General features: G+C 44.6%; 1 protein-coding gene across 1 annotated transcript; it reads left to right on the top strand.

Moving 5' to 3' along the window:
- Positions 1-66,325: 66,325 nt before the first annotated feature.
- ELL2 (elongation factor for RNA polymerase II 2) lies at positions 66,326-107,177 on the top strand. The gene is made up of 12 exons (XM_086480030.1): positions 66,326-66,454; positions 77,153-77,200; positions 88,816-88,937; positions 91,663-91,826; positions 94,277-94,536; positions 98,198-98,322; positions 98,466-98,553; positions 100,276-100,840; positions 103,220-103,286; positions 105,928-106,099; positions 106,830-106,874; positions 107,013-107,177. Exons 1-12 carry the CDS (start codon positions 66,326-66,328, stop codon positions 107,127-107,129), a joined length of 1,902 nt encoding a protein of 633 aa, XP_086336156.1. The 3' UTR covers positions 107,130-107,177.
- Positions 107,178-127,231: the final 20,054 nt, after the last annotated feature.

Here is a 127,231-nt window from a genome sequence, read left to right on the forward strand (position 1 = left end):
TGCAGCACCAAACAAGTGTCCAGGCTGCACCAAGGAGGGCTGCATCCTTCTGCAGCTCCATTAAGAGGCAGGGAGAGTTGCCGGTGATCGGATTCACCTTGGCAAATGCGGCATTGCAGCAAAATGTACAACCCATCCAGAAAAGTGACCTTTAATTCCCAGAGGTCCTTCTCGTGCACAACGACTGTGCGTGGAGGCAGCTGAAGCTGACTGTGCCCTTCTGTTTCAATACAGCAAGCAAGCTGGAGTTTAATTGTGCAAGTTTTAACAAAGAGTTAGTAGTACAGCACATAAAACAGTGTTTCATGTTTTTAGTGATGCTCCAGCTGCTACTTAAATATTCGTGAGTAAATGTGCATCATCTGATTCAGATTTGCAGGCACGCATTTGTCTCTGAGGTGGTGACCCACCCACATCCCACTGTCTGTCCCTGTAGCTGGTTTAGACTATCTCTATCTGAGTATCTAAGCTGTGCTGGTCCCTCAGGTACCGATATTTATGAGCCTAGTTCATTTTTAAAAGTCTTTTTGAAAAGAGTTGGCTGGGTATCCCACAATGCTGGAATTCTTCAGTGGTGGTTCATAGAAGGTACATAATCAGCATCAGAAAACAAGTTCAAAGCTGTAACATTAGTTGGTGGTAAGTGGAAGAAAGCTGCAGCTGAAAGAGCTGAGAGAAAGAAGCACTTTTCCACATCTGCCGAGTGTGTTCATATTAAACTGATGCAGCAGGATAGCAAAGGAAGGAGAGGGGGAAATCTAGGGTCAGATTCTCCTTTGAATTGCAGGATGCTGCCTACTGCAACATCCCTGAAAGGTCTGGGAAGTGTCTCCTGGGGCTGGACCTGGGCAGGAAACAAGAAAAAACTGTAAATAGAGAGTTCCTTGTTCCCTCCACTTCCATGGTAGCTCAGCAAAGCCTTGTCTGTGGCTCAGGTCACTCCGACTGGTTATCTGCACACCTGAAACTGACTCGTGCCAGCATTTCCATCAAAAGACATAATCCTGCCCCGCCTCCAGCCTCTGGCCGTGCAGTCAGCCAGGCAAAGGGACTGATCAAGCAGAAAAAATCCCAGCAAACGGGTTCATTTTGGCCTGTACCGGGTCTTTGAGTCATTTGCTCAATGGCCACAGCCATCAATCCTAGTGTCGGTGCAGGAGGTACGGGATGTAGGACCAGGCAGCAGGACTGCTTTACACAGCACTGTTAGCTATGCAAAATGTAAGTGCTCATGGCATTGCAGCTGGAGACCCTGGTCTGCGGGTAAAACCAGGAGAGGATGAGTGTTCCTCGTGCAGGCTGGTGCATGTTGAGAGCCGGCCCCATCTAACAGATGCCCCGCGGATGGGGACATGGACCCCACTGCGTGGTCCCTCACCGTGTCTCTGACAGTCAAGCTGTGATTGCACTCATCAGCTAAAGAGTGTCGAGGAATATTTCCATGCGCTGGAGCTCCGTGGCTGACGCTGTGAAGCTGCTGGAGATGCCACTGCCCATGGCAAACGGCTGCCCCCAGGCGGGTCCGGAGCATCCCGGCTGGCCTGTTCCCAGAACGGGGTGTCAGTCTGTTTCAGGAACAACAGAGGCAGCTGCTCTGCTCCAGTCAGTGGTTTTCTTGTGTCTTCAGGTCTGCTTCATTTGCCACCTCAGTTTTTTTCTACTACTTGCCCAGTAGGGGTTTTTCGACACTTACTGATAATACCAGCTCTTTGGAAATCATCTCTTTATCTATTGAGTATTTAAAATCCTCTACTGCTCTGATCTGATAGACAGTTTCAGTAAAAAATCCAAAAAATAAAGCAGTAACCAAAACTAGCCTACTTGCAGACCATAGCCCACACCCACAAAATACATCTTTATCAATTGTAGAACAGCTGGCCCAAGATAAGAGGCACTTTCTTCTTTTAAATCCACAGCCAGTCTGATATAACCAGAATCACAATTCGCACAGTGGCTCCACAAAGATACTCCTTTGACCTTTTTCCAGCTGCCCACATTATCAATAGCACGCACCTCTGCAGCGTGGCGCTTTCATTCCCATCTCCTTGAGGCAACGGGTCTTCACCAACTGCTTCACCAGCGGCTGTCAGATGATGCCAGCACGTTAGAATAACAACAAGCATCAGGGGAAAAAAGGCACCGGGTGATGCTAGACAGAGAATTGCTTATATGATGTTTATAGGAGTATCTCCCAGAAATAAGTGCTTACAGGCATATTTCTTTTCCAAAGGAAAACACACACTTGCCTTTAGCAAATGAAGCCACAACTTCTCCTTTTTGGGAGCGTTGTCCTTGCCTAGATGCTCTGCACCTGAGGACTCCCCTGTGGGTGCAGGGACACACAAAACCTTTTGAGATAGAACGCTGTCCTTTGCAGCAGGAACGTGGCACCTGAACGGTGAAATTCAGGCTACCGTTGTAATTTTCTGTTTGAAGGAGTCAGTATTTTATTTCTGTACCAGCCCTGGACTTTGCATTTTTGTTGGCCGATTCGAGCTACCATTGTTGTGACTCCGAGTGCCCCTGCTTCTCCGTTAACAGCTACAGCTTTGGTGCTCTGCTATAGACGGCAATTGTCAAATCAGACTAATTGATTGGTTATTAAAGCAAACAGTCTTAAAGTAAAAGCTGCCAAGGATTTAACTTTGCTCTCTGTTTGCTTAAGATCTTTCTGTTTGAATATTCTTTCCTCTGCTAAAAGCCAGGTATGTTTGCCAGTGGCCAAGGTTAGCGAGCACCGTTTGTTCTCTCTATTGGTTTCGTGCATTGCTGTCTGTTTTCACAAACTATACGTGGCAGGTAGCCTCCAGCTGATTACGATTATCAAGCATTTGTACATGAAAACTTCCTTCCTAGGCTATGCAGCATACGCTGCAATCTGACAATACACTTCTGAAAGGCAGCATCTTCTCTACTGAATGTCTCAACCACAAGGACCTGGAAAAAAAAATTGCCATTATGTTAAAACCAAAACAGTTTATTCCACAGTCAGAGCTTTTAAAGCAGTTGGGTCACTTAAGCCTAAGTGCTCCAGTCCCTAAGCAAGACTAACTTTCGCTGATCTCAGATCAATATTAAGGGTGACATGGTTTTTGTTCAAGAATGGCGCTTTTTTTGCATGTTTTTGCCTTTGTTAGGATTTACATTAACCAAACCAATCATGCTAATCTCTCCCAACCTGAGCCATGCGTGAAGAGGTTTGTCCTTCTGCCGGTATGAAAGACCAGATGTTGCAGACCTCATTCTGCAGCACTGCTTTTTCCATTACGTGTAAAGCAAACGCTGATATCTTTGAGTACGCCTACGATTTCTTCCCCATGTGCTGAACAAACACTGCTCTCATGGATCCAGGAGTTAAGAGTCCTTAGCTGCTCTACTTCTCCTCTGCATGCCCCAAGTTAGTGAGTACAGCGGAAACAAGTAATCTTCTAAAAACCAGCCCAAGATGACATAGACATGGTATCATTATAGGCATAATGAAGATAAAACGGCAACGTGAGAAACCTTGAAGCAAACTCCCAGCTGAACAGAAATATCTTCACCTTACATGCAGGACATCTTAAGCAAAAAATGGCCAGTCCTTCAACAGGCACACCAGGAGACACCCCCTTCGCCCTCCTTTCCCATCCAGTCCACAGCCTCAGCTTTGTGAACGGTAGGCTTTGCTCTCGATGGGTGCTGTGACGTCTCTCAGACCCTCTCCTGCTTCGTGCCAGCCACCTTTAGAGGCGCAGCACCTTTCCTAAACATTGAAAATCCAGCATATCAGAAAGTCCTGTACCAGAGGGTGGGTCTGCAGCTTGGCTTTCTCACATTTCACAGTTGGTTTTTTTTACCTGACATTTATTTGAAGCTTCAGCTGCCACTGGTCAGATTTTTGGCAAATCTAGTCATCTTCAACACTTACTTCTTTGCATTAAGTTCTCCCAAAAGAGGCACAGAGAGATGGACAAATACTTCTAAAATACATTGTACATATGAGTCACCCTGTTGTTCAAGGATTTCCACATGATCCAGGTAGCCACACATTCCATGCAGGATGATGACATCTTTGTTTTGTGATAGACGACTGGAAGGGCTGGGGGGACCCCACTGGAGGATGTGAGCAGATCGCACAGGCTCTTTGGCCTTGATCTGTGCCAGATCTTGGTGCAGTTATGTTTGGTGAGTGGTAACTGGTGTGCTGAATCAAAAGCAGCCTGATGGAATGTGATACTGGAAAACATTCCTGTAAGTGGCTGGGTGACCTCCCTCTACTCGTGCAGGGAGGCACGGCTGGCTGAGTGTGTGGAGATGTGCCGTACCACCCACAGCCTTTGCCATCTTCTCTGGACACAACCTGGCAGCGGCTCACAGCTGCATCCTTCCCAGGCAGTGCTGTAGGTCAGGCATTAATCTCCTCTTCCTGCAAGGCGCGTCTGTGGGTTGCTCATGGCTCGTGCTACTGGAGCTGTATTTACCAAGCATACGCCTGCTTGTCAACCCATCCTCCTTTTCTTGGTGAGTGCTAGTGTTGGAAGGAGACAGTGTTTTGGCTGTGCTTTTGTGTAAATTGCTGCCTGCTCCTGGGCTCAGGCAGCCTGTGAGGAATGGCACAAACCAGATCTACACGTGCTGCGAGTCCTCCGCTGATGGCATTGAACCACAGGACTGGGTGCAGACCGGGGAGCAGCATGAAGGTGGCCACGCCGGCTTTGAGGAGCCATCTGGCCATGATGCCGTAGGCACTGCCCATTTGCCTTCCCCATCTCCATTGGTACACCCTGGATTGCCCCTGAGCTGACACTTCATGACGCTAAGAGGGAAAGGAGAAAAGCGTCAGTACTGCTTGCGGCTTCTGGCAGCGAGTCATGCTGCAGGGTCGGGGTGATGCGTTTCAATGCAAAGGCAGGAAGCAATTGGAAAAAGTTCCAGGTTTAGGAAGGGCAATTCCTGCATACTGAATCTAGTGAAAATCCACGAGGAATTGATGCTGAAAGCATTCCTGTGAGACGCTGGGACAGTACCTTGTACTCTACAACTCACCTACCAGAATGGTGTCTATGATTACACTGGCATTGCCCTGCAGCACCAGTGTTTGAGCTCTGTGCTGGCACACCTCCCATGGGATGGACAGCCCACAACCCGCCACAGCAGCCATCACCTCCTCCTACCCAGGCCAGCTACCCAAGTTACTAGTTTGCAGCAGAATTTGCACCTCTTAAGAACCTACAAGAATTTTAAGCAACTTTGAGGTCATTTTTGCCTCAGGAATGAATGAATAAATGATGGCATTTAGCATAGTTGATGTGGCCTGAAGCCAACACAAATGTTAGAAGGGAGCTGTAAGCCCACAAAGACACAAAATACAAACGGTGTGAACCGCTCTGCTTCGCCATCGTTGCAAACTCTGCTGCGCATTGGCCAGTCCCTGACAGCTCTCGTTTTTGGAAATGGCTGTTCTACGCTTCACTCATTTAAGAGAAAACATTTAACTTGAGAGCAGCATGAGGAGACACCCAGGTCTGTGTACCTGTACGAGGAGATGTGTACCTCCTCGCGCAATGTACATGTGCCTTGTAGCACAACACTCAAATTCACTTTTTCATTCACTTTTCCCTACAAATGTTAAATGTTCTCCTGGCAGAAGATAAAATACAGTTCTTTCCCCAAGTCTGTGTTTTCTGATGATACATGGTTATCTGCATGGTAATTTTCAAATATCAATATCTATAAACTGATAAAAAGTCCCTGAGAGGCAAGTTTGTAATAATACTGATGTACTTTTATTTAAACAAACTCAGCTTGTCTATTTAATAACATGCCAAAACTTGTTTTTCCAATTGGCTTGTTTATTTATTGTTAGCACTATACTTACGCATTAACAACTGAGGACTGAATGATATTTTAAAGTATTAGTTTTAGAATGTGTTTAATAATCTGGGGTTTTTCCCAACAAATACCCAGAAGATCTATTTGGAATTTAGGGTGAAGTTTCAGTCAATAGCAAGGGATTACAACCTCTCTTAACGATTTAATACTTAGTTTTTATTCCCTCTACAGTAACTGGATGGTTTAGGTCCCAGGGGGTGGGGGGGGGGTGGGGGGGGGGGTGTGGTAGTGGTGTATTTCATTACCTGCGATCACGCAGGAGGTAACCTGCAGTACAGGTGTCTGCCAGATGTGCTACCCACGAGTGAGCGAGGGGTCTGCAAAGTTGGAGGAGTGCAGGGCGAATGCAATCCTCCATGCAGCAGAGAACATCTCCTGCCTCTGAAAGATTAACTCACGCTTTGCACAGGAAAAAATGACGCGTCTAATTCTGAAAACACCACATTGGGATCACTCCCTGCAGTACGCAGTGTGTAACCAGCATGAAATTCCTGATATAGAAGGAAAAAGGAGATTTGAATTGTGAATTATTTTAGTCTGATATTTCTCTCTGTATTTTGGGTCAAAAATTCCATGTTTCACCTGGATTTAGCCCGGAACTACAACCACATTGGAAGAAATAAGTAACACAGGGAGGAAAAAGGTTTTAATTCACAAAAACATGTGTTATTCGGGAATGATGAAACTTTTTTTAGAAAGTCTATGCCACCTTCTAACAGTCTTTGAAGAACACTTCAGGATTTTTATTTTTTCTTACTGTATAACCTCTGTGTAAGACTAGTACTTAGCAGGCTAAGGGCACTTTAGTACAATTTTAATGCTACAGAAACCATAACAACAACAATTATTTCCTGGGGCCTGTGGCAGTTCAAAGACTGGTCCTTCATGGCACCCAAACTTGAAATTCAATATCAGAGTATCTCTTCAACACACATTATTTACATGAACAGTGAAAGTAATGAATCATATGATGATATATCTGTCCTAACATTTAAATGAGTGAATTCATCTTTTCATTGAAATATCACTCGTGTTAGAGAAATACTAGTGAACACGGTTAGGGTGAACCTCGAGAGGTCTCCCAAACTTGGCTTCCCAGCAGGATGCCTCTCCTGGGGCTGCTGTGGACATGGTGCTCTGAAGAGAAGAACAGGAAAGGTGCACGGTTTCCAAACCTCTGACCATCCTCACCGATTTTGTGAAAAGTCTCTTGTTATGGTCCCTGTCCGTCTTGCATTTGCTGCCCCAAATATGGCACTTTGGTCCCAATGAGACCAAATAATCTCTTCGTATGTTACAGAAAACGCATCTGTTCATGCATTCTGTCATAAAGGCATTAATGCCGTTCCCATACATCTCCTAACTTATTCTGTCATGAATCAAGAAAGCCTCAGCAACAATGGCATTTGAATATAATTTGAAATCATCTATTCAGGAGTCAACAATGCACGTTGTCCACACACTTACCATAGCCTACCTTCTGCAGCAACGGCAACTCCAGCAAAGTGTGTCCTGAGGGATCCAACAGCCAGAAGGGACCTGGGAATTGCTGGGAAGGTTTATAGGTTCAGCCATGGGAAACATAGTGAAAAAAGCTGCCAATGGAAACAGTAACATGCACGGTGCACAAAGAGCATGAACCCTCCACTCTCAAGGGACCACCTGTTAATTACAAAGGGCTGATTGCAAAGTGTGATACTAATACTCCCTTGCATGATGCTCAACACGTTTCCAGCCTTTTCCTGGACTGCTTTGTTTTGATTCGGTGTAATACTTATACCTGGCAGTGCTGCAGACACAGGAAAAGAATGAAATAGCAGCATTTCTCCAAAATGGAGTATACGTTTCTGAGAAGACAGGCCTTGTAGGGCTTCTCCATCTTCAATTTAATAGTAATTAGTTGGAAAAAAGTGGTAGATATACTCAGAATGAAGCAAATCATGAAGCTGGCGTAAACTAGATGGGAAGAGAAATCTTGATCCAGTAGGTGGAGAAGCAGGATGGTCTTTGGTCTTTGTCCTCAGACACACTCAGCTCATAATATGCTACATATTTCAGGGTGGAAATTACTCGAAAAGGTATTCTTTGACAAATGATTGGTTAAAAACTGGGCAGACAGGATAGGGGATAGAAAAATGTAAGGAATGTCAAAGAAAAAGCAAATAAGGTCGTCCTCTTTATGTTCTCCTGTGTTTTGAAACCTACAAGTTTTCAATAAATTGCAAAGAAAAAGTTTACACTCCTAGAGGCAAACACCTTTTAAAGCAATCAACAAATAAACTGTGAAGTTCATTACAACAAGACATCAGCCAAAAAAAAAACCCACCTGCAAGAAGGAGGAAAATATTATGTATGGAACATTACATTAACATTTTTATTAGGATAAACACCTGCAGATGACACAAATCCCGAAGATTCAAGGCAGGAGACCTGATTTGCCTGAGGCTAGGCACATCCTTCTGCTGCTGGGTTTCTACCCCACTGCTCAAATCATGGGTTGTTGTTTTCTGTCAGGAACAAAAATGCCTCACTAAAAGGGTGAGCCCGTCAGAACTGCAGTCATTATACATCTGTTTTTATAGGGGAGACAATACGCAAAATTTTTTACAAATCTTTTTAGCACAGTTTGGGTGCTACAGGGATGTTAGAATGAGGCCCGTTCAGAATTTTTAGTGCAAAGTACAGAAAAGAAGCAGAAAACACAACTTTCAAACCCATTATTATAACAGGCCGTACGTACTCCCATCCAGTCAAATGTTTCCCAGCCTGTAAGTGCACAGTAGCTTCAGCAAATCTTCCTCACCATTTTGCATTTATCAAGACATCGTGACCTGCATCTTCATTTCAGTTCCGTTCAGTTGCAGCCCTTGATGTTAGTATCAGTCTTACACACGTCTACATATTCTGAAAAGAAAAGGAATAAAATGTACCCAAAAAATAGTAAGTTAGAATTTTAAAAAAATCTGACTCAAACATGATCACAAGATGACAGTAAACAGTGCTTTTAGCAACCCACTGGTTAAGCAAAGTTTTGAAAATTAAGTAGTTTATTTAGAATATATTACAAAAACTTCCTAGAGTAAAACATCTTGTGTACAGAAATGCTGGTTTTGAATATTTATTTATGTATTTTCCCAGTGTGGTTACTTTAACTTTCAAAGCTATCATATGAACTAGATGTTAAGTGGTTTGTTGATAAAATACCCACTAATGAAGGCTGCCACAGAACTTATATGGCTCATTCTGTATTTTTGCACTGAACTACCTAATGAAAAGTTTTTACATCTTTTAGGTTTCTTCTTCATAACCTTGGATGTTGTTTATTTTGCTTAGATGAATAATGCATTACAACTTTCATCTCATGTCCTTCAGTTCAGTGTATGTCAGAGCAATTTACAAGCTAAAGTACAGAATCTACAAATGCGCACAAGTTTAGCATCATGCATGAGAGAAGTCAGGCAAAAGGTCATGCTGTGTAGAGATGAATAAAGTGTCATACCTAACAGCTTAACTAGTGTGCCAGCAGGAAAAATAAAGGTAACACTTTTATGTAGCCAGCAATGGCTCAGATCCTTGATGCCTGAACATCTATTTTTCCACACATAAGTGAAAAAGAAAATTAAAAAAATTTAGCAAGTGTTTCTTTGTGTTGCCTGCCCCTAATCCTACTCTTTGACTTCCTGACCAGGGAAGATCCACCTGACCAGGAAGACCAAGGGATGAGGACCTCCATAGACAGATAGGAGCAGCCTCACCTTCATGTTCTAAACTGGAGAGACATGGGTTTGACCGATGGACCACTCGGTGGATCAGGAATTGGCTGGATGGTCGCACTCAAAGAGGCACAGTCAACAGCTCAGTGTCTGAGTGGAGACCAGTAATGACTGGCATTCCTCAGGGGTCAGTATTGGGACCGGTGCTGTTTAATATCTTTGTCACTCGCAGTGGGATCAAGTGCACCCTCAGCAAATTCACCGATGACACCAAGCTATGTGGTGCAGTTGACACACTGGAGGGAAGGGAGGCTATCCAGAGGGACCTGAACAGGCTGGAGAGGTGGGCCCGTGCAAACCTCATGAAGTTCCACAAGGCCAAGTGCAAGGTCCTGCACCTGGGTTGAGGCAATCCCAAGCACAGACACAGGCTGGGCAATGAGTGGATCGAGAGCAGTCCTGGGGAGAAGGACTTGGGGGTTCCGGTGAATGAAAAGCTGCACATGAGAGATCAATGTGCGCTCGCAGCCCAGAAAGCAAATCGCATCCTGGGCTGCATCAAGGGCAGCATGGCCAGCAGGTCGAGGGAGGTGATTCTCCCCCTCTGCTCTGCTCTGGTCAGACCCCACCTGCAGTGCTGCATCCACCTCTGGGGCCCCCAGCACAAGACAGACACGGACCAGTTCGAGTGGGTCCAGAGGAGGTCACGAAGATGCTGAGGGGGTTGGAGCAGCTCCCCTGTGAGGACAGGCTGAGAGAGTTGGGGGTGTTCAGCCTGGAGAAGAGAAGGCTCTGGGGAGACATCACAGCAGCCTTCCAGTGCTGAAAGGGGACTGCAGGAAAGGTGGAGAGGGACTCTTGATCAGGGACAGCAGTGATAGGATGAGGGGTAATGGCTTCAAACCGAAAAAGGGAAGATTTATATTAGAAATTAGGAAGAAATTCTTTCCTATGGGAGCGGTGAGACCCTGGAACAGGTTACCCAGAGAAGCTGTGGATTCCCCATCCCTGGAATTGTCCAAGGCCAGGTTGGATGGGGCTTCGAGCAACCTAGTGCAGTGGAAGGTGTCCCTGCCCATGGCAGGGAGTTGGAACTAGATGATCTTTAATGTCCCTTCCAACCCAAACAATTCTATGACTCTATGATTCCTAAACCTGCCGCATCATGCTGGAGCTGTTTTGCAGTTACTCAGTGAAGTGGTGGCACATGCTGGGTGTTGCCTGAATGAAGACACTTTTTGTTGGGTCTTCTCCAGTGTCTTGCAATGAGCAAAAGGACTGTGGCTTCATGTGTCACCCAAGTGAGGCAACTCCCGTATTTCCCTGTCAACTCACCAGAAGGAGATGCTGCTTGTTGAGATCCTGGACTGTGTAGTGCTTATTTAGGCATGGACTGCTGGAGATGGCCCACCCCAACCTCTGCTCAGGGAAGGGTGACATCCAGCAGGTCGCTCAGGGCCATGTCCATCAGAGTTTGAATGCCTCCAAGGATGTAGATGCCCCAACCTGCCTGAGGCTGACTCCGAGGCTGGACCAGAGCACTGGGTAAGCCAAGGTGATGCCCACTGCAGATATTTAGGCTTTTCTTACTGCTAGCGAGTCCCAGGGGAGCTGGCAGCAGGGATTCCTCTGTCCTGGCAGGAATATAGTTATTTGGATGTGGGTATGGCAGCTACCAGGCAATTTGAAGACTGCTGCCTGACTGGGTATGAAAAACTGTGGCTGCCCTCATTGAGCTCTAAAGACAGGGACATATCCTGCATGGTACCTGGAGTCATCCTCCCTCCCCTGGAGAGCTTCTGCAGTTAGGTCATTTAGATGTGGTGCTTGGAGATATGCTTTAGGGGTGTACTTGGTAGAATAGCGTTGATGGTTGGACTCGATGATCTCAAAGGTCTTTTCCAATCTGAATAATTCTGTGATTCTATGATCTTAAGCAAATCATGGGCCAGCTGAAGAGGTCCCACAATAAAACCGCAAGCACGATCAGAAATACAGAAAACATGACTTATAATGAAAGTCTGGTAGAAATGGAACTGTCTAGCCTGGAGGAAAGAGATAGGAGAAATGGTTAAAAACTTTCAGACCCTCCAAGACTGTTTGTTGCAAATGAGATTTCTCTGTCTGTGGTGGGCAGGGTAAGAAACACTGGAATTAGGGTGCAGGGAGATTCAGCTTAAACATCAGGCAAAGCTTTCTAGCTGCAAGTCCTGCTGTGAAACCTCTTTAACAGCAAGTCAGACAGGACTGACTTGTTTTGCTGCTCTCACCAGTTGGGGAAAAGCTTGACCCCGGGGGTCCCCTCCAGCCGCAGCCCTCTCCCATGTCCCCAAATGGGTAGGGTCCCTTCTGCAGGAGGAGATCAGGCCAGTCATTCTTCACTCGGGATGCCTAATACTGCATTAATGAGGGCACACGGAGCTACTCACCAGATAGGCGGCGGCTCCCTGGCACAGTGACAGCGGTGCTGGCAGAGAACTGTGCAAAGCCATCCCGTCTTGAGCCACCCTGCCAGGGCAAACCCAGCGTGCCACCCCTGGTCCTCTGCACATGCGGAGCTTTGGCTCATCCGTAACACTCTCAGTCTGCTAGCAACTGCATCTCTGCTGGCACTGACAAGAAAAGCCTTGGCCCCAATGCCTTTTCCTGCATAATCTGTCAATACTGCAGTCAGCGAGGGGCGATGGGCTTTTCTGATTTTGCTCAATTTGTTTAAAACAAGAAATTAATTTTTTAGTTGCTCAGCATAATTTTCGTTTTTATTTGGAATAGTTCTGAACTAATTTTATGCAATTAGGAATTAACCTGTTTTAGCTGTTGCAGAAGACGTTTTGGCACTGTTCACATGGTAACTTCTTTAGGGAACTATCGTTCTAATGCGTTATCTGTCAAATGCAATGTGGTATACATCAAAAGTAAGTAAGGTGGATGATTAATTTTTCTTTTAAGACCTTTCTGTTCCATTATCACTCTATAAAGCAAAGTGAGTGGAAGAAAGCATAGGAGAAAATTGGCTTTTTTCTCTGCACATTTTACTGAAGAATCAATGAAATACAGTAACTCAGAACTCAAAATTGTTTTCCAATTTTCTGTGAGGTTTCACTTTTTATTAGCTATATGTAAATCTATCATAGACACGCAGTGTCCTCTTAAAAAACCCCACCAAAATGCAACAAAAAAATGAAAACCCGCTCCATTGCCTTTCTACCAGCCAACAATCTAGACAAGTGCCAAGCAGGCACACTGAAGGAGAAGGAAAATGTCCTAACACAGCTTGACTACCATTGTAAATGAGTGCATGTGTACTTCAGCAATCAGGACAGAGGATTTTCTGCCACCTGTTGCACAAGTGGAAAAAAAAAAAGAAAAAGGAATTTAGGTCAGTATACTGTGAAAAATAATGTGCATGTTGCGGTTATCCCAGGGAGTTAAAGGAATATTTAGGTGAACGCACATTCATAAGGAACTTACAAGCCTACCATGGGTTCAACTTTGCATATTTGAATTTGCACATATAAATTCTCATGTATTAGAGTTTTGTAAACCATCTTTTGAGCATACACCTGACTTAATTATATTGTGAAAATTCATCTGCGCAGAAAGACTGTGCATTCGTTGCATTCCATTAATTTTGTGCGAAGATGCACACTTCTGCACATAAAACTACGGTAACAAGCATATTGGTGCCTGAGATTACACAATTCTGACAGTGCAATGTGATTATTAAAACGCTAATTATGAAGAAGACATTTTGACTTGCATGTATGGTATCAGTATTTTGTACTCTTGTTTGGGAAGGAATAGGGAATTTATTCCAACAGAGTGCAAGTAGCTTGATCTGTCCCAGGAGCAATTCCAGACTTTTTCTCCAGTTCTCAGCCCAGCTACCGGTATGCAGTGCATTTGGCTGGTCACCCCCTATCATTCACCAGTAATCTTATCTCAGACTCCCCAGGGAACACCCAGTCTTCTCTAGGGAGAAGTGGGATTGTTATTATTCAGAGGCTTCAAAAGGAAGAAAAGAAAAAAGGAATGTTACAGATAGTTAGGGCTCAGAGAATAATGCTTTTCTCTCCAGAAAAGAAAGCCCCCTGATGCCTGCTAGACTGCTTTTGCCTCAAGGCCATAAAGGGAAACGTATGTCTGCCGGTGCACCAGCAGTGATATTGGCATATGCTTGCAGCATTAACACGTACAGTCAACACATAATGCTGCAGAGTGCTGTAAAGCAATCTGTAAAGGGAGTATGCTCAATCCATAGCTATAATGCTCAAAATTAAATGATGCCTCAAGTCATGAGATGATAGCCATTAAACAGCGTATGGGAGAAGCTCCATCTAAGGAAGAGTTTGTTCCGCAACTGCTTTTGCGCGAATCCAGCGCCATCCCTGGAGCACTTGCGGGTGCCGTTGCAGACTCAGGGTGCAGGACGCAGCCCCTCTCTGACATGCCCGTCTCTCCAGGACATCCGCACTCTGCCCATGGGCTGCGGCTTTCCCTCCCTCAGTCTGCTGTACCCAACTCGGTCTCGTTAATTCCTTGCAGTATCAACTTATAATGCGTTTACTGTTAGGTGAGCAGCTTTTTAAAACAGCAAGGATTCTTTTATTCCCCCCCTTATTGAAGCTTAAAGAGACTGAAAATATTTTGTAGGTGCATTGTGCCAATAAAAACCACAGGTGCCAGCAACCTCCTTGACCATAATGATGTGTTGGATTCTGATGGCACAGAAAAATAAAATGGGAGCATGTCAGCATATACAAAAAAAAGAGGAAAAATATGGAGGAAAAATATTTAATCTCATCTTCTCTCTCAAGCAGATTTTTACACCATCTGTGGGCAGCAGATCACAAAATTTCACAAATAGAAACACGTACATACGTTGTAATTGCAAATTTTTGCAGTGGTGCAGTCATTCAGCATCATTAAAACTAAAACAAGTTCACTTACTCATGGGCGGAATGACTCCAATCACTGCCAGCTTCAGATCACAGGACTAAACAAGCCAGAGATGTGGCCCCATTCACATCTCACCAAAGTCGAGGGGAGCTTTTAGCGCTCGGCATAGCCTGCCTGCTCAAGCTGGTGAGTTGCCTTGTCAACGTCTGTGCAGTTTCCTGGAACTTGGCAGAACAGTTCTGGAGATGAGCTGTAGGCTGGACTTACACGGGCATAGCCACTCATGCCATGTAGTCTTGAAAGCAGTTTATCAGAATTTGAATAGGGGTGTTGCTGTGTTTAGCTCACTAATAGCGTATGATGTCAAGTACTATTTCTGCTGCAGTAGCCCGAACACATGGAACGTTACAGTGATTTTCCCAGTGAGGACCACAATACCATTAAACCCTGACCCCAGATAATTAAATGTCAAAACCCCTGTGTTAATACAAGCATTATTTCTAAAAGAAGTGTAAAGAACATATTTACCTTCAGCTGTGTTTGAAGACATCTCTCTTTCATTTTGAATGGTTTGATTCATATATGCCAGGAGTGAAACAGTAAAAATTATTTCACGTCTCAGCTTTCAGAAATAAAGTTCTCCTCTTTTCCTGGAGATGCTTGAGGGGTTATGTTATCACATTGCCTCTGCCGCAGAGAATTACATCTAGAAAACAGGCGAGGGAGAAATGTTTTGTTGGAAACTGTATAGACTCATTTAATTTTACTTACCTGATGGAGTTTATGACCTTTTGGAGTGAAGAGGACTTGGGTCCGCAGGGTCGGCAGACCTCTGGTGGCATCCAAAGCATAACTGCAGCTCGCGTAACCAAATTGGTTTCAAACTAGCTGGTTTGGGCCAGGGAGCATCCCCCATGGGTGGGCTGCCTAGGTGTTTCCATCAGCCCCACGGTCCTCCAGCCCATAGTGAGGAGTGGGCTTATGGTGAGCGGTGGGCTCAGCAGCAGATGTCCTGACCTGAGCCACCGGTTCCACCAGATTCCGAGCGTGTCCACAGCTGCATTCTTGGCTACCATCAACACTGGCTTTTTTCCCAATTTTAATTTTACTTTTTCAATTCTCAGTATTACTGTTTTCAATAACTTTTACTCCAAATCTGAAAAAAAATATTGCCAGAATTGCAAATTGGAAACAACAAAGAAATGGTGCCTATATTGGGTTTGTACATAGGAGAGTCTGTGCAAAACAGCTGATTGCAGAGAAAGGATTTTTTCTGAACATTGTCTGCCCCAGTATTTGTTTGTCAGTTACTTCCAGCCTAAAAGGTGTTTGACAAACTCTTCAGAAGGTTAAATTATATGATTAAATTACAAGGACTGAATCTGTGAAAACTGAAGCCAGACATTCATTCATTTGAGGAAGAGCCTAAATATTTCAAAGCTGTCTAATATATTCTTAGGGAACACTTCTGCCCTATGCAAAAAATGTTTTTTCCACAAGCTCAGAGTAACTCCAACCCAGCGACCCTTTGAGCACACCAGTTCCTGCAACATTCTCCACTCACCATATTTTGCACACCGCATGGATGTTGTGGCAGACTTTGATGCCCTTTAGCAGTGACTTCTGAGGAGCCTTTAAGCCATCAAGGTGTAGGTGGTCTTCCAGATAACTGTCAGATGTCAATTAAAGATGTCTGCTCTCAGGAATCATTACTGGGTTGCACAATGATTAATTTAGCTACGAAAAGGCAAAGCCAGGAGCTGTTGTTTTAAAGAGGGTCTATAAACCAGAGAAAAAATTCTTACATGGACTGAAACGAAGAAGGTGGCAGGTGGACACCCAAACCACTGTTAAAGGAAAAGTATTTTCTTCATAAACTAACAGAAATGCAGAGAAACACTTCTGATGAGTACATGGGTCAAGGGTTGTCAGTGGAATCATGTTTTGGAGGGTGGGCAATGGGTCTGGAGCTCTGCCTGTCCATATCCCCAGGTAAAACCTCTTCTATATCTGCCTGCTTGGGGAAAAGGTATTTTGGTGTCTAAGAAGCAAGTTGATGATACTTGTCTCCTCTGAAGGAAAAGCATGTAGAGATTTAAGATGAAATGATGGAACTGGGTGAACTCAAGGATCCCTTCCCCTCCCTCCCCTCGCACCACCTGTCCTGTACTCCCAAAGCCAACATTAGCACATTCGGTGGAGGAGCTGGCTCATATCCAGAAAAGGGAGACGTTGAAATCCTCCATGCACCCGGTGGCAACAGCAACAGAATAAATAGCAGGACAATTTGTTAGACAAATACAGACATTGTGAAAGAATTCAAGTGAACAATCTGTTTTGAAAGCTGGATGTTGGTAAAACAGGTATCAGCACAGCAAGTTCCCATCGTGTCTCAGTTGTCAGTAAGTGTGTCCAAGGGGAGCCAAAGGGCTTCCCTTAGAGGGCAGGTGTAGAGTCGGGGTCTTGCTGTTTTGTGTTTGCTAGTTTGGGCTATCTACATTACCAAGCGTTTTCTCACCAGAATGTGGGACTGGATCAGTCTCCCACTTCGGAGACTGCTGAATCTTACACAAAGCTAGTGTGCAGTTTTGCATACCTAAGTTGCTAAATGGTATCTGTTATCTTCGTACTGTTCTCTAGCTCACTTTTCCTCATCAGCCTCTGTGCATCTCTTGGAAATGCCCAAGGATTTGTGCAGGTTCACAGATAAAAATCTTAAAACCAGCTTTCTATAACTTTGCCTGACTTACGACTGCGTGTCCCGCACAGACATGTTGCCTGTTGCTCCGTGTTGATGACCATGTTCCTTTGTATTTCACTGCTGGAATTTCATCACCATTTGCCATGCAAACAGCTTCAGATAGCACTGCAGATAAGTTGTTTCCAGACACTTACCAAAGCCCTCCCACTAAAACTTTATGGGAATCCAGGAAAGCATTCTGTGGGCCAAAGCTGGATCATCTTTGCACTTGCTGAAGCCTTCTCTGTGAAAGAACTGTAAATCTTGTTATTTAGTAGATGTAAAGACAAAGAGATACCCTTCCACTCAAGAAGAAATGAAAAGCAAACTTTATTTTTCTGTCTGAAATGCTAGCAGAGAAAACACATGGTTATTTTGACCTTGTTAAGGTTAATTTAAGTAGCTAAGTGAGGTGTGAGAGGTTGCCAGTGACACTGAAATGAAAGTCACCTCTATCTTGCCAGCTTTAATATTTTCTATCAACTGGATTAATGTACAAATATACTTGTTCATAATTTCTTATTTCATTCTGAATCCTGCTAAGGCATAAGGAACCAAAACATTGTTTGTTTTAACCAACTTAATTCACTTTTAAGGCACATTGACTTTTATTATAACACATACAGTCTTTCTCTCTGGTGCTAGTAATTTCAAATTAGAGTGCTGAAGATATTTTTTAATGGATCCAGCTGTCTGAGAAAAAAAGCACCCATGTCACAAACATCAAGTCCATTACTGAAGTGGTCACGTCAGGAGATGCTAGACCTCCTTGCTCTGTTGGAGGAAGGAGCATGTTCAGTTTCCTCATGTCACTTTCAAGGCTGAGGAATAACTACCTGCCACCAAGACTTCCCAAAAGAACATCTCCTCTGATGGGGCAGCTAAGCACGTAGCATCAAGTCAAGCCCCTTCTACATGAAATACTTCCGTTGGATGCCAGTCTCTCCCCTGGTAGTACATGCATTTAACTATTCTGAAGGACAGAGGTATTCCAGTGATTTTTGGGAAGAGGAGACTGTGCATGCGCCTCTCCTGCTAGCTCCAGTGAACCCTGGCTCTCCTGGTGTGCCAGTCTAAAAAGAAAAGAGTCAAGGTGCTAGGGCCAGGTCCTTCACAGCCACAGGGACACCAAGCCTTGGCTCTCCTCCATCTTTCAAACGAGAGGAGATTTCACATGCAAGAGGAAAGCCCTGAGGCAACCACACAGGCCAACCCAAGACAATGTGTTTGCTATGAAAACTTCCCTGCTTTATGGGCAGCACAGAAACTACTGCTTTTCATGTTAGTAGTGGTGGCTTCCCATCATTCTGAACCTGTTTTAATAGTGCCTTTTTCACATAGCCTGAATTAATTTAAAAGACTATATTAGCCCTACTACTAAGTATCTTTTTCTGTGTAGGAGGAATTATGGGCTCCTTACAGAATATTAGCAAAGCCTGAAGTTACGCGTGATTTTGCTGAAAACATTATATTGCAATGCTTCCAGGTCTAAGGTCAGTTTTTTGTGGCTTAGGCATTGGCACCTAATTAAATAACTGTACCAGAGGGTACTAAACATGAAAACACCTAAAACATCAGAAGTAGGCATAGAGCAGAGTTTAGAATCTTGGTAGTCTGCCATCCCTGCAGGACTAAGGCTATGGCAATGATGTTACAACCATAAAAGGTGTTAGTGAATTCTTGCCCTCCCGTCAAGTACATGACATCACTCCCCAAGGTATTCCAGCACATTTACTTCCATGCCAGTATTAAAAAATGATTTTACAGTGAGTCCTTCACTGAGGTTCCCCTAAAAGACAGAGAAAGTGGAAGAAAATACCTTGATCAAGGGAAGAAGTTAAAAATATTTGCAACAGAATATCTTGGAAGTGGCACAAGCACTTGGTTTTGGGGGTCTTTGGGGTTCTTTTTGTGTGTGTTTGTGTGGTTTACATCTGAAAGGGAGATTAACAAAGTGCTTGTTGGGAAGTGTGATGTGAAGAGGACTTGTCCATCCCGATAAATACGCTACAAACCTGTGATAATCACCACCACTTCCAGCTCCCATGCACTGGAGAACTCCTACATGCCCCAGCACAGCGAAATCGCTGGGTGCTCCTGACTCCTCTCCGTTTGAGCAGCTACGCACCCCTGTATTCCCTCTTGCAGGCACAAAACCTCTGCACTGCGCTACCTGCAATATGCACCTGGGTAACATCAGCTATATTTTGGCAGGTTGCTACACATTCACGGGCAAAGCCAGTGCTATACTTAAGTCAAGAAGGTAATAACCATACACACAGGTGTTTATATGAGTACATACCTTGCGTATATATTCTATTACCCACCACAAATGCATTATTACAATGAATCAATATTGTGTTAATGATATGAATTTGTTCCTATTCAGATGATGCCAGTGGTTGCTGCTGTGGGTTTTGTCCTGGCAAAGATTCACAAAGGTTCTCAGTCATTGTTGCTTGCAAACGCCGGCCACCAACCACCGGCAGCCATCCTGCACAGTGCAGGTGGTGTGGCAAGTTTCACAGTGATCTCCTGCTGGCTCTGGCCACTACTGCCTTAGGACCACAGTTTCCAGCCTTTTTCAGACTGAAGATCCCCAAAAATCTTCTACTGGCACTCTGGATCCTTGCACAGCAAGTTAAACCTACTGACAACAGCTTTTCTTACCTAGTCATAGTTCACAAATCCATTAAAAGTGGTCCATCAGTCCCAGGAGTCTGCAGACCAGGCACTGAAGAGTCCTGCTTTAGGAAAAAAGATTAACTCCACAAATTGTCTGTTTTATTACACTCGTAGAATGGCATTTGTTATGTAGTCACTGATTCAAAAAGTAATGGATGACTTTTCTCATGTGCTCCTTCCTGATTCCCAGAGATGCATGTGGTCCAGGGCTGTGTCTGAGATGGGACAAACAAGCACCATCTTTTCCACCACTTCTTCCCGCCCCACACATCAGTCCTTCAGGTGATACAAGGTCTTGCAGTCAGGCAGGGGCAAGCAGAGACTGAGATTTCTTTGCAGAGGTGCAGGAGCCAACACAGATGTGGGAGCATCTTGTCGCAATTTCTTTTCCTGGGCTCTCCTCCTTGGGTCCTAGCACGCTATTGAAGGCATCTGCCCCACTGCAAGGACAACCTCAATCCACCTGTTCGTCTTTGCTGTCTTCTGGATCTTAAGTTGCTTCATGCAGCCCATAAGCATGGACCTAAAGGAGCCCGCTCCTGCCCGGTCTGGGGGGAAGCCTTCTGTGTCCTGCTGGGCAGCTCCAACACAATGTAATACTATCAGCAGCTGGAGCTGCTGATGGCTCCTGCAAGATTGACCTAGGTAATAGGAAGCATCAGCAAACGTTTTTGCATCTTTAAGGCGTAAGCTGTATCTCGCATTTGAAAAAACTCTAAGTCCTCGGTTTTACCAGCCTTAAATGTAAGGAGAAACATATGGCAGAAGTTCAGCTCCAAGGTGTGAAACACGTTTTCCCCACAAGCTGCAAGGGAGGGCTTGTTTGTATCCTCTGTCTTCCTAAAACAATGTTTTGCCACAGTTTAGTCCAATCACCAAAGATGCAACCCTTGTCTTCCTTGATCAGAATCCCCAGACACTTCAAACCCCACCCTGTCTCCTCTGCAGTCGTGTCTGCTTTGGGGAAGAAATTTAATTCCATTTCTCCTTCTTTCTACCTCCTCTGTGCACAGACTCACAGATGCTCACAAGCTGGCAAAGCTGCTCATTCGCAAAGGTCATAAACTGTGGACCTGGAATACCACACAGTGCTGATACAGAGTCAGTTATTTTTCCAAATGTCTTGTGTCAAGCAGTCAAGTGATTAACGAAGAATTGCGTTCATTTCTCAGTTTTAGAGTAGGGTGGATACGTATTGTACTGGAGCTGTCTTGAGTTCCAAATGTGTATACTTAATCCCATTCACCTCCTTGCAGCTCTGCATATGATAAATTTAAGAGACAGACTTCATTTCCAGCTTGTGATAATGATCTTGTGATCTTAAAATCAGGAATAGCAAAGACAATAAAAGACAAGTCAAAACCAGCCCCCAAAACAGAATAGCAGAGCAGTTTGTGTTTCATGTACTCTTTATTTATCATCTCAAGCCAGTGTAAGTGAAAAAATTCTTTCCTTTGGAAGAATTTTAATGCCTTTTTCCAAAGAGTTTCAAATTCTGGTATGGTGTTTACTGAGTCTGTTTTAGGCAGGTAAAGGAGAGCTTTCATGTTTCAGAAATAATGTGAAAATTAATTTAGTTACTTTTTTAAACATAGGCTTTCTCAGTGCTTATAGTTCAGTTTTAGACTTTTATTGAAATGGCACAACAAAGCACCACAGCTTCCCTGATTCCTCTGTTTCCCCGCTCCCCTGCGCTAAGGGTGAGACACCGACTTTACCCACGTAAGTGACAGGAGAGCATGGTTTGGTCCTACAACAGGATCCCCTCTCCAGCTCCTTTAGCACATCTCATTTGGATCACAGTTAGAGGAATTCAGGCTCAACCCACAATAAATGGAAGGATGCTGGGAGGGCAACTCTGAGTACACAAATTGGGTTTGAGGCAGCTTTAACTAATATCCCGTTAAATGTTTCTGTCAGGTAGCAAAATTATCTTTTCTTCTTATGCAAAGTCTTTGCTGCGTTCAGAAGGAAACACTGTTGCAATTCCAGTTCCCTGCATATAGGGTGGCACAACGATGACAGAAAAATGAAAGGCTGCCCGGACCAAATTTTATGAAGCCGGACAGATGCAAAACTTCAGGGGACCGAAAAGATTTGCTAGATGCTTACATCTATTGTAGGCCAAGGACAGGGTGAAACAACAAGATTCCACCACTATAGTATGACAAATGGTTTTGTCTGAGGATCTCTACTCGTCTTCATACTTGCTACTCAAGCACATGCAGATGGTTCACTTGGAGGTAGGCAACTGACTGCTGTGAACAGAGTGCTGTGATACAGCCCTGCAAATATTTTCACTGAAATAGTCAAAATGCAAGCCACAGTTGTGTAAAACACAGTTTAGTATCAAAAGGAGGCACTAAGATGTTAAGGTGTCATGGATAAAAGGATTTTCTGCTTTGCTTAACTGCTTTTGCACCTTCTTACAGTGGTGAAAAACCAGTACACCCAGATTTAATGATGAGGAAGGATGAATATTTAGTTGTTGGTCAGAGGGAATCCATCCAGGACACTTGCAGGAAAAGCTGGAGCATGCAGCATGCAGCTCTCTGCCTTCCAGCTCTGCTGGCAGGTGGCAGGGAGCAGAGCAGCCTCCACGCCTTTTGCTGGTACCAAGAGATGGGAACAACACAGAGCGCCACTCAGTTTCTGAAAATACTTAAGATCAGGATTTGCGAGTTTATGTTATTTCTCTTTGAACACTGGGTGGGCAACCACGTTTTTATCCACCCTGAAAGACTCACACATAAATACTAGCACAGTTATCCATACCTAGGCAGGGAACAGATACAATACAGCCTGACCAGCTCCACATCACAGCACATTTACAGTGCTTGCACAGGTCACCTTAGCCTGGTAGTAACGTGCTTCCACTTTTTCCTCACTGCATGTCGTGAAAAATGGGTGTCCTTATATCTGCACTTCGCGGATGAAGAATAAAACCACTGTGTTTAACAGCAGACCTAGAAACAGCTGGGGGGACAGCAGGGCATGGCACTCAGGGGTCCATCATGGGCACCTTGTCCAGGGCCGCATGGAGGTGTGATAAAATGCCTGCTGTCCTAGGGCAGGTAGGGTCTCGTCACTCCATAAAATACCTGCCAGTGATACACAGAGACTAATTTCACTGCTTATGGACAGGGTCTCAAAGGACCCTCTGCATCCCTGTAAAAAAATGGCACAGGCATACTCCCGCAGTCTAAATAATTTGCCTGTACTTGCGAAGAGGTCTGCTATGGAGCAGAGGCATGGGTCACCCAGTCCACAGCTCACAACCTCCAGCATCATCTTTCCTCTCCTGCTTTTGGTAGAAATTGTCAAACGAATGCTCACAAACCACGCTTGTGGGAAAAGTAATTTTGCACAAGGTCCTCAGAGACGGTGTACAGTCATACAACATCTCCTTCAGCCCTGTGCTGGCTGGCAAGAACAGTTATCTTAAAAATGCAAACTTTGAGCCAAACTGCAGCGTAGTTTCACAAGGGGAAGATAGTCAGTGCCTAGATGAAACAAGCCCTTAGAGCACAGACAGTTTTGATCCAGACTTGCCTAGCTGAACTACCAGCCCCAGCTTCTGAGAAAGACGAGCTGCAATTTGCAGCTCCGTATTTGACCAGAAACCCAGGGACGCTGAACTGCCAGCGTTCAGGATTCGAGTGTCAGAGCAGTGCAGGCTGGAACTACGAATACCTCTGGTACAGGCTCAGCTGCATGTCCAGAGTATGAGGTGCCCACTTCTATAGGCCTGTCATCTACAGGGAATTACAGGCCTGTCAGCCTGACCTCGGTGCTGGGGAAGGTTACAGAGCAGCTCATCCTGAGTGCCGTCACGCAGCACATACAGGACAACTGGGCAATCAGGCCCAGCTGGTATGGGTTTATGAAAAGCAGGTCCTGCTTGACCAACCTGATTTCTTTCTATGACGAGGTGGCCCACTTAGTGGATGAGGGAAAGGCTGTGGATGTTCTCTACCTGGAGTTTCACAGGATCACAGAGTGGTAGGAGTTGGAAAGGACCTCTGGGGATCATCTAGTCCAACCCCCCTGCCAGAGCAGGTCAACTACAGCAGGTTGCACAGGACTGCATCCAGGTGGGCCTTGAATATCTCCAGGGAAGGAGACTCCACAACCTCCCTGGGCAGCCTGTTCCAGTGCTCTGTCACCCTTAATGTAAAGAAGTTTTTCCTCACGTTCAAGCAGAACTTCCTGTGCTCCAGTTTGTGCCTGTTGCCCCTTGTCCTGTCACTGGGCATCACAGAGAAAAGCCTGGCCCCATCCTCCCAGCACTTACTCTTTTTATAAGTGTTGATAAGGTCCCCTCTGTCTTCTTCAGGCTAAAGACCACCAGGTCTCTCAGGCTTTCCTTGTAGGGGAGATGCTCTAGTCCCCTCCTCATCTTCAGAGCCCTCCACTGGACTCTCTCCAGTAGTTCCCTGTCCCTCTTGAACTGAGGGGCCCAGAATTGGACAAAGTACTCTAGGTGTGGCCTCACCAGGGCAGAGTAGAGGAGGAGAATAACCTCCCTCGACCTGCTGGCCACACTCTTCTTCATGCACCCCAGGATACCATGGGGTTTCTTGGCCACAAGGGCACATTGCTGGCTCATGGTCAACTTTCCGTCCACCACAACTCCCAGGTCCCTCTCTGTAGAGCTGCTCTCCAGCAGGTTGACCCCCAGCCTGTACTGGTGCGTGTGGTTATTCCTCCCCAGGTGCAGGACCCTATGCTTGCCCTTATTGAGCCTCATTATGTTCCTCTCTGCCCAGCTCTCCAGCCTGCCCAGGTAAAGTGTTTGACACCATTTCCCACAGCATTCTCCTGGAGAAACTGGCTGCTCGTGGCATGGATGGGTGTACTCTTCACTGGCTAAAAACCTGGCTGTGTGGCCAAGCCCGAAGAGTGACGGTGAATGGAGTTCGATCCAGTTGGTGGCTGGTCACAAGCAGTGCTCCCCAGGGCTCAGTATTGAAGACACTTTTGTTCAATATCGTTATCACTGATCTGGATGAGGAGGTCGAGTTCTCCCTCAGTAAGTTTGCAGATGACGCCAAGCTGGGCGGGAGTGTTGATCTGCTCGAGAGTAGGAAGACTCTGCAGAGGGATCTGGACGGGCTGGATCGATGGGCTGAGGCCAATTGTATGGGGTTCAACAAGGCCAAGTGCCGGGTCTTGCACTGGGGTCCTGCCTGGTGGAAAAGGACCTGGGGGTGCTGGTCAACAGCCGGCTGAACATGAGCCGGCAGTGTGCCCAGGTGGCCAAGGTGGCCAACAGAATCCTGGCCTGTGTCAGCAATAGCGTGGCCAGCAGGACCCCAGGGATGTGATCGTGCCCCTGTACCCAGCACTGGTGAATCCGCCCCTCGAATGCTGCGTGCAGTTTTGGACCCCTTGCTGAAAGAAGGACATTGAGGTGCTGGAGCGTGTCCAGAGAAGGGCAACGAAGCTGGTGAAGGGTGTAGAGAACAGGTCTTGTGAGGAGCGGCTGAGGGAACTGGGGCTGTTCAGCCTGGAGAAGAGGAGGCTGAGGGAAGACCTCATCACTCTCTACAGCTGCCTGAAAGGAGGTTGTAGTGAGCTGGGGTCGGTCTCCGCTCCCAAGTAACAAGCGATAGAACAAGAGAAAACAGTCTCAAGTTGCGCCAGGGGAGGTTTATATTGGACATTAGTAGAAATGTCTTCACTGAAAGGGTTGTCAAACACTGGAACAGACTGCCCAGGGCAGTGGTGGAGGTGTCTAAAAGATGTGTAGATGTGGCACTTGCGGACACGTTTTAGTGCTAGGTTGACAGTGGGACTTGATCTCAAGGAACCTAAATGATTCCGTGACTCTGTGATCTGTGAAGCTCAAGCCCTTTAGGCGCCAGGAGGGCTCCTCCATGAAAACTGTCAGCACAAGCAGGAAAGGATCTTGGGACAGGTGACAAGCTGCTTTTTGCCCCTCTTCTCCCTAGGTAGAACTCCTCCACCTCAGCTGGTCAATTGCTTGCTGCCTCATGACTTGCTGTCTTGAGAAGCAGGTCACTGAGGAGGATGGCCAGGTGGGATACCCCACACCCCAGAGCTGCTCCTCTTTCGGGGAGGGAAAAAACTCAGACGTGCTCAAAATATACTTTATTAATCCCTTAGGAAGCTGCTAGGATTACAAATGATGACTAATATGACTTGGATACTTTTCAGTCTTAGAAGCATTTTTTTATGAATGAGAAATAAAATTAGAGACTTTGATATTTCCTATGTATGATGACACAATTTTTTTTTTTATTTTTTTATTAATCTTGCCTTTGGTTGTTTATTTTGTGAGTTTAGTGAGTCAGTCAGCTGTGCTGCAGTGTCAGTATTTGTGGGTGCTGGAGGTAAGTCTCACGTCAGGCAGCTCCACTTCCAATCTTTTATTTTCCCCCCCTCAAATGAATTGCCAAGGAGGCACGTAATCAAGTATTAGCTGCAGAATTTGAGAGATCAGTTCAACTCGTCAAAGAATGAAAACTTGTACAGATTTCTGCCTGAGAGGGAAGAAATATCAAATAATTTCCAAGCCCCTCTTATATTTCACTTGAACTGGCTACCAAGGTGTGCACCACTCTGGCGTAAGATTTATTCCATTAATTTCCTGGTAAAACCCAGAGGCATCTCTGCCTGTCTTCATCTCACATCTCTTTGAGCAAGCTCCCAGCTATTTCCACCTGCAATGGTAGCGGGGGTAAGGAAAAGTATAACATCCCCAAACACTTTACTGGAGATGGCAGAGGTTGCTTCCCTCCTCGGCAGACACCGCCTTGAACCGTCCACATCCATAAACCCTCTGGGTCATCTCCGAGGTCGTTGTGCAGCATCCTGGCTGCAACATAGCCCCAGAGACATGCTGGGCAGGTGCTTGGGAGCTGCATGTGACTCCCAGCCCAAAGGTATTCCTGCCACCACTGTCTCTACACATCCCTTCAACTCACCCAGATCTTCCACCCTCCTGGTGTATAACCCTGTATATTTACAGAAAGCAAGCTCACATCCTCCCTGTCTGCCTTTCCCTAGGCTAAACATCTAAACCCTCCTGGCCTCTTCTCCTGTGAAGTTGTCCTGGTCAACTACCTAATACAAATGCCAGTGATTTCCATTAAAACACAAAGTCTGTAGCATCTACTATGAGAAATCATGGGGAAAAAAAGCTCCATAGTACACACAAATCATTTAACAGCATTATGGGAAAAGAATGAAGCGATGTCTCCTCACCATTTTGTTCTGAAACGAACAGCAAAAACTTTCTCTGCAGACTGGTGGTAACATAATGCCCTGTCTCTTTTTATGGCTGGAAATCTGCTGATCTATTTCATTTTTACAATGAAAACTCAGCAGAGGTGCCACCTACTCAGCAGGTTCAGAGGTCCAGATCAGATATATGTACCAGCTCAGATGCTTATCAATAATGTGGTCAAATTTAGCAACACCACTTAGATAGGTAAAAACCAAAACAGCAGGAACTCTTGTGAGAACAAGTTCTTCAACAGATTTCCAGCAGCTGACAGTTCCAGACAAGCCGGGATGCCCGTGAAATGAAGCACATCTCAGCAGCCAACTGACAGGGCCAGTATTCAAAACTACTGGGTCAAATCTGTCACAGAGCCACTCACTCGCTCACAACGCATGGACTTGGGAGAAACCTGCCCCGCCCTCACGTCTTTTAACGTGTTGACTGAAGAACGTGAAGAAGATGCTGCTGGAGATGTGCAGGTCTGACAGGGTCGGACCCGTGGGACAGCCTCATTGTGAGGGGCTGACCGTGGCATGCACAGCGCTGGGCTGTGCTGTGCTGGGCCACCCACTCCTGTATCCCTGTGGGTGTACGTGACTGGTGGGGTGCAGTTTTGGGGGGAATTCCCCCTGAAAATCTGTTCAGTCCTTACTCCCAAACAGGTGAGCCAAATGCAGGTGTTACCTTGAATTCTCTGAAACAAGCAAGCTCAGAGGAAAAAAAATAAAGCCCTGGAGCAGCAACCATGCCTACAGGCAGTGATCCCCTGTAGAGCCAGTCTCAGATGGGACCAGGGTATTCTCTGATGGACGGGTCCTGCAAGAGAAATGTACATGGGGCAAAACCAAAAACTATGCATTAATTTGCCAGAAATGTGCGTGCAGACCTGCTCCTTTCAGAGAGCACCCTGCTGAAAGATGAGCACAGGCGTTTCTCTTTCGCAGGGACCTGAGCCAGTGCTGGCGCCGTTGAGATGAGCCAAGCGGCACGTGCAGGCGTGGGGAAGGAGCGAGTGCGTGAGGCAGACAGGAGCGTGCGGCTACGGCAGCTCACCTTGCCGCGGGAGATCCCACGTTTGCCGCTATTAAACAGCTATTTAAGGGAGAAGGTGGTTTTGTTTCCCCCATGGGAAAGAAAAGTCTACCAACAAGAAATAACCAAGATGATCAGACATCACTTCTTAAAAAACTAGACTTTACTTCAAAAAATCTGTCAAGAAAAGTGGATAAAATGTGCAGCTGCAGCCTAAGCTGCACGCTGACGGCTTTTGCTCTGCATAACTGCTGTTATTTATAGAGCTGTAGCACATAAATCTACAATACATTGTGCTAGAAGCTGTACTTGCTGTTGTGTATATGTCTTTGCCTCAAACAGCTCATTCATTTAGTCAGCAGAACAACACCCATATTTCACAGACAGGTAAAACATAGGAGATGTGGGTGTTTGTTCGGGATGAAGGCTGGAGCTGAGCGTGGAGCGACGTGCCAATGTGCCGCATCCAAAGCGGTGCTTGAGCTCCCGTCCCTCCTCCCATGCATGAGCTGGACCCATCCTGAGGACAGGTGGACTCCTTCCACAGAGCACAATGTGGGCAGCTGCACCTCTGGAAAACTTCCATTGGATGGTCACAGCAGATCGCAGCTTTTAGAAATGCTGCTAATTACAAACACACACTCAGAAGTATGCAGTAGGGAGAAACAACACACAATTCCCCCTCCCTCTGCCCTGGAAGCAAAGCATGCACCCTTTCTGAAGCAGAGCTAGAAGCTGATCCAGGAACCTCTGCAGGAGTTTTCCCACTCTCTCCAGTGACCTCAGTAAGAGTTGGATGAGGCTAAAAGAGAAGCAGGAACAGAAACACCTCATATTTAAACTGTTCAAGAAGGCAGAAACATTTCTCAGCTTGTTTCTCTCCTCTTGGGAAATTTCTTAGCTCTACTCTAACACAGAGAAATAAGAAGTTAATGAAAGTTCTTGCCTGGCTTTCAAGCAAACCTGAGATGTCTATCTGAAAATTCTGCTTTTCCCTACCCCTCAGGTCCTACTGACAACCCAGTTCATTCCAGCACCAGCTTACAAGCCACCGTCACCTCACATCTCACAATCCCCTGCTACCCGGTTTCTCGCACCTTCCTCCAAAACAGCTGACACGAGCTCATAATCCAAGACGGGAGACGAGACTGAATTTAACAGATTATTGTTTTATCCACCCTGGTGGTTCCTCTGCCTCTCCTCAGGCAACTTGTAGATGTGTCAAACAAAATTCAGTCCAGGCAGATTGTTGCAAGCGTCCAGCCACACAAGGCGGTTCGTTCATCGGCAGCACGAGCCCGACCACAGCTGCTCCAATCCCCAAGGGTATTTCAGCAACCTCACTGGTGCTCCAGCTGATAAAGTTCGTGCTGGCTAATACCAGCACAGCAGATACCTGGAGCTGTACTTATTACAGCCTTATTAGCATTTTGCTTCAACGTCAGCTGTTCCCATTTGTCATTGAAAAGGCAAGGAGGAAAACACCAACAGACGTATGTGCAGAGAAGATAAAATGAGACGGTGGGCTTGGACAAGGGGAAGTATGTATATATATATAAATAAATTTGTTTGTTTGTTTCTGTATCTACCACCCTCTAAACTAAGGGAGAGAGGAGGAAGGGGAGAAGTCCTGTAGTTCGTTGTTAGGAGAACAAGATCCTGAAACGCTGTTGCGTAGTTATAGGAGCCCTGACCCATAGATACCACCCTTCATCACCTCTCCCAGCCCCCTGGTTGTTTTCCTCTTTATCACGCCTAGGACGATGATGAGACAAGATGGTCACACTGTGCGAGATGTCTTCTGATGAGCACAGAAATGGCTCCTTCGTGCTCTTGTTAAATTTGTATACAGCCCTTGTTCTTCTGCTATCAGCCTGTGAGGAGAAGATGATGGAAGAAATCGGAAAGTGAATGTAAGGATTTTTATTTTAAGCATTGTAACACTTTCAGGACATCAATCTGCATTAGCAGACTGTTTGGATATTCACCTCAGCCTCAAAAACTAGTGCTACAGACAAGAAACTGTGCCAGCTGTACCACTAACACAGATATGATTTCAAAAAACCAGGTCATAAAGTTAATTTAAAAATATTTTGAGCAGAATACTTACCCAGGAAAAGTAAGAGCAGTCGGTGGTATCTGTCCTTCCCAGGAAGACTCCTTTTCTGTATTTATATTATTGGATAAAAAGTGCTTCAAGTTTTTGGGTCCACCTGCAGTCCTTGCCAGACACCAAGTCAATATTCATGCAAGGGTTTGGAGACCACCATTTAAACCCTGGTTTAAGCTCTCTGAGAATGGAAGAAATGGCGTTACCCAAGAGTCGCAGATCGTTATTTCACAGCAACAATGACAAATGGAACAGTCAGCATAAATCCAGTGATAAGTAAACAAAGGACAAAGCAGACTGCGGGATGATTTCTGAGCAGTTTGCTCTTGCCAGGTGAATACTAATACACAGCTCAACCTGTCTCATTTAACTTTATTTTTCATCTGTGTATTTTCCCCAATTTAGCAAGCACATTCTGTTGCCTGTGAGTGCTGCTTCTGTCCACAGATGCATCACCAGCTACTCAGTCCTTGCTCTCCCGATAGCTCTTTTGCACAAGACGCCAAGAAAAATAACCAAGGAAAGACCAGAAGCAAACATGAGGGTGCAAGGGTGCATTTCAAGTGCTGCTTTATGCATAAGTCAGTGATACCTCCCAGAGAGCCACAGCAATAACAGTGTATCTCCTACAGCTCAAATGTAGGACTGCTATTACAGCAGCCAGCATCTACCTACCCCCTGCATCTCCTGAGGAAGGTCGGTGCTACACACTGGATGGGTGGCCCTCCAGAAGCAGCAAGATGCATGCGACATAGCTCCTTGCAGGCTCTCCTGCCTTGGGCACCCCAACAGCAGGACAGTTTTGGCGTGCACCCTGCAAGCCCCACACTTTCTGGACGGCTCCTGCAAGCCCCACGCTGCTGGTGATCCCGAACCCAGAGTGGCCAAGAGCACGGGCAGACGTCTTGTGCGCACGCATCTGCACCTCGCTCTTTCTGAGCAGCTGTAAAACCGCAGGGCTGCTGGATTGCCCTGTGTGTCATTTGCAGCTCACCAGCATTTCATGGCTGTCAAGCAGAGCGTGAAGCGTGGGATCAAGAAGTTTGAAATGTTGGTTTGGCTTTTTTTTTTCTCCTTTATGCTTCAATAGCTGCTCTCGCAGAAGTGGCAGCCGTATGCAAATATTATCTTGCCAGAAGCAAGTGAGAAAAGACGGACCTTGTGCCAAACGCTATGTTGGGTTTTGTTCTGCTGTGTGCCCACCTAAAACCCCACTCGTGAGGATACTGTCTTCTACCAGCTCTTGTTAAAGCTGTGCGTCTAGGCTAAATCTTCCCTGGCTCCTGTTCTTCATGATTTTGTGATGTTCTACAGCATTTGGGGCAGGTGATCTCCTGGCTGTGCATCGGAGGGCATTGCAACTTCCCACGCTGCCCAAAGCTGTATGGTATTCAACCAAATATTCAGCAGCATTTTGCAGTAGCAATGCCTCCCAGCAAGCACCCTAAAGTAGGTACTTCTAGAGAATGCTGCTGTGCTACACAAAGATGATGACCATGCTTGTAACCTTTTGCACAAAGTTGCCAGAGATTTTATTTCATTTACTTACCAAACAGAGAAAACTACCACTGCTATACAAGACAGAGGTGGGGCCATTCCACCAGCTCCAGGCTTTATCAGAATCAGCTATTAATAGCCCCAAATTTGGTGAGGTTTAGAGATCAGCTATATTTTGACCATACTAACTAGAGAACCTGCCTTTGAAATGATCATCATTGCTATCTCCTTGCAAGTCTTTAGACCTTCAAATAAGTTAATTTAAAAGTGAATTAAAAAAAAAAAATTGATAAATAATTATGTTGAGGAAAACAGCCAAGTCGGCCAATCTTTGGGACATCTTCAAAGGCTGTAGAGATGTGTTGGCAAATACCTGTTCCTGAGCAAAGGCCAAGAAGCAGAGGCTGTGAAGTTCAGAAAAGCCGTCACACGTGTTGCATGGGCCACCTTCCCCTGGCCCCGCAGATAGGTGTCTGCTCATAGCTGCCTGCTCCTCTTCCCTTCAGAGCATCCGTGAGCACATCACCTGCTTGGTAACAGAGGCTTAGCTCCTCGGAGTTCACCTGAAGGGATATAGGGGTGACCTGTCCTCTGCTTTTTCCAGGAGCCCCAGAGCACCCAGGACCTGTAGTTGTTTTACAGGGCAACACATCATTCTTGGGCTCGAGATGCTCACTAGTCCATGGTCTAAGCACAAAAGCAGGACCCGGCTCCTTGCATCGCAGCTTTCTGGAGGACATGTTTACTGATCACACTGCTTTAAATCAGACACAGAACTTCACAAGAAGTCAGGAATAAGGGCTTTCCTATCCAATGAAAGGATGAGATTTGGACACACGCAGCTTCTCTCTGGCAGCAGGCAAACTATTTTTAAATGGGGGGAATGTCAAGAGCCATGGAGTAATGCATTCTTTTAAAAAAAAGAGTGGTGAAATGCCACAAACTCTGGACTATTCTCCATAATGGTTTGCAGTCTGTGCCCACATTATAAACAGACGACCTCCCTCAAAAATTTAAAGACATAGCAAAGAAAGTGCTGCTACTTGTTGACTGCTCTTACTAAATGCGACAGGCCAGCAGAGTGAGGGGTTTAATGTGGGGGACGTTTCTTTGCTGGAGCCATTTGCTGTCCTGAGCAAGGACCGACTGTGGCGATGCATGTGTCGCAATTGAGTTCGGAATAATTGTTTCAAAAGCGATATTGTTTGGAGGCCAGGTATTCACCTCAGTAACCTCTAGAAGCAAGACAGCTTTTGTGGAGTGCTAATAATTTCTTTGCACGGCTGTTTATTTCACTCTGTGGAAGTCAGCCCAAAGCAGAGTTTTACTTTGGTGGCACTAAATCACACCATCTGCCAGTTCAGGCTTTGGCAAGTGTTCATGGCTAGTTGCAAAATATTAAAACTCAGGCTGTCCTCTCTGCCACATTTTCTGTATGCATGCACTTTCCATCATAATAGCATTTTTTATGGGAATTGTTATTAATTTTTTTTTTTTTTAAACATTCCATAGAGGAAAAGTGGCTGAGAGCAATAGCAGATAAACACGATACAGGAATCTTACAGAAAAAAATGCACAGTGTGGCACAGAGTTATATTTTTGGAGAAAACCCTAAGACAACAGCTGAATTTCTGGGAGACAACAAAGAATAAACATATCACTGAGCTGCTCTCCTCTTCATTCTCATGCTCAGTTAAAGGGAACTGAAGGACACGAAAAAGCCTGCGAGGGCAGCCAGCAAGAACCCTCCATCCTTGTGCTGCATTCACAGTTTCACAAAGAAATGGCTGAACTAGAAAATATTGCATTTCTCCCCTCTTCCAGATGCAGAGGAACATAGAAGAAAGTAGGGGTTTCATTTTTAGCCCCAGAAACTAGCAGGAAAACAAAGGTATAAAAGAGTAGCTCAGTAGTTTGGGGTAAGTGAGAGCGTTTGGTGGACCATCGTGTGTTTGACAAATAGAAAGGTGACAGCCCTTGTGGGAACCAAGCAGAGAGACGGGAGCTGGTTGCTGCATTACCCACATTGCCCTGCTGTGAAAAAGCCTTGCTGGCTCCAGGATTACAGGTAATTAAAGGAACATAACAAGCAGCAATCAAGCCCTCCATACTCTGCCTTGCCTCTGTGGCTAAGCTGGCGTGAGAGTGTGGTTGGTGCTCCCACTATGGCTTATTTGTAAGGAAAAACGCTGGAGGTTGTAAGTAGTGTTTTGAGATAAGCAGAACACGTTATTATAGCCAAGTTAGCTCTGTTGTGAATGGCAGTCCAGTGGAAACTGAAGCAGCGTAAGGAAAAAAATAATTAAAGAGCAGCAGGAGAGGTTTCTGCTGCCGTAAAAGCTGTTCAAATAACTGCACGCTTGTTTCTGAAATGTGTGCATCAGGAAAGGTTCACAGCTGCACGTGAGCAGGTAATTCTGCCTCAGCTGCTTCTTCCTTTTTACTCCTTAACTCTTCTTCCTTCTTGAGGTACTGATGTATTGCAGGAGAATGGACTGGTTTGGTAGAAAGAGACCTGCTCTAGGTTCAGCTGCTTTGGTGGGAGAGTTGGACCAGATGATCTCCAGATGTCCCTTCCAACTCCTAACATTCTGTGACTGTGATTCTATGAACGCGACACATTTTTTGTTGGTTTAATGCACTGCAACTTTCTGAGGAAGTCCCACAGGCAAATTTAAGCTGCACTTCTTTCTAAGGCGTCTTAAAAAGAAAACTTATTGAAAGAAAATAGATTATGCAACAATAAAATATTAAAATATGTAAAGGACAAGTTATTACGAAGCTGTCATGCTGCAGCAGGAATAGAAAGCTGTAGACAAACTGCAGCATGCCCCGCAATTCCTTTGGCCTGTGGTTTGCAAAATATTACAGCAGTACAGAGAGGCAAATCTGTGGGTTACCTGCAGAAGGGGGCACCAAAGGAAGAATGGCCATTCCCGAGTCCACCTTGCAATAGTTTTGCTCTCAAACAATTTTAAGGTGCTTTTCATGAGAATCTTCACAAAAGGCGAACAGCTGAAAGCAGCCCTGTAACCCCAGAGGGGGTCCTAAGTACCTCAGGGTGGAGAAAGGGTTTTGAGACATGCTTCCAGACAAACTGCATAACAGAGCATAAAAACCCTGTCTGAAAATGGGAATCAAAAATGCAGGGACCGACTCACAGTCCACTTCAGCAAATACTGCGGCTTTGTAAAAAAATAAAGCACCTTCTCATGTCAGGACCCTTGCCTCCCTTGTCTGACACCCTGCTGACCCAGCCTATTTCCAGGGTGTTAAAACTAGCTCTCAAATTTTTATTTGAGTGTTTTTCCTTAATCCACTGTCAGTAGTTTTCCTCTGTCAAAATGCAGTTTGGGGAGATGCTAATACCATTTCTATACCACCCACCGAGGAGTTGCAGAATGGGGCTTACGGGGCATGGTCATCGTCAGTGCCGTGACACACGCCTTCGCAGAGCCACAGAGAGGCTCTGATGTGGACTTGCATCTCTGAGCGCTGCTGTAATGAAAGGAGATCTAATCTTTTTCAGGCAAAGCATCTCCAGCAGCAAGAAAGAAACTTTTGCCGTTATGGCTACAAAAAGCGTACACGCTTCAGTTCTTGCTGACAGTGAATGAGCTCCTGGAAGGGACGGGTAATTTTTTGAGCACAATTTAACTTGCTGCAGCTGTACGTCTTCCTTTGGATCCTTGCTCTTGCTTCAGTGGCAAGCCAGCTAACCAGTGGTGAAACCCCACCTGTAAATCTGCTGCAAGCATGTGTGACATGAGCAACTCACAGGTGTTTTTCACAGAGTTTCAGCTGCACTGAGTCACGCCTCATGCAGCCTGATGCCCAAAACAAATACGTTTGAAACACACAGTCATGCAGGTCCAGTCAAAAAAAAAAAAAAAGAAAGAAAGAGAAACATTTCAAATAGTGTAATTGATGAAGGCAGCAGAATGTTTTAAAGCTTTTTTAGAGGAAAGCATAATCTTACTAAGCCTATGTCACCCACATTAAAGCCAAGGTTGCCCCTTGCACGGTCTGAGGCCAGCGGTGCTTTCGGGAAGGGGCACGTAACGCTTGTGCAGGGCCATGCACGATGGCTACAGTGTACACTGTGATGGGGTCGATGACCAAAGTCCCCTGTGCCCCCACACCAAGATGTTGAAGTTAACAGCCTTGAAATTTTGGAGGGGTTTGGGGGGTAATTGCTGGGAAACAAGGGCAGAGGCTTCACTGCGGAGCGGTACCCACCCACCGGCTGCAGCAGAGGAAAAGGAGCCGGGGTTTGCACGGACCCTGCATGTGATGAGCCGGTCACGGCTGCACCAGGCTGGTATCTGCCGTCAGACAGCACAAGGGGCACCAGCCGGGCACGCGTGATAACTTCTTATCTTGGACGGAGCCATCCCGGCACAAAACCCTGGGCTTGGCGAGGAATCTCCGTCAGAGACCTCTCAGGCAGGCAGTCCTTTGGGGAGGCGTGAGAAGGCAACCAAGCAACGTCAGAGCTTCTTCTGGTACTCTGCAGATGCCTAGAAAAGATTTGTGATTTATTAAAAGTGTGTTTCTTTGCATCTTGCATTGCACATACTCAACCGCATAACTGAGTTCGCGTAGTAGCAAGCCTGTACAGATCTGTGCTCCCTGCACTGTGTTTCCCTCACTTTTTCTCCCATTTCTCCCTGCTGCCCTTCATTTTCAGTGGTGCCCCAGCTCCCCCTCTGCCTCCCACCTGGGGTCAGCCCAGGAACAAGCTGTGGGTGCAAGACCACGACTATGAAACTCAGCCAGGAAAAAAAATCTCTTCTGCTGCTGCAGCAAAGGTGGCACAGCAGGATGGCATTCCTGTGAAGGTCTTTTGAATCCATGCCAATAAAAGTTGGCACATATTCAATTTTTAACAGCTGTGGTTTCATTTCCTTAAATAAGAGAAGCCTTTGCATACCCTGCTTTTCAGTTATTTTCTTAGGAAAATAATTGTTACCAGCTTCTACCCTGCCTGAGAGTGTTTGCTACTGATAGCTCCAGTGGCATCGCGTGTTCCCAGAATCCTTAGGAAGTCTCACAGTTCTTCAGACTTTCATCTTCCTTTTTCACCTATTTTTAAACTGGCTGGCTTACAGCCAGGGGAAGAAGTCAGCAGGAGTTTTAATAAACATTTATCAGCATAAAATACCTTCCCATCTGTCTGCACACTGTTGTTGGGTTGTGCGTCCCATTGTCGGTGGCTCAGAGACGCCACAGAGGACCTGGTTCTCTCCTGTTTTTTGCTTTCTGAGGACACTTTGACCGGGACAAAGCAAGAGTGAAGTCACACAGAGTCACAGAATGTCAGGGGTTGGAAGGGACCTCGAAAGATCATCTAGTCCAACCCCCCTACCAGAGCAGGACCACCTAGAACAGGTCACAGAGGAACATGTCCAGGTGGAATGTCTCCAGACAATGAGACTCCACAACCTCTCTGGGCAGCCTGTTCCAGTGCTCTGCCACCCTCACTTCTTTTGTGGAGCTGCTGCCTCCTTGTTCAGCCATGTGTTTGGCCATGCAAGCAGCTGAGTTGGGATAAAAATAACTGGTTCTACCAGTGAATAGCGTTAATTACTTGACCTTTTCCAACCTGCAGCCCAGAAACAACTGCACCAGCAAAACTGAACCACTGACACAGGGCAGGAGCAACCAAAAGGAGAAAGGCAAAGGCGGAGAGACTCTTCAGTTCCATCTCACTGCGGAATGAAACGTTCATCCGCGAACAGGCCAAACACAAAGCACAGCCGTTCTGATGTGGTGGTATCTGCCATCCTTTGGGCAGCTACAAATGACGTTACAGCTTCCATGCCCGCATCACACTTTGCATGGCAGTGGACAGACCGATCTGTAACGTACTTTTTTGCCAGCAAGTGTGGATCTCTGACTGAAGAGGTTCGCAGCTCCACAGTCACTGGGATTAGAAGCACAGCACGGTTTATCCTCAGGGGAACTGGGGGTGGATACTCTGCACCAGAGCTGCACTGCTGCAGCTTTTCCTGCAGACACCCTTGCATGGCAGTGCACGGTAACATACTCCCTACCTGAAAGAAGGATGAGTGACGCTGTAAATAATGACAGGGAGGAGAATGCTGTAGGCAATCTTTGGAGCAGCTTGTTTGCTAGAATGCAAGATGATAACTTTTGTAATAGTAACCCACCCGTGTGCCAGTATCCCTGCCGAGCAGCAGGCAGCGCAGCCTACAGACATCTCCACACGCAAGCTGCCTCGGGATAAGGTAGTGTATGGAAATAAAGTGGAATAGCTGCATCAAACTGATGCCCCTGATCCTTCTTAGTCCCTGCAACGCAGCAACTGGTGCTACTCGCTGAAAAATGCATTACGGCAATTTCATGCAGGGCATTTTTTTGCTGATTCAGGAGTCTAAAACCATTTATTTTTTTCTGAATTGTTATGCAAAAATATTTTTGCGTATCTGAAATAACCTAAGCTTTGGGAGGCATCGTGGTTTCCAAACTGGTGAGCACGCTGCAATACCACCACTCAGACAGCAGGCAGCAGGCAGATGGATGGGATCTGCTTGCTGACTGTCCAGGAGTATGTCAGGAGAGGGAAAATGAGAACTGATCTATCTCCATAAAGCTGTGCTCTTCCCTGATATCACGTCAGCTGCTTGCATGAGGCAGTGAAAAGTTAATTCACTGCTGAGAGCCAAGGCAGACATAAGCCATAAACATGTAACACAGTGGTTAGACTTGAAATTCAAGACAGTTTTCGTTTTGTCTGTGACCACAGCTCTCATCTCAACTTTATATAAGTAGATTGCTAAACAAACACCCTCTCCCTTTTAGCCACTTAAAATCAACAGCTTAATTGCTGTTCAGCCATATCTGCCAATTCCACTGAGAAGCAGTGCAAAGTTTTATTCACAAGTACTGTTTACACCGACAGTATGCTGATTGAGAGCCATCAGTCATCAAGAAGTCAGTGTTTAAACACAAGCCTCACAACGACATAGTCACAGATAAGAAACCTGCCATTATAGAAATTCAGCATTTTTAGCATAGCTCCCCCCGCTAAGAAAATCGTGTCTTGTTCCATTGCACTTTCAGTTTAACAGGTGATGGGAACAGAGCTCACTGCAATTACTTTGTGGGTATCTTGGGAACAGATGGTTAAATTTCTTGTATTCTTGGGCTAAAGAGCGGCTCTTCTACCACTTTTACTGCTCAAGGCGTGGCCCACATTAGCACAGATGAGTTAATAGATCCAAACAGCCAAAAGCAAAAACTAAAGTAAGGTGGGAGCAAATGCTGCTGATAAGTAATGAGACTCCTGTAGTGAGTTAATCTTTTTTCATGTAGGGACTCACTTTTACCAGAAAAAATACCTCCCTTAGGAACAGGGAATTAATGCACTTTTGATTGTGAACCTGTCATTCAGAGGGGAAATGGACAAATTATTTCATCACTGCTTAGTTGATCTTGGCTAAAGTCTACCTGTAGAATTTTATTCACAGCCTGTTAATTAGTAAAGTCCACGATTGCTATCTGCCCCTATGACTTCAACTGGGGGTTTAACTCTGTCTGAGTCATGGCTTTGGGCATTAATTAGCACCAGGTTCAAACAGCACCACACCGTACAGATTTGTGTGCACCTGGGAAACACCCACTGGAGTTTAAGGTGCAGCAGCTCACAGTCCCTGTGGCCACCATCCGCATCATAGCATGCTCAAAACAGAAGGTGCACCTCTACCCTCAATGATTTAACAGATTTAGAAACGTTGTGATTTCACTTTAAAAACACCCTGTGAAGGTGGGATGAAGATGCTGTTGGGTTTAGCGTTGGTACCCACAGATCCACAGCAACACCACGTGGATTCGGGTGGATGCTCGTTTACATGCACACACTCAGCCCCCTCAAATAGGGGGTCAGGGCAGACCCGTGGGGCAGTAGTCAGTAAAAACATGCTGCTGCACGCTGGCATAGGGATGTGCTCAGGGATGCACACAGGGATGCACTGTGCACTGTCAGTGATGCTGCAGGTGTGGGTGCTTCCAGTGAAGCTGTGCGGCAGGTAACTTTCCTCCACCTCTGCAGCTGGACTTCCTCATCTCTCTTTTTTTGGGGGGTTTTGGGTTTTTTACTGCCTCTGAAGCCTGGCATGTATTGCATCCTTGCAGCTGCAACCAATGACAGCAATTAACCAGATCTTTGCAAGCCCTCAAAACTGTCCTGTCTCGCCATAGCCTCATGCTCTTCATCCTGTCATTGGACATGGCCAGCCTGGCCAAAGGCAGGTAATAATACCCGTCTGGCACCCTGGCCGCAGCCAGGTGGAGCATGAAGTCTGGCTCCCTCCTGAGTAGAGGCAGGCATGGGCTCAGAGCTGCTGCAAAGCAACGGAGCAGGTCTCATGCCACAGGGTCTGGCTGCAGCAAAAAGGCACTGGGAGCTCGGCGGTGGGAAACAGCTGCTGCACAGTCAGTGTTTAGTTGTGTGCCTGTCTCTCTGACAGTATTAACCATAATCATTTAAGCCTAGGATAAAGGATTTTGACTTCTACGCCGAAGAAAAACTGCGGCTCGCCAGTCTAATTGAAATTCAGCCCCTTTGCAGAATGTAGCTGAATTTCACAAGAGTCTCGTCAGGTTAGCCATGGTCAACTGACTCATCTTCAATCACTCAGAGGCTGTATATGGTCATAAAAATCTCCAAGTTAAAACACTTTGAAGGATAGTTTAAAATGCATAAATATACTACAGGCTGCCTACTTAACATGTAAACAATTCCTTTGCTTCTCAGTCTTTCCATTTGTGAGCCTGTATATAACATGCAACCTCTGAGTACTTCTCCTTCATTCCACAGGCTGGTACTGACTGCCTGGTAGTAAAAATACTGCAAAGGCATCATGGCCACAATCCCAGTTTACTCCTGCAAAGTGTGTTCACCTTATCACAACAGTGTTTGATTTCTGCCACATATCTACTTGTGTCCTTGTGTCAAGAAATACAATTCTGAGATGCTACAGGGGCAGCACTGAAAAGCAAAACATGTAGCATTTCATAAATTGTTTCTGTAGGACTTGAGATAAATCACTTAACATCAACTGGTTTGGCTGTGGGAGTCACCTTGAACCAACTGACCGAAAACAAGCATGGGAAAATCAGAGCCTTCAGAGAACGCGAGGCACAACTCACACGCATGGTATTTGTACAAACACAACCATTTAAGATAACAGAATTATTTTATTTTAAACTGCAATGCTTATGTTGGTACAACACCTTGTTTGGCATACACAAACACTTGTATTGAAACCCATGTATATCAGAGGAAAAGGCACCAGCACAGGAAAAAGGTACGGTTCCCACTCACAAAAAACAGTCCAGTATTTAAAATTAAGGAATAATTTACGTTGGAAGGGACCCTTGGATGTCATACAGTCCAACCTCCTGCTCCCAGGCAGGTCCAGCTACATCATAGCACTTGTCCAGGCAGTTTACCCCCCACAGACAAAATTCCAGCATGTTCTCCTGGGCCTCCAGGGACAGCCAACATGGCCCCATGTTCACCCCCCCGAGGTCTCTGTAGATCTTGCTGGTGCTACTACGCAGTGGTCACCGACAAGACAGGCAGATACACCCAATGGCTGAGGCTGCTACCACCCCACTGCCAAAGCTCCTTGGGCAACCCAACCTGAAACACACAGGAGCTCCCCAGAGAGATTTTTGTTTTTTCACTTTACCCAAGGTATGCTTCACAACTTTTACAAATGTAGTGACCAAAGCAAAACATAAAAATTAACATAAGTATTGGGTTTTGTGGAGTGCATACAGCTTGAACGAGGGGCTCTGGACTCCACTCCTGCAATCATTGGAGCTACTTTAGTGAACAATAAGAGCAACAAGAACACAACATGCTGCACGAACAGCTGAGCCCCAGTCTATTTTTTTAATATCTGAGGTCACTAGAAAAGGTTTTTCTGCATGTTTCCAGCTCAAGCTGACCCAAAAGAAGATATAAAAGGCTTTTCACTCTCTCACCATTTCCGGATGAAATCTATCACAGCTAATTTAAAGCCATTTGTTCTTTTGCCAACAATGCCCATTCGGTCTTTTTCCTCCTGGATATCAACACTGATGAATTTAGAGGGCATGATCCTCTCGCAGTGTGCTCAGCTAAGCAAGCGGCTTCTTTCACGAGACTACCACTCTGCTTCACAGAAGTAATTATCCTTCCACCCTGAACTCTTCCATGTATCTGTCCTTATGTGACACTTTTATCCTTTCATCATGGGCAACCAGGTCTGTTCAGGACATTTTCCTGTACCTGTTGCTCCAGTCTTCAAACCCTTTTGCTTCACTTGCATATAGTAATGCTCTCCAAACTGACAACAGCTTCTAATTTTGCAGTATCACTATCACCAAATTTCATCTCTTCCCTTTTTTTTTTTTTTTTTTCCAAGATCATTAATGAAATTATTAAATAACACTGCTTCCAAAACCAATGTCTGTGCAGCTTGGCCAGTGGCAAATCTTCAACTCAATAGTTCCTTCAGCACAAAGCATTGTCATCTCTTCTTTGTCCTATTCCTTTCCCATTTTACCTATTTTTCCACTAATCTTTTTATTGATCAGTTTTTTGTATATTTATTATGTCTGATTTCCATGTATTATGATAGTCAGCATTTTATTTAAGCAGAACAGATTACATCAACTGCATATATTTTACCTAAAACATCAACTTTTCTATCAGGGAACACTGATAGAAGGTGAATTTGGCACAACCTATTTTAGAGTAAAACCACGCTGCTTGCATAATTTTTCATTTAATTCCATGCCCTGCTACTTTTTTTCTAGGGTCTGGCATAGTATCGCGACTGTGTGCCTGCAGTTGCTTGGATAACTGAACAGACAGACTGTTTTCCCAGCCACAAAGCACCACTCCTCATCCCACATCTGTCTCAGCACTGCGGGTTACCGGTCCCACAGTTTCATGTGCTGAAAGCCCTCCACTGTCCTGGGAAGCAGAGCAGTGTGACTCCAGGGTTTGCAGATACTGTAATCTTTTGGGTTTAATTTTCAGCTTCAGTACAGAGATCTTTATGCACTTTCTGGGTGTGTATGAGGTCTCAAGTCTTATCGTTCTCCAACTATTTATATTTATTCATGCAAAATAGATAGTCAAGGCTTAAGTCTTTAGTCCAAGAACTTAAATAAAGGAGATAAACTCACAAATATTTTCACATCTTCTCAGCAAACAAAAAAAGTCTGGGGTTTAGCCATTCCTTTTCCTTTTCTTATCACTTTCACATTTACAGACTTGGTGGGAACTGAACAGCCTGGATGGCACCTGACCCTGCTGGAGTTGAGGTGTGCTCTGTTACTGATACCAGCAGACACCACCAGAGACATCACCAGAGACACCATCACAAACGACTGTATCGCTTGGGTTTTCCTGCAGCACCACAAGGCTTCTCCATCTTTTTTTTTTTAACCTCACATTTCTGTTCAACAAACAATGGTTTGCACAAAGTTTGCTTAGGAAGAATGCTTTGCCTATTTAAAAGCATAGTTGAAATTTAAGTCCAGAAATAGGTCCAGACAGAAATCTCACATCTGACTTCTCCCAAACTTAGAATCGGCTCAGGTTCAGATAACATAACTATTAAATAGTTATGACAGTTAAACTACCACAAAGGCCTGGGCAATACTCCTATAATTATTTTTTCATATGTAGGGTAAGGTGATGATTATAGGCATTATAAAAAGCATACCATAAAAGAACACTGTTACTTAACACAGGAGTCAGCGTTCTTCATGCCGACCAACATGCAGAAAAACTAAACAAAACCAGCCAGGGAGCAGGCATCACTACAGTTCAAATCCTGACCTCAGGACATGCTTATGCAAGTCTGATTTCTTCAGCGGTATTCATAGGAATGGATCTGAGGTAAAAGAATCCTTTGAAAAGTAGGATGCTTTTCAGTGAACATCTTTCCTTTGTGGGGAAAACCCAAAATATTTCTGTTTAAAAGCGAAGGGGCTGATTTTGAAATGATGCCATCACGGGTCAGCAGAAACACAGTCTCCTGATGCTGCTCTCCGGGCTAGACTCCCTAACGGCTCTACATCACCCATAATGGGCTGCAACCTCACTGCAAGAGATTCAGGTCATTGATTTGGTACATCAGGGCAGCTGGCTACACTGAGATATGACTTACCTAGTGACATTTACCAAATCAAAATACTTTGAGCGTTGTTACTCAGTGCTTTTTTTACAAATTTTGTTGAAAAATCAGTATTTGCCCTGGAGAAAACTGCTTTGATGGAAAACTCAATCAGACTTCCTCAGGGGATAAAATTTCTCTTAAGACATCTAATTCTAGATTCCAACTAAAAAACTAACACCTCAGCTGAAGAAAATAGTTTGCACCACTGAAAAACCCTGAGTAGCCCTAACAGGTTCACAGAAACTTTCCTGCCTCCTTCCTACTGAGGAAATGCAAAACTACTGAAGACAGCAAGCCACAGGCACACAGAGCAATCCTAACCCCATCTTAGTGGATATTGTGCAAACAAATGTCAAGGAAAAACACATCTCCCAAGCAGGAATAATGCTGATGAAGGAACATGTCTCCCAGGCGCTGGAAAGCAGTGGTCTCCAAGAATTTCAGCTTTTGTGGTTGTGATTTTTCTCCTCTAGCACATGTTTAAGCTGCTTGAGGGTCCTTCCTCTTCTTCATAAGTAGAAACATTACTTGAAAATATATATATATATTTTTTTTTTTTTTTTTTTTAAATTCAGGCTTTTCTAGTAGTGCACTTGTACCAGACCAGGATCAGCTTGGTCCACAGGAATCACATTCTCATCCTTCCATCACCTTCACTCCCAGAAGAAGATGAACAGGTCAAAGCATCAGCTTTGAGGCTTTCACCAGTGTTACACTTCATAGTAATACACTTCAGACTCTAAAACTGCACAGAGAGGTGCAAACCAATTTCCCAATTCCCTATTAAGTCAGCTAGGGCTGACATTAAAACACTAAGAAATAAAACAGAGGGACAGGGGAGAGCAGGGATTTTTGTAGAAAGCTGAAAAAAACCATCAGAGCATCCTGGCTGACAGTTCATTGTGTTTATTAGATCATAAAAATATGCAATATATTAAGAAGCCTGTACAAGCTTGATTTAACTCTCCACACCCATGCTAAGTGTGTTTCTTCAGGAAACCAGCCTCAGCAGAGTGCTTAATAAAGTATTGTGTTAAAATGAAACCAGCTGTGTCATACTGAGAACAAAAAAATATTGTAAAAGAATAATCAAATACCTAATACTCCAAATTTGTGCACAGTCTATAACTTACCTGTAACAGGAGCACAACACAGCTAAGTTTATAACCTGGCTGTGTGCGACTACTCTGGCTTGTCCAGACCACTTTTCCCCACACAGACTGTACGAGCAAGGCACATGGAAGTGCTCAAACGGACAGATACAGCTTTCTGTTACTAAAAAAACTTGTTCATTCCTCCTGAAGTCTTGCCACTTGGTACATAAACCTGTTCTACCTAGCCGTCTGCAAGGCGCAGCACAGCCTGCTTGTACAGGAAGGACATACAGCTCTTGGAAAACCCCTGCCAGATTTTACGGGTGGAAAGTTTTGCCATAAATAAGGGCACTCTAAGATGCCTGGGTTTCTGATGCAGTGTAGACAGGTGAGCATCTGCCCCATTTTTGAGCACAGAATTTGACTAAGGCAGCACACACCTCATGCCTGAAAAAATTAGATGTTTTGGACCCCACTTTGCCTGTTAAAACTTAGAAGTAAAAATCTGTCTGACAGGGCTGAGTGTGCAGGCACATGCTGCCTCTGGGGCTATGGTGGTCACTTATTTTTTCAGGTGTATAAGCTAAGACCAAAAGACTTGCCTACTGTAGCCCAGAGTCTTAAGCATTCTTAAGCATCCTCGATAGCCAGTAAAAAAAGGCAACTATGTAAAGCAACATTTCAGTTTTACACAGCAAAAGGGCTAGCTGGGGAAAACAAAACAAAACAAAACAACAAAAACAAAAAAAAAATCTTCAAAAGTTGAACAACATTTTTGTCATTTTTTAGAAATTCCGCTCAGTGACCGTACGCCTGTCAGACATCTTAGAAACAACAGGGCAGGGTTGAACCTGGAGAATGTCCACAGAGACGGTTAATAGAAGTTGATTAGTTCAAAGGAAGACTTTCAGTTGCTGTTTTAATCTCATGCTTTCTTTCTAGCACATATTAAAACCCAGTGCCTAAGGAATTATTTAGAAAAAAAGCAAAAGAGGAAGACATGGAGAAAAAGGCAGACAATTATTTTTTCTTTGAAGACCCCAAGGCCTCTGCAGCAGGGGTCTCTGACAGGTCTCTGACATTCCTCTTCCCTTCACCTTCAGGTCCTTCAGCAATGGCAGGCAGGACTAACACCTGCAATCTTTCTTCAGAGATTTTAGAGGAACAACAAGCCTACAAGAAGTCTTTAAAAAATGGATGCAAAGCTGAAAAGAGGAGAATAAAGCCCTGTATTTTTAACCTCTTCGATCACAAGCAGCCTTAGGAGGACAAAATTCTAATTTGCACAACAGCAAAATGCCTGGAAAACAGATTTTTGGCAGACTGGCCTTCCAGACCTGGTCTGTGCTGGAAGGAAGATACACAGTTTAACATGCTGGCACAGGCAACAGAGAACACGGCCAGAAGCTGTCCCAGGTCTCCTAAAGGAAAAGGAGACGATGCTGGTTACTCTCCCAGAGTGGCAGGTTTCAGCACTGAGATAACAAGGCTTCACCATTCACTCTGGGATGCTCTGGGGCTGAGGACTTCATCATGCTTTTAAGCAGAGCCACTCTTTCAGTCCTGCTCCAATGCCATGAAGCTACCAAGCTTAGGGTTGCTGCCCATGCCAGGACGCCCGGTACTACGCTTGCAAACCCTGCGTTGCTCACTTCACGTACCCAGGGTTTTGCTGTCCCGACTGCCGTTGTCTTCTCTGCGATGATGCTCGCAGCTTCCTCCGTGGTCCAAAACGGTGTTTCCCCTGGCAGAGGAGTCAGAAGCGGCTGTGCGGAGCAGTGCAATGGCGAGGGGCTGCTGGTGATTACAGCAGGAGACCAAATCTCACCACCTGCCTGGTGTGCAGCCCAGGAAGAAGCAGAGCCAGAAGACGTTATCAAAAAAAGGTTCACCCCTTTGCCATGCCCCAAGGATGGTACTATAATGGTGGGAGGGTAGTGAGCTTCTCGTGTAACCTCAGCCTCTCTTCCATTGATGCAGGCAGTCTTACTTTCACAGAAGACATCACCAGGCCAAGCAGGCAGGTTCAAACGCAAATCCGGGTAACAGAGGACAAACCTTTCCGTGCTGCTGGCAATTTATGCTCCATTCCCACTTTCCAGCTTTTCTTCACCATTATCAAAAATGCTGTGATAGCACTTGCGATGTTGTTTGATATGTTTTTGCATTGGTGAGGCTGTCACACCCAGAAGGCTCTGGACCCATCAGTGCTGCTCCTGGCGGATGTCCTTCTCCCACCATGGTCACATGTTAAATAAATAAGCAAGCTTTCAAAAAATTCAGCATAAGTGTTTACATTTGGGTTCTGCTAAGAAGAAAAAAAGACACAGAAGATTAACAGGAGTCACCATCCCTTGAGGTGCTCAAAAAACATGTAGATGTGGCACTTCGGGACACGGTTTACTGGGTGTGGTGGTGTTAGGCCAACGGTTGGCCTTGATTTTAGAGCTCTATTCCAACCTAATGATTCTAACAAACATTTTAAGCTACAGCTTTCTAGATTAAGCCATGGAGCCATCACTTTGTCCAGCTCTCCCCTCCCGCGCTGGGTGGATGGGGAGAGGGGACAGACTCATCCTGCTTTGCTCGTACAGCCCACGTTTCCACGTTGTCACTCCTCTTCCCAACACCTCCATTTCTCTGCTCCTGCTGTGGGGATGATTCACCTGCAGCTGATGGAGCCGTGTATAAATTACAGACTATCCTAAAATCAACTAACACGTTAGTCTGAAAACTACTGTAGCTCAGCTGCTGCTCTCTGCTGCTGCTAAACCAACCTCCACCAACTGAGTGGGAGCCGCTTAAGTTATCTTAAAGGAAGGTGCCCCCACCCATGAATCAAAGTCCTAAGAGTGTCAGGAAGAAAAAAAGACTGAAAAATGTATTTTTCAGTATAAAGCAAAAAGAAAAAGAATATGCCTTTATTTGGTTTCTTGTTTGAATACAGGGAATTATGAAGGTAGAAACACCACTGCACAGTGATGCCACAAGACAAATGACCACATGGCAACAAAACAAAAACTGGATGAATTAAATACAAACCGAAAGAATAACCTTTCAATTAGCCAAATGAGAATGTGCTAAGTCAAGCACTATGCGCTGCAGTGCTTTCCCATTTATTTCTACTGTAGAAACCACCCCAAATCCCTCATTTAAAATGTCCTGTAAGGTGTGGATCATCCACCGACATTTCTGGGGGATTCCATCTCCATCACTGCACCGATGCTGCAGATGCCACAGACAGGTAAGCAGGCTGAGCCCTGCATGGGGACTCATTAATCCTGGCTGGTGTAAATTCTCAGGCTGGTGTTTAGCAGTGATCAAATAGCACCCATCTGCTATATTTTTTCAGCTGGCAAGCTGGCACAGTGAACTGACACCAGCTCAAGAGGAGTTCCACTTTCCATTTGACGCGATCAGCAGGAAGCCTGGCTTTTGTCTTTACAGTATGTTGTTCTGCTGGATGATAGGATACAGCCCAACAGTTTGTTTGAAAAATCAAAATTCGCTTTGAATTGCTCATGTTGTATTAGGAAAGCAAAAATAAATTCTTCTAGCCATTTCTGCAATACTGTGAATAAATAAAGTGGGGTGTAAATGAATACAAACAGAAGGTTAGTTCATTTGCGTAGACTGTGACTCATAGCACTGTGGTTTTTTTGATTGATGGTTTCTTTCTCTTCTAAGATACACTTCACTATTGCCAATTACTGCTCCCATTCCACCGCTTTCTCCCAGAGCTGCTCCTCCATCCTCACAAACAAGACCATGGAAGGTTTCCACCCAGAACGAAAGGTCTTGCAACTCTTAAAAGCTTTCAAAGGAGACGTAAAGCATGGCAGTGCCCGGCAGGGCTCCCTGTGAGCCTTTGCTCTGCCCCGTCCCCAGCCCAGGGGGAGCAGGACTGCCATGGACATCCCCACACCCCGTTTCCACTAGGAAAGAGCATTTCCAGAGAAGCAATCCTGACACAATTCCCTGTGCTGCAGACATCCACCTCACACACAGCCTGCGAATGGCCCACTCACAAATTACTCCTTAGGTGTGTCAAGATCCTGGCAAAAACTAACAACACTACAAACATCCTCTCAGCAAACCCATCACCATTTTTCTTGTTGAAAGGAATAAAAATACAAATAACTTTGTTTAAGCTTACATTTAGCAATGACTTTTTTCCAGCGTGCTTCTGCTGTCCAGTTGTTCACCAGGCTCCAACACAAAGGCTACTTATCTCCTGTGCACGTTGTGACACAAATGAAATGAAGATTTCTGAAGCATTTAGGAGCTGCTATGTATATTGCAATCCAAACCCCCATGTGCAGCTGGAATAAATTACTCTACACAGCATGTTTTAAAAAGATGATGTGTGAAATGGTTTAAAGCAACACAAGCCTTTAAAAAGCTAATCAAAACCTTAGCAAGGCGGCTATCTAAATTAATATTTAACATATCTTCCAAATGAACCATAAATCACACGTATCATGAGGGACCAGCCTCTATCACAGTAGAAATATTTGCAAAAGACATAGTACACCATTAAAAGCACAACGAATCAAGAAGTCAGGTTTTTTCTTTATTCTTTTTTTTTTTTTTTCAATAACAGGCTGAAATTCCATCCTTAGCTCTGTGTCTCTAATTATTACAGCATGAAGTATGTGGTATGTGAGATTGCCCGCTGTTTGGAGACTACCAAAATCTCTAGCCAAAACAAAATGAGTTAATCTTAACTCTCTGTTTCCTGGCTTTTGTTGTTCTAGATTAATCCAATCCAGGTTCATTTAGCCAGCTTTTAGTGTACGTTTTCTTTTCCCTTTTTTAATTTTAATTTTTAGAAATCAAACCAACATTGCTGATGGGTAAGCTCTGACGTTCTCTGTTTAGCCCTGAATACAGTTTTCTTGTATGTGCAACTTTTCTATCCCCCAAAATATGTCAGTTAAACTTTTGTTGTTCTTCAATGCTCTTCCGCATGCTACATCTGCTCTCAATTCCCTCGTTTGTTCTGCATGTACCAATACAGACACCGCTCCTTCCAACCGTTATTCACAGTTCACACAATCCACAGCCTGCAAAGTAGACACAGCCCATACACACAGCTTAGAAACCAACCTGTAAATCAGTGGAGTATGTTATGGTACCTGACATATGTACATACATACACACAGTGCACACATATGGTACATACAGACATTTGCCTTGGCATTTCAAGGGGCTGAGAGGAAAAATGCAGAGACTTTTACCGAAGTTCTAAGCATGTGAGGAGGCACTGCTCCAGAGCAGGAGGCAGCAGCAGAGGGCAGGGGAGCAGCAAGGAGTCAGGGATGCTCCAGCCTGCATCCCACCCAAGAGCAGTGGTCGGCAGCATGCCCCTATGACCGCTCCAGGGCTGTCCCTGCTCACAGCCTCCTGCCTGGGCTGCCGGGCACCCACCGAGCCGCTCTCCAGCTGCACCTCCTTGGCAGGATGGACGCTTCTCTGGTACCTGCCCTGCACCATGAGCTGGGGAGGGTGCTGGGGGCAACACTGCACCCATCTACCCGCTGCTCTGCAGCCCTCCTGTGCCTCCAAAGCACCCCAAAGCCACCTGTACTAGGGCTGGGGAGATGCCGGAGCCAACGGCATCGTCACTGATGGAAAAAGTCCTTTGTTCTTGAACTGGGGAGTTTTCACCATAGGCACAAATTAACTACAGAGCTGCAAGTATCCCAGAGTAAGGGACTGCAGGAGACGCTGTGGCAGATTTGCAGCTGTCGATGTGGAAGGGTTTCCAAGATTAACAAACAGTAACAATACAGTATCAGTACAGTATTATCCTTTGGGAGACAGTCAGGGTGCTTAGCGATTTATTCTTATAGGCTTATACTGTTGGGTAATTTAAAAATTAACTATTTTTTCTGGTATAAACAGCAGATTTGCTTACTTTTCATTTGTAAGTGTTCCGAATTGCCAGTTAGATGACGAGGCCTCACCTTTATGCACAACCAAAACACCCCTTGGTCACTCTGATCTCTGTCATCCAGCACAGAAAGAAAAAGATGTGCCTACGGAGCGACTTCACACCCCTGGACCAGATCCCACAATGCCATCCCGCATGAGAGAACAGCTCCAAGCTGGGAGGGCTTGGGGGGACCTGGCTGGTGATCAGCCCATGGCTGGGTAAAGTGGTAAAGAACTTGTTTTCTAAGCAGAGCTTACTTCATGGGAGAGGTAGCAGCACATTCACAAAATAATCTATCATCCTTCCCATTTAAAAAGAATAAAACCAAAATTAACTCACTGTATCTTGTATTTAGAGTATAAAAACTGTGGGCTGTGGTCCATTACCTGTTGGGACAGTGCTAGTTCAATAATCCCTCAGCCCAGAGCTGCTAATACAATAGCCCCCAGCCATCCCCAGTGGTAAGCCATAAAAATTCTCCCATACCTCAAACCAAGCCACTATAACGTGACACACCACTGGACCAGCTGCTGGGAAAACGGCCTTTGTCTGCCAGCTCCACCACGGATATTTAGGCAACTTTCCTCTTGAAGCTCTTTGCCTCCAGCGCCCGAGTCCGTCCCTGACGGCAATGCAGACTGAAGCACTGTTGTCTTTTCATCTGGCAATCCCAGCAGATTGAAACAACAGCAGCAAGTTGTGTGGATTTCTCCCTTACGTGGGATCTGAGCTCTGAAGTCTAATCACGACCGCTTAATTGGCGATATTGTTAACTGTTTCTCAGCTCGGCGTCGTTCCAGAAGCAGCGTGCTGTTGCTGGGGCTGGACACACCTGAGTAAATCGCGATGGTCCTTTCATCTGAAAACGTACAAATATGCATCCATGGACTTTAGTATAGGTTACAGGGAAAACAGAGATGAAAAGTTGTCAGCTAAGGTATTCGCCACTCATGCCTCCAGAGACATTGGAGAATTTGGCATTCAAGACATGTGGGCATCGTGGGATGCGGTGCGTTTGTGTACACGTGGGTTGGTGGGGCAGAGGAGGTTCCTCTTCTCCTGCTCAGAGCAAATGAGAGAGGAGCTGTGCTCTAACTCATACAAGGAGAGACGGCATCCCCTGCGAGGTGCGTATATTCAGAGGTGTCTCATTTGTCAGTGCATTGCACTGTTCAATTCCACTTCTGTTACCTGACCCGTTATTTGAATTTATTTAAAACATTAAGAAATTAACGCCTTAACTTTCAACCTACTAACTAGAACATCATTAACTAGTCTATAATTTGTTATCAAAGTAACCTGTAATCTGGAGGCCAAAACCAGAAGATTTGGTCTTGCACTCAGATGTTTTCACACTCAAACAAAGGCTCAGCCTACAAATAGTCACACAGGAATTTAATTGTAGTACAGCTACCATAAGCTCTGCTGAGGAGCATCCACACATCAGTGTAGAAGCTATCGCAGATTTCCAGGGAACGGCTGTTTTGACTTCACTCAGCTATGGTTACGCAGCAGATCCCAAAAGGAGCACTTTACAGTTGAAAGGTTCATAAGTGTATTTATATTATCTCCTGTGTTTGTAAACGATGGCCTCCCTTTTAATTAAACCTATATTTATATTTATTACTACCATGAGATCACAATGTGTTGAATGCTTTCTACTGCTAATGGAGGGAAGACTGCGTAACTCCAAAAAGGACTTAGTTGTTAAAAACATCGATAAATAGCGATCAGTGTTGAGAGTCTGAGCATCCAGATGACTGAATTTTCTAGAGAAAGACCACTGTCCTTATTAAAAATATTGCCAAGTTCTGCTGAATCACTCTCACACTTCACTTCGGCCCTCTCCTGAAAGAATTTCACTGTGATTAATCTTACAAAGGCTAAGCCAAAAGAAAGACTTTTCCTACATGCCGTATCATGTATGTATGCCTTGCCTTATCAGCAGAAACCATCTGAAACTATTGCAAGCCACGAAATGGCAGTGGGCTAGCAAGAATCTGACTTTGTTGTCACCGTAACTGCAATTAGGTTGGTATTGTCTGGAAGAGGTGCAGAGGTGTTTTCCAGGGGTTTGCCTGGAAACCTAGATGTTGACCTAGAGACTGCTACAGCTTAGTGCACTGGCAGGCTCCTGAGCTTTACGGAGCTCGTTAGTACTTCAGACAGGGTCACGCCATGAGATCAGCTGGGACTGTTGGGTAAAGCACACCCCAGCTGTGGGAAGAAGCTCCTTTCAGCATCAATGGCTCACCCAGGAGACCCAGATGCACAGTCACCACAGTCCCATCCCAGCATAGAGTAGGAACCAATTTTGTCTCCTTGTGAACTGCTCCCGGAGTTCCCAGAGTGTCTCCTATGTGCCTTGTGGTCTCAGGCCTATGCAAAGACCCTAGGAAAAGCTTAAGGATGGCATTCCAAAGCCATGGTCACTCTTCGGCTACAGCCAGCCACCTGCCAGAATATCTCATACAACCTCTGAAATGGTTGGCACCGGATGTTTTACAGGGGACCTTGCACAAATGATCAGCGGAAAGATAACCGGTGCCTACCAGCTCTGTGCCAAACGCATACTTCTGGGTAGCAATACTGAATTTTGGTGTGTTCTCTTCTGCTAACCTAGTCCTTATCAATGCAATTGTCTGTGATGAGCTAGACGCAAGCTTGCCAGAGCATCAGAAAAGGTTTTGGTTCACAAGCCGCTCTGGTTCAGAAATTGTATTGCACCCAGACTTGGCACGCTCCACATGCAACATAGGACTTACATGTTGTTGTCTCTACCACATCTTTTGCCACGACTCCCTCATGCAAGTGTACCTCCCTGAAGCAAAGTTTGTGTGTCTGCTCACACCAATATATATTTTTAGGCTTATTATGCCTTTATGGCTTATTATGGCTTATTAGGTCACAGGCACTCAGGTTAGTTCTTTTATATACAAAGATCCAGAGAGCTCTGCAAAAGCTCTCGTGTTGGATTGCAAATGCATTAAGCCTGGAAGCTCATGTTTTGTGATACGGAGTAAGAACAGCAGGAAGAGAAAGAAAAGTGACATCACGGGAAAAAGTACAAATGCTCAATCGCATTTATTCAATACTGCTTTCATGTCCAGCGTTGTAGCTATTGCTCTTACCTGATTCTTTCTGCAGCTGAGGTTTGTCCGTTACCTCACACCAACGCAAATAAGGGCTTTTAGCAAAAGGGCTGCAGGCATTTTTCTGCCCAGCTTCCAGCTGCAAATTCCACCCCTTCAGCCTGTGATTGCATTAGCGATCATTTACCCACACAGTCACCCAACTCAGCCTCCCGACCTGAGTGAAAACTAGCACTTTTGGAAAGGTAAGTTTTCAGCAGGGTTGGCGAGTTGATCTGGATGACCACACAGTCACACCATCACTGAGGCACAAGCAATGTGTTCTTCGAGTGCAGGGAGGATCAATGCCTCTGTGGCTAAACCAACCACAAGAGCACATGTTTGTGTCTCCCTTGGAGGAAACGGACGAAGTGACTGGAGAACAGCCGGTGACTGGTAATTCATGTCTCCACCGTGTTTTTCAGGTAAAAGCTAATTAGGTGTACGTATACGGGTACATCTGCTCTTGACAAACACAGCATTAATAACTTGAGGTTGTACTTTGCAGCTTCAGATGCTTCATCACTCTAGCTGGGTAGGTGGCAGAGCCAATGCTCCCAACTGCTGAAGTTGGGACAAGAAAACTGCACCTCTCCTACGACGGTACATGAACATCTACAGTGCTCCGGGATACCCAGACCCATGTGGAAAGTCACAGCAGAGTTTGCACGTCTGCTGTGCACTCAGCAGAAACGCAGGGCTCGTTGAGAGCATGCCTGCGCCATCGGGGCAGCTGTCATTGCATCCTATTGCCATGGAAAAATCAAATCTCAGATGCTGGCAAGAAATCATAGTGTTCAGTCAGCAATAGGTGACTTTTTTTCAGCAATGTGGACAGGTCAGGTCAGGACAAGGCCTGATAGGTGTGCATCCTGACAGCGCTCACCCCATGGCAGCCTTTCTAGGAGCAGCTGAATGGTATCCAGAAAGCAAATTCTATTATTGGGAGATTATGTACTGCTAGGAGCAATATAATGCTACTCAGAGAGAAAAAAACTTGCACCAAAACCCCACAAAATTTAAAAAAAGAGCAGTTTCTGGCATTTGAACCCTTGCCTCCTCTGAAGGATAAGCAGGAAGATTTGTCGCGTATCTGCTCACCGGGGCGGGATGGTTGAGCAACCCATAAACAGACTGGAGAGTTCTATTCCACACAGAAAAGCTTCAAATAAAGAAATAAGACCATGGGTGCCTGGAGGAGGGACCCAGGGCAGGAGGAGGATCCCCCCAGGAACTGGGGCTCCCTGTAAGGATTCCTTCAGGACAGTGCCTGGCAGCGTTTGTGTCTCCTGCATGCCAGATGTCCTTGAAAGGTGAGGACGTTAATTTTATCTTGTCAGTGAAGCCTTTGGTCCAGGGAAGGAGCTACATGGCCCTTCTGGTTAATGCCAGGAAGCTAATTAGATTTGCTCCTAACTTAATGAAATCCTGAGCGAAGTCATTAAGGGTTTTGATGACAATAAGTGACTTAGAAAGATGCTAATGAGATGCCACAGGGACCTACTATGCAACTGAAGCTGCAAGATTTATTCCACGGGTGTCCTGGAAATAGAAAGCAGATATAGATATAGGTATAGATACAGATATAGATAGAGATGCTATAGAGATAGAGATAGAGATGGTAGCTTTTAAATGGGAGCCTGCAAGCATGACATTTCTATACAAGGCCCTTCCAGGGAAGTGGTCCAACATAGTTCTGAGGACTATGTCAGTCTGACAGAGAGTTTGCCTCAGGATAATAAAGGGCTAGCAGATAGGATGACTTAGTGGCAGCCACTTGTTAATTTTTCTACTCTGTTCCTTCTGGCAACTCCCCAAGAAGCTGCTTTTCAGTTCCTACAGTGCCTCAGCAACAACATCCAGCAACATAAGCTGCAGAAAGGCCTAAAAGGGATGTCTTATAACCTAACAGAAAAGGGCTCATGCATTGTTCCTTTTTTTTTTTTGAATTATTTGCAAAGTAAAACCTCAGGCCACTTGTGGACGTACTGTCCTTCCCTGTGAAACTGCCCCCCCCCCCCCCCCCCCTGCAGCACACACACCACCCAGGCAGCACACGTCACTCAGAAATAGTGTTATTGTCAGAAAGTCCCCTTCTGAAGGCTGGCCATTTCTTCATGATCTTATCACATTACCTGGAGAACTGATTACTAATTAATCCCAATGCGGGTTTTATATTCACTGGCTTTCCAGCAATGAAACTACTCCCAGAAATGACAAATCATATGTGACAAGGTTTTCAGGATTAAGGGTAAATTAATTATTGTAAGGCACAACAATACAGTTAATCTCAACCTCTTGTTCTCCTGTTTTGCTTCGTAGTAAGGCAGACATTTTATCGTAACTGTACTTTCGCATTTACAGAATAATTTCCATTAGAGTAATTCAAGACACTGCAAAGGTAGGTAAACCAGTATTATGTGCCAAGAAATTATATTCCTTGCAAGCTGCTGCCAGGAGCAGGAACAAAGCCCTGCTCTTTTTGCTATTACATACTCATATAATTGTAGCATATAACAGCTCCTAATGATAAGCCAGTTTTCCTTCACACTAAGCATCACTGAAACCCTAAGAACACCAAGAACCTGAGTCCCAGATTTGGTATTTTCATTTTGTTTTTTCTTCTGTCATGAAACTGAATTGCCTCTGCCTCTGCTTCAGGCCAAGCCAGAAGGCATGTTTTCAGTGGGTCAGGGGTGGGAGGAGAAAGGATCAGCGTGAAGAGAGCTGGTTTTATTTTCTTTTGTCATGTCCTCATGGTCCCTAGGATGAAACCTGCATTCCCTGCAGCAAATGGGCAGCTTTTCCAGCAGTTTAAGTGGAATCAGCATTTCAGCCCAACAGCAAATGATAGCAGTATTGGTATAGGGCACCTTTTCCCTTCCTTTCTGGTTTTTGGGTGTGGACATTTATTTATTTATTACTTATACAGTACAGTGTAATCAGCTGTCTAATGCAGTGGATCACATGAAGCACCTGATTTTTCCACCCAAACTTGTGTTCATTTCAAATGCATGACAGAAATGTAAAGACTGGACACTAATGTGGAAGCCAAACATTCCAAGTCGTACTTAACTGTTCTGGATGAATGAATAAGCTTTACAGAGCAAATGTAAACCAAAACCAACCGAATATAAATAACCTGGTTTCAGCAGTTCCAGCCTATGTCTAAATTTAAACTCCGAGTTACAATTAAAAGAAGACAAAAAAAAAAAAAAAAAAAGAAAAAAAGGAAAAAGAAAAGCTAGTTTAAAATACAAGAAAGAAAGAAAAAAACTCAACATATTACACAGTGCAATGTAAAATAGGAAGAGGTGACTAGCTAACAATTACCTGAGAGTATAAACAATAGCAAAGTGCAGTGCACAATTCTAATTGTCAAAATTACAGTAACTGTGGTATTTTGACAGAGCTGAAGGCGTCTGAATGGTGACTGTGACTATTTCTAGCAAATAGGGTAAACAAATCTTATTACTACAGCAGTTAACAGTGTTATTTTGTAAGGAAACCCAGTGCTGCATGTCCCTATTTCGAGATCTGGATCTAAACACCTGGGACAATTTTATTTTTAAGAATGGTGCAGGAAAAGAGAAGAAAAAAAACCTCAATGCCTTGCTACATACTAAGTTACATACAAATTACAGGTTGCAAGTCTCAAAGAAATTACAGTCAGGAAAAACATGTCTCTAATTGCTTTAATGATTCTCTGGCATAACAGAGGCATATAAGACATGTATTATATTGCAAAGAAGCTGAATTTCTACTTATAGAATAAAATTACAATAAGGATTAAAACTACAATATGGAACCAACCATATATTTTAACAAGGAGCCAGTTTAGCAGCTGAACTCTTCCATAAGAAAGCACATCAAGGCTGGTGTGTTTCAAACTATGCAAAAGTAGTGAAGAGTAAAAAATCCTTCATATTCATAATTTTCTATATTTTATCCAAGCAATGAAACATAAGATATTTAATATGGAGTATGATAAAAAGTGATGCAAAAAAAAAAAACCTTCAAGAAATCTGGAAGCTTTTACTGATTCTATAACAAAATAAAGAGCCAAACCTGGAAATCAGGTGTCATTCTCATAAGCAAAAAAGTTTTACTTCTTACAGTTCACTATCACAGTCTTATTTTGGGAAAAATTACACAATTATAGTCTGTTTTCATCTCTTAAAGCCAAAAGCAAGGAGAGAAAGCAAAAGTCATGTTTATTCTCTCCTAATAACCTTTGCCTTATACTTGGGTATTTACAGAAAGTATAATCACAAGGAGTTCATTGATGAGAGAAACCAAGAATATTGCAGATGATTACTCATGTTTTTAAAGTGAATGGAAACCAAAGTTTATGTCTGTTCTCTCTACTGCTTTTCGTGAAATAGCATGACCACTTCTGGTTTAATTTTATGCCTATTTTTAAGTCTGGAAATACTAGACGTGACCCAGAGACACTGGAAAGATGATCAGAGCTGTTCACAAGACAGAGGTTGTAAGGTGAGCTCTTCTCCTTTTGGTGGGAAAATCCGTAGCAGGTAGCGTGGCCCATGCCTCTGCACTCACAGAGTAGCTGTGCCGGTGTGTTCATGGACAAGCCAACCCTATAAACTTGGTCTGGGCTAAGCAGAAAAATAATCAAGAAAACACAAAACCAGTATTTGCAGCTCTCTTGCTGCTCGGCCTGGAGCTGTGCTATCCCAGCGCTATTCCTTCCATCTAATAGCAAGTAATAATTTGGTTAAAAATCACTAGATAATTTCAGAGCACAGGCCAGTTTGTATTCAGCAACTTGTACCATACACTTCTCCTCCCTGTGCAAGTGCTGGCACCGCCGTAGGGACACACAGCCAGTAGACACGGCACCGGGCTCATGCTGGCTCTACACCGGCTGCTGGACATCAGAGCCAGCTGTCCTACAGAAAGAAAACACAATTTTCCTACATGGTTTCCAGATTTGATTTCCTTCAAATCATGACAGTGATTTTATGTTTAGTTTTAGTCCATTTCAGCAGGGAGGCAAGGCGGTTTTGGTCCAGTGCGAGTCGCCCTAGGATTGGATGTGGTATCACACAGAGCCACAGGCTAAGGATGAATTTGGCCGAACTGGTGCAAACCTCTAGGAACGGTACACTCTAGTTTAAACTAAACTTCTTTATTTTGACAGCATTTAGTCTACTAAATGAGATGAATTTTCATTGCAAAGCACAAGGTTTCTCAACCACAGAGAGTGGCATAAGGACTCTTCCTCCTATTGCAGCTGTGCAGAGGGAGAGCCACCTCCTAGACGGCTGTCTGCTCTGAAGCAATGCTCCAGTTCTCCTCAAATTGCACCGTGTCCAGAAAGCAGGGAGGGACACAGAGGACTGACCTCCTTTTCATTGAGAAACAGGGAAAAATGACCCCATCCCAGGCAGGACTGTTTTAAGAACTGAATTCCAGGCAAAACTCGTGCTTTCCAGGGAGGAATGGAAGGACGAAACACAGTGCTTTGCAACCCACGGTTAACGAGCCAGGCAAAATTCAGGTGTGGGAAACCCGCCCGATAACAGCTTCGGTTTCAGGCACTGACCCGCTGACGCTGGCATTAGGGCTGTGCAGAGCCCCTCTTGCCAGAGGCCGGTCCCTCCACAACACCCGCCCACTTCAGGACCTGGAGCTGAAACAGAGGGTCTCACGTGGGCTCCGCACAGGGACGAGACACTTAGACGACAGTGTGAAGAGCAGGGGGCTCCTGTGGTGGCGTCTGCAGCATCCACCATGACTTTGGACCATTTCCTTGACCATGAACAAAACCCATGCACATACCATTTTACCCAGCAAAAACACCTTAACCAACCAGGAGAACGAATTTCCTGCCTTGATGACTGGTCAAGAAAATGAATGAGATTTGTAGAGAAACAGCATGTTAACGTTACGAACACCAATTTAATTAAACTAAATTCTCACGGCAGAGAGCAAGTATTTGAATGCGCTTCTGCTTTAGACATACATGACTTTAGTTTACCTTTCATCCTGCAAAGTGCATACTGATCTATCAGCAGAAAGGGTCTTTTGGAATCATGGACTATAGTACACAAACTTATACAAAACAGAGCAGCAGTAACAACAAACCTTGCAGATCTTTCTGTGAACTACCCTGTCATTCTATTCACCTCTGTCAAACATTAGTACTAACTCAAAGTCAAATCATAGTTTCTTCCTGCCTCAGCTGTATCCCGGTGTTCTCCCTTCTACCTAACAATAAGCAATAATTTAGTTAAAGATCACTAGATAATTTCAGAGAAGCATGCACATTCACCCTTCTGCATCTGAAGCTACTCCTCAACAAAAGTACAGCATTTGCTTCAGAAATGTCAGATTGTCATGACATGATTACTTTTGTGTATAATTGGTTATGAAAGTGGATAACGTCCTTCAGCCAAATGAATTACTGATTGCTTCTCCTACTTCTTCATCCAAATCTTGGTTGCCTTAGCAACTTCACGTTATCCATGGGAATTTAAAACACATCACAGCCATGCAGCTTCTGCCAAAACAAAGGCAGCATGCCATGCTGTACACAGTGCATGCTTCCTAGCAGTTACCATGCCTGCATGGCACATCGCTGGTATGCTAACAGTGTATATCCAACTAATTCTTTGACTACAGTAGTGTTTTTTCTTCAAGCAGGATAAAAAACGGATTGTATTTAAAGTCAGGAAAGATCACAGTAGTCAAGAATAACTGCAGCATACACTGTGCAGGTATATTTCTGTTTCACAATTCTTCTCAATTTGAGGGGGAAAAGTAATAGTGGCGACTAGTAGATTTAAGTTATCACAAAACATTTTTCTGTTCTCATATATTTTCAGCAGCCTTTTGAAAACAGAAATCTTGTGTATGCTTTGGTATATGCGCCACAGAAATAAATACCACATAGGCACAAGACATAGGCACAAGCACAGGCTGATGGAAAACAGGCATTAGCTTGAAAGTACATAGAGGTTAAATAAAATAAAACTGCTTTCCAAATGCCTCTTGATCTTTCCTGTGCCTCGTATGGACCAACAATATGCCTAAATAATCCATTTGGGCAATTTGAAAATGATAGGCTCGCCAGTCTCACACAGCCAGTGAGTAGTAGTAAAAATAATCTACAAACCAGAAATTCTGCAAGCTCAGCCTTGGCACTACGCAGATCTAGAAGGCAGCCCTACAAAGGACAAGGATTGCACAGGAATTATGCATCTGGACTGTATATGACACTTGTTGTGGGGTTCAGGAGAAGGGATGTGAAGGTTTCACTTTTTGCTACAGAGAAGAACAATCTCATGTAGAATAGGGATGAGGGATGACAGTTATAGCTCTGAAAAGCTATGAGAGTGTACAACACGTAATTTGGCCTAGCATGTATGATAGACAGTATTTCACTAACTTACACTGACATTTTCTGAACGCAGTGCAAGAACCACACAAATGGTTAAGTAGATTAAAAAAGTCAATACTGCACTGAACTCCAAAGTGACATTTTGACATTCTTCTAATTTACTATCAAAGACTACTGAAAACGAAGTTCAATCATTTCTTTGGTACACTTAAAGATTTTGTTTCCACTGTCTGAGGGACTATATTTTTAACTTGTATTAACAAGGAAATGGAGATTTTTCTTGGCAGACCACAAAATATGGCCACATCATTCACCACTCCTCCAGCAGCGTGAACTATCACTGCAGCCTCTGCTGCCCCATAAAGTACAAAGAGCTCGCCATGCATTAATGAAAGTGCAAATAATGCAACTGGCTGCTTTGCAGCAGTAATTGGCTGCTTCTCCACAAATGCTGGCTCCTTTGTGGGGTTTTTTTAAGGATGTCTATTAGAGGAAGTACTAGCTATAAGAACTTGAGGGGTCCTGTTTATCCAAGCTGGCCACATGTTTCAGTGGGTTTGACTCTGCACCACAACGACAGCATGCAGGACTGAAGGCACCTGAGCTTTGGTTATAGTACCAGCACTTACCAAGCATAAAAAAAGAAAAACCCCAAAACCCCACAAGATGGGTCACAGCAACCACCTGTGAGAGCTGATCTTACTGAACAGGAGCCTGTGGACGTACTGCCACTGACGAAAAGATCACTCCAAAAACCTGTAGCTGTGGAAGTCCTTTGCAATTAGGCACCTTCATCAGGCACCTACCAGCCCGCCCCGTGTCCTCGGTGTTCCACTCTCTTGCGGCAGTGGCACTTCAGAGGTGCAGAGCCACCATCTGCTCGCCAGCACAGGGCTCTGGAGCACCCTTGCCAGAAATGAAGGGTTTCCAAAGCATCGCTATCTCCTTCCTCCTTTCCTGAACACAGAGCAAAGGAATGCTGCCTTTCGGCAATGGCATCAAAGGAACGATAGCCCAATTCCTACCACCTGTCAGCTAAACCATGTTCCACAGTAGCGCACAAGCTGACACACCGTATGCCCTAAAATTGCGTCTAACGCTCTTTGTGTGTGTGTGCGCCTAAATGCGCTAGTGGAGAAAAACTGCAAAGCATTTTTGCTCATTTCAGTATGGAACAAAACACAGGAAAGGCAGTAGAAGGAATGAAAATAGTCTGGTTTTATTTGTCATTTCCCTGTGGTGGTTGTATTTTCTACGAGCATAATTGCACACCTCTGAATCACATCTGGTTTTTCCCACATGCACCCCCTGCCTCCTTTCGGCACATATGCTGCTCTGTCACACCTCAATAGGCAAGGGATGAATGACGCCGTTGCCCAGCTACCAAGCTTCTTATTTTACAGGTCCTTTCTCCAAGCAGCTCGTCTAGGCCAAAGTAGGCTATGGAAGAGGGAACAGTACACAAAACTAGCAGTATAGTCAGCTCCTTTCCTTCATATGCTCTCCTTTTCCACTTCAAAGAATAACAAAAAACCTCCCAAAGCTTACGTATAGATACTAGCCCCGGCTTACAGAAAGCAACTATCAGAAAAAAAGCAAAAGTTTAAGCTTTTTAAGATGGAATTGGATTTCTCACCTTGACACTTGCAGAATACTGTTTGAAAAGAACTAATTATCGGAAGATCTAGAAACTGCACAAATGTTAAAGCTCATCTGAGCATGGAATTTGCATGTTCTATGAGTGAAAAAAAAAAAAAGCCTTTTTCCATATCTACCTTTGCCAGTGGAAGAAATTATTTTACTTATCATTTGCCACTAAAGCAGTTTGTGTCAACATTTCTTAATTCACATTTGCAAGATAAGCTTAAACAATTTACTGCAAAAGACACCTCCGTCATTAGCCTAAAGGTGTCCGCTTACGAAGCTGCAGGAGCTTAAGCAGCTCAGCATGCCATCGCACCTCTAATTAGAAAGGTGCAACCTCATACATTGGCAAGACCCATATAAGCAAGCCCTAAAGACCAAACAATCTGCTGCACGGAGAACGCAGGTCCGCTGATTCCTTGGGTTTTCTACTGGGGGCTGCATTTGGGAATAGGGCCTACGATGCCATCATCATCCTGGTAAGCTGTTCATTATTTTTTGGCGAGTCTCATACTGTATCCTTGTTCACTTTGATCCTGATAATAACAGCAGTTGGACCAGATCCTAAGTTAACTGAATGACCAGAAATGTTTCATTTCCTATGAAAGATTATTTACACTCTGCATGTTCTCACATGCGAAAACTAACAGCAGAAAGAAAATCTGCAAGTGGGTGAAATGAGCACAAACTAGGCTTTGCTTTTGCAATTGCTGAAGGTGTTTATTTTTCCACTACAGACCTTTGGCTCATTTTACTCAAGCTTCTCTCTGCGCGTTTACAGACAAGGTTCTCTCTGCGTTTCCTGGGGCTGTTGGCGGGGGAGAGGATCTGCTGCCTTCTTCCTGTGGTGATGCATTAGGGAGCTCACTAAAGGGGAAATTGATGGAAAAGTCTCAAAGTCAGGAGCTGAAGCAGACTGCTCTGTTCTTGGTTTTTCGTTCACCTGCTATCAGAAAATACGGAGAAAATTATTATATACACCATACACCTCCCACCAAAAAAAAAACAAACAGAAGGAAAGCAAAACCCAAAAAACTCTCTAAAGGGCTGAGCAATGGCAGAATGTGTTAAGGGAACAAAGAGCTGAGAGGAGGAGGATGAATGCACCGGCTTACCAAAAGCATGAACTCTCTTCAAGTGCTCATACAAACATTTTGCCTTCTAATTTCTTGTCTTAATTTTTGTACAGACTCTGCATTACCACTTGCTGCATATATTATGACGTGGGGAAAATTTCAAGACCTATACATTGAGGTATTTTGAAGAAATCACTGATGCTGCTCTCCATACCCTACTGGTCCCTGAGATGTTGCTATTTATGTAATAAAGCAGTCACGTTAAAGAAAGATACACATTCCAGAGACCCAGTCTTGCAAAGAAACATACACAGGCAACCTCGATTGCAACAGAGCACTGCATAGACACACCTATAGGTCTAACATAGGCACTTACTTAAGCCTTCCCTAAATAAGAAATGACACAATACGGATCGTTACACACAGTGTAATTACACATTATATGGTCAAAAGATTGATACCATTAGATTTCTTCTTCTTATACATCTCATTTGCTTAGTTCAGCCAGGAAGGAAATAATAATCACAAAAAAAGAGTGAAGCTAAACAGGTACATAATGAGAAATGTCCTGAGGAAAGGGGTTTGTATGAGGGTGTGTATATATATATATGTTCATAGATACATGTACGCGTATATGAGGGTGTATATATATACATATATATATGTGTGTGTATACTTATAGCAGAAAGATATTTTGGTCTAGGGCAAGATGGAAGAAAGAGCAACTACTAGTGGAGGAGAAGAACAGAACTGGCGGAGGTGAAAACTGAAACAGTGAATTATAATCTGAGCGTGGCAGCCAGGAGACCAGACCAGGGCAGATATGGTCATGGTCTTGAAGGTAAAGACAAGATTTAATTTGTGACATGAAAAACGTGCTTTGGAACACGACAGTCAACACATTTTAGGTAGCGTGCTTTTGAACCCTAAGCCTTTAAAGACTGGACAAGTGGTTTTTTGGTGCCAGCTGATCGAGATGAATCTCAGAGCAGGAGTAGGATTGGATATGGGGAAAATGAAAGTAAAACCATCTATATACTGCCTATAAAGTATTTTCCACACGTGTAACTTAAATGGCAACCTCCAGTCAGCAGAACTATCAGCCTATAATTTTGGTCGCTGCTAAACCTATCGCTTTTTCACCTCAGCTCCTCCTGCGGAGCACACAGGAGCCTTTGGATGCTGCTGGCTTGCCTCTTTTTAGGAAACCGTGGGGCAAGGAAAGACCCGGGGGAGATTTCGTCAAGTAGCTGAAATGGGAACGACGAGGCACCTGCACTAATCCCCACAGGCTGACTGACCCGAGACAGGGCCAGGCTGTGCCAAAATGCTGCGCGTTGCCACTGTGGTTAGTGGCATTCCGTCGCTCCTTCACCTGAGACAATCAAGCAAATTTTCTGCGGAAGCACTCCACTATCCTTGATTCACCCTAAAATGCTGCTTCAACAATCTCAACAGCCAGCGTACTCCTTTTTCATTTAAAACAACCCCAGTAACTAGCGACAGCGGTGCGGCGGGCGAAGCTAGCAAACCGACCCCAGGGTACCAACACCCGCCGTTACAAGGTGACGCCCCTGAAACGTGCAGGGCAGCGTCTTTCCTCACGTTCGCACCTCATTTTTTCAAGGCTGGGCTCACTGACTGTCTCTCTGTCCCCCACCTCAGGCCGCAAGCCCCGGTGGCGGCGGGGGAGCGGCCGGCAGGGCCCGGGAGGCCTCCAGTGCACCCATCAGCGGATCGGCTCCCTCGTTAAACCCCGAACGCTTTATTTCTACCGAGAAAAACCCCGCCCGCCCGCGGCCGCCGCTCCGCTCCCGCCGCCCCTCAGCAACCTCCGCCGCGGCGTAACCTCCGGTACCGCGGAGCGTCCCGCAGCAACGTCGCGCGCCGCGCCCCGCCCCTCACCGAAGGGCGGCTCCGCCCCGCCAGGCCAATGGGCGCGACGCGGCTGCGCGCGGCCGGGACGGCGGCGGCGGGATGGCCGTAGCGGCCGGCGGCGGCGGCGGCGGCGGCGGCGGCGGGGGCAGCGGGGGCGGCGGAGGCGGGGGCGGCGGAGGCGGAGGGGGCGCGTAACATGGCGGAGCTGCGGGAAGGGGAGCGGTACGGTGTATTCTGCGGGAGAGATGCGCCGAACGTCACGGTGCTGCACGTCAAGCTGACCGAGACCGCTCTGCGGGCGCTGGAGAGGTACCAGGGCTGCAAGGTGAGGGGAGGACGCGGGGCTCTGCGGGTCTGCACGGCGGGGGTTACCGTGTTGGCGGTGTGGACATCGAAGCCCCGGCCACCCCCGCCCCCCGCCTTCCCCGTCCCTCCCGCGGCGGCGGGTGTGCAGGTGCCGTGCTGGCCGCCCCTCCGGGGGACCCGCCGGGCAGGGCTGGGTCCCCACCCGCGCTCCCTGGGCTGCTGGGGGCAGGCGGCCGCCCCGGCAGAAGGAGGCCAAGGGAGGCAAGAGGCCGGTGAAGAAGTTGGGAGGTTGCCGCCTGTTCCCCGCGCTGCGATGCTTCGTAAACTTTCGTCAGCGCTTTCGGCGTGCCTGCTGGCTAAAACGAGTGAATTTATCGTTCGGCGTTACTTGTACAACCATTTGCCGAGGGCCACCGTGTTGCCACCGTGGGGGAAGCAGCCCTGCAAGTGGGCAGTGGCGGGGATTTCTGTCAGGCTGCGAAAGGCTTGAAGCCAGCGTGCATCCGTGCGATGTTCAGAAGTGACTCAGGTATCGGATGTTCACAGTTGCAGCCGCGTTTCGTGGTGCCGGGATCCTCGGGGCTAATCTAAAGTCATTCATTCAGGACAAACGAGTTCTGTGCTCTCGAGAAAGGGATGCTTTCCCGCAGCCGGTGGGAATGCGTGTGGGACACGCTTCTCCTCAGATGGGAGCTGAGCGTCGAGGAGCTTAACTCCTCACCTTGGGTATTTCACAGTGTCATCGGGAGCAGAGGTCCCGAGAGGTCATGCACACCTTGTGGGAGTGCGATACGTGATGTTGCAGTCTGGAATCAAACGCTTTTGCATGTTCAAACGCGTGACAAGTTCGAAATTCTGCTGCCTCTAATAAACTGCTCTCTTTACTACAGGTAAATCCATCTAGGAAGAGGTATCAGAAATAATTCTGATCTGTGAAACAACTTGGGTAGATTATTTACCTGTGTTTTCTTCTAAACCATCATCAATTTCCAAATTAATGTAATTTTGCAGGAAAATTAGTAATACATGCCTAATCATCAGGGTATTGAAAACTGAATGAAGAGCTGTTTGTGGTCATTATGATCAAGAAAATAATTGAAATTCTCTTCCCTGTTTCACTATTTCTTCATCTCCCTAACTGTAAATGAGACACCAGTTCTTCCTGCAGGTCTGCTTCCCATAATCTGGTCCTGATGGAGTTTGAATGTGCCATTTGAGCAGTGGCAAGTGGAAGAATAATAATGGAATATAAAAACTTCAAGCTTTGATATTCTAGCCTCTGGATTTTCTGGGTTTAGAAAGGATCATCTTTTAAACTATTCAGCCAAATAACGCATTTCTAACTTTTGCATTGCCAGAAAAACCTCGTATGCGGGAAGTGATTCTAAGAGTTATCTTATTGCAGATCTTTTGGGTTTGTTTCATTAGTATATTTGACAAGAATATCAATGTCAGGGGGAGGAATAAGGGAAAGAGAAGAAACTATCTCCCTGTGTTGTCTCCAGTTTAAACAGGTCTGGTTGTCATCTGCTAGCTCATGTGCCTGCCCAGTGCTGGAGGTGGACAGGATTGATGGTCTGTAGCTGATGATACCTTCTTCCTCTCTAGCTTAATGCTTGGCTGCAGTGCTGACCCATTTCAGTTCTGACTGTGCAACCAAAAAATTTGAGATGAAGGCTTAAAATCAGCATTGCCGAGAACTGGGGAATGCGATAAAGGGAATGCAAAGAAGGTAACCTACAGCTCTGCCACTGCCTCTGTTCTGTGCTGGAAGATCTTATCTGCATAACACAAGTAATATCGCGGAGAGTGTGCAGAGGTGAGAAATCAGGATAACCCTCCAGTGACCTACTTATCCCAGCACCTGTAGAACCTAGGCAGCATGCAGTCAGGATCTATGTACTTAATTGCCTAACCTTCAAATTTAAACACTCTGCATAAAAGATGAAGCCCTCACTCCTTGTTGTTACTTCTGCTAAGGATTTTCTTAGCTGGCACAAGTTAAAGAAAATTCGAAAGACCCTTAAATTCCTACATTAAAACATCTAACTTCACCTCCACCTTCAGACACAAAATAGAGATTGTGTCTCTTTAGCAGGCCTGTTCTCTGCAGCTTAGTGCGGGTGAGAACAGATCCTGATTCACTTCATGTGCTCTATTGTCATGGCCCGGGATTGACTGGATTCAGATGGTGGAGGATGTTCTTCACCTTGATTTCCTTTGACAATATTGAGCAGCGTGCTTTAAGATCCTCAAGCATCGTCTGTGGCACTATGGATTTAAAGCGTGGCGCTTTTTTTTTTTTTTTTTTTAAATCAGGCTGTATTTAGTAGGGTGTAATACTTTGGCTTTAGTTTGGTTAAGTGCTGTGTGTTGCCCTCGGAGGCTCTGCATCAGGGAGTGTCGAGAAGAGCAGGGTGGCTTGCCCTGGTGCAGTATCTATGTCCCACAGGCAGGCAGGATGTCCAGGGTCCTGCTGTAAAAGACAGGCTGAGTGGTCTCTGCCCCCCTTGGGCAGAGCTGTGCCTGCCAGTGGGACCATGCTCTGGGGCTCAGCTGCTCTGGCACCTCGCTGCTGCCGGACACGGCTTTGCTGGCCCTGGTACCTCACCTCCCTCCATCCCTTGTATAGGGATGAGGGGTTCTTTTAGTTCTTTTATCACGCTGGTTTAGTGCTGGATGTAGAAGCATGACAGCTAATGTGGTGGGAGGGCACAGAGAGCACATGGCCAGGATAAGCAGTGGGAGCAGAACCTTCCTTTTTTCAGTGGCAGCTAACTGATTAGATTAGCTCAAGTTATAGCATGCAACTCCACCCTCTGTGCAGAAACTGAGCCCAGGAAAAAAAGACAGAAATCATTTTTTGCCGGCTTAGCTGTAAAGTTACCTTACTATATGATCCTCAGAAGCAGTATAAAGAGAACAGGTTAAAGAGAAATGGAGTCATTTTACCTTGGTGCACACAGAGCCTCTCATCTGGCTTGGCTACAGCATATAATTTCACTCTCACTGGTGGTGGCCTAACCTAATCTGTTGACTGCTCTGAAGCAGATCGCAGAATACTGTGTTGAGTAGTGTCTGCAGAACGATGGGAACAGTGCTGCCTTCAACTATCATGGCTTTTTGTAGGATTAATGTCCATCTACTGTCATGTTTCAGCCGTGCTTCTACAGGTAAAAGCAGCTGGAGGTGTGTATTTTATTCTGCATGCTGTTAAAGTGAAGGCTTTTTCCTGTAAAATCTTTTCGAACCACAGGATAATTGTGACTCTTAGGAATCCGTTTTGCATTTAAGTTTTTATTCTTCAGTCATGGGATGTTCCAGCTGCAGAGCTGCTGAGTCAGTAAGTGTATGAAAGGCAATCTTTGCCTGATGTTCCCCCACTCTAAGCAACTGAAATGGAGTCATAGGGCTCTGCCATATTTCATTTACCAGGGTCGAATTTTCCCATGGCTTGTACCTCCTTCAGATGGCCAGGGTTTGGGCTGGCGGTTGGGAAACTGATTTGTCGTAAAGGTTTGGCCTTTTTGGGAGCTCTGGAAGTGTCCTGCTAGGAATGAGGATGCGCTTCTGCTCACGGATGGGCCAGACATCTTCGGTTGTGCTTTTTTGTTTTTGAGGTCAGCTCTGAGGTGGACACCTTGTTAGTCCTTTCAAAACTGTAGCTGGCGTGTCCCCACAGCTGTGCTGGACTTAGGTTAAGGGTGGGCTCTGGCACCTGGGGTGGAGACATGTTACCCTCGATGAGGAGCAGTGTGGGATTTGGCTGGAGGGGGAACTAAAGGTGATGGCACAAGACAACCGGGAAGATAAGCCCTTGGAAAAGAGAAAAGCAGACTGGGGTCGACTGGAACTGGTGGAGAAGACTGGTAGCAAGAATTATGAGGAGCTCTGAGTGGGCAGCCAAGGGCTGAAGTTGGCTGGCTATTGTCCCTCCTGTCTCCCAGGGAAGGGAGTGGGGTGAATTGAGCTGTCAGTGAACAAAAGCACGTCTGAAACAGGTTGAGGGAAGAGGCTGAAGATCGTCTTGGGAGCAGGAGTGTGCAGGAGAGTCTGGTTCCTGCAGGGCACTTCCAGGGCCTACAATGGAGCTGGGAGATCCCCAGTCGTTCTGTTCTGCCATTGGCACGTAAGTGAAAATCTGCCACTCGCATGTTCGCCACCGATATCCAAACTGCAGGGGAGTGATGTTCACTTCTGTGCAAAAGAAGGGATGTGCTTATGTGACATCTCTGTGGTTTTGTTTTACCTCCAAGTTGCCAGTCTAAGTATACTGATGGAGAGTTGATGATAAGTTGTGTGTCTCCTTTGGTTTGATCTCTGTAAATCTAAGATTGCGTGTATCTTAATATGTGATGTTGCTGATAATGCAGAGTTAATAGATTTGAGCAAAACAAGTATTCATTATAAATGCATTTTGATCAATGACTGGTTGATTGCAAGCTCTTTTGAACCTGTTTTGTTATGGCAGCAAGGCCTGGGTGGTGTCACTCTCGGTGTTTTTTGGTTGTCGCTAACTTCTGAGTCTGATTTCAAACAAATCTTTGGGAGGGGGGGAATAAATCTTAATCCCTACAGGTTTTTTTGGGGTAGGTGGGTGGTAGCTGTAGTTCTTCTAGTGGTATTGGTGTGTTACCTTCCCACAGAATTCCTACCTCGTATAGCGCACAGGACTGCCCTGGATAAATCAGAGCTCTGGTATGAAGTGACTAAGATGTGTATCCTGTTTCAGATGTCAGAAGGTTGTGGCTGATGAGACATGGGACTGCAGGAAAACCTTAGGGCAGTTAAACATGGTCTTAGCAAACATGATGCCTTGATCGTAGTGCCTTGCCTGCACCCTGCACAGGTGATCACTAGAGACACAGCTGAGCTGAATGTCCAGAGTGAAATTTTGAGATGGCTTGAACTGATTCAAAGTTTCGTGATTCCTGAAAGGGGAAAGTCCTATTCCACTTCCTTCTATTGGAGAAAACTACACATTTAACTGTATTTTGAGAATGTCTTGTGGTACGTTAACTAGTTGAATGAGGCTATAGAAGAGACCCACAAATGCTGGAGGGAGTGGGTAGAGAAAGGAGCTGGACCTTCCTCTTTCGGGCACTGTGGGTTGTTGAGAAGTTTTTGGCTATGCAGCAAGAATACAACTTTGTTTTCCAGTATAGCTAAGTAGATTTATTTGTCAGCTTCCTGAGGAAGGGCAGTCTTACCTTCTTAGCCAGCACCTCCACCACTTTCCATCTCCCAGGGCTGCTCCTCTCTGGCCCCAGGGCTGCGACATCAGCGCTGTGGCTCCAGGAGATGGGGCAAGCTGATGAGATGTACCAGGGAGGCCCACTCCCATCTACATCTGCACACTGCATCTGCCTGCACTGTCCTGGTGCCAGGCAGTCTGGTTTTGGCACCAGACGCTCTCTTTGGCAGCGTCCCTCGTGTAGACTGCCACTGCTGTGCACTGGTCATGGGTACAGTGAAGGGAACACAAGCTACAGGTGAGAATATCAAGCGCCAGTGAGTCTCAGTGAAAATTGGAACCTGGATTTTTCACAGCTGATGTCCAAAACTACCAGGTAACGCAGGTCGTAATCGCTTCTTTCCATTACTGATTGTAAAAGGGTGGTAATGCCCGCTTGTGGTGAACAGGAGGATAGATGCGCTCATGTTTGTGAAGTACTCTTGGTGTAAGGTTGAGCACTCTGTCTCTAGGGTTTGTACAGTAACCAAGTTATGGAGCTGTGTGCTAAGGTTTTTTCAATGTTTTGGGTTTTCCAGCTTACTGAGTACTGTTCAGATTGTGTAAACACAGTGTATATTAAAAAAAAAAAAACAGAACACCAACAGTGTAACTCCAAAACTCGTCACCAAAGGAGGCTAAATTCCCGTTGCATCTCCATGTCCATGTATCAAAATGGCTCTGCCACCTCACAATGTGGCTATTTCAATATATTACACATTTGGAGGTCAGAGCTGATGATCTGAGCTTCGTTAAGCACAGCCTGGCTGTCTGCTTAGGTTCCTCGGCCCTTGCAGCCATTGGGAAGCGCGTTGTGACTGATGTGCTCGCTGGAGTGTGTACATAAGGAGGGATCCTCCATGGCAGTGATACCCTGTCTGTAGTAATTTAGTGGACTTTCATCAGTGCAGGTAGTATTTCCTGCCAAATTGTTTTTCTTCTTGCGAGGAGACCTCTGTAATTCCCCAGCATAAGTTTTGCTCTGAATTGACAAATAACTTTTTTGGGCTCAGTGAGTGGCTGTAAGCCCAGAGGCAGGGAAGAGAAGCTGCTGACAGGAGGAGGAGAGGAGGGGGAAATCCTTAGGATGGCATTGCCAGAGGCCACGGGTATCTTATTCTAGCCTCCTCCTACATAATGTATAGCTCTTTAAAAATTATCAAAGCATATGAAAAAATATATCATTATACATTGCAATCTCTAATGTGCTGATACGAAGGGATCTTCTCCTTACACTGAGTCAACGTGCCTGAAAAACAGTAGATAATTAGCTTAATATACAAGGGTGGTGCCTTATAAATATCTGAGTTATTTGCAGTGTGCCATGTGTGTGCGCAGATCTCAAGTCTTGTGAGAAGACGCGGTCCCTGCCCATAGGCTATTAAGCAAAACAGTGCACCTGGAGAAGAACTTGACTAGCTCTTGAGTTTTTGGCCCCCCCAATTAGAGACTTAAGACCTGACTGTCGCAGCTCCTCTAGCTAATTTTTTTTAACCAGTAGGAGAACTGGTTATCTTAAATAAAATCTTCAGGTGCAAATAAAGAGTAATTACTTAAGTGAAGTGTGCCTGGAGCTGTTTGTAGCCTGGTTTTCAGCTGAGTTGATGCCTGACTATTCCTGCTTCTTAGTGAGGCGATGTGCATGTTGCTCCAGCTGTTTCAGGCACTAACCGTTTTTCCAGGATCACTGCCTTGGATTAACTAGGCAGGACTCTGGAGTTTATGGCCCAGGTGTGGAATCCTAGGGTTTTCAAGTTTGCACTGTTCTAGAAGTGTTGGGCTGAACTGGTCAAACTGGTGAGAGCAGATTGGGAAGAGGGGTCAGCTCACACGTTAGGTGAGAGGTGGTGCCGGTCAGATTGGCACCAGACGAATGTTGTGCAGAGAGGGGTCTGGCTTAGTGGTGGCTCTTCAGAGTGGAAGCGAGTCCACCTCTGATTTCCTGGGTGTCAGTCCTGGAGCCAGTGTTCAGCAGTGGCTTGGAGAAAGTTTTGGGATGTCAAAGCTTGGAGGTGATACTTGTATTTTTCAGGTGAACAGAAAGCAATGCTGAGGAGCTCTGGAAAGACCTTGCCAGTCTGGATCGGTGGCAAAGAAGGTTTTTGCCATAGGCAAAGTAACATGTATGGGAAAAATAAGCTCTGTGTGACATGAAACTTGGAGTGGGCAGCTGCAACTACAAAATGAGAGTTGGAGTCGCTATTTCCAGTCCTCAGAAATCATTTGTTCAGTGTGCCATCGTCAGCCAGAAAAGCTAGCAAAGAGCTAGGCACTGTCTGGGAGGGCGTTAAGGGTGATGGAGAGGGTCTCTTTGGTGCTGTGTGAAGCTCGTGGGCAACCATGTTCTGAGTCCCCTGTGCAATCCTGGTTTGTGAGGGATACGAGGGAGGAGAGCTGTCCTCTGCTCGCTCTCTGCAGCTGTAGCAGCTGCCTTGCAAGGAGAGACTGCAGAGACTGTGGCTCTCCACTGCAGAGTGAAGGGTTCGGGGCTGCTACCTGGGGAATTGTAGGTGACGATACAGTAGAGCTGATACTGCCCATATCTTGCAATACTGGAGCAAGAGAAGATCTGATGGAACCAGCAGATAAGAGTAAAGTGGGTGAGTCTGTTCACCTCTTGGATGGTGGACTTCTCGCTGTCACAGGAGGCTGGGGACAGGCAGTATCAGGGAGTTTGGACAGGGATTAGACTAATTCATGTCTAGTCAGTGTGTAGGTGGATGCAGAACAGGGCTAATAGGGATACACCCTCTAACACTTCTAACGAGGGTGGGTGGTGAGGAAGTACAAGGGGAGTGAGCATGGCAAGGCAGTAGGATTCCTTGTCTGCTGCAGAGAGCTGCTTCTCCAAAACCTTGTGCTTTTCGCTGCAAGAAAAGAAACACAGGAAAAGTGAGTGGTCCTGGGGGAGCAGAGGGAAGGGAGGTTTGCATCTATGCTGAAGCCTGAGGTCTGTGTGGTGCCTCTTCAGAGCACTCGGCTCATTGAATGCCGTGGGTGATGGAAGGTTTGGCTGGAGGGCCAAGGTCCTCTATACTGCTCGCTGCCACAGCAGCCTGCCTGCCAGTGGGTAGGTGAGACCTTTCTGCTTGATGCCTTGCTAAATTCAGATTTTTTTTACATGGCTTATCCTCACACTGAGGCAGGGGAGGTGGCTGGTTACGCCAGCATGGTTTCTCTGGCTCAAAAACCAGCTTGGGTCAAATTCTGTGAGCCACTGTAAGAAGGTGATGGCTGCTGCATGGTCCTACACAATCGCTGCATTGCCTGTCTGGCTTGGTGGTTTGTGAATTGCCTTCAAACGTTAATTTCTGTGCGGAGCATTAAACTCCATTCTGGAAAACCTCAGACAAGGGTTAGGATTCGTAACTGTGCACCAAACTTTGCATGTGTAACCCATCGTGTTTTTTAAATGAGTTTATTTGTATGTGCTGGTTAAGCCGATAGGTACTTTAGTAATCTCAAACGTGTCTCACTTCTAAAACTTTCTGGCTTTAAGACAGAAGGTTTGTGGAGCAGACAAATTTGCAGCAAGCCATTTCAGGGCTAAAGGTTGTACGTGTTGTTGGCTGCTGCGTAACTTCAGATCGTGTATAATCCTCCGATTGTGGGCAAAACCAAGCATAGTCATTTTTAAAGACAGCACCACCAATTCCTGTAGGAATTCAGCTCTCCAGTGGTATTATTTCTGCCTGAGCCCCTCCCCGGGATTTGGCAGCGTTGGGTGGTGCTCACAGGCGACATGGAGCACCAGTGTGGCTCGCCTTGGTCATGCACTCCTGCTCCCTGCCCTCCACTAGCTCCAGTGCTCACTGGCACCTGTGTGAGCAGCATCAGTTCATTGCCTACCCCAGCGAGGGGAGTTTTCTGGTGGATGAGTGAGACTGATTTTGTTGCAAAAGGCTGAGACAAGTGCAAGTGAAGGAGGAGGAACCTGTGGCTGGAGGGAGGAGAGGACAGGGGTTGTATCTAACTCACTTTTCCAGTGATGCCTGAATGACACCTAAATTTTAAGTCCATAAGCACTTACTTTGGCTGGAATAAAGCCCGTATTCATTGGGATTTCATCCTTTGGTGCAGCTTGTTAGTGTAAGTGTTTGCAGTGTGTTGGCAAACTCCCTGTAGCACCCTGTGGACAAAGCCTAGCAAATTGAACTAGTCAGCGTAGCTGCCCTATGTTTTTGTGTTCAGCAGCATAATTTCAGGATTCAGTAAAGCTAAGCGAAGTCAGCATTGCTGCTAAAACGGGATATTCTTATCAGTGGGCTCCTGCTGGTACTGGTGGTGTTGCTGTTTGGGCTCTGTCGAGGAGCAGATCTGACCAGAAGCCAGCTTGTGACACAGAAGACTAGTTTCCACTAGCAAGCTCCTTGATTTTTTTTTTTTTTTTCTTTTTTTCCCTTAACATTTGTAAGTCTTCATGGACTGCGGTGTCAGCACAGAAGCAGTGCAAGACACTTCCATCCTTGCAGGTCAGGAACAGGCTGTGCTTGGTGCTGTGAAATTATAGAGACAAGTGCAGGTGGCTTTTGTTATTTTTGGCCATATTGTGTATTTCCCTTGGCAGATATGTTGCCAAAGAACTGAGGATTGTTTGAGGGCGCTCAGAAGTTTTGGAGCCGGTTTGATTGTCCTGAATCTCTTTTTGTCTTTAAGACATGTGCTAGCTGAGGTTAATTAGCTGTAGTTAAGAGTGTAAGAGCAGAAGACGGGTGCTATTCCTTGCCTTCCTGAGGACAGCCGGGCTGTCTGCACTGCTGGGAGCTGTGCAAGAGGTACTGCAGTGGGAGGCTTGGTTTCCAGCATTGCAAGTGCTCATGGCAGTACTGGTGCGTGCACAGGAGTCCAGGCAAAGAGCAGGTCGTCTGTGACAGTGGGAAGTGACAGGGCCTGAGAGTTGTCTTCACAAGAAGAGTCATCATTACCAAGACCTTTTGAGTAGGCAGGCTGCCTGTGTTAATCTTGCAGCTTGAGCTGATATCTAGAACTCAAGTACGTGTGAAAATGGTGTCATTGAAGTCTCTTCAGAAAGGAAGCCAATCCCAATCTGTAATCAACCAGATCAGCTGGACAGGGTTTAGGAGGGGGAAAGCACACCAGTTTGTACTCCCACATTCGATGATAATTCGGGCAGAGGAGGGGTTGTTTTTCCTTTCAGTGCCAGTGGATACCGTTGTACAATTTTGAGTGTTTTCTGAGGCTCCCCATGGTGCCCCAGTGTCCTTGCTGAGCACGATAAAGACAGCTTTCCAGCTCCTCGGCTCAGAGCAGAGGGAACAGTGGGTGCTGCGAGGAGCCTGGACCTGCTGCCCTTGCCCTCGCTGCTGCTGCTGCCTGGTGTGGTCTGCATCATGGTACGGGTGTGAGGAGCCCTCTCGTTTGCTGTGGGCGCATCCACCTTCTCTTTCTGCAGCAAAATAACTTCTGCTGGAGTGAGGAGGTTTGTCATTTTGCTTATATTCTCTTTATTTCTTTCTCTCATAGGATCGTATTTCTTCTCAACCTTCAGTCCAGTTTCAAGAATCCCAAGGGGTGAGTATTTTGTACTCTTGTTATATTGGAGAATAAATGCAGTGTAGATTAACCACTTTCACTTATTTAAACAAAAATGAAATCCTACAGACATTCTTAAGGTCTGCTTGATGCCAGATATGTTTCTTTGTGTATTTATTTAGAGTTGTAGCTGAAAGTGGAAGAGATTCATGCTTTAGGTATGCTTCTTTTTTATCTTGCTTTTGTCACCTCTTAGCCTAAATTTGAAAGCAATGTGAATAACTTGTAAGTCATCAACTAAGCAGTGCAAATTTCATGTTTTAAAATGGACTTTAAGTGGTTGGTTTTAAGGCGTGCAGCAAAGCTGTGGTTTTGATGGGTGGGATTTTGTATACTGCAGACTACTAATGGTTCTTGACCCTTTTCTGGAACTCTAACAAAACAGAATATTTCAAGCCTGTTGAAGGAAAATATGAGGAAATGTGGCCTCCTGAAGGCCACAGGTGCTGTTAAATAATCCGTCAGTGGTGCAAATTGGAGAACTTAAGCTGAAGGTAAAATTAAATACAGGCTATGATCTCTGAGTAGAATGATTTAAGATTTAGGGTTTAATATTTAGACTTCAAGGGATGGCTAAAGACTCATTTTTAAAGACTGAGATATGGGTTGTGCCTTTTGTGCTGTTAGCCTTAATTCAGATCCATTAACTGATCCAGTTTTCCATGTAGCTGTGGGGTGCTTGTACAGGGATAGCCGGGAAGGGATGAGAGAAGGATGGGTAAGGTCTTTATGCTGGTGTGAGGAGGTACTCCTGCCTACAGGGGTGAAACTGCAGTCCTAGCCCAGCGTAAGTTTGGCTGAAGGGTGCTCAGATGCTGGGAGAATCACATCTGTAACAAAGCTACTTGTGCAGACAAAAGTTTCTAAACTCTGTTAGAAAATCCTTTCTTGTTATAGCTTATTCGCAATTTAAACTATACTGGCAAATATTTAAACTATACTGGTAAAAGAATTTCCAGAATGAATAACCGTCTTAGTTAAGAGAGTCAGCCAAAATAGTTGTACCGGGAGAGAGTGGGTGGGAGCACAGATCAGTTTGAATTCGTGCTGCCATCAAGAGGGAAGTTGTGCTTGCTAATTTGTCTGCGAATTAATCCAGTGAAACGGACTGGCCGGCCCCTGTGATTGGCTTCCTGAGCTGCTGGCCGTGGCAGCAGGCACGCGAGTGCTGCCAGGGGTGGAGCAGCAGCTGAGTTCAAAATAGGGTCTCTGAGTATAAATAATTAACCTAGCTGTTAGCGTGAAGTTCTGCAAGTAGTATGCTGTCAAAGAAAAGTTACCAGCATGCTTTTTCTACACTCTTTCTCTGCAAAGTGTGTGTGATGCTTTCTCCCAAGTTCTCTAGCAGCAGCTTTAAAGCAGTAGTATGTGAGGTTTGAGATGTAACTAGGCTGGGGAAGACTTTGTTTCTCAGCTGGAAAAAATCTGGGGGGTTTATCAAAAGCTGTCAAAATCTGGGGGTCACAGGACTGCTGAAGAGCTAAATGTTAACTTGTAATGGTGTCACCCTTGCTTCTATTAAAAAGTTAATCCAGGGATGTGCTTTTTCATTGTGAAACTCAACAGTAAGGTCTGCTCCCATGCTCTGTGAGATAGAAACTTCTGCAGGGACCTTGCTGCAGAAGCAATAACCTCTTACGGTACTTTTCAAATCTGTCTATAATTAAGGAAGTACAAACCATGGAATTTATTGCAGGAGATTCCTAGGTCCTAAGTCTCTGCAGTAGGGAGAGAAATTTAAGGTCGCTAAGGCAGATGGTAATTTAGAACAGGACGTTTGCTACTGTGCATACAGCAGGAGGGAAGTGGTTGTGTGTGTTGTGCACCCGTGTTCTGAGTATTTCCAGAGTACGCAAGTTGCATGGCAGAGGACTGACCCTGCCCTTTGAAAGGCTGGCCTTCCTCTTCTGGACTGGTTTCCAACTGGAGGTCTCTTGAGTGAAGAGTGCTCAAGGTGTGTTCATCAGTGCCGGGGCATTGCAGGTTTCCTATGACAGTGAGACGTTCCTTTGTACTGAGGAGAAGCTACATGTTTGCAGTACTGAATGCTGCTGAGAGCAAATAAATTTTATTTGACTTTGAGAGTACTTCCTCTGCAATTCAGGCAACTATCTAACTTCCAGATGAGGATAAAATACCAGAATTGAAAAAAAAAGGCTTTTTTTTTTTTCTTAAATATTGCTTCTCCAGTTACATATGTTCTAGTCACAGTCATCTGTGGATGATGAAGTGGAGAAATAATAGGATCTTTCTGGCTTGGGGTGGTCTAGAGTTGTATTAGATGTGGGGATTAAGAAAAGGAGCCTTGTGGTAGAAGGGGCAAGGGAGGAGCTTATATTTCATTTGAATATATAACAAGAAGCTAAGATTGGTGTCAAAGAGGTTCTGCAGTCACTTTGCCAAAAAACAAAAAAGCAAGCTTAATTTTTTTCTGTTGCACAGTAGAGTTGCTCTGAAGGGATCTGAGAAGTGTTCAGAGTATATAGATGGTCTCAGAAGGTGCAATAGCAAATCCAGTGATGTAGTAAGGTGGTTTGCATTGGGTATGATAATAAATCATCTGTGCATGCTGCATAGTTAGACTCTAGATGTTCTTCAGTACAAGAACCACTGAAACTGTGCTGCAGCAGTTTGCACAAAGCACAGGTAAGAACACTGTGATTTGTGAATTAATAAAATACCTGTGGTTGTTAAAACAAACTTTTGCACCAGAGCACAAGTCAGCCTCTGGGGGGGAGAACTTTTCCTCCAGGAACATCTTGCTCCCAAATAGTGTGGATGATAATGTCTGTTGGTGGCTGAGATAGCTGGAGGGCGCCAAGGGACTGCAAGAAGTGGATCACTACGGTGATGCAGCTGAATTTTTAAGAAACAGCTTGTAATTAAACATTTTAGGAGTACACCCAGGCAGCCTGGAGAGTGTAGCAGCTCTGCTGTGCTAGATACGGTAGCCCTGAGGAATGTGAATATTGGCAATTGACTTGTAACGCGGTGGGGATACATTTAAAGAAAAAAAGATAGCCTTTTTATAGGCCAGTGTACTTCTGTGGTGATAATGTTTCAAAGCACTGTTCTTTCCCTGCTACAGCTTCCCTCCTGTATTTTTAACTTTCTCTGACTTGTCCTGCAACTTGCAAACACATTTCTTACATAGAGACAAAATTTGCAAACCATGCACTGTACCAGTAGCTGGTGATGCACATGCCCCTGGTCTGCCCTGTCACCTAGTTGGGGGAGTTCAGCAGCATGCTGAATCCTCTGGCTCTGTTTTAGGGACGGTTGTTGCCTGCCTTGCTCTCTCTTCCTGTGCAAACCTTTGGTCCTTGCGCCGGAGGAAGGTGGAGCAGCATGGGTGTCGGGGACAGCAGTCGTGGCCCCCGAGTGAGGAGCTTTTCTGCAGCAGGGGTTAGTGACAAATTCCGGGGGGGGAGTGGGGCAATGAAACCAGCACGGTGCCCAGCACTGGGGTTCACACAGGTGGACTAGTGCATAAAGGTGAACTGAGTGGATTTCAGGGAGAAAAGTTCATAGAAAAAAGGCCAGAAAGAAAAAAGGAAGGAGAGGGGGAGAAGACTGAAACTAAGAGAAAGTCATAGAGGTCTCCCTTAAGGTTATCAGTTTGTCTACAGGTCAGCATAATCAGTAAAACGTATATATTTGAAATTGTTTTTTTGTAGTGAAATGTTTTGTTTTTTTTTTTTTTTTGCAAGGCTGTGTGTAGTCACATAATTTCCATAGAAAGGTATCTTAATTTCCTTTTTGAGAGGGACATTGGCCACCTATGTTCTGTAGCGTAGATCTAATGAAGGAGGAGGGGAAGGTTCAGTACTTGAAGGAAGCAGCATTTTGCAAAAAGAGTGCTAGTATTAAAACAAAAGAAATTGGCACTGAGATTTTTCTCACATTTAAAAGCAGTTTTTTGAAGTTTCATATTGGTCGAGTAGGTTTCTGGAGCACTTTTGCCTCCTTGAAGGTGCAGGTTGGACATCTGCATTAACACAGACAAAGGAGCAAGGTTTTAAGCTCCTTTGCAAGCTTACCTGGGCAGAAGCCACTGTTACAAAGATCCCAATGATGCTATGGAAAAAATTGTCCCTTTTAGGATTTGTAAAAGTGAAAGCTACATGAAGCCTGGCAGAATGTCCCTGCTGAGCAGAGCAGTGCCTTTCCTCAGTAGCAGCAGTTTGCCTTTTGGCAGATAAATCATCACTCTAAAGAAACTGTGAGTAAACTTCACCTCTGAAAATGAATTAGTTGGAAATGTCTCTCTCAAAAAAAAAAAAAAAATAGTGGGAGCCTAACTTGGAGGGCCTTGCAACTGTTTTTAATTTTTAAATTCTTTAATCCTATTGTAGAGGCTTATGGCATGTGCTGGGTGCTGGTGAGGATGCCCTCACAGGGCAGGAAGCAGATTCCAGCTCAAGCTTGTAAGCTACCAAATCTTATCCTTAAAAGTAAGGCTTTGGGGAAAAAGCACAGGTGAGAGTTGGGATGATTCTGAGGAGAGAGAAAGCGGGGAGAGGATGTGAACACATCTGCTGAGCGGAGGCACCTAAAAATACGGTGCTCGTGTCAACCTGATGGCCTGATGCCATGCTGTGGAAGAACAAAAGGAGAGAGTGGGTAGGTGTGTTCAGAAAGAAGAGATTAAGTAACGCGGCTTTGGAAAGCAAAATGCATCTGGCCTGAATTGAGGGTACTACAACACATGCTATCAGTGGGGATGATGGAAAAGAGGAGGATAGAACTGACAAAAAGCTACAAGCTAGAGAAATTGGAGTGAGTCCACACAGGATCTTCAGGAGAAAATTATGAAAACTGTTTTTATGTTAGAGAGCCACCAAGGGTGTTTTATCAAAGTGAGAGTGAGTAATGATAGATGCAGAAATTAATTACCAAGAGGAAGGGATTAAAGTCAAGGGTCTGAGTTGTTCTAGTGGATATTCTGTATTACTGAATCCATTAGGTGGTAAGAGTTTGCAAGCCAGTTTGAGGATGCAGAGTTTAAAATGACATTTTGAAGTAGGCTGCAGGGGATCAGGAGCACTCGACACTCCTCCTGAAGTGCTCCAGCCTGGCCTGTGGTGACACTGGAGCCAGGTCAAAGCACAGTGTGTGACTCCACATGCGTGTCAGGCCGGTGTGCTGGTGCATGTGTAAGGGTCTGCAGCTGTGGGTTTTGCTGGGAAAACTCCCTCTGCAAAGGGGTGAAAGGCAGGAGGCGAGAACAGGATACGCCTGCGTGCCACAAAACATACTTCTGTTGATACCCTTTTCTACCTGGCTTTCCCCAGGTTACACATGTGCTTGATCGGAGCTTGCTAGAGCTCACCTGAGTTTGTTTTAAGTCTTGACTTTTATTTTGTCAGAAGTGGATGCTTATTTTCATGTGAGAAGATTTAGAAGTGCTCTCTGCATTCTTTCGTATCCAAACAGCTTGCAGTAAGCAAACCTTACCATTTTATCATGAGGTCTCAAGTTTCAAAAGCATGAAAATTTTAAGTCTTAACCTCTACAGAATGTCTGTTCTTCCACTTGTTTTCTGTATTCTGTGCTAAGACTTTTTTTTTTTTTTTTTTTTTTAAATTCAGAAGGACCCTGTACCAGCTGAGTCTTCCTTTCTGGCATTTCCTTAGGACATCCAAGCTGGCATCTTCATAATTTTCAATGCATATAGATAAACAGACCTGGTGTCCTTGCTGTCCTGTGCACTGCTATACTTACCGATGCTTCCCTCTGCCCTTTGGTGCTAAGTCTAACTGCAACAGAGCAGTTGTGTTTTGGTCTGTGTTATAGCTAGTGACGCCCTAGGAAAGGAGGACTGTTCTGCGAATGCCATCTGTGTGTTTGCTGCTGCAGTGATGTTCATGAAGATGGCCTAGAAGAAAACACTTTGTTTGTTTGTTTGTTTTTCAGATTTCTTCTGTAGTTTTCTGCAAGGCTGTCTGCCTGCATCTGTGCAGCACTGGCACAGTCAAAAGCCCTGGCTGGCCCAGGGAAAGCAGCAGGAACACGCTCACAGAGCCAGGCTTCTTGTGGGCAGCCACCTGTTAGGTTGGCTTTGCTGTGTTTTAAGAGCACACTTTGTTGTATTAAACTGACACTAGTGCTGTTAAAGTCTGTCCTAATATTTGTGTCCAAAAAAGTCACGTTAGTGCTGGAGATTCAGGCACTTGAAAGCAGAAGGACCCTTACCCTGTCATCCACTACGTAACTCAGGTGAAAAATCTGCCAGTGAGGGCAGATTCTGGGGGTTGATTAAATCTTTGAATTGTATGAAAACATAGATGAAATTATTTTCTTCATGAATGCTTAGAGCAGAGGCAGAAAAAGCAGATTTCCTGCAGTTGCCATCAATTAAGAATGGTCTGCTCAGCCACTCCTGTCTTTTCAGCATGGATCTAGAAAATAGCCTTTCTGTGTCTCCATTAGCCTAGAGAGATGCATTTGACATTAATGGTAAGGCTTCCTGCATGCTTGTGTTAAAATAATGCAAATTCTGTAGAATAAACAAGCAATTACTTAGTTTCCAGAACTGGAAAATAACTTCTGCAGTGGCTTCTGACATTGCCTTTTTCACATGTTGCCTCTGACAAAGTCTATTAATCAGTGGATTCATTAAAGACAGGGGACAGGGGGAGGGTTTAAACTTTTTTTTTTCTTAAGCAGGAAAGAAGGAGGTTGATGGTAGAGATGGTAAAGCCATTTGAGAAGGCAGCTGTGAAGTAAAGGGGAGAGGAAATGTGGAAGGGAAGGGTTTGAAACAAACAGCTCGTCACTACAGAGCAGAAAATTTGGTCAAGCCTGGTGGGGAAGACTGCTGAGTGTTCACCTGCCTATGCCTTCGGTGCATCTTAGCTGTTTTTTTTCCCCTTCAGTACCTACATTCTCCTGATACTGTTTCCTGGCTGCAGGAGAAGCACGTGTGGGCAGTACCGATAGCATCGCAGGGATGCTAAGACTTTTAGGCGTGAGTGGGTGTTATTTACTGCTTTGTAAATCCTCGTCCATCACAAATTATCTGTCTTAAGTTACCTTATGAAACAGACCAGTGATATTCTTCGAGTGTTTGTCAGTTGTGGGCTTAGCCAGAAGGTAGCAGCTAAGATGGGTATTAAGACCTGAGCGGGGTGTTAGCTGAAACTGGGTCGCTTGCCCACAGGCCGTTGCACAGCAAGGTGCCGGTGGGAAGAGCAACGAGGGCTGCACTTGGCCGGTGGGACATACGGGGGAGCCGGCGCAAGGCTTAGCGCAGCCGCCGATGCAGGTGCATCTTGCGGTGGTGGAGAGAGTATTTCACTTGACAGGCTTCTCGTATAAATGGGGAAAGAAGTATGTGCAAGGGTAAGTATGTTTGGACATGTGAAGAGAAAAACCATGCATGCCCTGTTTCCCATTTCTGGGAAACATAGGCTATGGACTTGCCAACTCAGAGCAGTTAGTTAAAATGTTTGATGTTGGGCAGTGTTAGGGGAAAGGTGCATGGTTCTTTTTATTAGGATGGTGCCTAAACCGCGGGGAGAGATTGTTGTGAGCTATATTCGCATGCAGCAGCTTTCAAGGTGGCCTCTTCCCCTGTCTGGACACAACCCAAATGACTCTTTGGATAAGGTGTGCAAACATGCAGCTTCTCTTCAGAGCTTTCCTGTCTCCTTTCATTGCCCTGTTTGGTTGGCTGCTGGTAAGGGTACAATAGATCTAATGAAGGATTGTGGAAGGACTTCACACTTTCTGGAAGAAGAGAGTCGATCAGCTATAAGTAATGGTGGGTGTTTGCTGTTCAGAAATCTCTCTTTCCTGTGAGAGAAAATAGCAAATTCCTTTTCAGTGTATTGCATGCCACATACCAGCCACGATGCTCTTTATAGGTGGAAGGCTGAATACAAATCTAAAGCAACTTCTCTGAAACAAACGTGCTGACAACAGGCTTACAGTGCTGCTCCTGATGTGAAGAGCAGTTTATTTTCCATTATGTATTAGTGTGGTGGCAGTGAGTACTTTCTCAATAAAGGCTCCTTCACCACCTTCTGCAAGTATCACTCAAATAAGAAAAAAAACCTTTTTGCTACTATACTTATCTCAAGCTGAATGCAGTGTCTTAATTCTGATTAAGACAAAAATCCTTGAACTGCTTATTGAACTTTTCAGACCCATATAATATAAATTTACAGTGTGAAAACACGACTGTTTATTAAAAACAGGACGCTTATTTGCAGAAATTGCTGAGTCTAAAGACTACTTCAAAGTGTTGTTTTGTCTTGCAAGATGCAGGAAAAATAGCAAGTATGTCAACAGCGGTAAAATTTGATCTTAAGTGGTTGAGCTGACATTAGATTTTGCAAACCTTTGTGTTGTCAGCAGGTCTGTCTGGTTCAAGTGTTGCTTTCCCTAGTTGCTGAAAATGTGCTAATATACTAGGAATACTTCCTAGGCTGCATATTGCCTAGCAAGAACCCCGTGCTTTACAAGTGTGCCTCTGTAAGATAAGTTTACTTGATTGGTAAGGGGACGAGGCTGTCTTTGCAAAGAAGCAAGGAGGGAGCCTTAAAATCCCTTCAGGTCAAAGCTGGTGGGTGGCATTTGGTGGAGGGCAGTGCATTGGGGCTGGGGTTTGCCCTGCACGGCTGGCTGCTGAAGCATGCTTCTCTGGAGCAGTGTTGTGCGATGTGGTGGTGGCAGTGGGCAGAAGTGGTGAAAGCCTCTGGTGAGCCAGAAAGCAGATCCAGACCTGCATGCAAGTCTCATGTCACCATCCTGCAGTTCAGCCTGCTGGTCCTTGTTGCTGTCGTCACGTTGGTGCACCCCAGTATTGCAAAAGTGTGGTACTGTGGGCTGGGGTTTGCTGGATGCTCGGCTGTTGCCTGCAGATCATTCTCTGTACAGCTGCTTCCCCATGTTGGGTTTTCACTTCAAGGGAGGTACCTTTCATAGCCTCTTTTAAAGGTTATTATACACCTGTTTTCAGACCTCCATTCCAGTTTTTCAAGACTGCTGTGAATTTTAACTCCATCCTCATGCATTTTGACCTTGCCAGCTTTGTATTACCTGCAGATTCAGTAATTATTCTTCATTCATTTCTTAAATGTTTGGGCTTTTGCTTTTGAACCATAATATGAGAAATAGGCTTATCTGATTTAATTGCATCTAATATAGCTTAAAATGCTGCTTTTTTTTTTCCCCTCAGAGCTTGTCCCAAGTTTATTAAATTGGGTTATCTGAACTATGACAGACTTAAAAAAATTTGCTTGTTCAAGGGACAAAGCTTTTGACTGTGTGGATATTCTGAAGAGGTCAAAAAAAAAGTTTGCAAAAATGAAAGGTTTGTGTCTACTGCATTACAGATTACGTAACAAAACTTTGAGGATGAAAGAGTAAAATTTTATTCTCTGGTTAGTTGCATTGCCACTTTTGAAATCTTCTAGCAGAGAAATATTTCCCCACTGTTCTTGCATTGTCTTCATCCAAATTGAGTGCCTGAGGAATGGTCATTTGTTCTTCTGAAGTTTGTGAAAAATACATCCTAAAAATTTGAGAATGAAAGTAAATTTCTAGACCTTTTCTTTGCTCCTGCAAAGAAACCTGTTGCAATGGTTGCAGTAGCATCATCTTTGGTGTCTTTCCTATAGACTTTATATGTATGTAGGGGAACCTTTAAAACATTCAGTGTTTCTGTTTGAGTTTGCTCCTAGGAAATCGTTGTCAGTGATAAGCTTCGTAGGCATCTGCGTGTAAGGAGGAAGATTTGTTTTTCTCCATACTTTATCAGTGTTTTTTCCAACGGTTGCGAGAAATAAGACCTTGTGAAGAGAGTGTATGAAACAGCAACAAACATGTTTTAAATTGTGCTCTAAGGCCAGGTTATGTCTTCACATTATTGCATCAAAGCACATTGAGCCACTCTATGGTTTAATACCCACAGCAATTCTTCCAGAAATTTAAATGTAAATATTAGGGTACAGAAATTCCTAATGTTTAAGGTGATTTCATGTGTACACATTCTTTAGGCTGATAACATAAAATGAAGATTTGCTCAAAATAAGCATTGAGAATGAAGTCCAAGCACACACAGCAACAGTTACTTGCTACCCTCTGCTGGGTTATTATTTCTCGAGGGCCATATTTGTTGGTTTTTCAAAAAGTGTATCAGGCTAAAAGTGTACCTCTTCTACAGTGGATTGAATTCAGGTTGTCAATTTCAGATGTACACACCTGCTTTATTTATAATAAAATCAGTGTGCTGAAACACTGTATCAGTGGTAGTTAATTCTATAGAATGTAGATGAATTTTAGTGTCATTTGGTTGTCTGAGGTTGATGGTTACTATAGAGTAAACTTCATAATCATTAGAAGATAAAGCTGCATGTATAATCCAAGATTAGTAACTTACCTGATTTATTTCCACTCATATAAAATTCACAGATTGTTTTTCTAAGCATACTAGCACTTTAAGCTTAACTAAAAGACTATGGCATTCAGGTGACTTGTCTTTCTCTTTCATGTCCGGTCACTGTCCCAAACTGTTGGTAAGCTCTGCCTATACTGATAATTAAAATACAAATGGCAATGGAATTGTTTTGTAGTAGCACTTTGTGCAAGTGACATTGACATTTATGAAGACTGGCTGATCTCACAAGCAAAATACGAAGAGAAAGATTTCTAAAAGACTGTTGAGAGAATATATGTATGTATAAAGAATTGCTTTTACGTATCTTTCTTTGTCAGTTGTATTTAATATTCCATTAAAAGGTCAAGCAAATTTTGGAAGAATAGCATTTTAGAGTTACTGCAAGCTGATTTTACCTTCAGAATAAAGTAATTGGATGGCAGTAGTTTTTTTGTGCTTCGGTATGTTTTATAGCAGCCTGTTGAAAAATGTGCTTATGCCAATAAACACTTTAATGACTTCTCATATTTACATTTTTAAGTCCTAGCAGAATGCGGCACATTCTGTACTAAATGATTAGCCAAGGAAATCAAGTTTTGTTGCATCTGACTGAACTTACAAAAAATATTTACATTTCACATTTATGCAAATAACTGCATCCAAAGCTGAGAAAAAGAAAAAGATTTTTAGTGCCTGTTGGAGTTGAAATTAATCTTTTATAGTCCAAGAATTTTCAGTCCTGTAATCTGGGTATTGCTGGTTTTGGGGGTTTTTTTCCTCCTTGGAGCTGATTCCTATGTGTGCTTCATTAGGGCCAAATAAATCACAAAGTCGGGGCAGTGTCGGATGTGATCTGTGCAAGTTGCTTTCATCTGCTTTGTTAGCTGAGCTTTGGTCCTCGGTCCATTTGATTATACTCGGGCACTTGCATTTAAAGTTTAGGACGTGCATATTAGTTCCTGTAAATGGGAAAGGATGACTTGCTACTCGAATGAATTAGAGGCTGAGTGAGTTACCCCTGTGACAGACACGTAGCCAGCACTGCTTTTGGAAGGAGAGTTGTGCTAAAGCAGCCTTTTTCGTGACGTGACTGAAATCATATGAAAATTTTCAAAATACAATTTCTCATTTAAAATTATGGTCCTAGTTAATCACAAGCAGAGAAGTGTAGAGTAAAGTTTTTACATAAACTTTTTTTTTTTCCTTTTAGGTTTTTAAAATTCCCAAAGTTGATGAGCCAAATGAAGTGCATGAATTTAACTTCTACGTGTCAAATGATGGCAAAGATAATCCTCAGGGAAGCTTTGACTGTGTCCAGCAAAGGCAGTCCAGGTAAGTTTTACTTAACATTTTCTTTCATGGCAAATTTAAGTAGATTCTGTGGCTTTGAGCATATAGCGAAAACCTGTAACAGAAGCATGCTCCTGGTGACAAGCTGCAGTAGATTAATTTCTAGCAATAGCACGATTTCTTGCTAATTATAAATACTTGCTTTTACATAGAATTCTTTTCAGTTTTGCTCTTAAAAAGTAACCTTTTGAGTATTTTTTCACGTCTTAGAGCTATTTTTAAAAGCATTTGGAGCTCAGCATCTCCAAGCTAGAGCAGATCCATCCTACAACCATATGTAAACATGATTATGGCTGGCAGCATGCTACCATGCTGGCCATGATGGATAGTTGTCTTATTTTAAGAACCACAGAAATCAGTAACCTTATCCGTAATTGCATGACCATGGTGTTTCAGAACCCAAACATTACACAGCAGCGCCTTGTTCTGGTCCTTTGAGTCAAAGTGAACAGTGTTAACATCCACCGAAATGGCAAGAAAATACCGTGCTTTTAAATTAAGTTTATTTCAGCTTCTAGAATATTACATTCAGTGTAGTATCAATGTAGATCAGTGGTGTTGAATAACTGTTTGTCCCATTTGGTTAACTAGGACATCGCAGGCAGAGTTTGTGTATTGATCTGGGAAGCTGATAGCAAAACAGGCACACCGGCACATGTCTTCAAAAGGCGCTGCTCAGGTTCTTGGTCACAGGAGAGCTTCTGCCCTCAATTTAAAACAGATATTGGTCTAGGTAGCGGGTTTTGGGAGCAATGAGAAAATGAGCTGATTTAATAGCTGTTTGCCTAACAGGACATCTATCAGCATCCCCATCCTCCTTTTTCTCCCCTTGTATTCGGTCTCTTCTGCTACAATATGGCCTTTCAGTGAACTCACTTAGCTGGTGGGATTGGCAAAAAGCTGAACGGTTTAGTGGCAGACCTGGGGGAGCCAGGGGCCGGGGGGCGGGGTAGGGACAGGGAGGTTTGGGTTGTTTTTGTTGTGGGTTACTTTTGGAGGTTTTTGTGGTGTTTTTTTTTTTTTTTTTTATTAAACTGTATCTGAAAGTGGTCAGACAGCTGCCAAGGCTGGCACAAAGGAAGCACCAGGAGTGCATGCCAGGGGTGAGAGGTCCTGCCTCCGCTCCTCGCTTGCCTCTCCTGAGCTTCTCTGAGCGCACTTTCTTCTTTGGGAAGGAGCACCTTCAGTTGATTTAAACTGTATTTTTAAAGTGAGATTAAATTTAAGCTGCTTTAGCTCTGCATAATTCTGAGTAACATGCCCAGGTAGTTTTAATGTGGTTTTACTAATCTTCTTCAAAATCTAACTCAGACTAGCTTTTGTGAGGGCCTTTGTAGCCAGCTCTCAGTTTGTGCAAAGTGCCTGCAAAGTTAATGCAAAACTTGTGTAGTGTTACATGCAGAGTCGTTTAAAAGAAGTAAAACCAGAAGGGACCTCTGCAGGGTGTCTAGTCTAATTTTGTACTCAAGGCAGCTCTAGTTTCAAAACCGGCTCGGATTTTGAAAATGCCCAACCTGAGGAGGGAGATTACACAGTGTTTCGGTCAGTGCTCAGCCGTTCCTGTGGTAAAAAAGCACATAAAGGCAGCGACGTTCAAGGAGATGGGCCACGGGTAAAAGCTGTGCTTCAGATGACAAGAAAGGCTATTTTTTTTAATCGTAAATGCAGTGATTTTGGAGCAATGAATCAGTACAGAGCTCTAGGCTATGGACAAAACTGTAGCTGTATCATGTTGAGGTATTGGTCAGTGGCTTGGTGACTTTCTGAAAGAAAGTAGTAAATTGAGGTGTGAGAATCTCGACCCTTCCTCTCAGGGAGTTTTGATGGGGAGTTTCAGGGCGGTTAAAGGTTTTCGTTCAGGTTAGCTAAAGCTGGTACCTTTTCTCTGGTCAGAGCTGTTGCAGTGGTGGGTGCTGCAGAGCATACTTGTTATGTAAGAGCAGCGATAGGCTGGTTCAAACGAAGCAGCCGTTAGTCCGTTGTGGTGCCCTCCTGGCTGGGCGTGTGTTTGGACAGACCACGGAGGGCCTGGCTTCTCCAGAAACACCTCCCAAAGCCCAAAGCGCACCCTGACACTATCGAGGAGACCTTGCCTTCCTTCCCCTCGTGCAAGTTTTGCTCTGGAGTGCCACTGGTCAAACGTGAAAACTCAGAGGAGCAGGTGGGTGGACCGCAAGCACTCCTCGGCGCTGTCGTCTCGACGACGAGGAGGGTGGACGTCTTTGAAAGCAAGAAGAGGGGAGGCCGGGGCTGGAGGGGAGGCCGACTTGCCCTCCCTAGGCCTCGCAGGGCCTGGGGCCACCACTGGCTGCTTTGGGCTGGGGAGAGGAGACTTACGCTGAGCTGGGAGTCGAGCAGCTGATGGATACCCCTTGAGACAGGACCTGCCCGCCTATAGGGTGTCAGTGCAGCTGCTTAGGTTGTCCTGGTAGTTGTCATGGCAACGGTCACCAACACAGCAGCCAGCACTACCCTGGGCCAGGCTCCCAGGTACTGTTATGTGAAGAAATTTTAACTACACCAGCAGGTAATACTGATATGACTGGATGTATGAAGGCAATCTGAAATACATTTACGCCCTAGCTAGGTATCAGAACTGGAAAATATTTTTCTTCACCTGTTAACACAGGTTTTAAAGTTCCTGGTACAACCGTACTTCTAAATCTGAACTAGTGCTTGGGCTCAACCTTTTTCAATGTTTTTGTAGTTGTGGAGTCTCGCAACTCAGTTGCCTGGAAGTAATACAGAATAAAATTACGGTGTGTGCAACAAGTGTTTCCTGTCTGATGACCGGAGAGCGCATGGCCCAAGCAGAAGAGGATTCACGCAATCAAACTGCAAAGTTTATTAAACCTGGTCGGCCACTTTTAGGTATGGTTGTTTTTTTTTTTTTTTTTACTAGATGTCTGTAACTTTTTAAAACACAGTAGTTCATCTTTTCAATGTATTCTTGTGAAAGGTGGCATGTTCAGAGATCTCGGGTGTAGGTAGCTTGTCCTCGTGTCACAGATTTGCAGCCTCCTGTTGCTGCATTTAGGCATTAGCCTTTTTTTCCCCCAGAAAGCCTTCTAGTCCTTCCTCCTTCCCATATATACACAAATTCCTAAGCTTAAGATGAAAAACTCTGCTTTTCTCACTTGCTAATGCTGGTTAAATTTTATTTATTTTATGTCTTGGTCATTAATAAGCAACTGTTACAAGACCATCATTTATTTTTTACACAAAAAAAAAAAGTTAAAGTAAGGTAATGTTGGCATCTTCCCACGGATTTCATTGTTTTCCACAAAATAAAAAGCGTTTAGGTGGTATCATTCATTATTAAACTGTTCTGAGTACCGTTTCCCCGAGGAGCCTGGAGCTGGCTGCAAATAGACGCAAGGTGAGCATCCACCTTATAGGCACTCAGTAGTACAGGTCCTGCCCACAGCAGCGAGCTGAACCAGGTACATCCATCTTCATGAAGGAAAACAGGCTCTCACTTGGCTGTGGCTGCAGTCCTCCATCAGCACGGACGTCCCTGACAGTGATGGTGCAACACTTGCTCTGCCTCAGCTTACTGCAGAACATTTTAAGCCAGCATCGTGGCTTTTTGGGGATACAAAACTAAGTGTATGTGGCCTTGACACTATGGAGCTTGGCATGGGTTGATCCCAGGACATGGAGGTGGGAATGCTTCTCTGGTATTGTCTCAACTCTTTAACAGCAGTGTGAGAGGAGCCACTTCCCTGTGCCTCAAAACTCCTCGTTGGAGAAGTTCTATTTTGCGTGTGAATGACCTGTGTGATTCTTGCTGGTGGTTCAAATAGATCTTCAGTGAATATTTAGCATTAAATAAAGGGGTCTGAAGGCTGGCGGTAAGGCATTTACGATATTTGGGGGTGCCTTGGTTTCAGACTGGCGTTGAGGAAGCTCAGGTAGGACAGGTCTAGTTGCTGGTAGGGCATGGGGGTGACTTTGCAACATGCATTCTTCATGCAATACAAATTAGGAACTGGTGTTGTTAATTGTGTTAATGCTTGGTTATGTTTTCAGTTAATTTTTTTAAAAGTGATTCAGAGACGTGACTTCAGGAGGTGTTATGTTTGACTACTGCTTACACTGTCAGCTGTGCAAGGGGTTCGTGTATCTACATTGAATTTAACTTGTCAAAACGTTTGTAATGTGTTCAGTAAACAACTGGCCAGTTCATACTGTTCTAAAAATTTAACTGTGTGTGTTTGCGTGGTTAGGTTTGTTCTTGAAAACCAGAAGAGCAAAGTCCAGGGAACATGCAGGGTGGAAAGGTTATAACGGTTTGGCCTCCACTGCAAAATGCTGTTCCCGAGGACAAGCAGTACATAAGCACAGCTCAGTCTCTGTGTGTTTGATCAAAGAAAGAAAGCTCCAGATTTCCTCATCAGTACTCATGAAGTCTCCCTCATGTACCAGATACAAGTTGCTGGTTTCAGAAAAATGCCTGGTTTGTGTCACATCCTCTGCTGGATGCAAACAATATTTACTGCAATGATTTTCCATAATATTCTGATGAATCTTTTTTTTTTTTTTTTCCGTCCTATAGCAACGCTATTTAAAAACACAGATTAGAGAAGTTTGGGTCTTTTTCTGGAAAACTGAGATTCAGGTTAGGTGGTGTTATTTTTAAAATCTGCATACGTCGCTTGCAAATGCTTGCGTTGTTCCTCCAGTTGAGAAACACATCTTTTTATAGAATTTGATCCAAAATGCTGTGCAGGCCGTGTTGTTTTAATACTTCGCTGGCCATGGTCCCAAGAACTGTTAAATTTTTGATGTATTGTTTCTGAAAAAAATGAGTTTATTTAATAAAAGGGGAACGTTTCAGCTTAAAATGTGATGTAATTTGAGTGATTAACACCAAGCATTGGTAGTGAGGCAATTAATTGTGTAGACTTGGTATCCCTAGGTATTCGTGGGGGATGTTTTAATTATATGGAAGACCTTTGCATCATGCTTGAGTGCTCTTCTAAAAAGCAACACCTGATTTTGGGTATTTAGTGTTTGAGCTTATAAACTGGAAAAATCATAAAAGCACTATCTATATAAATAACCAGTAAAGTCTTCCTACTGGTGTCACTCATTTACCAGCTTTTTTTAGTATTGAAAATTTCTTTGTTAATGCCTAGCTTGATGCATCTTTACTACCTGTATTCTTATAGGTCTTGAAATGCTAACTAAACACTGTTTTTAGAGTTTAACTGGCTTGGTAAAAATCTTTTAAATCATCTTTCTTGTCTTCTACCAACCTCCCGTGTCACACTTTTTTTTTTTTTTTTTTTTTTTTTTTTTTAAATCCCTTACTTTAGGGAGAAGAGCACAGGTCAGAAGAGCACCACAAAGCATTCCAGATGCTGTGCCCGAGAGAAAGAGATCGACACCCATGAACCCTGCAAACGCCATACGGAAGACTCACACACACAATGCTGTTTCTCACCGACCATACAGGGACAGGGTGATTCACTTACTGGCTCTGAGGAGTTACAAGAAACCAGAGTTACTTGTTCGCTTGCATAGAGATGGTATCAACCAAAAGGACAAGAATTGTCTTGGAACTATCCTTCAGCAGGTAAGATCATGGAGTTTGTGCCAGCAATTTTTCCCTCCCGCTGTTCTTTTAGTTATCATTTTGAGCTGTGTTACTCCAGTGTTTAAATCGGAAAATACCAAAAACCTTACATAATGCTCTTTGTTCAAGTTTTTCAATAAACTTTATACAGATGCCACAAACTGCAAGTCAACGTGAGGAAAGAAAAGAAAGATTAGAAAACTTTTGGGGAATGTTTTTGTATTGCTACAATGGCAGGCAATAATTAGCTATTTCTAGCTGTGTGGCTTCTAATGTCTTCTTTTCCCCTCTGTCTTGTACTTGGACTGCTTAACTGCATGATTAAGAGAAACTGACCATGCATTCTCTTGACTGTGTGGAATAGTTTGTCATACAACTTAATATTTCTTGTGACGAGCTTATGAGAAGCTTGGTAATCACATAGGTTAGTATTTAATTTGAACGTAGTTGGTGGCCTGTAAATGGTACTTGGCTTCTCTTGGGACCTGTTGGAATTGCAGTCCAGGGAAGGGTGTTCCAGCCAAAGTGTAAATGAAAAAGGTGGTGGTCCAATTTTGAGCATAGCGCTTCTCTGCTGTCATGTGGATGGTGTCTTCATCTTACTTGAAACCTTTTTATATTCAGTAGCTTTTCCAGTGCTCCTTTCACAGAATCACAGAATGTTAGGGGTTGGAAGGGACCTCGAAAGATCATCTAGTCCAACCCTCCTGCCAGAGCAGGACCACCCAGAGCAGGTCACACAGGAATGTGTCCAGGTGGGTTATGAATGTCTCCAGAGAAGGAGACTCCACAACCTCTCTGGGCAGCCTGTTCCAGCGCTCTGTCACCCTCACAGTGAAAAAGTTTTTCCTTATGTTAATGTGGAACCTTCTGTGCTCCAGCTCGTACCTGTTGCCCCTTGTCCTGTCATTGGCCATCACCAAGAAGAGCCCGGCTCCATCCTCCTACACTCGCCCTATACTTATTTATAACCATTAATGAGGTCAGTCTCCTCTTCTGCAAGCTCAAGAGACCCAGCTCCCTCAGCCTTTCATCAGAAGGGAGATGTTCCACCCCCTTCATCACCTTTGTGGCTCTGCGCTGGACTCTTTCAAGCGGTTCCCTGTCCTTCGTGAACTGAGGGGCCCAGAACTGGACACACTATTCCAGATGGGATCTCACCAGGGCAGAGCAGAGGGGGGAGGAGAACCTCTCTCGACCTGCTGACCTCACCCCTTCTAATACACCCCAGGATGCCATTGGCCTTCTGGGCCACGAGGGCACATTGCTGGCTCATGGTCATCCTGCTCTCCATCAGGACCCCCAGGTCCCTTTCCCCTACGCTACTCTCTTAACAGCTCAGCCCCCAACCTAGACTGGGACATGGGGTTGTTCTTTCCCAGATACAAGACTCTACACTTGCCCTTGTTGTATTTCATTAAATTTCTCCCCGCCCAGCTCTCCAGCCTGTCCAGGTCTCACTGAACGGCAGCACAGCCTTCTGGTGCGTCAGCCGCTCCTCCCAGTTTTGTGTCATCGGCAAACTTGCTGACAGTGCACCCTGTTCCCTCGTCCAGGTCATTGATGAATATATTGAATGGTACTTTCAGTTAAATTCCACTTGTATTTCTTTATGATATCTGTCAAAATTATTGGTAACCCTGCAACGTTGTACAGGTGAAACTGTGTATGGGTGAAGCTGTGTGTTCAGAAGTGTCACTTGTTTTCTGTTAAAACAGTTCACAAAAGTCTTCTTAAAGTATTGTAGGATGCATTGACTCCTCCCTTACTTTTTAAATACTCCCTGTACCCAGAGACTGTGGCTGAATTATGCATGTATTAATGTATAAAGTAGGAATCTTTCCTATTTATCTAGGAAAAAAGTATTTTGGAACCTATTAGAGTGAGTAAAATTCAACATTTATACAGCTTTGGTTTATCCTACACTGAATTTTAAAAACTCCTTCCTTGAATATGTTAAGTGTGGCTGCTTTGTTTGGCCAGTGCAATGATAGGATTTTTTCACCCTGAATGGCAATGTTCTTATATACGAATTGAAGCAGTCAGTTTATTCTTTAAGCTGATTATAAAATTCCAAAAGTTCAGCTCCCTAGAAGATAAACGGTGCAAAAATTTTCCCCTGTCCCATTATGCTTGGGAATGTTTAAGGAGACTTTCTTGATGTGTTCCCTGTATGTGTTGTGAACTGCCTCAGGGTGTACCGGTTTGCATTCAGAAATGGTCATGTTAGCAGCACTGCACCCCGGAAAGCCTTGCTCATGTTTTTCTTAGCTTCATGATGATTTTTTTTTTTTTGTACAAATCTAAAATCAGCAGCCTGAACTTGCTAAGATCTAATACGCACAGATTTGCTTCTCTTCGAATACAGCTTTAGTTCTGTTTTTTAACAAGTGAATTACAGTTTCAGGTTATCTTTGTTACTTTTCAATTTTTTTAAGATGGGGGCAGAAGAGACATGCACACAGACATGAATTAGCAGTATTTATCTGTCATGTTTTGCAGGAAAAAATAGGCAAGGCTGCGAAAAGAGGTGGTGTGTGGAGTTATTCAGCAGTTTGCGTCAGGCAAATTGGCAGAGACTGTTTTTCTTTGAGTTTTTCTCTGAAAGTCTGAACGCATGTCAGTTGATGAAGTCTAAACCAGCACTTTAGGTGTCAATGGTCTCAAGGGTTTACTAGCTCATTTTAACTTTTGAGTATACTTTTTTCTTAAGGAAGATATAAACCCATTTTATTTTCAAAAGTGTATGGCAAGGCATGCACACGACCTTCTCATGACAGTACTTTGCTGTCATGAACGCTGTGTCTGCAAATTGAAGTGTGCATCTGGGCCTGTAACTCTCTTCCTTGCACATTTTAGCTCTAAATCTTTTTTTCAAAATACAACTTGTTAGATACAAGTACAGTTACTTTTCTTCCAATAGGTAAAACTTTGGTACAGCTTAAAACTAATGGGATAGATTAGTAATTCATCTTTGTAGTAGAAGTAGATGTTTAATGCTAGTTAGGTTATCACATACAAGTGTTCAGTACAAAGCTATAGTTTCTTGTGGCTCAGGCACTTGAGAAAGAAAAGCAATTCTGTTTATCAAGACAAATGATGACATAGTGTGGTCATTAGTGTGATGACAGAAAATATGCATTATTCCAGGCACAGTTTGTGTCGCAGTATAGCTGTGTAAAACAAAAGAACAGCAGGTGTCCTCCTGAAGTTGAACAACTTCAAATTTGTATGTGGAGACAGTGTTCTTCAGTTCTTAAAAAAGAAAAATAAACAAAAATAAAAAACTAGGCCTCTCAACGTATTTCAGGCAGTGAAGCTTTACAGTTTTGGCATAATTTGTCTTGATTCTCAATGCTGTATTAAAGACAAGAAACCAGGTACATGGTGCAGAGAGAGGTTTTCATACAGTACATTTCAAACATGCTTGCAGCAGTTTGGGATTTTCTTACATCAAAATTTCTACGTCCCAAACTGACCACGTTTTTTAAAATTGGTGCTCATTCCATGAGAGCTGCTTCAATCATCACATCTAAAAAACCTGGAAAACTGGTGGATAATTTAGTTTTCAGCTTTGATTTAGCTCTACAGTACCAATCTTATTTCTGGAGTATGCGTTTAGGTATAATGAACATTTATTTTCTTAAATGTCTGCCTGTAGGTAGCCATCCTGAATCCAAAGGATAATTCTTACAGTCTGAAGGATTATTTATTTAAAGACATTCAAAAAGATTGGCCTGGATACAATGAAATAGATAAACAGTCATTGGAGTTAATACTTTCTAGGTAAGTTCAGTCTCTAGGGGAAGGAAAATAGCGATTTAAAAAAAACTCTTCCTGGGAAATTAATATCTGTCTTCCCTATAATGAAAGAACTGTGACATAGACATTCTTGCATTGTAACCTGAAATGTTGGGTCATCCTTACAGCAAATTAAATTCGTCTCAGAATGCCACCAGCACCAGTCATTTAGGATCTTCTGTATCTTCTAATAACAGTGCTCCATCAACTCCTCAGGTATTTTTTTGATTTTTTAAAAATGTTATTTACAGTGTATTAAGATTTATCACACTTTGTGTTGGTGTAAAAGCTGTGATATGAAGCACTAATACTGTCTTTAACACATGAAAACCTGAAGCATTCATTTCTAGTTGATTATATTTTTTGACGGTGGTTGCACTGTCAAAGGCTGCGAAAAAACTTAGTTACGTAGCTTAAGGGCTGCTATATTTAGTATTCTGTATTTCAGAATGTTTATTAAAATATTCAGAAAAATAAACAATTCCTGTCTACACAGTGTTTTGTAAATACATGTAAATCTCTGGCAGAGACTACTACCATCGTGTCGAACAGCCAGCATGTTGACCTTACAGAAGCCTCAACTCACCTGCTGACTTCTTGGTTACCCATCACAGTTATACAACCTGTACTTTCTGGTTAAATACTTAAAACTTTTTTGTGTTGCCACATAACTTTCTTATCTTGGTGCACAGGAAGGTCTTATCAAGACAAGAGATGTGTGTGTTTTTGTTACGTGGTTGCATGTGTCAAGGTTATAATGCATAAAATAGTAATAGTTGTAATTCCTAAAATACGTGGAAACATCCTTGTACGACTGTTTAAATATAAAGCTTAGGGAAGTCTAGAGTAAGGACAAATTACAATAGGAATCCACTTGGAGGAATATATATATATATTACTTTTTTTTCCTATAGGCGTTATTTAAGCACCCATTTTGATTCAGGGCAGCCCAGGTGTGAAAAGGCAGATCTGAATCAGCAGGTAGTATATCTGCTTTGCCCCAGCCTTTTCAGACTTAAAATGCATATGCCCTGTTTCACTATCAATACGAGAGGACAATGCAGAAGCTTGGAAAACTCAGCATAAAAGGCATTACTTTAAGGAAGAGTTTGATCCTTTCTGTGACTACAGCTGCTCTGAAACACACTGAAGAGTACAGCAGTGTATGCAGTGTGCAGCCATAAGCTGGGAAGTATGGAAAAGTCGTTCACCACTGAGATATTTACGTTTAAATAGAGGAGGGAGGGACATCTCTGGTTTTGCCAAACTTTCTTCCAGTCAGAGCATGAAACAGTGCAGGTCCCAGGGACCTCTATACACACAGAGTCTAGACTTGTTTCAGCAGGGTGGCACAGAGCCGTGCCTGGCACTCCTGGTCCAAGCTGCTGCTCGTGTATCAACGTGGGCAGCGTATGCTTGCTAGAGAGGAGGATGTGAGCCAGTGTTTCAGCTGGAGCAACAGCTGGAGCAAAACTCTGGGGGCTTTACCTGTTCTTATCAGCTTTGGACTTCATGCATCTGATAAGCACGCTGCTGTGTGCGTCTTGGTGCTGCTTATCGGCCGGTCAGTCACATGGCTCTGTGGCAGCAAATGCTGGCTCTTAACCCAGTATGTCCGAGCGGAAATCGGTGTCTAAAAAGTACTGACCTGACCTCCTCGTCTTGGTGAAGCCTTTGGTAGAGCTGCTGAAGAGAGGGTCTTTCTCACAAAGCCTTTTACCTGTAGACTTGAAGAACAGCTTGCTAAACCGTAAGGTTAGAAACTAAGAATGAAATAAAACGTGTGTTTAGCTGCAGTACTTCCTTGTTTGACAGCTATTTTTAGATAAAAAAAAAGATGTGTTTTCAACAATTGCCTGTTCAGAAATGCTCCTTTTTCAGAATGGGAGCAAAACTTAATTCATATCATGTTTTTAATGGGTTTTTTTATTATTACAGAAAAGGCTCTGGGACACCAATTTTATTGATCCTCTGAAGAACAAAAAGCAGAGGATATCTCACCTGACCAGTCGAATGCAGCTGTTGTACAACCGCCACTTGCCTGCCTCCAGCGACAAAGCCGCTGCCGCCTGTCTGCCGCCTCCCGCCCCGGCAGCCGCCGCTACTCCCGCTCCTCTGCTGCTGCGTCGCACACTCCTTCCCGCTTCCAGCCCTCCTCAGACTGCTAGCTCCAACTCCCCCAGCACCCCCGAGGGGCAGGGGATGCAAGACCTGCCAATGGACAGCTTGAGTCGGAATAGTAATGTTTATGGGGACCAGCAACGAAAATATACCTCTGAGACTCCTTTGGGAATCCCAGCGCCTGCCGCGATGTGGGTGGAGCATCCCAAGTCCACAGGCAAGAAGCATGCGGTGTTGCACCAACAGCCCAATGAGGTGAAGGAGCGTAAGAACAACAAAAGCAAAATGCAGGACACTATGAGTGGGAGTGTGGAGGAAGAGGACCTTAGAAAAGTAGAAACAGCCAAGCTGAAAAAATCTTCCTATTTGGATTCATGTGAAGGTATTAATATGCTGCTTTTCTTGACAACAATATGGGTAACCCTGGTGTAAAGGGACCAGGAAAACCAGGGACTGGAAACAGTAATAGTCTATTTTTCCACTTGCTTTCACTTGCTTATATTAAGTGCTTTGCCGTTATCCCGACTTTATGGTCATGAAGAATCAGTATTTTTTTCCTGCCATTGCATTACATTGTAACTGTTAGTCTAGAGAAAAAAAAAGCAAAAAAAAAAAAACCACAACAAAACCCAAAAGCCGTTCTGCAGGACCCTTATCTAAAATTAGGTTAATTTTTAAGAATTCTCACTCTATAGTACAAAAATCGTTAGAACAAAGAAATCTTAAATGGATTCCTGTTGGGCAGAAACTGGTTAAAAGGAAGAGCTAGGTACCAGAAAAACAGAAGGAATGGATTTTTTGTGTGTGTGCTTGGTTTCCACTAAACTGACGGTTCACTGAAACTTACTCCACTTTTTCCGTCAGCAAGTTTTAAAGTCTGCGTGCTGAAGATAAAAACCTGTCACACACTTACTGCATACTAGTTTACTGAAACATATAGATCAGACATAAATGTATTTCATCATGTATCAAAACACAACGTTTGTCAAACTCTGCCTTTTCATGTAAAGTCTAAAACCTACCTAAACTGGCCTGTGGTTTGCTTGAGTTTGGGTTTGAACTGCGCTGTGAGCTCCTCTCCATCTTAGCTGCAGAATTTATTGCTTCAAAAGATGTAGAAATGGTACACACTTAAAATGTCATTGAAAAGCTAAAGAGAAACTTGAATACTTGAATACGAAGAATACTTCATTTCTTCACACACACACACAAAATAGGGCAGAGTTCAGTTCCTTTGTTAAATTAAATCCGTGTGTCCTAATTTCAGAGGTTTGACTCGCAAATTAGAAGTGAGGTATAGCCCTTTCCTATCACAGCCTGGAGGCATCTTTACGGCATGCAGGGTGCCTCTTTGAAGTGGTGTTGTGCTTGTAGATAAGCATGCTTTCAGATGGTTGTTTCACGTTTACCCTGGCCACACTACACAACGCCTGGGTGGCTTGGGATTGCTTTGAAAAGATTCATGCTTGAATTTATGAACACGTGATCCTCTTTCTACAGAAGCCAGTAACAAAATTCTGAGCAGCTAGGGAAGGAAAAATCTGTCCTATGTTTCAAGGTGGTGCTTATGCTGAAGCTCTCAAGTGGACTGAGCGGTGCCAACAAACTCACTTGAATTTTTGGAAATGAAATGCTCGCAGCAAAACTGTTCACATAAGTTTTATTGTACATACTGTGACAATATTACTGTTTGCATTTCTCTCGAATTTTCTTCCCACTTTTACTCTTGTTTTTATACTACTGCTATACCATGTAATAATTTTGGTATTAAAAGCAAAAGCATCGAGTAGAACATTGCACGATAGCTCTTTTCTCTGCCCATGACTTGAAGCTTAGATAGCTTAGAGATTGGCAAGAATGGTTAAGCTTTAGCAGAAATACTATGTTTAAACAGTGGGCATGTAAGATAATAATGAATGTAAAGGATTGTGTGGTTTTTCTAAGCTTGCCACAAAACCCCAAATGAAAAGCAGAGAGAGATTACCAAGATACTGAGTGTTCCTTCCTTTTCCAGCTAACTTTTCCTTACAGCAGCTATTTTTTTTATTTATCAAGAAGATAAGGAGCTCCTGAAATATTCCTTTAAAAAGAGAGATTGGAGATTAAATGTACTGTGCTTCCATAATGGATTTAAAAGAGCAAAAGAATAAATTTACAAGTGCAAATAACTTTCAAACCCAGTATTGCCACGTTAATGAGGAGCAAGCCTTTGTTGCAGGTTATTGAAGCCTGAATGCCAGTAACCCATGTACAATGCTATTGACTTTCCTGCTTAGAAGAGTGCTGAAATTAAATCTAACTTTGGATATCCGTAATTGTCAGGGAAGGAGGGTTAAAATCATGGCATGGAAGGAACTTCAGCTTTCTCTATTTCTCGCTGGAACCTGGATGTTGAGATGTGTATATCTCTCTCTCTCTCTATCAAGCTGTTGTCTTTTGTGCAGCTACATCTGTTGCTGCATAACTTGAATTGCTGTGCATATGCCACATCGTGTATTCAAATACGAAAAGCTGACCTCAGGTTAATACTGTAGTAGTGCAGAACCTGTAGAATAAGTAGCCGTGCCCTCTTTCTAAACCCCAGTACTGCCTACTGTGGAGAAGGTCATGTGAGCCCTATTGTTAACTTGTAGAGCTTATTACAAGTAATTTACTGTGAGAATAAAACTATCAAGGGCTTTTTCAAGCCCCTCAGGTTGGTATTGTTTGACTGTATTAAAAATCTGTTTATTGCAAGTGTCAAAATTCTGCTTTTCTGTAGGAGTTAAAGAAACTTGCACTGACTCTACAGATCCTTCTTCATCAAGTGAACAACCAGACTACTTGGTGTGAGTAAAATAACGGTTATGTCTCTTGCCACTTGCTGGAGCAGTTGAAAAATCACCTATAAAAAACTCTTGTTTAGCTACTAAATTGAAAAATTACCAAAAGGTATTTGGTAAATTTTAGAATAATGATAATTTCCTTTAAGTCACCCAGCTGTCTTATTCAACTGTGCACAAGTTTTAAACTTTGGGGTTGTCCCTTAATTATTGTGGGGGAAAAGAACTGTTAAAAAGAATTTTTAATATGCTTTAGAAGAAGACTTGAAACAATTAATTTCATTCTTCTTGAAGAACACAATAAAAAAGGAATTTGAACGTGCACTGTTTTCTTTTTAGAAGTGAGGCAATACAGGGTGAAAGCTGAATGCTAAACCACCAAATATGTAAATTTGAACATCTTTCCTGTGTTTTCACTGCTTAGTGCATCTAAGCTGGAAAGGTGGAACTGGACAATAGCAGACTTTAAAGTCCAGGATTACAAAGCCTATATAGGAGCTAACGGGTTAACCATCAAAGTTACTTCTAGAGCTTTGATGTAAAATGGCCACTGATGAACTTGAAGCTACAGCAAAATATCCAATTTCACCATGGAATTGCAGACCAAAGAGTTAGAGAAAATAGAAAATTTTAAATTCTAGGTGCTTAGTTTTTACTACAAAGCAAGATAAACTTGCATGTGAAATGTTACGTATCTACAATGACTGGCATATTGCAGTTTATAAAATTACAGGACTTCCCGGTGCGTTTAATTTTAGCTCACTAACAAGTTGTCATGTGTGAGATTAACATTCCCAAAAGTTGAAATTTACCTGCTATATCAAAAATTTTTTCATCCATGACAAGTATTAAAGAACTTGCTGTAAAAGGCTTTTGGTGCTGAGAACTCAAACCTGCGTTTAATTCCCAGCCTCTGCTGGGTGAAAATGAACAGATTCAGCAATTAGCTGTCTGCTGCCCCATCAGCTGAGGGCAGTCATACTGAGGAGTAAGGTATATGGTTGTTTGATGTAATCTAATATTAAAGTTGGATGCCAATAGCTATTGCCAAAAGTTAAAACAAAACCAAAAGATAAAAGCTTTCATACAAAATTTCATGAAGTTGGTTTGGTCTTGATTGGGATTAAAAACTTTAGTGAAGATCTCCCTGTGGAAGGACCAACGTCTGGAACAATCTCACAGATAATCTACTGGCTACGGTGCCCTGGAAAAAAATTAGGTCGAGCTGTTTCAGACATCTGCCTGATAGTTACAGAAAGATTGAAACCTCAGAGCACATGCAGTGTGCTCCCATTTAAAGGATTTGGTAGTTTATTCCAGCTTCTCTTCATGTCTCTTTAGTGCTGCGTAGTTCATAAGTATAATCACAGCTTTAGGTACTTTCCATGTTAATGTAAAGATGATGAGAGTAGAGAAACTCAAGCTTTTTAAGCAACGTTTCAGCAAAAGCTAGCAAAACAAAACAGATTCACATTTCTCCTCACTCCTGACCCTTCTTCCCTCTCCACACACTTACATTACGAGTGCTTTGCTGCGCTCTTGTCCTGCGTTCAGACCCTTGCTGTGGGATGTGACTGTGTGTGAGCCAGTACACCAGACTGTCGCTTCACCAGTATGTCCCAAAATGCTGAAGTCCTCTTTAGTTTTCTTTTAAAAACCGTCTAGCACTCTAATTGAGTGCATCTGGCCTGGGATACATCACCAGGAAAAGTTTTCAGGCTTGTTAAATTTTTACTGCTCATTGAAACTAATCTACGGGTGGTTTGAAGGATTCGTCCCCGTGTGGAGATGCCTGTGTCATCCAAAGAGAACCAGGTCTTTCAGCTAGGAGGACCTGAAGTATTGGTGCACTGGCAGTGGGAAATGATATCTGTTACTTGCATTGCCACTTCATCTTGGATGTCTATAATAAACTTGTTAAATCCGCTGATGTTGATTTGAGGGAGAGGGGAATGAGGAAAGTTTCAGTTACATCAGTGGCTTTAAGTGTTTATGGATTTTGCCCTCCTTAGGAGGTGATGCAATGGGCGTTTTTTAGTTTCAGACTTTTCTACAATTGTTTTTTGTTGCAGTATTGCATGTGCCTTAGTTGAACAGACAACAGAGAAACTGGTGTTCACTCAAGTAATCAAGTTTTATCATTAACTATGCTTTGCTGTTAGATAGGCACGAATGTAGCTGAAAAACTAGACTGCGTCCAACTCCATAAATGCAGTCCCTTCCAAAAATGTAATGAAAATTAATTTTCAAAAGTAAATATGACTTCATTAACCTGTCCCTTCGTAGAATGATATTATAATCTAGCAGTTTTTCTCTCACTGAAACTGATGTCTGTGTCAGTCCTTCTATATTTGAATGATAACAAATGTTTTTTAAGTATGCTGTGTTTTTGGGGTTTTGCACAGATTCTGAATAAAAACTCTAAACAGTAAAATATTATCAAATAACTGTCATAAAAATATGTAACTTCTGTATTTGCCTTTGTATTTTCTGTAATTGCTTAAATACATTCTGTTGTAGCACATGTGCTCATGTGTGGAAGGAAAGTTAACATAGTTAACTGATTTAAAGCATGGATGTCTGTGCTTGATATTCACTAAGAACCATCCTTGGTGTAAAATTGCATGTGTGCTTATTTTTCCATTAGTAAATACATCACTATAGTCTCGTACGAGCAACGCCAGAGTTACAAGAATGACTTCAATGCAGAATATGACGAGTACAGAAACTTGTATGCTCGGATGGAGAGTGTCACCAAGAAATTCAGGAAGCTTGAGGCGCAGTGGAAGCTTCTTTCTCCAGAGTCCAAAGAATATCAGGTAAAGAAGGATAAAACTGTGAAGGTTGTGTTTCTTCTCACTCTTATCCGTTCCAAAAGTCCATGTTTTCAGCACAGGCAGACTCTTCCGTATATTTATGTATGAAATTATATTGATGCAGCTTTAAAAGGCTTGCCAGGTTCAGTGTCTGAGTAACTGGTTGCATAGCTGGAGTTACCAGAGTGGCTCGGGGCGTGCTGACCTGACCACTTCAGCATCCTGGCGAGGCAGAGGGGTGCTGTTACTCAGACCAGGGAGGGAAGATCGGTAGCATGTGGAATCAGGCGGCCATAATCCCAAGGCTTTCCTGACCCTCTGTTTACTATGATTTTATACACTTAACAAGACCTACAGACACCACTTACTCATCTTGCAGGTGACTGATTCTAGCTACAATTTTAGCAGAGGAGGGTGTTAAAAACATGGTATTTTGTCTTTCCAGCCTGGACTTGCCTGATTTGGACATACAACTTCCATGTGTTCAGTGTCAGAATTCTTTAACTCTGTGTGCAAACTGAGAATTTGCAGTTGGCTGTTTACAGGTTTAATTGCAGATCTTGGGTGATACGGGGGGTTGGGGGTTTATTTTTGCAATGCAAGAGAGTGGTGGCTCATGGATAAGAAAATATCTTGAGAAGACCTTGAGTATCTTAGTATTTTATATAAATTTGCATTTTCTGGTAGTAGTGAAATGTTCTTCATATTGTCCTTGTGGTTTTTTTCCTCAAAGATGCTTCATGAGGAAGTCTTAGAAGAGTATCAAAAGATAAAGCAGGTATGTGTGAGACCAGATTTGTGGGAGGCAGTAATCACTGGGACTGGCTCAAGGCTGTTTTTAAGCGAAGGACATGAAATGCTGAACTCTGCAGAAGTGTTTTCATGCCCTAATTTTCTTTTTGTCTTGTCTTTACAGTCTAGCCCCAACTACTATGAAGAGAAGTATAGATGCGAGTATCTCCACAACAAGTTGTCTCATATTAAGAGACTAATAAGGGAATTTGACAGACAGCAAGCAAAGTCATCGCACTAGTCTGCTTTGGCCAGGACATGTGAATGAACTGAAGCATATTTATTTAAACTTAAAGATTAGTCGCTCTAAGATTCTAAAAATTCTTTTAAAGTTTTGCGTTACAGAAGTTTCAGTATTAGCAGACTTTACTTTTGTTGTTGTATATGTTGCTTATGTGCGTATTTGAAGCTGCTTTTTCTGGTCCTTTCTTTTCTTCAAGACTTATGTTTGTCCATTGAAATAATTTTTTCAGTAGGCGCTGGGGACCCAGTACCTCTAATATGAAGTCATACACATTTTAAGAAAATATTGTAGCAAATTTAAATGCTTTTGCATAAACATAAGTCTGTTTTCTGACCTTTCTTGTTAATGCAAACTCTTTGCCTTAAATGGTAGAAAGTTTAGACATTTGCACAAAATTAAAAAAAAAAGTCACATTGTTTAGAGGGTTAAAGAGGCATGTATACGTGCTGTATACAGCCCGTTTTGTTACAACAAAAACTCACCCTGCAACTTAAACCTGCCGTTGCAGTGGTTGCCTTAAGGTGTTTGCTTGTGTATATTTCGTGTGGTTAAATTATTAGCTACACTGCTTCCCACTTTGAAGCACCTGGGAAGCACTATGTGGCCTACCAGTGTCTGGGAGTGTATGGTTGTACTGTGTGTGTGCAAGAACGTGTGGGTGTGAGCATGCGTGATGGGGAAACAAAAAGCTGCTACTCTAAGTAGGCCAAACGCTCAGGTTAAAACAACTGACGAGTGTTGCTGTAGGTTTTTCCTATAAAATTGCTACTTCCGATGTGGAAGATGAGAGCATTTCCATTTCAATAGTTTGTCAGCTTTAATAGTATTGGGGAAATTGATACTTTAATAAAAATGAAACATATATAGTTTTGGGACGAGATTATATAATTAAACAAGTAGGTTACCTATTTATATACTACTATAAAGTATTTTTTGAAGAGAGATATGCGAAGAATCTATTGCCTACGTGAAATATATATTTAAAGATTTTTGTCCTGGGTGCCAGGAGTATAACAAAGAACAGATGTATTTAGCTATAAAATACTGTGATCATCAAACAGCACAAACTTTCATTTCATGCAGTTTGTTGGTTTATTTTGATGTAAACCATTGCTTACTTTATCATGTGAAAACACAGGTTATTTCATCAAAGTTGAGCAAAATCTTTGTGTGTCTTACTGTGTTTTCAGAATGCTGCCAATTGAAAAGGGAAGCATTATGTTTACAAATCTGATTGTGAAATTTTTGCCAAAATTTTGGTGGTATCGCTAACAGACTTTATCTCCAGCATCAAAAAAAAACAACTGTTGTGTATCACTGTAAACCAGAAAATGCTTGACTGCCAGAAAACATGCATTCAGTTAAATGGGAGCAATTGAACTTCTGCCTTAAATTTGTGGGTTCAAAGGCGTTCTGTTCGTGATGATGGAACAGCAAGCAAGATGCGTCCCTTCTGTTGCATGACAGTGATGTTTATGTTACCTACTTGAGACCAGGTTGACTTTTGAGTCACTTGGGCTAGTACAGTTGTTTTCAACTCTGCATTTCAAATGGCAAAATGAAGAGAAGACTTCTTGCTTCCCATGAAGAGCGGCATCCATCGGGGTTTAAGGACTGAGCGTATGCGCGCAGTAACGCCCAGGTATAAATGTCAAATTCACCGTTGAATTCACTGCAGTTCTGCTGCAGCTGCGCTGGGCAGTTAGCTGTCAACCTAGAGACAAAGCGGCTGTTCAGATTAAAATAATGTGAAGTTCCTGATGCTGGGACCCGTTTCGGCCGTTCTGTGCTCTTTATCTGAGCTGTGTGCCTGGATCTGATGTTGACTGCCGTTACGGGGCACACAATGCTGCTACAACTGTCTCTGTGCATTGCGACTATTCATACTGCGGTCGCTGTGTAACCGAGACCTGGTGCAGTTAATTAATCTTTTAAATTCTTTTTTCCCCCTGCCTTTTACCGTTGACCTGTATTCTCATGCGTCTTGTGGTTTACAGGCTGCGTGTGTGTTGCAGCTGGGGGTTAGTGGTACTTCAGAGGTCCAGCACTGCATATCATCATCAGACCTGACAAGCTACTGTAAAGGCCTTAATGGAAGGCTTTCCTGTTGGCATTGAGCATTTCTGAAGCCTTGCAAGCATACCTGACAGTCTAGGTATTGCAAAACAGTGCTATAAATCTACATATCTCTTGTTTCCCTGGAGTCGACATTCCTGTTCAGCAGAGGTCAAGAGCCTCTGCCTGCAGTATTGCCTTTCCTGTAGAACTGGCCTGCTGGCCCAGAGAAACGAACATTGCCCGTGGTGGCGTCTTGGCTGGGGATACACTACTACAAATAAAAAGCAAGTGATTGATGTAGAGAAGGGGCAACAGTGCACGCCTCCTTCGTGGAAACTGTGAATCTCACTACAGTTCATCAAATGTACGTGGTGGAAAGGGAGGCAGTAGCCCTTTCCAGTTGGCTGAAGAAAGCGTAGGTTAAGAGGGTTGGTTTTAAATCTTGTTGGGGTTTGAGGGAGGAAAAACTGTGCCCAAAGTAGTTCTGGTTTTTAATTGTAGATATTCTTTAAACTGTGAGCAGCTCACTTGACTGCTTTTAAGTTTTAAGAACTCCTTAAGTTCACCTTGTCAGTTATCAAAAAAAAAAAAAAAAAAGTAATACTCAAATCTTTTATAAAACATGTAGACGAGTGTTGGAGGCGATTCACTTCAACAGGTTTTAAACAGAAATTGGGTTAGAGTGTTGATATTGTAATTTTGCTCATTCGTTAGCTTTTTTAAAATTAGCTTTTATTTAAATTTTTTAAATAACCTGTCTTTCTAGGTACCTAAGTGTTGATTCATGCAAAGACCTATGGCTACTTTGAAGTATAGTTCTTCTCATAAGTTCACTATCGTTTGTTTCTGTACCTGATGGGGGAGGGATGTGGCCAGCAATTCCCCGACCTTCTCCTGGGGAAGGATATGGAATTGATCGAGGGAGGACAGTATTTGGGAATGTGAAGGCTTAAAGCGTGGTTGTGAATCCCCCTTTAGGACTTTGAGAGTGTTTTACAACTTTTTTTCGATTGTTGCCATGCAAACTGTATTAAGACTCTGTACGTGAAACATCCTGGGGCATTTTGTTAAAGAACACTTGAGCCATTGTTGCCCCTCTGTCCTACATCAATTAAAGTTCAATAAAATGTTAACTTTTCAATCCTGAGGCTTTGGTCTTTCCTTGTCTGGGGCCAAGGGTATCCTCCGACATCCCCGCAACGAAGCAGGGCAGCGGACGCTGCCGTGGGGACTGCTGCTTTACTGTGGGAGTGCAGGGGTGAAATCTGCTGATGCGCAAGGGGCACGTCAGTGGTACATCACTGCGACGTAACATCCTCCTGCTAATTTACAAAGCGCGCAGGAGTGCTGCTGTCAAGTGTAGGCAGAGAAACAAGAAAGGTGCGCGTTAAACGATTGCTGGTGAATGGGAGGTGATTTGTTGCGGCCTGTTTGAGCAAGCATGCTGCTTCAGTTAGAGCTGAAAGCGGGCGTACATAGGTGTTTTCCCTGCAGGTTTCCTCTGTTCCTTGCTGCTCTCCCTCTCTTTACCCCAAGTTTAATATCCTGCCTCTTTCACTTCCCTCTCCGACGCTGGCAGATGACTCTGTTCCTTGTCCTCTGGTGCTGTGACCAGTCTCTAACCTAAAAGAGCAAAATGTTCACATGCTGAATCACACTTGTTGTTTTCCTCACTCTTCCAAGTCTCGGACTCCTGTCTGTGCTCCTTTATTACAGGGCATAGTCCTGGCAAAACACTTCTATATCCAGCAGATTTGAGCCTCTGGGAAACTGTCACAGGCCACAGGGCTTTTCTGCTGCCAATGCGTGCACCACCACGCAGGTCTGGCCGTTGAGTCACCAGGACTTTCCCTTCAACAGAAATGTCGCTCGCGAGCTGTTGGTACGAGATGCTTGCATCGCTCTCAGCAGCTGATTGCTGGTTATAAATATGAAACTGGTGGATAAAGGTTCTGCAAGCAGATATCCTTATTCTGGTTCGCTGTGCCCATAAACTGCCTTTGGGATGTATAGGCCCGTGTGTTTCTGGCTGTCATTTTTATCCAGATCCCCTAAAAATCAGACCAGAAACAAAACACCACCTCCAAGCTCAAAAAAAAAAAAAAAAAAAAAAAATCACCACTCTTTAAAACCCTAACACAGAAAACACTTGTAAAGTTTTCAGTGAAAAAGTCACTGACCCATTGTGTTAGAGTTGCCTGAAAGGTGGAAAAGCGGCTGTACATCCCTGTTAATGTTACAAGCTTAGTAGGCCCTGCATGGCTTGGACCTAACTCTTCCAGCTCCTGAACTCCCAAGTGCTCCTCTGGCATGTGTATTTCTGTACAATTTTCCATTTCAGCTCTAGTCTTGGAGCAAGTTTACATTTCCCTGAAAGCTACCTGTAAAAGTTTGATGCTGAACAGAAATACTCGTATTTTTCTTTAGACAAAGCCTAATGCAGAAGGGCGGGTGGCGCAGCAGGAGGTGGAGGGCTGGGAGCAGTACGAGGGTTGTAGCCCAGCCATGCGTGGCTGCCCAGCTTGGTGCTGGCTGCACCTCCCGGAGCAGAGGTCCCTGCTCCTGGTTCTTCACTGACCTGATGGCTGGCTGGGCATTCCCACTGAGGTGTAAGGGTGGGCTTGCACCATCTCCTAAGGTGCCAAAGGCATCTCCGTGAGTACTTCCTCCAAAGCCTAGTTGAAAATGCACATCAAGAAAATGTGAAATTATTCTCTGATGATCACACTGCAAGACACAACTGTGATCAAGAGCTTAGTGAGGTTTTTAATGATTAATCTGTTCAAACTTTCGAACTTTGCTGATGGTAGTAGCTGGGGTACAAAGCAGGAACATCTCTGAAGGCCAGGAGGGTGCTTGGCTTCCTTGGGATGCATTGTCTCCAGGGGGAGGGTGGTGTCAGGGGGTCTGCAGCCCCACAGGCATTGACAGGAGGCTGTCACTGCTCCTCTGTCCCCCACCAGCCCACAGCCAGCATCACCTCTGGTGGGAAACAGTATTGAGCGTCACAGTTTGCAGCACTGGTGGTGATGCTGCTCCTATAGATGGGATGGTCCCTACCTGCTGCTGCCAGTGACTGGCAGCCTCACAGCTGACCGTCACTTTCATAACTCTGTTTCCCTTGCCAGAGAGGTGGGACTGAGTATGGTTGTTGCAAAAGGCTGGCGAGGAGAAGCACTCTGCAGCTCCTCAAGTAACACACTGGTGTCTTATTTGTTCCAGGCTGGTTTTGGAGCCACAGGCAGGTTGCAAGACCCTCCTCAGCTCTACCCTGGGGTGGCTGTCAGGTCGTGTGCGTTGCACATGCAGCTGGCAGCAAAACAGTGGATTTTCTGCAAGGTTGGTCAATGCAGCTTCTGCCAGCTCTGGTTCTGCTCCAACTGCCTCATCTCACTGCTTGAGAAATAATTACCACATCACAGAAACAGCTAGATGGTAAAACACCGGTAAGATTTTCGATGTAGGAAAAAGCAGATAGCGGCATGTATGTAAACACCCTGGTCTTTAGAAATGTCTCGTTTATGAACTAAAGCTTCTCTGCCCTTCACAGAGGATGCGGCTGTCATGGTCTAGACTTGTCCAGCTCATATTAACAGAGCATGGCTGGATGTTTAAAAGAATTTATGTAGTGGTTGACTGTGCACCTACTTCCCATAGCCAGCCCCAGAGTCTTTGTCCTGAGCAAAAAAATAAGTGAGAACTTAGAATCACAGCATCACAGAATGCATTGGGCTGGAAGTGACCCCCAAAGGCCACCTAGCCCAACCCCCCTGCAGTGAGCAGGGACATCTTTAGCTGGATCATGTTGTCCAGAGTCCCATCAAGCCTGATCTTGAATGTCTCCAGGGATGGGGCCTCCACCACCTCTCTGGGCAAACTGTTCCAATGCTTTTCCAGCCTTATGGTAAAGAACTTCTTCCCAATATCCAATCTAAATCTACTCGTTTCTAGTTTAAAACCATTGCCTCTCATCCTATTGCTACGTGCCCTTGTAAAAAGTCCCTCCACAGCTTTCCTGTAGGCCCCCCTTAGCTACTGGAAGGCCGCTATAAGGTCTCCCCGGAGACTTCTCTTCTCCAACTTCCTGTGTTCTTCTTCACCTTGGAGCTCCCAGATCACGTGGAAGATCTTTTAGGTTAAGAAACAGCCAGTCTTCTCCCCACCACCCACAAAACTCAAAATCAAGTCTGGCTTTCCTCCAGCCAAGCATGTCCCACAGGGGACTCAGCCACCGGCCTGCAGGAGATGAAGATGTGTGCAGTGATGTCCTTGTTAGGCTCAGACATTGTTTTTAGCTCTGCTGGCCTGGTGTCCTTGTCCTGCAGATCACAGCTCTGCTGCTCCCCGCCCCTGTGGAAGGCTCTGTCCCTCCCAAAGCACCCTCACAAGTGCACAGCTGCGACTTTGTGTAAAGAAGAAAAGCCTCGAAGCTCACTGGCCCGTTACACACTTCCTCAGCCTGTGCAGAGACGGAGATGTGAGATCCTGCAAGCTGCCCACCGTGCTGCTCTGATGAAGGGGAACCACCTCCGGTGGGTAATTCCCCTCCATAGAAAGCCGCACGCCATGCTCGGTCCAAGCCCTCGCCGATGCCCTGGGTGCACCCAGCTCAGCAACCTTCCAGGCGCTCAGTGGGGATGGGGTGAGATAAACTGATCCTCCCCACACTCCTTGGGCAGCTGTGCTTGAATGAGCAGCTGGGAGCAGAGCAGGACTGGGAAAAGGGATGGGTTTCAGTACTGGAGGAATTTTTGACTCCATCACTAAGCCTGAACCTCCTCCTCCTTTCTGGATGTGACAGCAGTGTGCACAGGCTAACAATAGCTTCAAGACTTGATGAAATACATGCTTTTAGAACAGCAATTTTACTAGTAATAACATTGAATATTAAACCCACATGGCAGAGTTTTCTTCTGCTCCAGAAGCCTCTACAATCTGAGGCTTCTGGAGCAGACCAGGACTGGCTGGTACTTCTACCTTCATGCTGACAACACCTTCTGCAGCATTTTCTGGGAGAGACTGTGGCCTTCTCCTATACGAGACTGCTAAAGACAGCAGCTACTCTTACTTGCTCTCCACCAGCAGCACTTCCGCTGCTACTACTGCTGTGAAATGGGCACAAACCATCCCTGGGGAGCCTTTGACAGCTGAATACCGTGTCACAACCCCAGAAACAAGATGCCAGCTGTTATTCACTGTGACCTGCAGGAAACTTAATGCCAATCCACTGCATGATTTCTAACCATCCATCCCTCAATCCATCCCTTCCCACAGTAAATCACTTACAGTTGCACATTTTTGTCACAACATGGCCAAAATTTCACCAGGCAAGGTTCTAGGAAAAAGAAGACAATCAAGTTCTGACAGATTTACAGTAGAGGCAGCAAAGATAAGCTAAAACGGTCTTAACAGCATCCTAGGCAGAAATGTCTCTTGCTTCCAGAACCACTGAAAAAGGCTGACAATGAAAAATGCAGAGAAGCTGATGTTCATAAACCTCCCCCACCCCCAGGACAGTGCTAGGAGAACCAGTATAGGATGAGAAGGGCAGAATAGGGAACTGGAAACTAGTGATGATTTGCAGAGCAAGAAAGAAAGGACAAAGCAAGTGCTTCAAGAGAAGCAAGAGGAAGGTGGCCACTCAGATGTCTTGCAGTGCTGTAAGGAGCAAATGCAGAGAATGCAAACAATGTGGAGCAAAACACACAAAGTTGTCCTTTCCAGCATCTTTCAAGGCCCATTGACAGCCAAAACAATGGTGTGATGCGTGGGAACAATGATCGCCTTTCAGAGCAGGCTTGTTGTGTGCTTTCCCAAGTGAAAACCTCTTCCCAGCTATCTGGCAGAAAAGGACCACAACTGTGTCTTTCCTGACTCAGAAGTTTTGCTGGCATCCCAGATCAGCATTGTGGCATGGCCAGGGTGGCCTGTTGCTCGTCTCTCACACTTACAAATGCCATGCCGCATCCAGCTACGGAGCAGGTCACTGCAGTCACCTGCTCTCACTACGTGTGACCTGTTCATTTGTTCATACTGGTAACTTAGCTGTGGCCATAGCCACACTCCTGTTGGACTTAGGAAATTCTTTAAAGTTTGTAAAAACAGAAAGATGAGAACAAATATGCAGTCACAGGCCAACCAACAGTATCCATGACACTGACCAAAGATGAAGGACTGTGGGCATTTTAATAATAAGGGAAATGCATGAGCTATCGATAGAGAAAGAACAAATTTTAGAAGTTGACCTCCAAAGCACCAAGGTCCTCGGGTAAGGCAACACTCCACAAAGCATTTCAGAAGCATCCCTGACTCGTTGCACAAAGAAGTCCCAGACAGGTCAGACCATGTGCTGGCTCCAGCCAAAATTGTCATTGCTGTGGATGTCATCTACCTGGACTTCAGTAAAGCCTTTGACACCATCTCCCACAGCATTCTCCTAAGAAAGCTGCCAGATCATGGCCTAGGCAGATGCACTCCACACTGGGTTAAAAACTGGCTGGATGGCCAAGCACAGAGAGTAGTGGTGAATGGGGTTCAATCCAGCTGGTGGCCGGGCATGAGCAGTGTCCCCCAGGGCTTCAGTGTTGGGACCGGTCTTGTCATCTTTATTGACGATCTGGATGAGGGGATCGAGTGCTCCCTCAGTAAGTTTGCAGATGACACTAAATTGGGTGGGAGAGTTGATCTACTTGAGGGTAGGAAGGCTCTGCAGAGGGATCTGGACGGGCTGGATTGATGGGCTGAGGCCAATTGTATGGAGTTCAACAAGGCCAAGTGCTGGGTCCTGCACTGGGGTCCCAACAACCCCACGCAGGGCTACAGGCTTGGGGAAGAGTGACTGGAAAGCTGCCTGGCAGAAAAGGACCTGGGGGTGCTGGTTGACAGCCAGCTGAATATGAGCCGGCAGTGTGCCCGGGTGGCCAGGAAGGCCCACAGCATCCTGACCTGTGTCAGCAATAGCGTGGCCAGCAGGAGCAGGGAGGTGATCGTGCCCCTGTATTCGGCACCAGTGAGGCCGCCCCTCAAATGCTGGGTGCAGTTTTGGGCCCCTCACTGAAAGAAGGACATTGAGGTGCTGGAGCGTGTCCAGAGAAGGGCAACAAAGCTGGTGAATGGTCTGGAGCACAGGTCTTGTGGGGAGCGGCTGAGGGAACTGGGATTGTTCAGCCTGGAGAAGAAGAGGCTGAGGGGAGACTTCATTGCTCTCTACAACTGCCTGAAAGGAGGCTGTAGTGAGGTGGGGGTCAGTCTCTGCTCCCAAGTAACAAGCAATAGGTCAAGGGCCTCAAGTTGTGCCAGTGGAGATTTAGATTGGACATGAGGAAAAAGTCTTCACCAAAAGGGTTGTCAAGCACTGCAACAGGCTGCCCAGGGCAGTGGTGGAGTCCCCACCCCTGGAGGTATCTATAAGAGATGTAGATGTGGTGCTTGGGGACATGGTTTAGTGGACATGGTGGTATTATGTCAACTGCTGGACTTGATGATCTCAGAGGTCTTTTCCAACTTAATGATTCTATGGTTCTATGGTTCTGCGAGTAGAAGACTGCACAGACAAGAGACACTCTGGCTTGGACATCTGAGAAGGTGGTTACGGGATGCCACTGACCACAGTCTCTTGAGCACTGCCTGTCTTCTCTTCCAGAAAAGCTGCCCTAGAGGGGAAGGAGGACACATCATCTCATCCTCCCTTTCTTGTAAATAGTGCACAGAGCATCCAACGCACTGACAATAGTGGGGCACAAAGGTGGAAAATACTCAGGTAAAGGCAAAGCAGAGCAGCTACCCGGGTGTCAGGCAGCTGAGATGACAGCAGGGGAGGAGGTGGCCAAGAGCAACCCAGAGTTGCCTCAGCTAAGCTTTTCACACAGCAAATCTCAGTGATGGGGCGAGAAACCAAACAGATGTGGAGAAGAGACACCTTTTCACCTTTTGTCTAAGTCTTTCTAAAAGAGTAGGTGGTCTGTTGGTAAGCATTGTGAGGAAGCAGACCAGTCACCAAACAGGAGATTTCTATCTTCTAAGACTATCGGTCAGCATCTTGCATAAACAAATGCTTCAGACTGACTATCCAAAAAGATGTGGAATCTCTCTGTGCACTGCAGTTACCTATGAGCAGGATATCAGAAGTGCCTTCCAAAAAGGTGGCACTTTATTTCCAGTGCCTCCCAGTTACTGTTCATAAAAAGGACTTTTCATTCACAGCTTACTGTATCAGTTTACAATTTAAATAACCAACTTTTCCTATGTATAACAGGATCTGCACTGCACCTCTCGGTGCTGTGCTCAACCACATCCTACAACAGCAATTTGTCACCCAAAGCATGCTTAAAATCGGTATTTTTGAAAGTAAGTATTTTTGTTTTGAGTTTTTTGCTAGTTAGAGGCGTTCCACTCTCTTTTTTCCTTCCGTTGTAGTCCTGCTGCAAATCCACAAATTACGCTAGCAACATGGAAGAAAGAAACAGGAGACATCACATCCTTGCCTTTTGCAAGTGCTTTATTCCAGGTGTTGCCAAGAGAAATGTTAAAATAGGACAATGATTCCCACAAGCAATACTACTGAAGTTTTACATGATTCAAAGAAGCCTTGTGTTGATTGTCCTTTTCTGCCGCCAGCTAGAATTGTGCCTGGTCATTGATCTCTTTATGACTGCACTAATTAAGAGAATTAGCTGAGGTCTTGAGGTAAAAGCTACGGTTACAGTGAAGCACAGAGACATGTTCTCAACTGGTGTGTTTTCTTTGGCTGACAAGACAGCATACCTCAATTTCTGAGTGTTTCTGCTATTATGGAATGTTGAGATAAAGCACATGGGAAGGAAAAGTGGACCAAAACCACCAGACTTCGGTGATCAGGGCTCAGAAACTCTTCAAGGCTGTTTGCCCGGTGGAAACACGTATGCTTGGAATAAGGTACAGCTGGAACAATGATGTCTCAACATAAAAACATATGTTAACAAAATTAGCCAATAAAAGCTTGTCATCACACGGGGCCTGTCACGGAGGATGCTGAGAGCTGACCCCGCTTGGGTCTGCTGCAAATACCAGCAGGAGTCATGACTTTGCACTGTGGTGGTCCTCTTCTCCAGGCACTTGTGCTTTCAGGCTGAAGAGAGTTACTTTGGGTTTTCTATTCTTATTACTAGAATTGCTGTATTATTATTACTATTATTACTAGTAGTAGTAGCAGTAGTAGTATTCTATTCTCAGAGGAGCTTCAGGTTGCACCTGACACCAAACACCTGTCTTGGTGGTAAGGATGTTTTTCCAAGCAAATTCCGACATCAGCTGTTTCTATCCTCCTCGTGAAATTGGCAGTTCAGAGAAGGACTGGAGCAGGTTATATTCACACCTTTTCCAATAGTGACCATTGCTGTGATCCCCTCCTGATCTTACACAGGGCATTGCTTTGACAAAGAACCTCATGAACAAGTGCAAGAGTCACAAGTGTTCGTACACCACGGAAAGCAAATGGGACAGCATGCAAGGGTAAGAGTCCCCTCAAACCCCTGCTATTTATGGAAAATCTGGGATTGTTTTTTCCTTCACTATCATTTTCAGTCAAAATGAGGTGGGTTTACTTCCAAAAAAGAACCTCTCCATACCTGTCAGGGTTTTTTCTTATAAGATTCCTTGATTAACTCAGCTGAACTCCTCTACAGTGCTAAGAGCAAAGGGTTATCGATGAAGTTTTACCCGTATTAGAGCAGTGATCTGGTGTGAGTGAGCAGCCAAGGGAAGGAAGGGATCGCTCTGAAATGACAGAAAGTGGAAGCCTTCGATAAGCAAATATTGACCACCATGGAGGTCCATTGATGCAAAACAAACACTGAGCACAGCAGGAGCCAGTGCCTTGGCTGGAAGCAGCGTAATAATCTCACCTTTCCCTGGCATCTTTGCCGCTGCAGGGTGACATGGGAGCCGACACGCAGCAAAACCCTGTTCCGAAGGCCAGCCCTGCCACCTCTGCGGGCTGCCCTGCAATGGCTGTCCAACTGACTCCACTCCACCTGTGTCCAAGGGCCACCTCCTTCCTACAAATTGATGTCTGCCTCCCTGAACACATGCCTGCAGCACCTTCTTCATCCCCTCCACAGAGTGGAGGCATGGCACTGTGCCTTTTGAAACACTGAGTGTTTTTAACGCCTTTGGTTTTTTTTTTTTAAAGTTAACCCAGTTTAACATTTATAGTGGCATTTTCCCTTTCTTCTGCTATTTTTTGAGGGAAGGCAGAAGGGGCCATAATCCACAGACATTCCAAACACCTTGGTAGGTGATGCTTCTTTTCTTCCCCTTGTTTCCAAGATGACATTTTCTCTACAGGAGTGATTGATTATACAGGGACACCCTCCCCTGTTGAAGGCCACTGTTGAAGTTATTTTCTTTCTACAGATCACCAGGGACATTCACAGAACCTCTGTCATCTGTGCACTGACTTCAGCAGGACATGCTCATGCCCCATTACATTTCAGAGGCAAAACCTGGGGTGAAAAACCCATGTAATTTCCTTTAGCTGCAGGAAAAATTTTAATCAGAGCTTTCATCCTCCTTAGATGCTCTGACAATAACCAGCCACTAGACACAAAACAGTAGGAAGTCAGATTTCATTAAGTCTACTACCCACAAACATGACTTTTTTCCACTCAGATTACCTGGAATGCCAGAAGTGGCTAATAACGCTTTTCCTTCCCTCCTCTCTGTGGAAGGCAAATAGCAAAAATTTAAAAAATGTTACGAGGAGGTACTTTTAGGGGCATACCTGTGTGCATCCAGGCATCCACGTACAACATGCAGAAAGGTGCAGAGGACAACCTCTATTCAGGGGCTCACGCCAGTGCAAGGGTCCCTCCTCCCCTGTAACACAACCCTCCTAGTTCATTGTAGTACCATGGAGTATTCAACTAGATGTCAAATACATCTCTTTGCTGAACGAAGTACTTTGAGAAGCACATATCAAGAGACAAAAATACCAGAGGAAAAAGGAGATTAAGAGCAATGAAATTAAGACAGTTGTGGGAAGAGTTCAAGAAGGATGCACAGCAATAATGCCCCCACTCCCAAGAGCGACACTAGAGTAGCTTGCCTTCCTGAACCACACCACCAAGAACTGGCACGCTCCCTGCTAGAATCCAGACTTTTCGTGTGTTTACCAGGGCAGCCATGCGCAGGCTTGCCTCTTTTTCAGGGTAAGGTGGCAGACTGCCGTAACAGTGCTTATCATTGTTCTTCATCAGGAATTATCTGAGCACTGACTATCGAAAGGTTCAATTTTCCCTAAGTATCCCGAAGTTCAGCCTGTTCCTCCCCAGAGATCCGCTGGCAAGATCAGTCTGGTGGAAAGACCTTACAGAAGGTTCAGGCTGCGGCTGAGCCAGGAGTGTTACGAAACCGGCTTTGATCTCTGCCAGATCCCCACAGTGCCAAGGTGTGCAAGAACATCTGCAACCCAAAATTTGCCGTATTTTCCAAGTCTTAAAAAACCACCTCGCCATGCCAGATGGCCAAGTCGATGCCCTCTCCCTTATTCCTGCCATGTCTGGCACAGTAATGGCATGCACGTGGGCTGGGAGTGGTGCTCAGCAGCCTACCCCATTTCTCTGAATGACAGTCTGTTCCCCCTGAGGGGGAAGGGACTTTTGCACCAACCCTGATTGCTTTGGGCAGAGAGAGCTGGAGTCTACAGCTGTTTGGTGAGGCCAGGCCTGCCTTTTTCCCACAGTCAGGGTAAAATTCCTCCAGTTCAAAACATGGTGCTGGATCTGGATCATTGGAATCTCAAATTTTGTGTAAAAGCTGCCTAACATCTTACCCATAGAAAGTTTCCTCTAAGACCGATGATGTTTTGAGTCAGTGAGCCAGTGCAAAAAAAAAGGATTGCCAGAGCTTTTTAAAAAAGGTGTAATATGAAAAGAAAATAGGTCAGACTCTGCCAGAGAAGGGCAGCATGGTTTGTGGAGTGGAGGCCAAGCTGCATCTCGCTCTATCTTCCCTAACTCTGCCTGCTCAGGTTGCAAAGCTGAATGGCTGCTTGCACCCACAGCACACAGGTCTCCAGCTGCCCACTGACACCCAGCCTAACACAAAAGCACTTTACGTCGAAGGTCTGTAAGTGCTGGAACTGGCAGGGCAATAGGGCATACAGAGAATTGAATTGCTGACTCCTCGAGGAACAACTCTCTTGCTCTCCTCAAGGAACAGCCAGTGCAACTCTCTTGCGTGCAAATCTTGGGCCTTACAAAATCCTGGGAAAAAAAAAAATCCAAATGAGACCGAAGTTGTGCTGCACAACATGGAAGGAGATCAGCCCACCACGTGGACGGGGCTGGAGAGGAGCGGGCAGCAAAAGAACCATCCCTGGGCCATTCGGCAAGAGAGCTTTTCCATGATTATTAAACGTGGCTTATCCTTGTCAGCAGTTCTGGCACATAAAAGTCATGCTGACAAATATTTGCACACCTTGCCCTGCCTCAGCTGCGTCATGACCTGCAGCACTCCACAATGTGATGCAGCTCCTCCATGGCCAACAGGGAAGCACTGAATCACCTAATTTATTAATTGCACTTGGTTCTTCTGACCGAAAAAACTCTTCCTGTTTATGCGCAGACACATCAGACAGCTATGCCTTCGTCGGGGACACAAACACTTCAGACCCCTGCAGCATCACACGCCAGCCTCACGGGGGGTGCTTCGGCCCTAACCATGCGGTGATAACAGGATCCACGCAACCACCTTTTCCCCTGCAATGCACAGCACTTACAGCTTGCGCACCACTTGAGGAGAGATATCAAACAACCCAAGTGCGCTGTAAACCCCCAGGGGCAATAGCTTTGTCTTGTTTCTTTAGAGATAATGAGCCTTGCAGAATGATGAGCGCCATTAAAAACAAAAAAATTTTTGTTTCTCAGCAACCTGGCTTGGCTTGAAAAAGGAAGCAGACTTTGATCAAGAGTACATCGCCTCCCACTACATCCAGGGTGCAAACCTCGATGGAGCCACAGTGTTAGGCAGTGTAAGAGCAGAACTTCAGAGGCACATGAGTCTCCTTTCAGAGCTGCCTGCTGTGCTGTACCTTAAGGTAACTCTGCGGTTTGGTCTCCTCTACCTTCGGGCTGATATAAGTTTGCCTTTACAAATTACGTAGCGCTCACCCCTTAGCTTCTCCCCTGCCTCACACCTCAGCCCCAATCTTGTGTGCCCAGAAGAAATCAGGTTTTTATTGGGTGTGTGTAGCAAGTGTGTAAATCTGTAGGAAAAGTAGCTTTAAACATTCCTGCAGAATTTCCACTGCAACTTCAGGCAGAAGTTTATGCTGAAATTCAGAACTAGACCAAAGCTGGAATTTACACCTTTTACCTCTCTCAAAGAGCAAAGCAGGATCTCTGAGCTATGCCTCATTTTTCCAGCTTGTTAATACCCTGGAACTAAATCATAGTTTGGGGACTGACTCAGAGGGAGCTGTGTTGCCTGCTCAGTCACCGTTCCTGCCACATCCAGAGGCACCGATCTCACCGCACCGGGTGGCTGCTGGCACCAAAGGCTTCGGGTAGCGGTGCCACACCACTGCCAGCTGCGCCGAGATGCTGCCTGGCAGGTTGCATGCAGCGTGGGGAGGGACACACAACACCAAGGAAGAGAGATGTGGAAGCACCAAAGACTGGGAAAAGCAAGGATGCTGGTGGGACGCCTGCTCCAGCCAGAGCAGTGGCTCAGCTTCCCAGCCAGAAGGAAATTGGAAATTACTGAAATTGTTTTACCACGTCTTGCACTGCAGCTTTGCTTCTTCACATTTGAGGATTTCCAGTGGGAAGTAGGGAATTAAATGTCAACACAAGCCGTGGCAATTACCAGCAGTGCCCAGCCCCAAGCTGCCTGCAAGCCAGGAAACTTCACAGGAGAGAGCGTGGGGCTTTGGAAAGCCCGTCGGTAATTAACTGCTGGGTGACTGCATACAGTGTCTTGTGCAACAGTAGGGCACCCTGTTGTTCGAGGATAATTACAGATTGCGTTTAGCTCCTAGGTCTCGGTGACTATTTACATAAACATCTGCTGTTAAAACAAAGTTGAAGCCAGCCTGACGGGCTCCGCACGAGCTGCTGGAGTGGTATCCTCTATCGTGACAGGTTGTGGAGACATGTCAGGGCAGAGGACCAAAGAGAAATGGGATTAAACCCCTCCAACCTTCACCACATACTGTGCCAAACATATTTTTTCCTGCTGATTCCAGCTAAAAGTGGAATGTACACACAGCCACTGATTGTACCCCCTAATTACCTCCACGTTAAAAACGTTTATCATCATGATGCTGAGGGATGTACCATCTCTCTCTACAGCAACTCCAGCCTTTAAGCAACATCACAGTCTGAATTGTTTCTAATTCCTGTACGTACAAAGTGCTTAACACCTTCGTAAGGCACAACTTTCCATTTAATTAAAAAATAATTACAAACAAGTTATTTTCTCTGCAACACTAAAATTGTTGTCATACAAAAAAAAAAAAAATCTCTATAATACTAAAAAAATAAATATTTGAGTGATATTCTCAGTGTGAACACCACCTCTCTCTAACAGATAGAGCATGTCTTCTTCTTCCCTTTTGGTGATGCTTTATCATTTCAAAATAGCCTCCAAGGACACTCTGTGCCTCAGCTCTGTGAAGGATTGTTGCGCACAAAAGCAAAGAGCGAACCCTCACCAAGAGCCTCTGCGTTGCTCAAATCGCAGAACCGCATCTGACCTCAGCAGAAAACGTTTCCTCGCTGTGACCTCGGGTAGACACAGCTGCTTCTCTGCAGGAGCTGCAACCCTCTGCAGGCATTTTGGAGGATTGCACATCCACCGCGGGCTGAGCAAAGAAACCCGGGAGGGACCACGAGGAGCAGGATGCGTTCGAGGTGATGCTGGAGTCCTTCGCACTGCATCACATCATAGATCGACAAGAGAACGAAAGCAACCTGAAGTCTTCAGCCTGGCTTTCTTTTGGGAAACTCCACCTCTGAAGCCAGTTCGGGGAAGTTTTTTTTTTTTGTTTCCAAGGGATCGAACAAGCCGATGGAGGCAGGGAAGGCTGGGCTCTGACTAACGAGGGCTGTGCAGCTGGAGCGGGTGGAACTCCTCGTTGCACAATGGCAGGTCGTCTCTCCGTGGACAGCTTCCCCAAAAACCTGGTTTGCTTCCTTCTCCGCCCCGCTGATAATATCTCAGGTACAGATCATTCCTGAAACTCCGATTAAAATTAAAATTAATAAAAAAAAAGAAGCCTTACCCTTTATGCAGAGAGCCTGTTGTGAGCCACACAGCAGTGACGCAACAGGATTTCTCTGACACGCCAGGCAGATTTTGCTAGTCTCAGCCAGTTTCCTGATGCCCCACTGAGCTCTGCCCTTCCTTCAAGATGCACAGGAGTGGAAAAGGCAGGGGAGAATTATCAGAAGTGGGAGGCAAACACAGAGAGCACAGAGCGGGGGCTGCACTGCAAGATGCCGGGCTCTCCACCCCTGCCTGCAAGGCGGGAGCAAGTGGAGTGACCATCCCTGGTCACCCATCGCGACCATCCAGGGGCAGTAGCATTGGGGCACGGCTACAGATTTCTCACCATAGGCAGGGTACTGCAATTAAAATCCTGCAAAATCTTCATTTTAACGAAGTTCAGACCATCTGAGGACATATTCATGTAAATTGTCGTCTATACCCACTGAGTTTCCAAGGATGATGTCCAGCCTCCTCGTTCCCTCTAACAAGGAGGAAATAGTCGCTTCACAGGCAAATCTCCTGTTTTGCTTCCCAATGAGGCAACAGAGACCATGGGATGTGTCCTTCTGCATCACAACCTTCTGCTCGGGTGGTTTAGCATCCAGGGCTTGTACCCCCTTAAATCACTCTGCAGGTACTTCAATAATTAAGGACCAGCAAAAAAAAAAATCCCACAAAAAAACTCAATAAAGTAAGGGCAATAGCATTTCAATATCTAGTTATTTGATGCTGTTCCTCCCCCCCTTTTTTTTATCAGAAGTTCGGTCAGACTGGCAGCACAGCCACGGTGGCTGCCAACAGAGCCTGAGGCTGGAAGCTTTCCCAGCACACCCTCAGCACCGACTGGGATTCGTGGATGTGCCTGACAAGACTGGAGCCTGACGACGTTTTCAACAGGTGGGGGGAGAAAAAAAAACAAACAACACCCAACTGCTTTCATGTTTCAAAAACTTTTAAAGCATTTTGCAAATTCCTTGCATATTCTGTAAGCACCTGTGCATCACTGTCCCTGCCCCAGCATCAGCGACAGCAGCATTACCTGGACATGTCCCGCAGCCACCTGGCTCCCTCATCTAATGGGAGACACTTCCCAGGGGCTGCTGGGCTCTACTCCTGAGCTGCTTCTGTCGTCAGCCTGCACCTTCTTCTGGAGCAGGCACCCTACGGCTGCAGGTTTGGGTTTGGCCAGTCCCAGAGCTGCAGAAGGGACACAACCACAGAAATGAGATCGTTTGGAAAGGTCCGTGTGAGCCAGTGCTCACCGAGATGCATACAGCTGGAGATGCCATGCCCAGCATCAGCCAGAAAGCAAGTCCTCAATAAAAATGGGTCTGGTTTTTACAGGCTAGCAGCAATGGAGTGAAATTTGTCAGCAAGCCTTATTCTAAGACCAGACAGGCAGAACTGACACATGCAAACCTTGTTCCTACTCATTTGTATCCACTTTTTTTTTTTTTTTTTTTCACTAGTTAAACAGGTAAGCACAGATTTTGGGGTGTATTGATATGATGCTCTGACATCCAAGCCATTTACAAACACTTAAGGTGATCTTGCAAACACTTTGGATCTGTTTTGTGAGGATTTTCCAGCCTTCTCTACTTGGGTAACATAAGTGAGAACACATTTGAAAGTAAGGATTATTTTTAGCATTGATCTCCCAGCTCCAGCTATAAACTGACTTGCAAATAACTTTTCTGTGCTCCAAAGCAAAGGAAGAGGGGACCGTGTCTCCTTATTTCTCCTCAAAACCATGACTGTGTTAACACCAGAGCAACACAGCTTCTTGGAAAAAAAAAAAGTAGTCCAGCTCAATTGTTTTACAAGAATTCTCAGAAATGTACACTACGTGATAGTACTATGTACAACTATGCTGCCCTCAGAAATGCACGTGAATGTAAAGATTTATTGGCACAGAAGTCAGAAGAAATACTATTTTGATGTATGTGTTGTTTATTCTTCGCACAACATTCTCCTTCCTCTCACTCTGCTCTGTTCAATTTACCTAGTACAAATCTTACAGTCCAAAATCTTCTTTTACACTCAAACAGCCTAGCTGACTTCATGGACAACGTGTGCCGCAGCAGCGAAAGGAAAAACTGTGGATGCAAAGAGCCTGAAAGATACTGCAGTGACAGAGGCTTGCGCGCACTCCCAGCACACTGCTGGGCAGCATCATGGTCACCGGGAAACTGCTTTGACATTTCTATAGAATTACAAAAGCAAGAGGAAATACACTGGATTCCAGCCCTCCAGCAGTCCAGCAAGATAAATGACTTCAAGCACTTCTCAGCTACAATATTATTCAATCAAACAAATAACTCCATCACCCAGGGAACTTTATGACACTTAGAGAAACTGGAAGACAGGAGATCTACTGCACGAGGCAAACATGGACCAGAAACAGAGGATGGGAAATCACTGGCCAAAGCCAGGCCGAGGGGGAGGTGCCTGACCACAACAGTTCCAAGTGCCCCTGCACTGAAATCCATGTAGAGACACAGAAATTTGATTTGGGCTCCTGCCTGCAGCAGTGCAGCCTGATAAAAGTTCTGGCAGTTGCTCCGTAAGCAAACATGAACAGGAAAGGCAGGGGTTTTTACATATGTAAAACAAACACGAGGATTATTTATCCTGTTGAACAAACGTGGAGCTGGCTTTGCCACAAATTCTGAAACTGATCTGCATCAAAAAAAAAAAAAAAAAAACAAACAAAAAACCAGAGGTTTAAGTTCGCTGGAAGGAAGGCTTGAGCTCTGGGGTCAACGCGATGTCAACGCAGTGTCAAGAGGGTA

This window comes from Leptosomus discolor, chromosome Z (assembly GCF_034619465.1).
Source record: "Leptosomus discolor isolate bLepDis1 chromosome Z, bLepDis1.hap2, whole genome shotgun sequence".
NCBI classification, from domain to species: Eukaryota; Metazoa; Chordata; class Aves; order Leptosomiformes; family Leptosomidae; genus Leptosomus; species Leptosomus discolor.

Coding starts and splice junctions, on each gene's coding strand:
- ELL2 (XM_086480030.1), top strand. CDS start 66,326: ATGGCGGAGCTGCGGGAAGGGGAGCGGTACGGTGTATTCTGCGGGAGA. Junction 88,938..91,662: donor GTCCAGCAAAGGCAGTCCAG/GTAAGTTTTACT, acceptor ATGTTTTTGTAG/TTGTGGAGTCTCGCAACTCA. Junction 91,827..94,276: donor ACCTGGTCGGCCACTTTTAG/GTATGGTTGTTT, acceptor CCCTTACTTTAG/GGAGAAGAGCACAGGTCAGA.